Below are 143127 nucleotides of genomic sequence, written 5' to 3' on the forward strand. Positions count from 1 at the left end.
CATAAAAATAAAACCAATTGAAAAAACTACTAACTAGGGAATTTAAACAAGAGAAAATGACAACCCTTAAACTAAAGCAAGGCTTAATCATTACATAACAAATTAAATTCAAGAAGCATGAAGAACACTTCTCATGAACCACTTGAAGATGAAATGTACTAGATATACCCACGGCCAATCCAAAGCTAACATCAACTACTTTCTATCTTGGTGATAGCCAATTCTCGAATATAGAGCTAGGATAAAGATATGGAAATAATTTTTTTATGAATTATCATTAAATGTGCGTGTAAAGATAAAAGATCAGATATCTAGCAAGTCACCTTTTTAACAGCATATCTAATTTTCTGGATACTAGCTCGTAGAGATTGAGTCAAGTGAAAGATAAGAATCAAGAGGACCTGTCTACTGCATACCCCTAGATATTGTCATGACCAAAGGTATCTTACACTCCATTCGATTTAAGTAAAAGACTAAGTAGCATAGCTCTATCTGATTATACATATGTCAAACTGAATAAAATAAAATAATGTCATCATCATCTGATATAGAATCATAATTGAAAATAGTGATATCAAATGGGTAATTAGCTGTTGAGTCATTTGGGCGTCTGAACTCTTTTACCCCTCTCCAAACATTGATTCTCAAGATTTCCGACCATGTTAATGTTGAAACACTTGCGTAGATCAAGGAGTTCCAAGTGCGGACAACCGTCAAGAATGGCGTTCAAGCCATTGTCAGTTAATCTTTCCACAAGAAGCTGGAGGTGGCGTAGTTCGGGTATGCTTTCAGCGATTGCTAGGGCATAATCATCATCATCACATTTGATGCGAGAGGGTATGTAGCCTGACAACCCTGACCTATGGCTTTTAAATCCAGTCTAATCCCTGAGTGTGTGAGCTCCAAGGTTTCAAGGAATGGAAGTTTTGCGATTTCCTTCACAAATCCTTTTTTTTTTGTCATACATGAATAGTACATTCGAAGTCCAAGACTTCTCAGATTCCTTTGACCTCCAAATAAATGTGTGTCAAGTTAAATCGAAACTAAGGAGCTAGAACTCATAAACTGGTAATTAGAAATTCTCAAAGTACGGTAAACAACTCATAAACATGTAAAATAAGAAGAGCATTGAATGACTACACGCTTGTTACGAGAATTGCGTTTGGGATGACAATCACAGGTCTTAAAAAATGAAACTCTAGATGCTTTAAGCAAGTCTATGATATTTAATTTATATATGCTATAATAACCAAACTACTAAGTTTTATGAGTTCAATTTTAATTTATGAAGCTGAATAAAATTGGAATATTTTTTAAACATTTGCATTGAAAATCTAAAACGACAAGTATTATGATACAAAATTTTACTTAATTTTGTATTAATAAAAAACATAGTAATAACCAAACTACTAAATTTTCATTATCCATGACAAAAGATAAGTAATTAATTAAGTATGATGAGAGTAATTAACGGAGTGAAACAAAACAAGACTCAAACAATGTGAGAAAAATGGATAATATTATAAATTTAACCCTAATCCTCACGAGAAAAATAAAAGAAGAAGAAGGAACAAACACATTTCAGATATTTCTTATCAGTCCAAACATATATACTCGGGTACATTTTATGTCTAACTATTCACAGACAGTGAAATCAAGTCAAAGCCATATTTTTTTTTGTCCCGATGTCCATGAAACCGTTTTAATTAAACTAAGCGTGCTTGAAAGCGTAAGGGATAGAGAGGAGAACCTATTGGCGATGTAGGTCACTGATCGCGAAAACATCAAGATTGATCTCCAGCAAGCCGCCCTGGCTAAGATTTACAGCGTGAGGACACAAGATATCGAAATCCAAGTCGCCCAATCCGCGGTTTATTAAAAAATAGAGTAGGATTTTAAGATGTCTTTATTATAAATGAATAGTTTAATTGAATATAATGAATGATATGCAAAATACTAAGCTTTATTGCACACGATTTGAAAACGAACACTGAAGTCAACACGCCTTCAAACAAGTTCTAAATAAGGACACTGCAATTACGAACGTACGTAGAGAAAAAAGAACGAGTTCATAAGTTTGGAATTATAGTCAAACTTTTGTTGGTACAATCACACGCTCAGAGTATAAAAGTTAAAGAAAACAAGGAATTTGAAACAACCAAATATAGTACCAAGATAGAGAAAGAGAAGACAGACATGAACAAGTTCAGAATAAGACCAACCAAAGCAACTTGTGTTCAAAGAGATTTAATACCTAGTCAAAATAGGCAGATAAGTCGCAGAAGACCTCGATGTGTTGATATAAATCATAATGACAAAAATGACATCAAAAGGGTAATCAGCGGTTGAGTCATTCGGGCGTCTGAACTCTTTTACCCTCTCCAAACATTGCTTCTCAAGATCTCCGACCATGTTAATGTTGAAACACTTGCGTAGATCAAGGTGTTCCAAGTGAGGACAACCATCAAGAATGGCGTTCAAGCCACTAGCAGTTAATCTGTCCCCAAGAAGCTGGAGGTGGCGTAGTTCAGGCATGCTTTCAGCGATTGCTAGTGCATACTCATCATCACAGTCGATGCCAAAGGTCCCGTAATTTAACTCATCTAACCCAAGAAAATCTGACCCTGAGGAGTTTAGCTTCAATGTCTTTAGTTGTGGGCAAGCGTGGCCTATTGCTTTCAAATTCAGTTTAAGCGTTGGGTGTGAGACCTCTAGGGTTTCAAGCAATGGAAGTTTTTCGATTGCGTTCACAAGTCCTTTGTTCGATATAGATGTATAGTGCATTCGAAATCCATGTCCAAGACTTCTCAGATTGCTTGATCTGCAAATAATTGTGTGTCGATTTAAATCATTAACTAAAAATAACAATAACGATTATAAAATTCTCAAAGTACTAATCAACTTAGAAAGCATGTAAAATAACAAGAGCAAAGAGTGATGATGTGTTATAGGAGCGTTTGGGACGACTATTATATGGCTCGAAAACTAAAACCCTAGTGATGCTTTAAGAAAAACCATGATAAGAGTAATTGTTTTGTGTAAGGGATAGAGAGAGTGTAACAAAACAAGACTCGAACAATGTAAGAAAAGGACATTTTCTGTCTAACTATTCACATACACTGAAATCAAATAGAAGCCATATATATTTCTCTAAACTTAGCGCATATTTCAGAGTGCAAGGGATAGAGAGAAGAGAACCTGTCAGCGATGTAGTTGAGGAGAGAATCGGTGGCAAAGTTCTCAATGTAGATCTCCAGCAAGCCGCCTTGGCTGAGATCAACAGCCTGACGGCACAAGACATCAAATATCAAGTTGTGCTGTCCGCGATTTCCCAGGTCTCGCATATCAATCTTCTGCCACATGGAAGGGTGTTTGCAGATGCGTCGCCACGATGTACACACCTTCTGAGCATTTTCAAGTATCTCAATAGCACCAAGTCGGAGCAGGATCGAAGACGTCAACTCCGACGGAAGGTCTGTCCAGTTTCTTGGCTCGTCTTCGTATTTCATCATCAGCGGAGGCACGAAAGTAGACAACGTAGAGGAGAAGGAGGCTGCCATTTTTGAGGATAAGAAGTGAAGTGTAGTGTTTCGGACCTTTACGGCTCTGGTCTGTAAATAAAAATTAGGTCTACGTAGTATTATGTGTATGTGGTACAATTCATGCCACGTAATTAGACTCAAACAAGGCCACATGCACGCGCTAATTATGTTTCATTGATGTTCTAATTAGGCAGGCCACTGATGATTTTAGTAGGTAATCGAGAATAGGCTCGTTTCTATTTTTAGTTAAAATGTAATTCGGTTAAGTTGTTTTTATATTTTACATTTGTCAAATTTGATATAAATAAATGTGTATTAGTCTTCTATTAATTAATACTAGGAAAGCGACCCGTGCGTTGCCGCACGGGGAGTTGAAATCCTAAATTGAAATTTAACATTTGTAATTCATCCTAAATTCTTTTTTTTCTCAATCAATTTGATCATTTTCACTTCTTGCTATTGCTTTCTGCTGATTAAAAAGCCAAAAATTCATTTCAATGTTATTATATTTTATGTTGTCACACACAAAAGTGAGCCTTTTTTAGAGCTTAATTTACTATGAACATTACTTTTAACCATATATAAAATTTCATTTATGTTTGTCTCCGACCATATGGTGCTATATATTGGTATCCTTTCTTAATTCGCTATTAGAAATTGTCTTTGTTTTTGATCATTATCAATCGAAATACATACGAGGCTGCTTATCTCTTGGTTTATTTACTGTATCGAGAAAATACTAAATGCCACTTGTCGAAGGAAGGTCGAAGATTAGGATCGGAGTAGATGGCTGGATTGAGTTTCGTTTCCCCTTCACTTTGATACGCGATTTCTCTTTCCATAGATTACTGATTCACAAATCACAATCAATATTCCGCTGCTGTAAGCAAGTGGAGTTTGTATACAAATGATTTACTATGAACATTACTTTTAACCATATATAAAATTTCACTTATGCTTGTGGATGTTTTTTTCTCTCACTTTTAGATATGTACAAAACCAAGTTTTATATGACCGACCAATCAAACCTAATTGGTTAGTATAGAGTAACTCACATTCTTCAGCTACAACTTTTAGAGATATATATTTGGCTATAATGCTTTCCACAGTTACATGCATGTTGGTCTCACGTTTTCCGTCAAAAGACCCCCTTCTTTCCTCCCTTTTAATGGGTTAATCTTGATTGCCTTATTTCCTACTAACACATTTGATACATGGATTTGTAATATTTGCTTCAAATCACATATTCCTCTTTTGAAAAGAAAAAAATCAAGACGTAACAGACTAAGAATGCATATAGACAAAACTTGTACACTCATCAGCTATTCAATCAAAGCAATTCAATTAAACTACAAAAGTTCAGAAAATTAATAAAATATAGAACAGAGGATTTTATGTTGGTCTCTCCCAATCCATCCCATTCCACCGTGTCGGCTGCTCTCCTTCCAGGCTGCATCTCCCTCTATTTGATTTCCCACTTATGTCTATGAATCGGTACCATCATGTTTTTCAATAAACACAGCGAAAACGAAGTCGATGTGGTGAAACAGGTGATAATAATATCTCACCTTTTAATGTTCTCTTCTTTAGGTTAAACACTAATTTTATAAATTTCTTGCATTTTCTTTTTTTTGGCAGATTCCAGATCACTCTAAAAGTGACTGTTATACATTATGTTTTTAAAAAGTTGTATATACAGATTAGAAAGTTATCAAAGACTAAATAAGTTACCTTTAGTAGATCTTTTCTTTCTAACTTGACTTGTCATTTGGTCGTGCTTACGCTTTCTAGAATTTAATTTTGTGTTGTCACAAGTATGTCTGGCTTTTTCTTCGGTACTCTATTTCCATGCTCATTTGTAATATTTCTATATATTATCAAAATGTTTGATACCCAGAAAGTATAAGAAATTATAATTCAACTAAAAATTTTAAAAACTTTATTTACAAAAAATGTAAACTAACCTGGATCATGAACATCTAATGGACATCCTACAAACAAAAAAAAAATTTTAACATTTATACCATGTTTGTTAGAAAAAATAAATAGGTTAAAATAAGAATATATATAAACTTATAATTATACCATGTTTGTTAAAAATTTTTGGCTTATCAGTAGCTCTAGCATCACTGCATATCATCATGCCTCTCGTATCTTGGTTTTGGTTTTTCCAGAAAGTCAAAAAATAAAATCTGCACATTGAGAATCAAAAACATTAGCCATGCAAAAAATATGGCACACATACTTAATAACATTAGCCATGCAAAAACATGAAAACCGGAAAGGCTAAAATTTTTGAAGAGACTAAAAGTTAACAAAACTAAGATTAATGTATGAACTTAATAGTGTCGACTAACAATAATAATAATCTAATCGAGAAACACTACAGGTCATTCGCAACAAAAATATTAAATTACCTTGAATTAGAGATTGATGCTTGAAAGTTAAAAAACACTTCAATAATACAATTCTTTAGTACTCAGAAAACAATTGTTCGAAACTTGTTTATGTAGTCAAGAAAAGTTTATATATAATAAACAAAGAGGTGTAAGACATAGAGGTGTGAAATGTAAATGTGTAAAAATTAATAGATGTGAAACATGGAGGTACAACAAAGAGGTGTAACACATAAATGTGTGAAATTAAAAGGTGTAAAAATTAATGGATGTGATTTTTGAAACCAAGAGGTACAACAAAGAGATGCAAAGACTAAGGAGGTGTGATTTAAAAGGTGTAAAAATTAATGGATGTGATTTTTGAAACCAGGAGGTACAACAAAGAGATGCAAAGACTAAGAAGTGTGATTTAAAAGGTGTAAAAATTAATGGATGTGATTTTTGAAACCAGGAGGTACAACAAAGAGATGCAAAGACTAAAAGGTGTGATTTTTGAAAGATGGGGGTGCGACGAAAAGACAGATTAATAATTTTAAACCGTTGGATTAAAATTGGAACTAATCTCATCCGTTGGATTAAAAGTTGACACAAAAAAGTGGGTTTGCTATTATCTATAGGTTAAAATAAGAACATATATAAAATTATAATTATACCATGTTTGTTAAAAAATTTCGGCTTATCTGTAGCTCTAGCATCACTGCATATCATCATGCCTCTCGTATCTTGGTTTTGATTTTTCCAGAAAGTCAAAAAATAAAATCTGCACATTGAGAATCAAAAACATTAGCCATGTAAAAAATATGGCACACGTACTTAATAACATTAACCAAGCAAAAACATGAAAACCGGAAAGGCTAAAATTTTTGAAGAGACTAAAAGTTAACAAAACTAAGATTAATGTATGAACTTAATAGTGTCGACTAACAGTAATAATAATCTAACCGAGAAACACTACAGGTCATTCGCAGCAAAAATATTAAATTACCTTGAATTAGAGATTGATGCTTGAAAGTTAAAAAACACTTCAATAATACAATTCTTTAGTACTCAGAAAACAATTGTTCGAAACTTGTTTATGTAGTCAAGAAAAGTTTATATATAATAAACAAATAGAGGTGAAAAATGTAAATGTGTAAAAATTAATAGATGTGAAACATGGAGGTATAACAAAGAGGTGTTACACATAGAGGTGTGAAATTAAAAGGTGTAAAAATTAATGGATGTATTTTTGAAACCATGAGGTACAACAAAGAGATGCAAAGACTAAGGAGGTGTGATTTAAAAGGTGTAAAAATTAATAGATGTGATTTTTGAAACCAGGAGGTACAACAAAGAGATGCAAAGACTAAGAGGTGTGATTTAAAAGGTGTAAAAATTAATGGATGTGATTTTTGAAACCAGGAGATACAACAAAGAGATGCAAAGACTAAGAGGTGTGATTTAAAAGGTGTAAAAATTAATGGATGTGATTTTTGAAACCAGGAGGTACAACGAAGAGATGCAAAGACTAAGATGTGTGATTTTTGAAAGATGGGGGTGCGACGAAAAGACACGATTAATAATTTTAAACCGTTAGATTAAAACTGTAACTAATCTCATCCGTTTGATTAAAAGTTGACACAAAAAAGTGGGTTTGCTATTATATATAGATAGGGATAATTGAAGATGACTTTAAAGTCAGTTTTATTTTTGTCAATAAAGGTTTTTAAATTTTTTTTTAAGTTCTACAGCTTTTTTTTTTTTATTTTAAGTCTTCAAAATCACGGCTATAAAACCAATGAATGTAAAGAAAAATATCACATCTTGCTATCTATGAAGAATGAGTGTTGATTGGTCTATATGCATTCTTTAGTTTTCTATTAATCAGAACAGAACTAATAAGTTTGAAATCATGTGAAATCATGTGGACACAAACAAGTAAATTCTTGTTACACTAGAAAAATAAAATAAAATAAAAACATTTGAAATCATGTGCTATATTTAATGAATGCTTAGATTACTATCATGGGTTTGACACATACACGGTAACGAAAGAAAGATGAAAGCATACCGCAAGTCATTGAACAGACTCAAGCGGCTTATAAACTCAATGTTCCTTGTTGGTTGAGCACATTTCTCTATATAAGAATATTCAATCTTAGTTAATAAGTAACACTGATGTTTGATTATGTTAGTCAAAAAGTAGGTGAACTAACCAAACTTGGGAGGCAAACAAGAATAAATTACCCTCATTGTGCAAAACACTGACCTCCAAAACAGTATTGTAAAAACAAACGCTCTATCAAACGACATGCATTTTCTCACGAGTACCTAGAGTTCAATCTCTAGTTCTCTACTAAACCCATCCTATCAAGGAAAACACAAACTCTTGCAGAAAATAACATGTTGTTCCAAAAGGTATATGGTAAGCAACATATTGGCACTCAGCTCAAAGCCAACTTACATTCCAACAATCTTCAAATCGATTATATTTGAGCAAGCTGACAATGCATTCCACATTGCATAAGATATAGAAGATTACAAACAGATAAAGAAGAGATAATTTGATCTGCAAGGAACGGCATAAAACAAGGCCCAAGGGTAGCTTATATCATCGGCTTTCTTTGAAACCCTTAATCTAAAATTTTTGATTGGTCAACACAATTAAATTGCATATCATCTGAAGGAATTTACAACAAAAAAAAAAAAAAACAGAAATGACTGTCTCTGTTTCAGGCAAGTGAAGCCATGTTTCGTTCTGTCCTGAATTTTTTTTTCTCATGCGTCCGACTATTGAACTATATATAAACTATTATTGTGTATATATTTCTTCTTTTGTTTAGTATATAAAAAAAATCTTTGTACAATAGTACTTTGAGGACTTTTGTGTATTCAATTTGAATCTCTCTCTAGTTGTAATTTTAAACTCTTAATATTACTAAGATTTTTAAAATAAAGGTGACGCTTCATCATTGTTAGTTGCTATGTTAAATAATATATTAATTTAAAGTCTTTTTCCTTCAATGACATATGCATAAAATTACCTACCACTACAACGAATAAAAAAAGTTTTTGGATCCACCGATGGCTCTCTTTCCTCTCGTAGCAGAAAGACTCGAGTGGTACCAGCAAGTCTCCGTTAGACCTTGGCCACGAGACTTTAAAAGCGTCCTTGTGCTTTCCATGAAATTCACATAATCAAAAATATAATTTAAAACTTTCCCTAACTTCTTTTAAGTTTTTCTTTGGTGTCAACTACAAGCTATTGTTCTTAACACTGTGACTTTTAAAAAAAAAAATATTTTGCTATTTTTGTTTAGGGATAATGAAGCAAAACTGATTGAAGATATCTCAAATAATGTTTTGAAGAATAGCTAACCACATCAAAGGATTCTGAGGATTTGGTTGGCATCGAAAACCATATCATTGAGATGAGTGCATTGTTAAATTTGGAATCTGAGGATGTGAGGATGGTTGGGTTATGGGGTACGTCAGGAATTGGCAAAACTACCATTGCTAGAGCTTTATTTAGTCGAACCACTTGTCGGTTCCAAGGTAGTGCTTTTATAGACAGGGCATTCATACATAATAGTATGAAAATTTATTCTAGTGCAAACTCAGATGACTATAATATGAAATTGCACTTACAAAAAAGTTTCTTGTCTAAAATTTTAGACAACAAACAAATAAAGATAGAGAGTTTAGTTGCAGCGGAAGAAAGGCTAAAACACCGAAAAGTTCTAATCTTTATTGATGATTTGAATGACCAAGTGGTATTAGATGCCTTGGTGGGTCAAACTCATTGGTTTGGAAGTGGAAGTAGAATCATTATCATTACACAAGACAAGCATTTTTTAAGAGCCCATGGGATTGATCATATATATTTATGAGGTTTGTCTCCCATCTAAAGAGCTTGCTCTTGAGATATTTTGTCGATCAGCTTTCAAGAAAAATAATCCACCCAATGGTATGATGGAGCTGGCCTCTGAAGTTGCCTTACATGCTGGCAATCTTCCCTTAGGCTGAATGGAAAAATTGAGAGAACACTAAGAGTCAGCTATGAAGGGTTAAATAACAGAAAAGATGAAGCCATATTTCGACACATTGCATGTCTTTTTAATGGTGAGACTGTCGATGACATAAGGCTTCTACTAGCAGATAGTGATTTGGATTTTAATGTCGGGTTTAAAAACCTCGTTGATAAGTCTCTTATACATGTAAGAGAAGACTATGTTGAGATGCACTGTTTATTACAAGAGATGGGTAAGGAGATTGTCCGTGCACAGTCTAATAAGCCTACGGAAAGGGAATTTCTTGTGGATTCGAAGGATATATGCCATTTACTTGAAGATGATACTGTAAGTAATTTGGTGCAGTTTTATATATATCTCTCATTTGATAAGGATTGTATATTGATATTGATACCTCAATCTTAGGATACCGGCAAAAAGGTCTTAGGTATAGCACTGGATATGGATGAGATTGATGAACTACATATACATGAGAGTGTCTTCAAAGGGATGCCTAATCTCCTTTTTCTAAAATATACACAAAGAAATGGGACTTCATCAAGAGGTTAACAAAGAAACAACAAGACTACAAGAAAGAAGTGAGATGGAACTTACGAGAAAGCTTCAACTATTTGCCCCATAAACTTAGATTACTAAGGTTGGACGGATATCCTATGAGATGCTTGCCTCATAACCAGGGCCGGCCCGATTAACTTTGTTGCCTAAAGCCAAATTTTTTTTTTTTGCCCATTAACAAACAGAGGTTCGAACTCGTGACACTGAATGAGAGTGTACTTAACCACTGTACTACTGAAGCGCTTTCGAAAATGATGCCCCTTAAATCGTTGATATAATTTGGCGCCTAAAACCCTTATTTTACGAGCTTTAGGTCAGGGCCGGCCCTGCTCATAACTTTCGTCCTGGAAACCTCGTTAAGCTCCAAATGCCAGGGAGCAAACTTGAAAGGCTATGGGAAGGAGTTCATGTAAGTTTTAATTATACACAATTACAATATTATTTGTATCGAGATTGAATGCGTATATTATACTTTTAGATAAAAATGACGTCTAAGTTATTTATTTTCTAGACACTCGAAGGGCTCAAGGATATAGATTTGCAAGGATCTACAAATTTGAAAGAAATTCCTGATCTCTCGACGGCAACCAATCTCAAGACACTTAATTTTAGCGGTTGCTCAAATTTAGTGGAGCTTCCTGCCTCTATTCAGTATCTCAATAAACTCGAGACGTTGACTATGTCAAAATGCATAAATCTGGAGACTCTTCCCAGTGGAATTGACCTCCAATCTCTTTGTACTCTTGATCTTAGTGAATGCTCACGGTTGAAGATTTTCCCTGACATCTCAACCAACGTTTCGGTGCTCTACAACGCGTCTAAAGAAACTCACTATTATTGGCATGTATAGAATAAAGAGTGAGAGATTGTGGGAAAGGGTGCAGGTAATCCAAAATTTTTGGCATTTATATATAAAATTATTGTCCCTACTGCCTTGGTTGAATTTCCCAAACGTTGTGTGAAGAAATAATCACAAAGTAAAACTATTTAGTACCTACGTCTTGTTTATAATCGTTTAGTACTTTTTCATCATGTTTATGTCATAATGATTATTAAAATATTATCAGTTAATTAACATAATCTAATATCTACTATGTTATGTGAATATTTATATAAATGGACACTCAAAAATCAACTTTATTTTAGATAAATCAATTATTTTTTTTTTACAGCAGACAATCAAATTAAACGATGCTAATTGATAATGTAATTGTTTTCTTCATAATAATTTATTGACGTTTTTACTTTATTTTATTGGAAACTCTCAGAATTAAAAGCTAGCTAGAGTTTGTAAATGTTAACTTTATTTCAATTACAGTGACATGAACTTTTCACGTATAACTTATACGTTGTATAAGTAATAATTTATTAACCGACGACCTAAAATATAACTATTATTGAAGAACGGAGAAAGTCATATGAGTTTTAGTTTTATTTACCATATTTAAATTTACGTTGTTGTGTTTTTTTTGGATCAGCCGCTGACACCTCTCATGGCCATGCTGCCTCACTCTTTGACGAGATTGTTTCTCTCGGATATTCCAAGTTTGGTGGAGCTCCCTTCCTCAATCGAGAAATTCACTAAACTCGAGTTTGAAAACTGTAAAAATTTGGAGACGCTTCCCACTGGCATCAATATCCGAGATCTCACTCTCCTTGATCTCTCTGGATGCCCGCGATTGAGGATGTTTCCTGATATATCAACCAACATTGATGTTCTAGGTGTATGCGGAACAGGGATTGAAGAGGTTCCTTGGTGGATCAAGAAATTTTCTAAGCTTAAATACCTATATATGGACGGATGCAGCAAATTAAAACGTGTATCCATACACATTTCTGAACTGAAACATCTTGAGGAAGTTTACTTTTCCAATTGCGGAGCATTCACTAAAACTAGCTGGAATGATAATTCAAGTGTTGTGGCAATGGAAACAGACAATATCCCTGTCATCCTAGAAGAGGAAATCTCTTCTTTTCCGGAAAGTTTAATCAGCTGCTTCAACATGGATCAAGAAGTTCTCCTTCAACGACGATCAATTGCTTCCAAGTTCATGATATTACCAGGTCAAGAAGTACTTTCATATTTCACTCACCGTACTACGGGTACCTCTTTGACCAATATCCCTCTCCTTTACACCTCTTCCACTCAACCCTTCTTGAGATTTAAGGCTTACGCCGTGGTCTGTCTAACCGAACCTGCTCCTGATGAAGATTATTTTTCATATAAGATCCATGTATCTTGTCACTTCAAAGGTAGATTTGGGAACCACTTTGATACTCTTTACCCACCACATGCGTCCCTGAATAGTGAGAAGGGTATCCACCTTGTTATATTCGACTGTTTTGTCCCTCTAAACAAAGATAATGCTTCTCTAGTTGAAATGAACTACGAACAGGTGGATATACAACTTCATTTGAGTAATTATGATAATAATTGTTCCTTGTCTGAGTTAAAAGGTTGGGGTATACGCATCTTCAAGGACTTTTCATCACCGGAGAACCGACTTGGTAATGGAAACACTCTTCTACATGTTTCTGAAGCAAATGATGATGACAGTATGGTTAATAAGAAAGAACACAGTGAAGAGTGTGGAGACAGTTGTGAAGAACAAGATAAGAACACGAAGCGAATGCGGGTAAGCATTAAGCATAAACTGGACATCATATTGTATATGGTTCACTATTACTTTTCAGGAACTATCGAAAACTATTTATATCACATATTTATTTCTTTATTTTGCAGATTATGTGAAGGATCTCGAAAACCCTCTGTTTTGCTCTGCTTCCGACCACAGGAGGAACACAAGATGTGACTATTTTAGCATTCCTAGATTATTTGGTTGGTGTAAAACCCTAGCTTGTTAAATATGTCGTTTACGTTCAAATAAATTCTAGTTTCTACAATGGTTTTAGCTATTTTCAAAAACTCAACTAAGTTCACCAATTCCACCTATACCTAGACCAAGAAAGTGCTATAGATGCGCAATATGGCTGCAAACTCCAACATGTCCCCTCAAACTTATTGAAACCAAACAAGATCAAATAAAAGGACTAGGAAGAACAAAAGATCCAAACCTCAAAAAAAGCGGGGTTAAGCTTTACCATTCTTCTACCTTAAGGCAACAAAACATAAATTGGAAATAGCAAAGTTTGATTGAGCTTAATACATGAACTGATCAGTAACATCATCAAGTTAATAGAATTGTGATTCATATATATAAGCAAGAAGCTCATTTAAAGCAAAAATTCATATCAGTCATGTTTTCTCATTGCAAACTAAGTAAAACGACACATTCCTCCGGTTCATCAATTGAAACCCCAAAACCAAATGGATAAAACCACAGCTGTGGTGAAGTGAAGCTTCTCAGAAACTAGACACTAACGCAAAAAACTAAGAACGAAAGGTTCACTAACCACTACTCAAACACAAACTGGTTAAATCATCACATCTCATCTACCTCAAAGCAACATGATAAAGCATAAGACCTGACCAGGTCTGAAACAGCACCCATTTACTGAAACTTATGAATTCATATGTAACCAAGTAGAACACTGAACCTGTTAAAACCATTATCTGACCAGATATGAAACAGCATCCACTTACTGAAACTATAATTCATATTTTATTACTCCTCATCAAGTTCTCACTTAAATTACGTAATTAAACCAAAAGGTTAAGCCATCTTCTGTAAAGATGCAATAGATTTACCATTTAACTAAAACGAAGAAGAGTGAAAGCAAATATTCATATCCCTCACATATAGTCTCATTGGCAAATTGTAGTTCAACCTCTTCTTCAACTCATCAAATGGGTAAAACCACACACTATAGTGAAAGGGAAAACTTCTCAAAAACTAGGAATCAAGATTCACTCCTCAAACACAAGATGATTTAATCTTCACCTTTCATCTACCTCAAAGCAACAAGATAAAGTTCAACACTTGCTTAATAGCAGTAAATGATAATAATTCATATGTAAAGCAAGGAGAACACTGGCAAACTAAGCAAAAGTACAATCTCTTGTTCAATTCATCATACAGAACCCAATATCAAATGGGACAAAACCCACCATTGTAGTACAGTGAAGCAAGATCATAAACCAAGTAAAACTACAATCTCTGGTTCAATTCATCATACAGAACCAAAAGATGAGTAACACTGAAGCTAAAACTAACCTTACAAAGCAAAGGTTTTGAGGAAACCAGGATCACGTTTAGCTTTCTCCTGAAACTTCTTAAACCAACGATCCAAAATATCCATAGGAACAACCAATTTACTTCCATCAACACCACAAAAAGACTGCATAAAGTTAAACAAATTCTCCCCAACTTTCATAGCCAATCTCTCAATCCTCCTCTCCGCCACAACATCCATAGAACTCAACGCCGCCGCATCCTCAACCGAAACACCGATCTTGGCCGATAAAGAACTCGAATCACCCGCCGTGAGCTGCATCTGAGCAGCACTACCAGGTTCAGGCCATTGAAGCGACAAAACAGCAGAAGGTCTAGCTAAAGTCACAGCACCACAGAACACAAAAGCTGATCCAGGGGATTGAACGTATACAGCTAAAGCTTTATCTGGTGGGAGATTGAAGTTGTTTAACAAGAAGATACACATATCTGAGATTTGATCGTATGCTTCACCTGTAAAAAAAAAGATTGGATTTTTCGATTAGGGTTTTTGATTTGGGGATTTAGGGTTTTTGAAAAAAATTGTTTTTGTTTGGGAGAGAAGGGTGTGGGTTATACTTACCGACGAAGTGGTTCATGTCGAGAACCCAATGGAAAGTATCGATTTGAGTGAAGGTTGAGATGTCGATTGGGAAACTTCGATTGGGGAAGACGACGCCGAACATTGTTGATTTTTTTTGGGTTAAGGATTTTAGTTTTTGAGTGAGGAGAGGTTTTGAAGATTGTGTTGGAGATGGGACTGATGAAGAAGACAGATGGAGAGTGAGAAGATGATTCTAGAAGGTTTTAGAATGAGCTAAACTACGGTTTCCGCAGGAAGACTAATGTAAGAGAATTTACACAATGAAAAAACTAAAAATTAATGTTTTTTTTTTTTTTTTTTTTTTGGTCAATTTTACTAAAAAAAAATTAAGTAGCTTATATTTTTTTCTCTTTTTTAATTAGGACGTTTGGAATAGTACCTTTTTTTTTTCTTTACTAATGTAGTATTAATTCGAATAAATGGATTTTATTATAATTATTCTTCTACCAACTTTTCTCTTTGTGCAAACCGAAGATTTTTTAACGGGAGAGTTGGTGATTTAGTACGTTTTCAAGATTTAATAAAAATTATACTACACTAGGATAATATCTACCTTATGCCGCGGATTGTTTTTTATAATTCTTTTGTATATTGTTTGTAATTTTAGTTTGTTAGCTTTCTAATCATAGCTGACAATCATTATAAATTTAATTCCAAATAGACTAACATGTACAGACAGATCACAAATATTTAAGCAGCTCTTTCGTGTGGAGTACAAAACACTATTAAAAATAACTAACAGTTGCTAATGCCCTTATAACAATGCACCATATTATGTTTTAATATAATATTTTTTTGTAAACAATTTTTTTAAAGAACACATATTCTATAGACACATCAAATTCATATTTTCTATTTTTAATTAGGTTTTGGAAAATAACTCTGTTCAGTTTAATAATTAAACTAAACCATTACAATTTAATAATAATAACTCCATTTTTAATATAATTGTTTTGCAAACACATTTTTTAAAACACATATAATGTAGACAAATCAAATTCATATTTTTAACTAAGTTTTGGAAAATAGCGTTGCTCGTTTCAATAATAAACTAAACCGAACTAACAATTTAATATTAACAACTCCAGTTTTTAACATAAAAAAAAACTCGATCTCATGAATACAATTCAATAACTAATCTCAAGTCTAATTTAATAACATCAAGATCAAAACCAACTTCATGACAGTGCACTAAAAAAACCAAAGTACCACTTCGACAAACCCACTCAAAACACCGAAACAGAGATTAGCTCAGTCACTCATTTCCAAAACAGAGCAAGTGATATAAGCCTGTGTTTGTGCTAAAAAAAACAGTAGAAACGGAGTCTTCATGGTTTACTCTTTGCTTCAGGGATAGCTCATTCTTCTTGTGTCAGGTATCTTCTATTGGATTGCAGTCGCGGTAACAGTAGAAACGGGACGTCAGTGAACATAACAACACCATCGGCAAATCCGACGAAGAGCTCTGGAATACAGAACGATTTGTATTACAGTCGGGTATATGGAGCAGTTTCGCAGTGATAATTTTGAAAGTTGCTACTGTCTTGTGATTCTGACATAAGATTTTTTTTTTTTTGGTTTCGAGAAGTGTTCTTTTAACTTTTCTTAGGATGGGATTGGAGTTAGAGTTGAGGCTATTTGTGTTGGATTCGAATTTTTGTACACAAGAAAACATTTTGATGGTCTTAAATTTTTCCGCACTGTTCGTTTTAGATATAAGGCAAGTGTTGTTGGAACATGTTAAAAAGAAAACAAAATGGCAAATTCAGAGGAAAACAAATTATGTCGAACCTAATTAATTTAGCTCAAGTACAGTTTAGCAATTGGAATAACACAAAGCAAAATAACTAAAGTAAGAGCTTTTTTGATTTACAAACTAAATCTCTTTTACTTCAATAACCAAAGGGAGCGACTGTAAAAGTGAAGCAAGAAAAGAGAAAAACAAAAGTAAAGCATCATAATCGAAACCAAACCCAAACCAAACTTTTGGCACATTTGAGGTATTAGTAGGAGACAAAAGAACAAAAGAACACAAACGTACATGACAAATGTGAAGTCTTGTTTTGCTTAAGAGATGTTCATAGCTTCAGCATGATAGATTTCGAGATCTTTGTCAAGGTCCACAGCTGACTTCTCCACCTGCTTCTTTACGCCTTGGCCGCTTTTATTCCCTCTGCCACCTCCGGCACCTCGTCCTCTACCACGATTCCCGCCTCGACCACCTCCCTATTGGTTTTGTTGGCTGCCACACATAAACAATATGAATAATATGATAAACCCGATGCATCATCCGCCCATATGAATCAATGCAAGCTCCTTTTAACACTTACGTTGCACGGCGTCTCATAGAAGAACTTGAGCATCTTCCTCTTCCTACTCTCCCACCTCTAACTCCTTGACTGCAAGAATCAGTGATTCATTCACTTCAACACAAACATGCAGAACTATCCTTTTGTTAAAAAAAACAGACCAAGAGACGACAACATACGCAATGAAGACACTCCCATTCATCCTTCCATTCAATCTGGTTACATTAACCCGAGCTGCAACAGGAGCAGCCTCAGTACTTCCACCCAGAATCTCCAGTCTCATAGACCTTCCATCCAAGAATACATTGTTGTATTTCTTCATAGCTAGCATTGCATCACTTCTTCTAATATACACAACTTCAGCCCAGCCCTGTATGACACAGAACATCATATGTCAAAAATCACAGGAATGCAGTAAATAACAACTAAAACCATAGCAAAAATAAAACAAAACTTAGTTTTGGACGCCCATTCCTGTTAAAGTGAATTGCATATCTTTTTCGCTCTCCAATCTCAGCATATAGCTCCTATAAACTTTATATGATATTAATTTTTACCATTTGTTCTTTGAGGAACCTAAGTATATATCAAATGATGACATTGTAGTGGAACAAGTCAATTGACCTAAGCTTGACTCAAACTTTGTCACTGAAACTCTTTTCTCAAATAAAAATCACCTCTTTGTTTTTCTTATCACTCCTTGTTTATTGTTTTCTGATGAGATACTTGGTTTTAAAACTAAAGAATCAAATCAAACTAAACAATACGTGACCCATCTCTTATCTTTGTAACTACCACACATCCAGCTCAAAACATAAACCCAAAAAAGCAATATCTAAAAAGCAGTCGAAGAAGATGACAATAACTTCAAAACAGATAACACAAAAACCCTTTCAAGATCCAAATCCAAACCAACGAATTTAAAATGATACCGTGACGAGATCGGAGAAAGATTGAAGTTTAACAAATGAGGATCATGAAGCATCAATTTGCTACGGAGACTTCGAGACACATGTAGAAGTGAGAAGAAGAGGTCGCAAATCAGAAAAAATAATTTTATTCCTTCGACAGGAAACCTAATCGGCAAGAGTCACCAAATATTATTCTTAGGTGTTTTAATTGTTTTAATTTGATTGGGTAATCATTTTAAATGATGTGTTACTCTCTGCTTCAATACAAAAGCAGAGGTGTCATACTTTGGTGAGAAACATAGAAGTTTTATTGTATTGATTCATTATTTGAATATCAAAAATAGTCGCCTTTTGTATGTAATAAGGAGTTAGTGTGAATGAAATCCGGGGTCCAATACAAATTATGAAAAATAACATTATAATTTTCATGATATTATTAACTATAAAATAAAATAAAAATCAATTTAAACATAAATTTTATTTGAAAAACATAGTAGTGTAATATCTTTAAAAAATAACTAACAAATTAAATATATTGGAAAATAGGTAAATATTTACATTTTTTTCAACAAAAGTTACTCAAAAAACTTATATTTTTGCATATATATACACTAAATATACATAACATAACATATATAACCAAAAAAAAAAAAGTGGAGCCTCTAGAAAGTAGAACCCCATTCAAATGTTTCATATCAATGCCCTCATGTCAGGCCCCATTCAAGTGGGCTTCTGTTAGTGTGTGTGAGTGCGAAAGAAGATACAATGCAAGAAGTTGGAGGGTCTGCTGCCAAAGCATCAGCCTCTCGATTACATTTCCTGGAGACAAACTATATCAAGAGATGGGAGCTTGTGTAGAGAATATATAGAAATATGTCTTACAAGAGAGATAATTATATTGGCAAAACCAAATGTCAAAACCTAAAAATATGAATTTACTAACGGTTATGTTTGACAAAGCATCCAAGACAAAGCATAAAAATTCCTAACCATCTTTCAAATACGGCAATGTCGATATCAATGAATTTTTAACGGTTATGTAAAAGTCTTTGCACCGACCAAACCTTGACAATTAACAAAGAAGAACATAAGGCTCCAGCCTCGGAGTGGCGGACAATGTGGTTCAGCCGTACTTACAATCTGATGAGGAAGAGCCTGAACCACCACCAAAAGACCTACAAACACGCCTTAAACTACGATTTCAAACAAACTAGCTCACACTGCATCAAAGATATGAATTGAAGAATATACAAACGAATCACACATAGTAAACCGGAATTGATTTACGGTTCAAAAAACAGCTTTAAACGAATCACACATAGTAAACCGGAATTGATTTACGGTTCAAAAAACAGCTTTCTTTATTGATTATTTGAGAAGAAAAAAAAACTCAATTATTACAAGAGAGTTCTAGCTTGCTTGAAGAAAACAAGTTAGAATTTTCTTGCCACTAATTGAGCCTATAGGATAAGACTTTAATTCAGAACTTGTCCATTATGAATTAATTGTGTTTATTGGAAAAAAAATTATTTTTTCAGAAACTCCACAATTTCCATCACAAATTGGAATTTTGCATGAAAGTTTTTGTTCATTTCTTATAGATAGATTTATGACGACAAGTTTGTGACTGATTCACGATGGTACTCTTACTCTATTTGATTTACAATAGCATCCGTTATGGCGTATACGTGACAAAACACTACAAAATGAATTTACAACGTTTCCATCAGTTTGTCTCAACACAAACATTATGATATATTCAACTCCAACTTCCTTAATGGACTAGAAATTCACAAGCATCATCAGTGAATTAGAAACGAAATCCATACCAACATGAATAGATCACAAAGAAACGAACTTATATGTACATGTCGTCCACAAAATTAAACCAAGACTCGTCACTAAAGAGAAAAACCAATTACAGGAACTGGTTAAGCAAACCAGTATGAAATGGTTGACCTCCCATGTAATACCTCTCAAGAACTTCATGAATCATAGTCACCATCATCAACGTAACATCACTAACTCCACTCATCCTCTGTATCATAAAACCTAAACGTGACACAACTTCATACTCAGCCTCACAGAACCTCAAAGCTTCTCTTCCCACTATCCTTGCAACCCTAACGAAACTTTTACGCACAACGATCTCTCTTCTCTTCACGTTAACCATCTCCCAAACCGATTTCAAAATCGCGTAAACCAAATCCCAAACCAAACTCTCCCTCTTCACAGTCACAAGCTGAAGAATCAAACCAAACGCAGCTTCCAAAGCTAAACACCACTCCTCATCATCATCGCAATCTTGATTCATCAACAACACGTTAACGATCTTTAAACCAAGACCATTGTCCAACAACGGCATCAAGAACTCATCATCAAGAAGCATTGGCAAATCACTGAACATCAAAAGAGCTTTTTTATTCCCGTCAAGCGAGAGAATGTAAATACAGAGCTCTTCCCAAGGGTTGCTTCCTATGAAAACATCAACAGCGACACGAGATACGATTCTTGAGAGGAGTTTGAAGTCTTCATCCGAAGCTTCTCTCTCGTAAAGACAAGCATTCAAATGGGTTTTGATGTCATTCAAAGACTCTGTTTTCAAACCGACCCTTGAGTCGTCGAGATCCATGAGAAGTGAATCGAGGAGAAAGAGTGAGAAAGATCGAATCTTTGGGGTTGTTGTATCGGCACCGAACCTGTAGATTTGGAGGAGCTTCACGGCTAAGATGTTTGGGAAATGGTGCTTGAAGATTTCGTAGAGAAGCTTCGGAGATGAAGATGATTGCTCTGTTTCTTTACCGTAACAGAGGGTAGTGATGAGGTTTGTGATTCCTTTGATGTCACGTGTTGCGAGGATCTCTCTTGCTTGGGTTCCAATGTAGATACGAGATGAGGTGAGTGGTGGTGGTGGGTATGAGGAAGAAGCTTGGTCTTCACGACGAGAAGTCATCTTTTTTCGTGGATTTATTTTCCCGAGAAAATCTTGGAGTCGAGAGAGAAAGAGATAAATGATAAAACAGAACGAGTAACAGAGTGATCTGATGAATCTTTTTTGATATACAAACGATTTGGTTACTTACGTTTCATGCTTCATATTGTAAATGACTAAATTGCCCCTACAGCTTTAGCACTAAAAAAGTTTTTTTTTTTTTTTTAGAACGAGTAAATTAGATACGTAATTCCGATATACTATGCCATGAATTTTTTTTGATAATTCTTTTAAAAATATTTATATGAATTCCTGAAATCATTGGTGTAACGTAGATGCTTAAAACTAAATTTATTGGTGTTTACATACAGTCACTTAGTTAGATTTTTACCTATTTCATTTATCATCAGTTGTTGAATTTGTACTTGTTGATATTTGTACTCTATATGTGCTTAAAACTAAATTTTTACCATGCGTTTTCGCCTTGTTCAATATCTATATGTGCTTGTTGATATTTGTACTCTTCACTTCTAAAACTAAAACAATAGTAAACCTGATGTTGAAAACTCGATTGAGCTAATAGCTCTAGCTCTATCACAAGCTTCTATTTCTTTTGTAAGTATGAACTATGAAGTATTGAAGTATGAACATTAATTAATGAGCAATAACAAGAAAACGTTACAATGGATTTTAGAATCACATGAGAGTAAAAATGAAAAAACTTACAAAAAAAAAAAGATAACGCCGTTTCCTTTGATTAAGGTGAAGATAAGAAACTGCAGAGAATAAAAAAGAAGATAGTGCTATAAATTAAAGCTAATTATTTGATTCAAAGCTATAGAATACATTTCATCTTTCAAAGATTTGATGATTTTTAACATTTTTTGCAACTCTCTGATTTTGCCATGATCAATCTCATTAATGGGTTTGTTTAAGTTATGGAAACATCATTATCTTAACTTCTCTAAAGAAGATATTTGTATACATATGATGTGGTTCATGCCTCATGGTAGCTTTACTGTATTTTTCGCAGCTTAACTAAGCTACAGCACCGTATCAAGAGAAGTAAAAATAGAATTTGTAAATCTAGCTTGAAAGATGTAGATGGAAGATGGAGATATGAAACGTTTATGAACCTAACTTAGGTTTTAACCTGGGGTACATCGTCATAATATATTTTTGTAATTAAGAATTAAAAATAGAATTATGTTTTATTTTTTGGTAGTATTTCTTATGTAATAAAACAGTAATACACTATTAATTATTTTTGGATGAAAATTAGTTTTCTCTAGTTTGAAAATATATATTGGGTTTTGGTTGAAATGTTTCATATTATAATTTAAGTTTTACTATTTTAGTTTTTTTTTTATCGTCTGGATTTATTATTGATTGCAAATTTTATGAGAACAATTACATATGAATCTACCATGGACAATTCATTCCGACCCTATTAGATTCACTACAAACACTTTTGCTCTCCCACTCCATGTTCTTGATGGACCTCCCTTCTCTATGTTCACCTTCATGTGTATGTAGAATCACGGCCAACGACGATAATTGCGCATCACTGGAGATCGTCTGTAAATTTTCCTCCATTAATCTGCACAATTAATAAATCGCATTATCTGGGGCTCGAACTCCAATCTCTTGGTGTAGAAGCATTAATGAACCCTAAGCCAACCACTGGGCCAAGGGGGCTTCCACTACTATTTTAGTTTTGCATATAACTTTATTAGAGTCAAGAAAACATTATAATACGTATTTCAAGATAAGTATTTGGATGAAAGTATTTAATTATACTTCCTATTTAAACAATCCATTTTTTTGGGTCATTATCAAAAGTATGTTTATAGTTAGGTAATGTAAATGGACCATAATCATAATATATGTTAACTTTCAAAGAATCTAATATCAATATTCTAGGATCAAACCAATCTAAGTGAGTTAATGAAATTTTAAATTTATATTAATGTTGACTAAGAATTGGATTTAGACATATACAAATGTGTAAATTTGAATGCTTGTAAATTTTGTTTCACACTCACTTATAAATTTACAAATATTTATATAAAACCTTTATACAATTATTTATATTAAATTAGAAATAAAATTTATATAAAATTTGTCCTGCAGTATTGATACTAGGATTTTTGTATGTCTATCCTAGCAGGTTCAATTAACCTTATGCAGTTGTAATACTTAAGGTGTCAATCCAGTTGGGAAACTTTACTATCACTCAAGATGCAATCAAGGAATCACAAGTTAAGCCAATATAAAAAGAGTGTTTGTCTAACAGTCCTAGAATAATGACAATACAAAACGAAATTGAGTCACAGAACTAGAAACGAGAATGCATGACAAGAAGCGAAAATGAATAAAAACATAAACGAGTCTAAGCATGAACTAAAAGGCAATAAACAAAACAGTCTCAAGAATGTAATAAAAATCAGAAAGAAAGAGGTCCTAAGGATGGGAGTAATTGATGTCGGTGGAGTCTCCTAGTCTACATAGTGTTTAACATGCCACAAGCAAACCATCCCTAAACAATGAACATCACTTCTTAGCTAATCAAATCTCTTGACAGAAGCTACTCAAACTCAACCACTTCCAAACCTAGCTCTCGCTAAAGAAACATGATCAAGCATGGCATGAAAAACAAGTTCATTCACGTCAACAAACATCCTAGACAACTAATCTCTTAGGCTAGGAACGTAAGTCTCTGGCACTAGTTGGTCAGACATTTCATCGAACACCATTTGGGTGCGGAAATGTCTAAAACCTAGTTCCAATTGATCATAGAGAAACAAGTATTTCTAACTCTGGTCCAGAAGGGAATCATACAATCAAAACTTAAACACTGTACATCATAAGATCTTCCACCTAATATATCCCATCCTCAAGAACAACCACACTACTCAGATCCGGAAATCATTATCAAGGATGCAAACCCAGAAAACATTGAAACAAGCATTATTAGGTAGATATAAATAAGATGAACAACTTTGTAGACGGAATCCAATGCAAAAACTCAATAATCTCAAAGATATCGGAATACAAAGTCTCAGAACGTATTTGGTAGCTAGGTTAACCTTAAGGAAAAGAAAACGAGATTATAGATAAGATGTCTCAGCAAAGACTTAACAAAATGTATATATAGTAGTCCAACATGGAAAACCCTAAAACTTAAAACTACAAGGTAAAGCGTCAGTTCGGTGATCTCCTGAAGCGTGTGAAACCAAACGTCTTTCTTCCTGACATGTGCGATCGAGTCCGTGCGCGTCGAATGGAATGCAATGTCATCATGGTTCGGATGGACGCTGGGGAGCATGGCTCGGACGGACGCTGGGGAGCATGGCTCGGACGGACGCTGGGGAGCATGGCTCGGACGGATGCGCTTCCAACGTCTCCTCAATTCCTGAAATACTCCGAAATGCACAATGTATGCAAGGATGATGCAAGAACTACCTAGACATGCAAAGTGTATAGAAAAGACTTAGAAAATAATGTAAAACAATCAGTTATCCTAGCTAAATTCATAATAAATATATGCTGAGGAGAGACAAAATATAGACATATAAAGTATACCAATGTAGGATAATGATTAAGATTAAGAATTATAATTGCTACAGAAAATATAAATCAAAACCCAATTGAAATCAACATTACTTGGGATTAAGAATTATAATCCTTACCAAAAAAAAGATTAAGAATTAGTATAATTTTTACAAAAAACAAAAGAATTGAATCGAATATATATAATCAATGAGAATGATAAAAAGAAACATAAGCATAATAAAAAAAACCCAAAAAACTAATGCTTCTCTATTTTTGTATTCATTATCTTGTTGACATATAGTAAACATATATTTTATACAAACTGGACAAATTTTTTAAAAAATCAAAACTGAGAGAAAGAAAATGTTTTAATGATAAGAAAATGTGAACTCTGTATTGCTATGATGATAACAATAGTTGTTCTATTTACTGGTTATTTATAGAGGTAGTCATGGTTAGGAGAATAAATCTTGGTGAGCAAGTTAGAAATCCTGAAAATCTTGATTAGATATTAAGGGGGTGTTATTCAACCTTGTATTTTAATGGAGTTGAGGGTATTTTAAAATCCAGCGTTATTCAATTACGTATTTTTTTAAAAAGTATAAAATCTGCTGTTATTGGATTAAACATTTGTTGGATGGATTTTAAAGCACTTGTCAAATTGCTGTTATTCTATTTCCAATGGATTTTGTTTCACTTTAGATTTTAATGGATTTTACATCCAAAACACGAACAAACACAATCCTAATAATTTTTGAAGTATTTCATCTCTCTCAAGCTTCTCCCGGTGATTTCGTTGTCATTGTCTTCATATCAAATCTTTAAATATCTTGAGCTTAATTAAAATCTTTAATTTTGCAGCAAATAGTTGACCACCGTATTTGATAAAAGTTTATTATAGATTTTATCCTACAAATATTATACTATATTTTTATATATGTATTTATATTGATTTATGCAGTTTAAAGTATTTATTTTGTTATGAATTTACTTTCCAACGTAAGATTTTAATAATTTTATTAATTTAATTTTATATTTTAACAATTGCAATACTAACACAATGTAACATAAGGTTTTAATAATTTAGTTTATTTAATTTGGTTTTCACAACATAATTTATGTATAAGTTATATTTTTATAATTTACCTTAAAAATTTAAAAAGTCCACTACTAATGACTTTTAAAACCATCATTAAAGACATCCAAATCCACTAATAACGTCCAAATCCACTAATAACATCCAAACCCAAGACCTCGCATTTGCAAAACCATTGAACTTGGAAATCTACTAATACTTTAAAATCCATTAAAAACCATCCTTGAATAACACCCCCTAAATTTTTAATTTAGTTTCCATTTAGTTTTGTTTGTTTTAATACCATATTTATTGTTAGTGATAGCATTAAAAGCTCAAATTTGTTACTTAGGTATTGTTTCATATTTTAATGGATTGTTGATTTAATTTTTGATTCAATGATCCAAAGATTGGTTCCATTTAGGATTTATAAGTAGAATGAATAATTGTTAACATTGTTTTTAGGGAAGTTTAGGATTTTGGTTCTTAATATGATAATTTCGGTTTAAAAAAAAAATTAAAGGAAAACAGAATATTGTTGTAAAGATACTTTAGGAATTTTCGGTTTATTTATAGGTTTTTTGTGCAATTTTTTTAGGATCAATATTATAAAGGGAAAAAAACTAGATCTCCCCAAATTAAGAGGTTAATTACTAAATGAACTCATAAAATGTGAGGGTTAGGTGAATTATTTTTTTTGCCTAAAATACACTTTTGTGCTTTGTTAAGAAAAAAAAGAAAGTCAAGTTTACCCTCCCAGCATTTAAAAAAAAAAAGTCAAAATATTTACAAAAGTCTGTCGATTTGTTAGTATACGACAGATTTGTTAGTATACGACAGATTTTTTTTTTTGCACAACAGATTTTTTTTTGCAAGACCGATTTATTATGACAGACTTTTTTTGGACGTCAGATTTTTTTAATGATAGTTACGACAGATTAAAATTAGCGGCAGTTTTATTTTTCACGACACACTTATTTATGTAGACACAACAGATTTTCATATGGTAAGTTTTATATAATGTCTGCAGATTTATTTTTACTGTTATTTCAGATTTATTTTTTTCATTAAAAATCTGTCATAACGTGACAAATTTTTTTTAACAGAAAATTAATTACTAATTTGACATCTAGTGACAACAGATTTGTTTTAAACTGCAACAGATTTTTTTATTTAAACAAAAATCTGTCGTTTGATAACAGATTTATTATTTTTTTTATAATTTGCTAAAATAACTTACAAAAAGACCTATATTAGATTTATTTACGGTATGACAGTTTTTTTTTTTTTTTTTGCTTCAGAAAATCTGATGTTTGATAACAAATTTATTAGATGTAAATATAGTGACAACAGATTTGTTTTATATTATGACAGTTTTTTCTTACAAAAATAATATTTTTCTACATTAAATTTTATATATCATACTTTTAAAGATTTTTTAAACATCATATTTGATACACAATATTTTTTATAAATCATATGTTACAAAATATTTTTAATTATATTTTTAAAATCATATTTTATACATTATATTTTTTTATAAATCATATACTGATAGTATTTTTAAACGTCATATTCTTATACATTTTTTTTTGTAAATCATATTTTTTCTTTAAAATTTTTAAACATCATATTTTTATATATTTTATTATATTTTCATATATCATATTTTAATAAAATTTTATACATTATATTTTTAGTTATATTTCATAAATTATAATTTTTTTTATAAAACTTATCTAAAAATTTTGAATATTATTTTATACTTATTTTAAAATCATATTTTGATTTTTTTTTATTTTTAAATCATAGTTTTAAACATTATATTTTTAAATTATATTTTTATCTATTATATTTTTTTTTGTTTTTTTTGTTTTAAAAAGTTGTTTGAAGGGTTTTTAATATTTTTACATAAAATTTGTGTCATTCTAGTAATGAGATAGGATGAAGTGTTAATCTAGCAATTAATTGCCAAATTTGGGTCAAAAACTGGTGTATTTTCACTATTTTATAAATAAGTTTTTAAATAAGTAAAACTAAAAGAGTATAACCCAAAATGTATAGGTAGATTGTGTTTGTCTGACTAATGCTTTAACGTATGTGGATTCTTTTGTTGAAGATGTCTTCCAACAGCGTTTGAGGGATCGTTTTCTAATCCTTGTTAGATTTTTTCCTCCTAATATTTAGTACATGAAAGTTAGCGAAGATATTAAAATACTAACCAAATTTTTTGGTTACAGACAACTAATCTGTCGAGAACGATCCATTTATTTGATTACAAAGGCATGTGAACAATGAAAACAATAGTGAATATGAATGGCCAGTATACAATTTGAACGACTTCTAATACCTTAAATCTTTAAACAGTTAAGACAATAAACTTGGGTGGTCCTTGTCAAATACTGTATTGTATGGCTTTCCTTTTTAAAAAATTTAAACATATATAGGTAGGCTTGAACTATTATCCTGGATTCGTCCCGACCTGATAGCTGTCCGAAAATAAACGAATTTAGTAGTCTTACTTTTCTTGTTTGGCAGCAAATTGTCTAGTACGACTTCTACAATATTCCCTTCTTCCTAAAGGTAGGTCCTCGCTGCTAATATCATGTGAGAGCTAGCTTTAGATGTTTTCTATGACAGCTTCCAAAACTTTAGGCATGACCAGCATACAATCGTTCCTATATACAAAATTTTGTTATCTATCACTATCGTCTATGTTTTGAAGCCTCTCATAATCTTCTATATATAATATGGATTTGCATATTCCTTATTCACTCACATACACACATACAAAGATGGATAAATTGGCGTTATGTGAAGCAAACAACGTTCCTCTAACTCCCATAACGTTCTTGAAGAGAGCTTCCGAGTGTTATGCTAATCAAACTTCCATAATCTATGGAAAAACTCGATTCACTTGGCATCAGACCTACGAACGTTGCTGTCGTCTCGCTGCTTCTCTCCTCTCTCTTAACATCACCCGTAACGACGTCGTAAGAATTTTCGATTTGCCTTTTCATGCATATATATGCATACGATACTACGATGCCATGACGATACTGATCCACATATGAACCATATATGACTTTATTTTTTATTTATTGTTTGTTCTCTCGTTTTATCTTTAGTGATGCATTTATAAAAATTGCTTGTACGATCCTTAACTTTTTTTGACCTTAATGAAATATTTATCTACCTTTAACGTATGTGATAAATTTATGTATAGGTTTCGATTATTGCCCCAAACATACCTGCCATGTACGAGATGCATTTTAGCGTTCCCATGACCAGAGCCGTACTTAACCCTATTAACACCCGTCTTGACGCTAAAACCATAGCCATCATCCTCCACCACGCCCAGCCAAAGATCTTATTTGTGGACCACGAGTTTGCCTCTTTGACCCGGGAAGTCCTTCGCCTGTTACCCTTTCACGATTCACAACCTCATCCGCTGATAATATTAATTAACGAGTTTGATTCCACTACAAATCCTTCCTCCAAGATGGTAGACTACGAAGGTCTCATCCAAAAAGGAAAACCTACGCCCTCCCTGTTAGCAACTACGTTCCTTGTACGCAACGAGAATGACCCCATCTCTTTGAACTACACGTCGGGTACCACTGCCGACCCAAAAGGTGTGGTGATCAGCCATCGAGGGGCCTACTTGAGCGCTTTAGGCTCGATTATTGGCTGGCAAATGGGGATATTCCCAATCTACCTATGGACACTACCTATGTTTCATTGCAATGGATGGACACACACATGGTCCGTTGCTGCACGTGGTGGTACTAATGTATGCATGAGACATGTGAATGCTCAAGAGATCTATAAGAATATTGAATTACATGGTGTGACGCACATGTCATGTGTTCCTACGGTCTTCAGATTTCTCCTTGAAGGAGGTCGAACAGACCAGTCACACAAGTCCCAGCCGGTTCAGGTCCTGACCGGAGGTTCTTCGCCCCCGGCTATCATTTTGAAGAAAATCGAACAGCTGGGGTTTCAAGTGATGCATGGCTATGGACTTACGGAGGCCACCGGCCCGGTTCTCTTTTGTGAGTGGCAAGACGAGTGGAACAGGTAATAGTCACCATCTTAAGTTTTACATATATATACTACAAATCTTATAAATAACGGTGTTGAAGAAACTTTCCACAACAACCATGTTAAAAATCAGAAAAAATTGTATGAAAATTCTAAACAGACTACCAGAGCATCAACAGATGCAGTTGAAAGCAAGGCAAGGGGTAAGGAGCATAGCCCTAGGTGACGTTGATGTGAAGAACACAGAAACTCTAGAGAGTGTACCACGCGACGGGAAGACTATGGGAGAAATTGCCATTAAAGGAAGCAACTTAATGATAGGGTATCTAAAGAACCCTAAAGCAACATCTGAAGCGTTTAAAGACGGATGGCTAAACACAGGGGACATAGGTGTTATTCATCCTGATGGACATGTAGAGATCAAAGATCGATCCAAAGACATCATTATCTCAGGAGGTGAAAACATCAGCAGTATTGAGGTCGAAAAGGTTCTTTACATGCATCCAAAAGTGCTCGAGGCCGCTGTGGTGGCCATGCCTCATCCTCTGTGGGGTGAAACCCCGTGTGCCTTTGTTGTTCTAAAGAAGAGTGAAGAAGAATTGGTGACCAATGAAGGAGATCTCGTTAAGTATTTCCGTGATAATATGCCGCATTTTATGTGTCCAAGAAAGGTAGTGTTCTTTCAAGATTTGCCAAAGAACAGCAACGGTAAGATCCTTAAGTCTAAGTTGAGAGACAACGCTAAGGCCTTGGTAGTCAAGGAGTACGATGCCGGTTCCAAGAAAGTTCATCGAGAGAATGTTAAACACGTAAGTTCGAAGCTTTAAGACTTATATGTAAATGCGGATGAGGCAATAATAAAGTGCAGAAAGTAAATAACACAAGAACTTTGTTAACAGAGGTTCGGTTTTTCCTACTCCCCGGGACCACGTCCAGACTTTTTCCTTTTTTTTTTATTTTCCTTTTCCTTGTAAAACTCCAATTTAATCAACCCAATAAATAGTAGTTTTCCTCTTCAATTCATCCTCAAACCGTCTTTCAATATTGCATTCTTAAACCTTCTAGAAACTTCTCACGCACATAAAACAACAACAATCATGTATCACGTCTTGAATCCCACAGACACTACTTCAGACAAACCAATACATCTTCATTCTCCCCCTTTTTGACTATGCTTGTGAACTCATCAGTCCAAACTCCTAAAAACATCACCAAGCACATCTTCATTCTCTCCCTGAATGAGTCACAACATGGTCAAAACTAACTGAAAAATTCTTCCCGCTTTGCAATACGCGGTTGATAACCTAGTACACCACCTCCATAGAATCATCTTTTCTAACCCAAATCCTGTTGCGCCTTATACCTCCATGATGGACTCCTTGAATGAATCTGAAACAATTCCTCTTGATATGTCCTTGAACTCCACAATGATAACATGTAGGACCTTGAAACCTTACATCATAAGCATTCTCCATTCGAACAACGTTTTGGCCTAATATGCCCAACAACACCACAATGATGACAAACAGGTCGAACAACGTTTCTAGGTGCATTCTGCTCTTTCACAAAAAAAGTCTCTGAAGCAGTCTTTGAAGTAGTCTTTGAAGCAGACATGACTTTTCCACTTGAAACAAACACCGTATCCGATTTTGAAACTTTTCCTTCATATCTAAGGCTACACTTATCAGTCTTGCCATTACTCAGAATGTGATCCAACTTCTTTGTACCATTATTAAGCATCCTCAAATTCTTTTGAGTTTCTTCAAGCTGCACTTTAGCTTGTAATGCTTCTTCTCCCTTCTCTGTTGCATATTTCTCTGCTTCAACGACTTTAGCCTCTAACTCAAGCTTCTCCTTAATCAAAACTGAATTATCATCGACTACCTTAAGCCAATGTGCATACAACTTCTCATAACTCTTACCAAGTTCTTCATAACTCATATCCTCTCCATCACTATCACTATCAGATTCATGTTCAGATGTAGTTGCAGGTTTTGTTGCAGATTCAGAGGCAGTTGCAGATACTAATGCAGACGCTGATTTAGAACTATCTTCAAAAGTTGTAAACGCCACAAAATTCTTCAGTTCTTCTTCTTCATCTGAATTAGTTTCAGAATCACTAGTAACAACATTCATAGCCTTCTTCTTATGCTTTTGTAGATTGGCACATTCAGACCGTACATGACCATATCCTTTGCATTCAAAACATTGAACATTCTTTGATGAAGTCTTCATCTCTTCACCCATTCTACTTTTCTTCTCTTCGCCCTTACGCTTCAGAAATTTAGCAAATTGTCTTGATAACATAGCCATTGAATCTTCACAAGATGATACCTTAAGAGCTACTCCAATGTCAACTTCCTTCTTTATTGCTTCCTTAACTTGATCATCTTTCTTCTTTACTCCTTCAGCTTCATATAATTTGCTTAATTCAAAAGCCTTTAGAATCCCAACAAACTCATCAAAAGCCATCTAATCTAAATTATGAGCTTCTTCAACTGCAGAAATTTTTGACTCAAATTTTGCAGGAACAGATCGCTTCAGTTTCTTCACAAGCATTTTGTCTTTGTACTGCTTTCCAAGAGCAAAAGGTTCATTAGATATATCACATAACTTAGCATTGAACTCAGCCACAATTTCGTTTTCTTCCATCCTTAGATTCTCAAATTGTGATGCCAACATATCCATCTTTGTTCTCTTAACACTAGAAGTACCCTCAAACATATTCTCCAATGACTTCCATGCTTTCTGAGCTGATACACATTGAGAAATTAACTTGAAGTGGCTTGAATCAATAGCATTGTAAATCGCTGTCTTGGCTGTCGAATTACAACTGATAGCTTTTTCTCTCCAGCAGTCCACTTATCCCTAGGCTTAAGACTCTCAACCCCTTTCTCATCCACAACTTTAGGAGGCTCCCAACCAAGCTCAATCGAATTCCAGCAATCTTCATCAAGGTTACTAATAAACGATTGCATACGAACCTTCCAATACCCGTAATTCGTTGAATCAAGCAACGGTGGTCTTGACATAGACGTGCCTTCTTTGTATGAATTCATCACAACTGATTCAAAGCTTTGCCTTACTTCCTGAGCTACCCTCACCCTTGATCTACCCGAAACTAGAATAAATCTCTATTGAGAACCCGCTCTAATACCACTTGTAAATGCGGATGAGGCAATAATAAAGTGCATAAAGTAAATAACACAAGAAATTTGTTAACGAGGTTCGGTTTTTCCTACTCCCCGGGACCACGTCCAGATTTCGATTCCACTAGAACAAGAAAGCAAATACAACCTATTCGCAAACGCGTAAATCAAGCAAAACCCTCTTAATTCACCGCTCCGTTCTATAACATGAAATCTTAAGGATAAATCTCTACCCTTAACTAAACTCACACCGAGTCTAGATTCAAACCAAGATAACCTAACCTGAGCCTAGACTTCAGATCTTCAACTCTCTTGAGCAACCTTCACACACACGTCACACCAACGAACAAAGAAGCTTGAACAACACAAGCATCAAACCGCGAAACCAAGCCGCACACAATGAGAAAGCTCTTTAAGGTTTTTATCTTTATCTTTCAGCTCTCTTGCTTCTTTAGGACGTGCCCAACACCTCCTTATATATCCATCAAGTCTTCCTAATCACCATAGGAGAATATTTCCAAATTCCATAAGAAAATGATTTTTTCCTTTTTGCTATTTTCTTTTTCTTTGTAAAACTCCAATTTAATCAACCCAATAAATAGTAGTTTTCCTCTTCAATTCATTCTCAAACCGTCTTTCAATATTGCCTTTTTAAACTTTTTAGAAACTTCTCACGCACATAAAACAACAACAATCATGTATCACGTTTTGATTCACACATACACTACTTCAGCATCTTCATTATATGGTATGTATCCGCTTTGTGTGTGTTTTAATTAATTTTTGTCTTAGTTTGCATGGATTGTTAAATTTATGTTAACTACGCTAAAGTATTTATAAATTATAGGTCAACAAATAATGCATCTTTTATTTAATGAAAAATCAGATTTTTATTTTTGTTATTTTTTGTGACGTGAAAGAAAAAATAATATATTGAAGAAGATAACTCATATGTCAGGCATACGGTTTGCCACGTGAAAAAACACAAATCTCATCACTTTCATTAGAACACAACTCAAAAATTAATATGGCTGACAACATTGCCAAAAAAAAAAAACACTCAACAATGGCTGACAACAAAACGGTGTGTTTTGGTCTTCTTGGTTGCATCAAATACGCATCAAAGATCGTCAGAACAGTAACACAATCCTCAAACGCCGTCATCATTGCCATCAGTGATCCATCTCTCGAAACCGCAAAAACATTCGCCGCCGCCAACATTTTATCGCCGGAGAACGTCACTATATACGGAAGCTACCAAGAACTGCTCAACGATGCAAACGTCGACGCAGTCTACTTGGCGATGCCGGTAACGCAGCGAGGGAAATGGGCAGTGACAGCGGCGGAGAAGAAGAAGCATGTTCTTGTTGAGAAACCACCGGCTCAAGACGCGACGGAGCTGGACAAGATTTTGGACGCGTGTGAATGTAACGGTGTTCAGTTTATGGACGGTACGGTTTGGTTGCATCATCAACGGACGGCTCAGATTAAAGAAACGATGTTTGATTCTGGATTGCTTGGAGATGTTCGCCACGTAAGCACTTTGTTCTTTTAATCAATATATTGCAAATTGGTACAAAATAATATTTTACTTTTATATAAAATGCTTAATTAATCACTAATCCTCAAAGTGTGACAAAATAATTTTATATATTGTAGATGTATAGTACAATGACAACTCCGGTATCAGAGCAACTGACTAAAGAAGCTATGGGTTTAGCCGGAGCTATTGGAGAGCTTGGGTACCCCATAGGTGCAGTTCTATGGGCTATGTCTTACCAAATGCCAATATTTGTCAGGGCTCTTCCCTCCTCTGTTTGCACAAACTCAACTGGGACTATCATGTCCTGCTCTGCCTCCCTTCAGTTTGGTACAACCGCAACCGCAATCGTCCATTGCTCTTTCCTCTCTCAACTTTCGACTGACCTAGCTATCTCAGGTTCTTACTTCTTAGTTCTTACCATAGCCTTTATAATTATAATTTAGAAATCCAGCCTTGAATTGAATCAAATCCAAGCCAAGAGGAATAATATTGCATCTAACTAAAATAAAAGATCTATAATAATTTTTTTGTTACATTCATTAGAAAAACGTATACCAAGCCAAACCAAAATAATGATACGTAAAATACTAATGATCCTTGTAACAACACCATATGTCGAAATGTACCATGCCAGGGTCAAAAGGTTCGTTTCAGATGAATGACTATGTGATACCTTACAAGGAGGACACAGCTTGGTTCGAGTACACAAGTGGTGCTAAGTTCGTGGACATGCACATTGGTTGGAACGTAATGCCAAAGAGGGTTACCTTTGATTGTGGCGGAACTGGGGAGTCTCAAGAAGCAATGATGCTGAGAGAGTTCACGCGGCTTGTTGAAGGAATCAAGCGGGGAGAATCAGAGGCTGATCGTAGGTGGCCAGAGATCAGTAGGAAGACACAGTTGGTGGTTGATGCTGTGAAGAAATCTGTTGATATAGGTTGTGAAGTGGTTCATCTGTAAATGGTGTCTAGAACTTCTAGTTAGATTATAATATTTATATTAGTGCCATATATAGACCCATTTAAATATGTTATATATGGTAGCTAACTTTTAAAACTCGAAAATGCTATGTCTATGTACTTCATGATTTTATTTGATACTCCATAATAACTTTATCTTCACTCTCGTCAACTATAATTTTAACATTTCATATGACAAGACGAGCACGGGGTGTATAATTCTTTTCTAATCTAGCAAGATAGCCTGAAGATGGCTTCATGTTGGTTCCATCATATATTCGTATATATGTTAAAGTGGTAATCACATGAAGATGCAGATTCGCATTGGCAGATCGATGAAGATGACTATATATACTCAAATCTGAGATATGTTAGGCCAATATAGAAGTAGATATGTTACCTTCTTTGTCATTTTCGTGGAACCATAAGAAATTGGCAGCTCATCCAATTCATCACCCTTCTAATCTCTCTTTTTCTTTTTCCCTTGGCCATCATTTGTCTCAAGAACTGGTTCTTTCTTTCCAACTTGGTTCTTGTCCGAATCCCTAATTTCCTCTTCTGATTCTGAATCGCATATCTCGTCTTCACCTTTCTCCCCCAATTCATCGACTAAATCAATTCTCTCTTTGAAGATGTATCCAGTTCTCTCCTTAGTATTTTCTGTAAATACGTTTGATGACCCTCTCTTAGAAGATTTTTTTTGCGACAATGGTACGCTCTCATGAGGAGAACAGTAAATCTCGAGAAAGTAAGCACACAGAAGAACAAAATCTCTTCAAATGGTATCGACAACGATGATGGCACAAAAGGAGAAAATTTTCATTAGGTTTACACGACCTGTAAAAGATCTGCGTGTCTTTTTTACCCGATCCGTTTTTCTTTTTCCTAAAACACTGTGACATTCCTCGTAAATAAGTCTAAAGTTCAAGGATTTTTTCCAAACTCAGTGGCAGGTCAATAAAACGAACTCAAACCCTCGCCTGAAACACTACTTGGATACTATAGGGTGTTGGGAAGCCGCTTACTCTTCTATGAGTTTCACATTTCGACATCGAGAGCAAAATTAATGACCTGATAAACTAGCAAAACAGGCAATTGTCAGCCTGAATGATTTTGTATCATTCATGCCCGTTTTTCTTACAATCTTTTGAAAAAAATGATACAGATATTTATCGTTAATAAAGCTATTAGATGGAAAAAAATACATATGTTTCCAAAGCGTTTCTATTTCTTAAATATTTTAAAAAATTGTTTCCTGTTTTAGAAACGTTTCGCTTTTGTATACTCGTTTCCCTTTCTATTCAACCTAGTTTGTAGTTACTATCAAAGAAAGAAAAAAAATGGTCAAAAACCATTTAGGCGATTTTTTTTATACATGCTATGAGAAGTTATATTCATATTGTACCAAATAAGTAAACATATCCCAAATATTGTGAAGGAATGTAAACATCTCCCAAATATTGTGAAAGAATGTAAACTATGAATCCAAATAAGAATTTGAAATTTGTCAAAAATAAAACAAAATAAAGTTTATTAATGTTTATCATAAAAAGTTTAGATAATTACTTTCACAAAACGTTGAGGTGAAAAAAAAAATAGTGGTGGTTGTTGTATAATTGAGTGATCAGGTTTTATGTAATAGAGAGTCTAGCTAGCCCTCGGACACGAACAAGAACAAAGAGTTTTACTACTTTAGTCTTAATAGGTAATAATCATGAAAAACAAAAATCTACACTTTTAAAATTACTTATGATTCTTTAATAAATCTGGAAGATCATGCTATGTTACGAATTAGTAGGTTAAAATGACCGGACTCGTTTTTTTAAAATATATTATTAAATTAGTGATTACATACTCACTAAAATCCTAACCCCAATTAACATACATGAAAATAACCAATAACATTAAATCAGAAACTCCAACCGAAACAATAACCAATAACCAATGAATTCAATACCAATAGCCAACAAATTCATAAAACAATAAGATAGCATCCTAAACAACCGTTTTAGACCACTACATTCCATTCAAGCAATCTAACAACATCATAGAACAAACAACCAAGCCTTTAGAACATCCTCTTCTTCATTGCCTTAATTTCACGATCACACTTTGCTTTTACCTCTACCACAAACACAAATTGAGATGCATGAATATTGTCATAAACACTCAGTGAGCCAATCCTCCCATTTGCTGGGCAATACACACAAGAAACTGAGAATCCAATGTTTAACAATCAACAAACAAACCAGGAAAACAAGTATCAGCCGCCTGCTGAAAAAGTTGGTGTCAACCAACACTGCCTCTCCTTGGTATCGACCAAAATTGCCTCTCAGTGTCGGTCGATACTGCTCTTCGGTGTCGACCAACACTGTCTCTCAGTGTCGACCGACACCTTTCCTACACCCGAAAACCCTAGCACCAACACATGGCCAAGTCCTCGTGCCGTCAACATCTTGGTGTCGACCGACACCCACCTGGTGTCGGTGACACCGAGTTCGCAGACGCGATCTGCTCAAAGTCGAGAGTCGAATCTCCGACATCCACCTCCTCCAGTGCGACCAATGCTCTCCCAAAAGCCAAAGGAAGCCGTAGGAACCATGATACAGTCACAACAAGCAAGAAAACAACCACAACAAACATATAAACAAGCAAACAAAGGAATCTCAGGCTTAGATCAGTCATGGTCATGCACTCACCTTTGCAACAAGAGGATTCTGACCAAAACAATTGAACACAGTCTCCTAGAAAGCTTCTATCTCGTTCATAGCACCAGCTCCTCAGTCCCACGAACAGATCTCCCAAGGAACAGCACAAAAGCTTCAAGGAAAGGGGTTTAGAACTTCTCTGGAACTTTTGGGAATCGGTAAAAGGTTAAAAGAGGCGACAAATACGTTTTCCATAAAACTTCGACTTATCCCTTAAATACCTTAGTTTAGAAATTTAACTTAAACCAAACCAAACTAAATCGACTATTAAAAACAAACCGGTCGAACCGGAAATTGTTGGTGTTGACCGACATTCTCTTTGGTGTTGATCAACACTCATACCTAAAACCAACAACTCAGTTCGTGGATGTTACATAGGTACATAGAAAAATGTAAAGGTACATCATGAAAACCATTTCTTTCTTCTTCGCTTTTGACGGATAGTAGTTTTTGCAACGACTGTACGTGAGACTTCGCTTCCCAGCATGATTCTCAGCCAAACAATATTACATAGCCCACTAAGACTTGTGTTGCATGCAACAAAAAAAAAACTTGTGTTGCCTGAAGGAAACTTCATGTTGATTGTGGTAATCACATGCAGGTTCGCATAGGCAATGAAGGTGGGACTATATACTCAAATCTGAGATATGTTAGGTCAGTATAAGTATGTGGAGTTAAGATTTAGTTTGTTTTCATTACATCATCACTGGGACTCTAATGGTGTCATTAAAATTTCACGTACTGTAGACTGATTTTGTAGTTTTGTGCACTGAGTTTGCAAATACTCTTTTTGTCTAGGTTTTCTTTTCAGTAATTGTTTGTATAAATAACTAAAACCCATAAAATGTCATTATATATGCTCTTAATCTCGAGACATTTAGGAAACTACAATGTCCGATTTAAAATAGAAAATATAAAAATATATGTTTATATCTTTTGAAAATAATAAAATAGAATATTGAACATATGTCAAAATAAAATGGGTATGCTGAGAAATATCACAATTTCATTAATTATATTGTTTCCAATATTTTACAAATTGATTTCTTCTTATTTGACCAGAAAACAGATTTTATTTTGTACATTATAAGGAATATATCCCTAAATTGTTGATTTCTTTCTATTTGTTTTATTTCTAATGTAATAGACTAATAGTGGAAAAATAAATTAAATCTAAATAAGAATTATAACAAATATAGCAAAAAATCTTAATTTTTTCACAGTTGTAAAGAATCCTTTATTAGGGTTTCATTGTAATAACAAAGAGCCACCCATTTATTTTTGTTGTTTATAAATATATACTTCTTATCTCTTCATAAGACAACATACGCCACACAACCTCTTAATCTCTCACATGTATTCACATCATTCTCTTATGATCTCTTTTAGTGTACAAATCAAATTATTGATCTCTTCTCCCTCTATCTCTCTCTCGAAACTTCTCCATTTCATTATCTATTCAAGTCATGAATATGCACCACTCTCATCAGATGCAAAAGGCTAACAGATCTTCATAGGTTCCGGACGACAGGATCAGTAAACGGACATATTCATAGATCCGGACGACATAATCCTAACGACTATGTCGTCAAGACATGTATATATATTATCTAAAACCGATCGAAGAGTGTATCGAAGCATATACCTTTTTTGTTTGTTTTTTCGAGTTTATTTTGTTTTCTTATGCCTTACATAAGTTAGTTTCAATATTGTTTTCGTTGCAGATATACGCTTTCTCTTCTGCGATATGTGAAACACTATCATAACCAACATGGGATCTCTTGCCGCTCTGATCATATCAACATCCCAGGTTTTTCTCTATATTTAAGGATGTTTTCAATATATTATCTGGTATTGATGATTGCATTGCATTTAGATTCGTAGAAGAATTTTATACACACACAATCTTGAAAGAAAAAACAATTTTATGTATAAAAAAATATGAAAACCTTGGATAACTCGAGGTAAACATAAATCTCAGATAATCCAATATGTAAAAAAAAAAGAAAAAAAAGTATATGAACACTTTTTTCATAATATCTGTAAATGCCATCAAAACACTATATATATACACTAAATTTCAAACATAAGCATTATACACTAAATTTCAAACATAAGCATTAATTTATAGCTATGTGATTAGGTTTTATATGGTTTTACAAATGTATGTGGATGTATTTTTCTTTGTTAATTAAGTTAACCATAATGAATGTATAACAAAGTTAACGTTTTATCTAATATAATAGATTTATCTACTTTGTTTATACAACTTTTACTTTATGACTATACATTCGTTATGGTTACATACACTGTAACTTACCTATAAATCTATTATTCTTGTAGATAAAACCATGCAGTCTTTTAAAAAAAAAATTAGATCTTACGAAAATTCCTACGAAATTTATGGTTCCATCTTTCTATGAAATTCCTACCAAAATTGTTTTGTAGGAAATGAGTAGGAATTACCCTACGAAATTCCTACCAAAACTTATTTCCTTCGGGCCATTACTTCTAATATTTTTCGTAGAAAATTGGTAGAAAATAGATGTTTTCTCCCTTTTTCCTTCAATATTTGTGGTAGGAAATTGAATGTTTTCTTGTAGTGGATAGCTCACATGAGTGCTACAGCTTGAATGTTTTAACCTCCGTAGGAAATTGAATGTTTTAACCTCAGCACAACTGTCTTTGTAAGTTACAAAAAAAAAACAAGAGAATCCGAATGAAGGTACCAAATAAATACAAAAATGTAAATACAAAAATGGTTGTGTCGTTCTTATTCTTTGCACCCCTATAATGGACCTCTGCACTAAAATAGATATATAATTTGATCACCTATCACTTATTCTCAAAAATATGTCCTGATTATGGTATAGAATGAGCTGACAGTTGTATTCTTTCAAAAATCAGGTTAACAGGGATAGACTTAAAAAGAGGTTTCATAGAAAACTATGAAAGATTGCTAGGGGCTCAGGACTGGCTTAATTAGATGTGCAATGCCACGTAATTCATACAACATTTGTGGTAGGCAAATTACGTAGTATGGCTCTTCTAAATTGTTCTTGAGCTTCTAGCAATCTTTCATCTTCTATTCTAAAGTCGCTCCCTATTAACCGGATTATAAAAAAGAACACAACTGTCGGCTCCATAATATACCATAATCATGGAATATTTTGAAAATAAGTGAGATGTGATCAATTGTATATCTATTGTAAATTGGTCTATTATACAAGGCAAAGAATACGAAAGACACAACCATTTTGTATTTTTTAGGTAGGATTTTCTAGCAAGTCTGATATGTCTATATTTTGTTTCTGCTTAGCATATATTTATCATTCATTTAGTTAGGAAAATTCATTGGTTTGCATCATTTTTTAGTCTTTTCTATACATTTTGCATGTCTAGGTAGTTCTTGCATCATTCTTGCATCATTCTTGTATACATTGTGCATTTCGGAATATTTGAGGTATTTAGGAGACGTTGGAAGCGCATCTGATCGACCACGCACTCCAGAGGTCCGACCGAGCCACTCTCACTCGCCACACACTCCAGAGGTCCGACCGAGCCACTCTCACTCGCCACGCTCACCAGAGGTCCGACCGAGCCACTCTCAGGTCACCAGTCGAGCTGCACCAATCGAGCCAATCTCACAACACTCCCGGAATCGTCTCTCGAGCCAATCTCACAACATCCCGGAACCTTCTCTCGAGTCAATCTCACAACACTCTCGGCACCCTCTCTTGAGGCAATCTCACAACACTCCCGCAACCGTCTTTCGAGCCAGTCTCATCCGCTCGATCGAGCCACTCCGTTCGAGCCGTTCCACTCGAGTGGGATTTAGCTTTCGACATCTTCACCATAGTTGTAGATAATTGAGTCATCTTTCCAATACCGTTTATTTCCAGCCAATCGGAGGTGTGTTTCAAGAGTTATCATCGTTTTAGTGGATGCGTATACACCTAGCTCGATCGAGCCACTTTTACCGACCACGCTTGAGCCACTTTCACTCACACCATTGGAGACACTTTCATATACCAATCGAGGACTGGACGCACACAGACTCGTTCATACATGTCAGGAAGACGTTCCGTCTTACACGCTTCAGGAGATTCCCAAACCGACTCTTCACCTTGTCGTTTTAAGTTTTAGAGATTTACATGTTTTTACTATAAATACGTTTTGTTAAGTCTTGGCTGGGGACATCTCATCTTTTATCTCGTTCTTTTCCTGAAGGTTTACCCTAGCCATCAAAAACGTTCTCAGACTTTGTATTCCGACACCTTTGAGTTTATTCGGTTTTCGCATTTGATTTCTTCTACAAAGTTGTTCATCTCATTTCTATCTATCTTATTATGTTTTGTTCAATGTTTTCTAGGTTTGCATCTGTGGTGATGATTTCCGGATCTGAGTAGTGTTAAGGTTCCCTTTTGGACTAGTGTTATAATTACTAGTTTCTATCTGATCAAATGGAACTAGATTCGAGACATTTCCACACCCAAAAGGTGTTTGATGAAATGTCTCACCAACTAGTGCCAGAGACTTACGTTCCTAGCCTAAGAGATTAGTTGTCTAGGATGTTTGTTGACGTGAATGAACTTGTTTGTCATGCCTGCTCGACCATGTTTCTCTAGCGAGAGCTAGGTATGGAAGTTGTTGAGTCTGAGTAGCTTTTGCCAAGAGATTGGATTAGCTAAGAAGTGATGTTCATTGTTTAGGGATGGTTTTCTTGTGGCATGTTAAACACTTTATAGACTAGGATACTCCACCAACATCAATTACTCCCATCCTTAGGACTTCTTTCTTCCTGATTTTTATTGCATTTCTGAGACTGTTTCGTTTCTTGCTTTTTTAGTTCATGCTTAGATTCGTTTCTGATTTTTATCCATTTTCGCTTCTTGTCACACATTTTCGTTTCTAATTCTGTAGTTCATTTCCGTTTTTGTATTTTCGTCATTCTAGGATTGTTAGACAAACACTCTCTTTTTATATTGGCTTAACTTGTGATTTCTTGATTGCATCTTAATTTTTAGTAAAGTTTTTCAACTGGATTGACACCTTAAGTATTACAACTACATAAGGTTAATTGAACCTACTAAGATAGACACACAAAAAGCCTAGTATCAATTTGGCACCGTTGTCATTTGGGATTATCTTTGCTACATTTAAAATTTCAAGTTTTGCAAGATTAAGTTCTGTTACACTTGTCATTATGAGTACTAACTTGTTCCGGTTGTCTGCTTGTTTGTTTTGCATCTCAGGAACCTGTTGATTGCAAACTTGCATGCACACCAGATCAAGAGGACATCAGAATCTCCTTCTTGCTATCGACGACATCAATCGGTTACAAAGACCAAGACAAGCTCGTCATCTCACTGATCATCCTGCATTAGTCACTATGGAACAACCGAATGGACCAAATCCGAGACCGCGAAACATTAGTGCTGGGGATGCACCGAACACTCATACTCAACGTGCTGGAATCGTCCCTCCCGCCGTGCAGAACAACAACTTCGAGATCAAAAGTGGTCTGATCTCCATGATCCAAGGAAACAAGTTTCACGGTTTGCCTATGGAGGATCCATGATATGTTACGGTTTTGACTCACTTTGACCCTGTTTATTTGATAGTTTTGTAGTTGTTTGAGTCCTTTTCAGGTTATAATAAGAGGCTAGGAAGCTAAAAGCAAAGATTGGAACAGCAGGAGCAATCGGAGCAGAAAGGAGTTGAATTGGAGCAGAAAAGCTGATTTTAGACCCAGGAGCACATGCTCCCGATTTCCGAGCACATGCTCCCAACTCTACGGATTCATGACGACACGTGGCAAGCATCTAGGCGCCGATTCCCTGCCTAATTCCCCTTATTTTGGGCGATCCTTTGTGAGAGAAAGAGAGGATATCGATTTTTAATAGGAAGATTTGAATTTGGATTCTTTCCTTATTTTTCTCCACTTGTATGCTATTTAACCTAGGGTTTTTAGGGGAGAGAATATACTCTTTCTTTTGGGTTTTTTGAGCGACGTTTTTGAGAGAGGGAGAAGAGCGGCTACCTTGTGAAGGATTCTCTGAACCCTTTTTATTTTGATGCTATTGAATTTCTCATCTATGTTGGCTATTCATTTATCTATGTCTGAGTAGTTCTCTTTGCTAGATTAGGGGGTTTCAAAGGGGATTCATGGGTTAGCAACAAAACACAAATAGGGCTTTATATAATCGATTGTCTTCACTATTGTTAGACTTAATGCTTAGGTTGATTTGATCACCCAATCTATGATTCTAGGTTTATCTATTCATCAAAAGTGTAATAGGTTGCTAGAAAAGACATTAGTGGGCAAATTATCCTAGACCTGCGAAAGTTGATGTGTAGGTGATTTGTGAACTTATCATTCATGTTCTTTAATGCTTGTCTGCGATTCTGGGCTCAAACGACAGTTTAGGGTTTATGGACCGCCGAGCATGTGCTCCGGATGTCTGAGCACGTGCTCCGCGTTTCCGCACAGAATCGATCAGATAGAGTTATTGATGCCACGACAGTGGATCAATTTATATTTATGTTTGAGTTCTAGACTGGTACTTAATTTATGCCCTGAATAGTTGTTTGGTTGCTATCTCTGAAATTCCCGAGAATCACCCCTGATCTAGTGTTTTGTTTATTGCCTTTTTATACCATTTTAATCGCTTAATTGTTACCAAAAACCAACTTTGAATTGTCTTAGCTTGAAATTGAACCAATAGAACCATAGAGTAAAACTTGGTCTTCGTGGGATTCGACCCCTAAGTACTACTTCTTTGCTGTGCACTTGCAGTAGGAAAATAGGGTTTAAAACTCTGTGTGTTATCAAGTTTTTGGCGCCGTTGCCAGGGACCAAATTTTTACCTTTGGTTTTCGGCGAAATTACTAGACTAAGACCTTACTGATTTGTCTTTCTGTTTCTTCTTTGCGTGTGTTTCAGGTGCATGTCAAGAAGATCTACAAGAAGAAACAACACCGAAGAACTAGTTGCTTTGTCAGCCGCAGAGCTCTCTTTGGCAGAAAGAACAAACCGCAAGAACAGAAAGTTTCAATCCGTCAACATGGGTGACAACAGAAACAATGAGGATATGGCTGCCGAGTTGCAGCAACTTCGACAACAGTTAGGGCAGTTGCTCCGTGCTCAACACGAAAGAGCCGCGCCGCCGCAACCGTCCATTGGGGACAAGGACAACCCGCATGTGTTCTACACCAACCGAGCGGCGATTGTTCGTCCCGCCATCCCGAGACAAGATTTTGAGATCAAGCCACAGATGATCTCTCTAGTGAAGCAGCACCTATTTCACGGTCTCCCAGCTGAGATTCCGATGGACCACATCGAGAATTTTGAGGAGATATGTAGCACCACTGGTTCAAATGGGATACCGCCTGGCTTTCTGAAGTGCAAGCTCTTTCCCTTCTCTCTTGCGGATAGAGCTTCACGATGGCTGAAGTCATTGCCACCTGGGTCTCTGACATCATGGGAACAGTGTAGGTCTGCGTTTCTGGACCATTTCTACACCAAGGCTAAGACCGCTGCCCTGAGGAACAAGATTTCATCGTTCCAACAGCACACTGAAGAAGCCTTCTGCGAGGCTTGGGAGAGGTACAAAGAGTACCGTAGAGAGTGTCCGCACCATGGATTCAGTGATGAACAGATTCTAGGCATTTTCTATGATGGAGTTAACTGGGACTACAGAAACGTTCTCAACTCGGCCAGCAATGGGGATTTTATGACAAAGTCTAAGGAAGGAGCATATCAGTTGATTGAGAACCTAGCTGCAAGCTCCAGCAACAAGGCCCCTGAGTATGACAGGTCCGTGAAGGTCAACAGTGTCGATACGCAAAAGATTGATGAGTTGACAGCCAAGGTGAACCTTCTTCTGAAGGGGAGCCAGAAAACTGTCCATTTTGTCGATGAGACCGGAGACATGCCGCTAGCTCAGGAGATTTGTGATGGAGAGGATGAAACAATGGAGGTTAATTATGTGAGTGGGCAAGGTTTTGTGCAGAACAAGGGTTTCAACCCGAACTACAGAAGCCATCCTAATTTGTCCTACAGACGCACCAACGTGGAGAATCCTCAGGATCAGGTGTATCCGCAGCAAGGAGCTCAGAATCAGATGAGTTATCAGAAAACCTTCTCAAACAACTTCCAAGGCAAACAGTTTGTGCCCACTCAAAACCGTTTCCAAGGGGGGAACCAGCAGGCATATACAAGCGCTCAGCAAGCACTGCCTTTCACCAACCAGCAGTTGGGACCTTCATCTGCTAGCAGCTCTCAGGATGAGCTGAAAAACATGATGCAACAACTCTTGGTGAATCAACAAAAAGCTTCAGTGGAAATCAACGCTAAGGTCGATACCATGTACAATGACCTTAATGGGAAGTATGAGGCAGTAATGTCACATGTGAAGAAGCTTGATGTTCAGGTTGCACAGACTGCTGAAGCCGTGAAAAGAACTCCTGGGACTCTGCCCGGAAAAGGGGAAGCAAACCCACGGAACGAGTATGTCTATGCGATTGAGCTAAGGGGAGAAAAGAAGTTACCCCCTAGAGAAGCACCATCCGCTAGGATTGACAAGGGCAAGGGTATTGCTGAAGAATACCTTCCTCAACATGCTGCTGAGACTCCACCGTTGAGTCAAAAAGAAGCCGAAGCATCCGGCGAGCATGTGCTCCCATCCAGCGAGCACGTGCTCCCGACTCCCGATCAGACCGTTCCAACTGAGGTACCTCCTGCACGCGTGTACACCCCTAGGGTTCCTTACCCTGTTCCTCCTAAGAAATCTCGCAAGGATTTGGAGGATGCAAAGTGCAAGGAGATGTTGAGAGAATTGACGGTAAAACTACCCCTAGCTGAAGCTGTTCAGATGATACCTGCTTTGAAGAGATATGTGAAAGGGTTGGTTTCTGGGAGAGTGTCAGAGGAAGAGAACGTGATGATGGTTTCAAGAGAGTGCAGTGCTGTGCTGCAAAACAAAGTGCTAAAGAAGAGAGATGATCCAGGGCGATTTGTCTTATCCGTGAGAATCGGTAAAACGATTTTTGCAAACTCCCTCTGTGATCTAGGTTCCAGTGTGAACCTTATGCCATATTCAGTGGCTAAAAGGCTGGGATACACGAAGTTCAAGTCTACACGGATTTCGTTAGTATTCGCGGATAGATCCACCAAGCGCCCCATAGGAGTGTTGGAGGAATTACATGTCCAGATAGGGGACACGCTTATACCAGCAGACTTTGTGGTTCTGGAACTTGAAGAAGAACCACGTGACCCCCTGATCTTAGGTAGATCATTCTTATGCACAGCTGGTGCGATTATAGATGTGCAAGGGGGAGCGATCGATCTCCAGCTGGGGGATATGATTGCAAGGTTTGAGATGAATAAGCTGCTCAAGAAACCTATGATAGATGGTCAGCCTTTTGTGGTTAATGATGGTTCAGAGGTTGCACATGAGGTTACCGATGAAGTTCTCACTCTCGACCCGTTGGAGGTTGCCTTGACAAAGGCAAAAGGAATGTTGGAAGAAGATGCGGAGCACATGCTCGCAGGACGCGAGCAACCCGATGCACATGCTCGGCAAACTGAGAAAAAAAGGAAAAAAGATGCGGAGCACTTGCTCGCAGGACGCGAGCAACCCGATGCACATGCTCGGCAAACTAAAAACAAAAGAAGAAAAAGAAAAGAGCGATTGGGCCAGGTAAGTTTAATGAATTTCAGGCCCATGCCCACCAGGCCCAGACCGATTTCAGTAATTTTTGAGACTAGATTGCTTTATTATCCACCACGTCGGAGGCGCCGCCTTGCCCGTTCGGAGAGCGAGAGCCCAGACAATTCCGACGCCTGATCACGGTTACACACACCATCATTGTCCTATCCGCCTTATTTTCTTTTCATTTTTGTTGTTATCTTTATTTTTCTTCTTGTCTAGGTCTCTTTTTGGCTTATTTTCACACCGGAGACGGTGTGAAGTAAGTCCGGGGGAGGGTCACCTATGACCTTTGTTTTCTTTATTTTTCTTTTTATTGAGTCAGTTTGTCATGTGAGTCGAACCAAAACTTGTGGGAATTAGGACCGAAATCCATGATGTTTTTAACCATTTGTGAGTTTGACCGTTTCCTAGTGACCATTGTTGCAGAACTAAGTGTACAGAGACGAGCTAATACCTCTTCACATTCGGACCCTTCTCCTGGCCAGAAAAGCTTCATCCCATTAAGGTTTCACCGGAAAGACTTAGACTCTACTTTATTGGAACCTAACCGGATTTAAATTCTTCTCGTTTTGGGCGTTAGGATAGGGAACATGTCACATATTCAGGACTTCTTATTCATTTTGCCAATCTTGCTGATCCTGAATAGCTAGCTCATTTTAAGTTAGTACCCACCCCGAGCCTAACCTCCTTTCAAACCACTTGCACTTGTATTTTTGTTTTCTCATTCTGTGCAGCTATGTGCAAAACGGGCGGGAAGAGCAGGACTGACACAATCTCTAACTCGCTCTTGCTGGAGAACCAAAGAGGAAAGAGCCGGACAGACAGAGCACGTGCTCCAACCCAGCGAGCACCTGCTCCGAAATTATATACATCCGAGTCCGCGAGTTGTTTTGAGCAAAGAGAGAGCCTAGGATACGGTCCACATGCTCCAGGGGCAATATCAGAAGAAGATCCCCCATCATCCTTCATTACAATTTCTCATCAAAAAAAAAAAAAAAAAAAAAAAAAAAAGTTTAAGGATGATGGAAAGGGACCAGAGCTAGTGTTACACACCCCAGAGCATGCGTTGTAACCTGAGGAGAACAGAGAGGCTGAGTTTGAGAAGATAAGAAGAGGAGAGTGATTAGAGGTTGTGGACATCAATGAGTACACTCTCCCTTACCATTTTGTGCGATATCCTGCATCTCTTTCGAAGTAATGGTAACCCCTAAACACTCTATAGCTCCACCATTAAAACAGCCTTTTATCTACCAAGCCTCGATTTCACTAACTTAATGCCCTTAATGAGAAGCTCACGCCAATTTTAATTGAATGTAAAGAGCCTTTGTCTGGAAAGTGATCTTTTTCTGGGTTTGATTGCCAATTATGGTTCTGGTTTTGGAGATGTTTGCTGGAGAAGTTTTTGGTATAGCTTGTTCTAACACATGTGGTCTGCAGGTCATGGTCTACTCACGGTTTCTGAGATTTTTGCGAGTTCCCACCTTGGCTCTCTTGGCGCTTGGTTTGAGTTTGTTTGAGGACAAACAAAGATCTAAGTCCGGGGGAGTTGATATGTTACGGTTTTGACTCATTTTGACCCTGTTTATTTGATAGTTTTGTAGTTGTTTGAGTCCTTTTCAGGTTATAATAAGAGGCTAGGAAGCTAAAAGCAAGGATTGGAACAGCAGGAGCAATCGGAGCAGAAAGGAGTTGAATTGGAGCAGAAAAGCTGATTTTAGACCCAGGAGCACATGCTCCCGATTTCCGAGCACATGCTCCCAACTCTACGGATTCATGACGACACGTGGCAAGCATCTAGGCGCCGATTCCCTGCCTAATTCCCCTTATTTTGGGCGATCCTTTGTGAGAGAAAGAGAGAGGATATCGATTTTTAATAGGAAGATTTGAATTTGGATTCTTTCCTTATTTTTCTCCACTTGTATGCTATTTAACCTAGGGTTTTTAGGGGAGAGAATATACTCTTTCTTTTGGGTTTTTTGAGCGACGTTTTTGAGAGAGGGAGAAGAGCGGCTACCTTGTGAAGGATTCTCTGAACCCTTTTTATTTTGATGCTATTGAATTTCTCATCTATGTTGGCTATTCATTTATCTATGTCTGAGTAGTTCTCTTTGCTAGATTAGGGGGTTTCAAAGGGGTTTCATGGGTTAGCAACAGAACACAAATAGGGCTTTATATAATCGATTGTCTTCACTATTGTTAGACTTAATGCTTAGGTTGATTTGATCACCCAATCTATGATTCTAGGTTTATCTATTCATCAAAAGTGTAATAGGTTGCTAGAAAAGACATTAGTGGGCAAATTATCTTAGACCTGCGAAAGTTGATGTGTAGGTGATTTGTGAACTTATCATTCCTGTTCTTTAATGCTTGTCTGCGATTCTGGGCTCAAACGACAGTTTAGGGTTTATGGACCGCCGAGCATGTGCTCCGGATGTCTGAGCACGTGCTCCGCGTTTCCGCACAGAATCGATCAGATAGAGTTATTGATGCCACGACAGTGGATCAATTTATATTTATGTTTGAGTTCTAGACTGGTACTTAATTTATGCCCTGAATAGTTGTTTGGTTGCTATCTCTGAAATTCCCGAGAATCACCCCTGATCTAGTGTTTTGTTTATTGCCTTTTTATACCGTTTTAATCGCTTAATTGTTACCAAAAACCAACTTTGAATTGTCTTAGCTTGAAATTGAACCAATAGAACCATAGAGTAAAACTTGGTCTTCATGGGATTCGACCCCTAAGTACTACTTCTTTGCTGTGCACTTGCAGTAGGAAAATAGGGTTTAAAACTCTGTGTGTTATCAATCCACTCGACCATTTGGATGAATTCGAACGTTTGTCCAGTCTCACCAAGATCAACAGCGTGAGTGAGGATGATTTCAAGTTGTGAATCTTCCCATTCTCCCTAGGAGAAAAACCTCACCAATGGGAGAAAAACCTCCCCAAGGCATGGTGGTATTGAGCCTCGAATGCAGTGCAATCATTTAGAAGAAGATTGTACCTAAGAAGCTCAAGGATCCTGGATCATTCACTCTTCCTTGCTCCCTCGGACCTATGTATTTTGATAGGTGGCTTTGTGATCTTGGCGCTTCAGTTAATCTGATGTCACTCTCTGTTGCTACGAGGTTGGGTTTCACAAGGTTCAAGGGTTACGACATCTCTCTCATCCTTGCAGATAGATCAGTGAGACTACCAAATGGTATTTTAGAAGACTTACCCGTAGGGATTAGAGACGTAGAAGTGCCAACCGACTTTGTGGTTCTGGAGATGGATGAAGAACCAAAAGATCCTCTGATCTTAGGAAGACCGTTCCTGGCGACTGCTGGAGCCATCATTGATGTCAGAAATGGCAACATTGATTTAACTCTGGGCGACGACTTCACTATGAAGTTTGACATCAAGGATACCTTGAAGAAGCCAACGATAGGAGGACAAGTCTTCTACATTGAAGAGATGGATAAATTGGCTGATGAGTTTTTGGAGGAGTTAGCTGAGGAGGATCATCTCAAGACTGCTTTGACCAAGGGTGGAGAAGAAGGGTTCCTGCATGAGGAGACCACTTGTTACAAGAATCTGCTAGACTCCCACAGAGAAATGGATGGACCAGAGGAATTCGAGCAGCTATCTGACGCAGAGGAGGTATGTGCAGTTGAGACAGAGAGTTCAGAACGTGATATCTCCCACTCGACCAACGTCAAGACCCGAATCAAGACACAGACGTCCCGCTCGATCGTGATCACTCCAGACTCCTATGTTGACGACTGGTCGGAACTGAAAGTTCCAAAGGTAGAACTCAAAACTCTCCCTTTCGGACTCAGGTACGTTTTTCTGGGAACCAATTCTACTTATCCTGTCATAGTGAATGCTAGGTTGAGTGATGATGAATTGGGGTTGCTAGTAACTGAGCTTAAGAAGTATAGGAAGGCTATAGGTTATTCCTTAGATGATATCAAGGGAATCTCACCTAGTCTTTGCACACATAGGATCAATCTTGAAAATGAGTCTTATGCTAGCATTGAACCCCAAAGGAGATTGAATCCTAACCTAAAAGAAGTAGTAAAGAAATAAATCTTAAAACTGCTTGATGCTGGAGTTATATATCATATCTCTGATAGTACTTGGGTATCTCTAGTGCACTGTGTACCTAAAAAGGTGGGAATCACTGTTATCAAAAATGAAAAAAATGAGCTAAACCCAACTAGGACCATCGTAGGACATAGGATGTGCGTTGATTATAGGAAGTTGAATGTTGTATCTAGGAAAGATCATTTTCCTCTTCCTTTCATTAATCGAATGTTGGAAAGACTAGCCAGTCATCCTTAGTACTGTTTCCTTGATGGGTATAGCGGATTCTTCCAAATTCCTATCCACCCAAATGATCAGGAAAAGACAACATTTACTTGTCCATATGGCACTTTTGCCTACAGACGCATGTCATTTGGTTTGTGCAACGCTCCTGCTGATATGTTACGGTTTTGACTCACTTTGACCCCGTTTATTTGATAGTTTTGTAGTTGTTTGAGTCCTTTTCAGGTTATAATAAGAGGCTAGGAAGCTAAAAGCAAGGATTGGAACAGCAGGAGCAATCAGAGCAGAAAGGAGTTGAATTGGAGCAGAAAAGCTGATTTTAGACCCAGGAGCACATGCTCCCGATTTCCGAGCACATGCTCCCAACTCTACGATTTCATGACGACACGTGGCAAGCATCTAGGCGCCGATTCCCTGCCTAATTCCCCTTATTTTAGGCGATCCTTTGTGAGAGAAAGAGGGCTGAGATCGCTTTTTAATAGGGAGATTTGAATTTGGAATCTGTCCTTATTTTTCCTTACTTGTATGCTATTTAACCTAGGGTTTTTAGGAGAGATAAATATATCTTTTCTTTTGTTTTTGAGCGACGCTTTTGTGAGAGGGAGAAGAGCGGCTACCTTGTGAAGCATTCTCTGAACCCTTTTTATTTTTATGTCATTGAATTTCTCATCTTTTGCTATGATTCATTTCTCTATGTCTGAGTAGTTTTCTTTGCTAGATTAGGGGTTTCAAAAGGGGTTTCATGGGTTAGTAACAGAACACAAATAGGGCTTTATATAATCGATTGTCTTCACTATTGTTAGACTTAATGCTTAGGTTGATTTGATCACCCAATCTATGATTCTAGGTTTATCTATTCATCAAAAGTGTAATAGGTTGCTAGAAAAGACATTAGTGGGCAAATTATCCTAGACCTGCGAAAGTTGATGTGTAGGTGATTTGTGAACTTATCATTCCTGTTCTTTAATGCTTGTCTGCGATTCTGGGCTCAAACGACAGTTTAGGGTTTATGGACCGCCGAGCATGTGCTCCGGATGTCTGAGCATGTGCTCCGCGTCTCCGCACAGAATCGATCAGATAGAGTTATTGATAGCACGACAGTGGATCACTTTATATTTATGTTTGAGTTCTGGACTGGTACTTAATCTATGCCCTGAATAGTTGTTTAGTTGCTATCTCTGAAATTCCCGAGAATTACCCCTGATCTAGTGTTTTGCTTATTGCCTTTTTATACTGTTTTAATCGCGTTACTCTTACCAAACAAACCCAACTTTGAATTGTCTTAACTTGAAATTGAACCAATAGAACCATAGAGTAAAACTTGGTCTTCGTGGGATTCGACCCCTAAGTACTACTTCTTTGCTGTGCACTTGCAGTAGGAAAATAGGGTTTAAAACTCTGTGTATCAAGTTTTTGGCGCCGTTGCCGGGGACAAAAATTTTTACCTTTGGTTTTCGACGAAATTACTAGACTAAGACCTTACTGATTTGTCTTTCTGCTTCTTCTTTGCGTGTGTTTCAGGTGCATGTCAAGAAGATCTACAAGAAGAAACAACACAGAAGAACTAGTTGCTTTGTCTGCCGCAGAGCTCTCTTTGGCAGAAAGAACAAACCGCAAGAACAGAAAGTTTCAATCCGTCAACATGGGTGACAACAGAAACAATGAGGATATGGCTGCCGAGTTGCAGCAACTTCGACAACAGTTAGGGCAGTTGCTCCGTGCTCAACACAAAAGAGCCGTGCCGCCACAACCGTCCATTGGGGACAAGGACAACCCGCATGTGTTCTACACCAACCAAGCGGCGATTGTTCCTCCCGCCATCCCGAGACAAGATTTTGAGATCAAGCCACAGATGATCTCTCTAGTGAAGCAGCACCTATTTCACGGTCTCCCAGCTGAGATTCCGATGGACCACATCGAGAATTTTGAGGAGATATGTAGCACCACTGGTTCAAATGGGATACCGCCAGACTTTCTGAAGTGCAAGCTTTTTCCCTTCTCTCTTGCAGATAGAGCTTCATGTTGGCTGAAGTCATTGCCAGCTGGGTCTCTGACATCATGGGAACAATGTAGATCTGCGTTTCTGGACCATTTCTACACCAAGGCTAAGACCGCTGCCCTGAGGAACAAGATTTCATCGTTCCAACAGCACACTGGAGAAGCCTTCTGCGAGGCTTGGGAGAGGTACAAAGAGTACCGTAGAGAGTGTCCGCACCATGGATTCAGCGATGAACAGATTCTGGGCATTTTCTATGATGGAGTTAACTGGGACTACAGAAACGCTCTCAACTCGGCCAGCAATGGGGATTTTATGACAAAGTCTAAGGAAGGAGCATATCAGTTGATTGAGAACCTAGCTGCAAGCTCCAGCAACAAGGCTCCTGAGTATGACAGGTCCGTGAAGGTCAACAGTGTCGATACGCAAAAGATTGACGAGTTGACAGCCAAGGTGAACCTTCTTCTGAAGGGGAGCCAGAAAACTGTCCATTTTGTCGATGAGACCGGATACATGCCGCTAGCTCAGGAGATTCGTGATGGAGAGGATGAAACGATGGAGGTTAATTATGTGAGTGGGCAAGGTTTTGTGCAGAACAGGGGTTTCAACCCGAACTACAGAAGCCATCCGAATTTGTCTTATAGAAGCACCAACATGGAGAATCCTCAGGATCAGGTGTATCCGCAGCAAGGAGCTCAGAATCAGATGGGTTATCAGAAAACCTTCTCAAACAACTTCCAAGGCAAACAGTTTGTGCCCACTCAAAACCGTTTCCAAGGGGGGAACCAGCAGGCATATACAAGCGTTCAGCAAGCACTGCTTTTCACCAACCAGCAGTTGGGATCTTCATCTGCTAGCAGCTCTCAGGATGAGCTGAAAAACATGATGCAACAACTCTTGGTGAATCAACAAAAAGCTTCAGTGGAAATCAACGCTAAGGTCGATACCATGTACAATGACCTTAATGGGAAGTATGAGGCAGTAATGTCACATGTGAAGAAGCTCGATGTTCAGGTTGCACAGACTGCTGAAGCCTTGAAAAGAACTCCTGGGACTCTGCCCGGAAAAGGGGAAGCAAACCCGCGAAACGAGTATGTCAATGCGATTGAGCTAAGGGGAGGAAAGAAGTTACCCCCTAGAGAAGCACCATCCGCTAAGCTTGACAAGGGCAAGGGTATTGCTGAAGAATACCTTCCTCAACATGCTGCTGAGACTCCACCGTTGATTCAAAAAGAAGCCGAAGCATCTGGCGAGCATGTGCTCCCATCGAGCGAGCACGTGCTCCCGACTCCCGATCAGACCGTTCCTACTGAGCTACCTCCTGCACGCGTGTACATCCCTAGGGTTCCTTACCCTGTTTCTCCTAAGAAATCTCGCAAGGATTTGGAGGATGCAAAGTGCAAGGAGATGTTGAGAGAATTGACGGTAAAACTACCCCTAGTTGATGTTGTTCAGATGATACCTGCTTTGAAGAGATATGTGAAGGGGTTAGTTTCTGGGAGAGTGTCAGAGGAAGAGAACGTGATGATGGTTTCAAGAGAGTGCAGTGCTGTGCTGCAAAACAAAGTGCTAAAGAAGAGAGATGATCCAGGGCGATTTGTCTTATCCGTGAGAATCGGTAAAACGATTTTTGCAAACTCCCTCTGTGATCTAGGTTCCAGTGTGAACCTTATGCCATATTCAGTGGCTAAAAGGCTGGGATACACGAAGTTCAAGTCTACACGGATTTCGTTAGTATTCGCGGATAGATCCACCAAGCGCCCCATGGGAGTGTTGGAGGATTTACATGTCCAGATAGGGGACACGCTTATCCCAGCAGACTTTGTGGTTCTGGAACTTGAAGAAGAACCACGTGACCCCCAGATATTATGTAGATCATTCTTATGCACAGCTGGTGCGATTATAGATGTGCGAGGGGGAGCGATCGATCTCCAGCTGGGGGATATGATCGCAAGGTTTGAGATGAATAAGCTGCTCAAGAAACCTATGATAGATGGTCAGAATTTTGTGGTTGATGATGGTTCAGAGGTTGCACATGAGGTTACCGATGAAGTTCTCACTCTCGACCCGTTGGAGGTTGCCTTGACAAAGGCAGAGGGTAAGTATGGATTCTTGAATGAGGAAGCTGACGGTTTTACACGCATTTTGGATGCAGGTACACGGTTCCAGAAACTGGTAGCTTACGCCAGCCTAGACGATGAGAACCAATCAGGGGAGGAATCCGCCGAGGGAGCACTTGCTCCGGATTCCGGAGCACATGCTCCGGTAAAGTCAGCGGACGGTCCTTGGAGTGAGTTAAGAGCTCCAAAGGTAGAGCTAAAACCACTTCCAGCCGGGCTAAGGTACACGTTCCTAGGTCCTAACTCTACATACCCCGTGATAGTGAACTCTGAACTAAACAATGTAGAGACCGCTTTGCTCTTTTGTGAACTTAGGAAGTATAGAAATGCTCTAGGGTATTCACTAGATGACATCCCAGGAATCTCACCAGATCTTTGCATGCATAGAATACATCTAGAAGATGAATCAATGACTTCGGTAGAACATCAGAGGAGGTTGAACCCGAATCTAAAGGATGTTGTTAAGAAAGAGATAATGAAACTTCTAGATGCGGGTGTAATTTATGCTATTTCTGATAGTTCCTGGATTAGTCCAGTTCATGTAGTCCCTAAGAAAGGTGGAATTACAGTTGTTAAGAATGATAAGGATGAGTTGATTCCTACTAGGACAGTTACAGGACATCGCATGTGCATAGACTATAGAAAACTTAATGCTGCGACCCGAAAGGATCATTTTCCTTTGCCGTTTATTGATCAAATGCTTGAGAGATTGGCTAACCATCCTTACTACTGTTTCTTAGATGGCTATTCAGGTTTCTTTCAGATCCCAATCCATCCCGACGATCAAGAGAAGACCACATTCACATGTCCTTACGGCACCTTTGCTTACCGCAGAATGCCGTTTGGCTTGTGCAATGCACCAGCGACCTTCCAACGATGCATGATGTCCATTTTCACTGACCTGATTGAGGATATAATGGAAGTTTTCATGGACGATTTCTCCGTCTATGGGAGCTCCTTTTCCGTTTGTTTGTCTAATTTGTGCAGGGTGTTGCAGCGGTGTGAAGACAAACATCTGGTGCTGAATTGGGAGAAATGCCACTTCATGGTCAGAGATGGGATAGTGCTGGGACACAAGATTTCTGAAAAGGGGATTGAGGTTGACAAAGCCAAGGTTGAGGTGATGATGAGTTTACAACCGCCTAATTCGGTAAAAGGGATCCGCAGTTTCCTTGGCCACGCCGGTTTCTACAGACGGTTCATTAAGGATTTCTCTAAGATAGCAAGACCACTTACCCAGCTGTTGTGTAAGGAAGTGAAGTGTGATTTTGATTCTGCTTGCTTGGAAGCGTTTCACACGATCAAGGGAGCCTTGGTTAGCGCTCCAATTGTACAACCGCCAGATTGGGACCTTCTCTTTGAGATCATGACTGATGCGAGTGACTATGCCGTGGGAGCGGTTCTGGGACAGAGAAAAGACAAGAAGCTGCATGTGATATACTATGCCAGCCGCACCTTGGATGAGGCTCAGTGCAAGTACGCTATAACCGAGAGAGAACTTTTAGCGGTTGTGTTTGCTTTTGAGAAGTTCCGATCATACCTTGTTGGTTCCAAAGTGGTTGTTCACACTGGTCATGCAGCATTGAGGTATCTACTGACCAAGAAGGATGCAAAACCAAGGCTACTCCGTTGGATTTTGTTGCTTCAAGAGTTTGACTTGGAGATTAAAGACAAGAAGGGTATTGAGAACGGAGTTGCAGATCACTTGTCAAGAATGAGGATAGAAGAAGAGCTACCCTTGGATGATAGCCTTCCTGAAGAACATGTTTACTCGATCGGCATCTTTGATCCCGCCGAGCACATGCTCGCCTGGGAGCACATGCTCCAAAAACCCCGTGCAAGACAATCGATACCAACAAACAGCCGAGTTTTCCTTGGTTTGGAGAGTATGCAAACTACCTAGAAGCAGAGAAAGAACCTACTGAATTTGTGGGGAACAAGAAGAAGAAGTTCCTAAAAGACATAAGGCGGTATTTTTGGGATGAGCCTTACCTCTATAGGCATTGCTCGGATGGTGTTTTCAGGAGGTGTGTGACTGAGGAGGAGGTTCCTGGAGTCTTGTTTCATTGCCATAGCTCACCCTATGCTGGACACTTTACTACTTTCAAAACCGTGTCCAAAGCTCTTCAAGCGGGTTATTGGTGGCCTACCATGTTCAGAGATGCGCAGCGGTTCGTGTCTACTTGCGACGCATGTCAGAAACAAGGGAACATCAGCAGGAGGAATGAAATGCCTTAGAATTTCATCTTGGAGGTTGAGGTATTTGATGTTTGGGGAATTGACTTCATGGGACCTTTCCCGAAGTCATTCGGCAATAAGTACATATTGGTGGCTGTCGATTACGTGTCCAAGTGGGTAGAAGCTTTGGCCAGCCCCAATAATGATGCAAAGACCGTGCTCAAGATGTTCAAGTCGGTTATTTTCCCACGGTTTGGTGTCCCACGGGTAGTCATTAGCGATGGTGGATCGCATTTCATTAACAAGGTCTTTGAGAGTCTTCTCAAGAAGAATGGAGTGAGGCACAAGGTCGCCACCCCCTACCACCCACAAACAAGCGGCCAAGTTGAGATCTCTAACCGGGAGATTAAGAGCATTTTGCAAAAAACAGTGAACACAACAAGGAAGGATTGGTCTCTGAAGCTAGATGAGGCTCTATGGGCTTATAGAACCGCCTACAAAACACCCCTGGGGACTACACCGTTTCACTTGGTGTATGGTAAGGCGTGTCACCTTCCTGTTGAGCTAGAGTACAAGGCTGCTTGGGCAGTGAAAATGCTGAACTTTGACACTAAGAGCGCCCATGAAAGGAGGAAGATGCAACTGCATGAGCTAGAGGAGATTAGGCACCTCGCCTATGAAAACTCAAAACTCTACAAGGAGCGTACCAAAGCCTACCATGACAAGCGGATCCTCACTAGGACCTTTGCTCCTAATGATCAAGTCTTGTTGTTCAACTCTAGGCTGAAACTGTTTCCAAGAAAGCTAAGATCACGATGGTCCGGACCCTTCACCATCAAGGAGATTAGACCATATGGGGCTGTTGTGTTGCTGGACACAAAAGGAGGAGAATTTTTGGTGAATGGACAGAGGCTGAAGCCATATCTTGCTGCCTCTGAGCACGAAAGGGGTGAAACCTTCGCCCTAGGCGACCCTCCTACTGCCTAAGGAGCTTTCGAGTCAAGCTAATGACTTAAAACAAGCGTTGGGTGGGAGGCAACCCACCAGGTATATATTGTTGAGTTTTCTTTTTCTTTTTAGGATTTGTTTCTTCTCTTTTCGGTTTCAGGAATGTTGGAAGAAGACGCGGAGCACATGCTCGCAGGACGCGCGCAACCCGATGCAGGTACGTTCAATGCAATTCTTTGGCTCAGGCCCACCAGGCTCACTAGCCTACCAACTCGCAAAACCCTCCTCTCTTCTTCTTCTCCTTCTTCTTATTGTCTAGGTCTCTCTTTGGCTTATTTTCACACCGGAGACGGTGTGAAGTAAGTCCGGGGGAGGGTCACCTATGACATTTGTTTTCTTTATTTTTCTTTTTATTGAGTCAGTTTGTCATGTAAGTCGAACCAAAATTTGTGGGAATTAGGACCGAAATCTGTGATGTTTTTAACCAATTGTGAGTTTGACCGTTTTTCCTAGTGACCATTGTTGCAGAACTAAGAGTACAGAGACGAGCTAATACCTCTTCACATTCGGACCCTTCTCCTGGCCAGAAAAGCTTCATCCCATTAAGGTTTCACCGGAAAGACTTAGACTCTACTTTATTGGAACCTAACCGGATTTAAATTCTTCTCGTTTTGGGCATTAGGATAGGGAACATGTCACATATTCAGGACTTCTTATTCATTTTTCCAATCTTGCTGATCCTGAATAGCTAGCTCATTTTAAGTTAGTACCACCCCGAGCCTAACCTCCTTTCAAACAACTTGCACTTGTATTTTTGTTTTCTCATTCTGTGCAGCTATGTGCAAAACGGTCGGGGAGAGCAGGACTGACACAATCTCTAACTCGCTCTTGCTGGAGAACCAAAGAGGAAAAAGCCGGACGGACAGAGCACGTGCTCCAACCCAGCGAGCACCTGCTCCGAAATTTTATAAATCCGAGTCCGCGAGTTGTTTTGAGCAGAGAGAGAGCGTAGGATACGGTCCGCATGCTCCTGGGGTAATATCAGAAGAAGATCCCCCATCATCCTTCATAGTTCTCAAAAAAAAAAAAAAAAAAAAAAAAAAACGTTTAAGGATGATGGAAAGGGACCAGAGCTAGTGTTACACACCCCCGAGCATGCGTTGTACCCTGAGGAGAAAAGAGAGGCTGAGTTTGAGAAGATAAGAAGAGGAGAGTGATTAGAGGTTGTGGACATCAATGAGTCCACTCTCCCTTACCATTTTGTGCGATATCCTGCATCTCTTTCGAAGTAATGGTAACTCCTAAACACTCTATAGCTCCACCATTAAAACAGCCTTTTATCTACCAAGCCTCGATTTCACTAGCTTAATGCCCTTAATGAGAAGCTCACACCAATTTTAATTGAATGTAAAGAGTCTTTGTCTGGAAAGTGATCTTTTTCTGGGTTTGATTGCCAATTATGGTTCTGGTTTTGGAGATGTTTGCTGGAGAATTTTATCGGTATAGCTTGTTCTAACACATGTGGTCTGCAGGTCATGGTCTACTCACGGTTTCTGAGATTTTTGCGAGTTCCCACCTTGGCTCTCTTGGCGCTTGGTTTGAGTTTGTTTGAGGACAAACAAAGATCTAAGTCCGGGGGAGTTGATATGTTACGGTTTTGACTCACTTTGACCCCGTTTATTTGATAGTTTTGTAGTTGTTTGAGTCCTTTTCAGGTTATAATAAGAGGCTAGGAAGCTAAAAGCAAGGATTGGAACAGCAGGAGCAATCGGAGCAGAAAGGAGTTGAATTGGAGCAGAAAAGCTGATTTTAGACCCAGGAGCACATGCTCCCGATTTCCGAGCACATGCTCCCAACTCTACGGTTTCATGATGACACGTGGCAAGCATCTAGGCGCCAATTCCCTGCCTAATTCCCCTTATTTTAGGCGATCCTTTGTGAGAGAAAGAGGGCTGAGATCGCTTTTTAATAGGGAGATTTGAATTTGGAATCTTTCCTTATTTTTCCCTACTTGTATGCTATTTAACCTAAGGTTTTTAGGAAAGATAAATATACCTTTTCTTTTGTTTTTGAGCGACGCTTTTGTGAGAGGGAGAAGAGCGGCTACCTTGTGAAGCATTCTCTGAACCCTTTTTATTTTTATGTCATTGAATTTCTCATCTTTTGCTATGATTCATTTCTCTATGTCTGAGTAGTTTTCTTTGCTAGATTAGGGGTTTCAAAAGGGGTTTCATGGGTTAGTAACAGAACACAAATAGGGCTTTATATAATCGATTGTCTTCACTATTGTTAGACTTAATGCTTAGGTTGATTTGATCACCCAATCTATGATTCTAGGTTTATCTATTCATCAAAAGTGTAATAGGTTGCTAGAAAAGACATTAGTGGGCAAATTATCCTAGACCTGCGAAAGTTGATGTGTAGGTGATTTGTGAACTTATCATTCCTGTTCTTTAATGCTTGTCTGCGATTCTGGGCTCAAACGACAGTTTAGGGTTTATGGACCGCCGAGCATGTGCTCCGGATGTCTGAGCATGTACTCCGCGTCTCCGCACAGAATCGATCAGATAGAGTTATTGATACCACGACAGTGGATCAGTTTATATTTATGTTTGAGTTCTGGACTGGTACTTAATCTATGCCCTGAATAGTTGTTTAGTTGCTATCTCTGAAATTCCCGAGAATTACCCCTGATCTAGTGTTTTGCTTATTGCCTTTTTATACCGTTTTAATCGCGTTACTGTTCCCAAACAAACCCAACTTTGAATTGTCTTAGCTTGAAATTGAACCAATAGAACCATAGAGTAAAACTTGGTCTTCGTGGGATTCGACCCCAAAGTACTACTTCTTTGTTGTGCACTTGCAGTAGGAAAATAGGGTTTAAAACCCTGTGTATCACCTGCCACCTTTCACGGGTGCATGACATCGATTTTCTCGGATTTGATTGAGGAGTCAGTGGAAGTGTTTATTGACGACTTCTCTGTATATGGTTCCAGTTTCTCCTCCTGTTTGTTAAATCTGTACAGTTTATTGAAGCGGTGTGAGGAGATGAATCTGGTGCTGAACTGGGAGAAGTGCCATTTCATGGTTGAAGAATGGATCGTTCTGGGACACAAGATTTCTGATAAAGGAATTAAGGTTGATAAAGCTAAGATTGAGGTCATGGTTCAGCTTCAACCGCCTAAGACAGTGAAGGACATCAGAACCTTTCTGGGACATGCTGGGTTTTACAGGACATTCATTAAGGACTTCTCAAAAATTGCAAGACCTTTGACGAGGTTGTTGTGCAAGGAGGTTGAGTTCTAATTTGATGCAGCATGATTGGAAGCTTTCAACAAGATCAAGGAGGCCTTGGTTTCGGCACCCATAGTACAAGCTCCGAATTGGGATCATCCATTTGAGTTTATGTGTGACGCTTCAGACTTCGCGGTAGGAGCTGTTCTGGGACAGCGTATTGACAAGAAGTTCCATGTCATCTACTACGCAAGTCGCACCTTCAACGAGACTCAAGGAAGGTATGCAACCACAGAGAAGGAGCTCCTATCAGTTGTGTTTGCATTCGAAAAATTCAGGATTTACCTTGTGGTTTCGAAAGTCATAATGTATACCGACCATGCTGCTTTGAGACACATCTATTCAAAGAAGGATACCAAGCCGAGACTGTTGAGATGGATTCTGCTACTTCAGGAGTTTGACATGGAGATAGTTGACAAGAACGGCATAGAAAACGGAGTTGCAGATCACTTGTCAAGAATGAGGATTGAAGATGTTGTTCTAATTGATGACTTAATGCATGAGGAACAACTTCTGGTCGCCCAGGTTTGTGAGCAGATGCATGACACAGAGCTTGACAACCTCAGAATCAGATGCATGGCGATCACTTCTAAGACTGCACCATGGTATGCAGATGTCGTGAATTACAAGGTCTGTGGAGAAGTTCCTGATGACATGGATCTTTACAGGAAGAAGAAGCTTTTCAGAGAGGTCAACCACTACTTCTAGGATGAACCCTATCTGTACAAGAGAGGTTCTGACGGTCTGTTTAGGAGATGCATAGCAGAAGGGGAAGTACAAGGAGTATTTGAGCATTGTCACGGCTCTACCTATGGAGGTCACTTTGCCACATTCAAGACAATTCAGAAGGTTCTTCAAGCAGTTCTCTGGTGGCCAACCTTGTTCAAAGATGTTCACAGCTTCATCACCAACTGTGATGCTTGTTAGAGGATGGGAAATATCACAAGGAGGAACAAGATGCCCCAGAATCCGATCCTGGAAGTAGAGATATTTGATGTTTGGGGCATAGATTTCATGGGACCTTTCAACCCTCCATCAAATGGTAATGTTTATATTCTGGTGGCAGTTGATTATGTTTCTAAATGGGTCGAAGCCATTGCAAGTCCCACTAATGATCACAAGGTTGTTCTGAAGCTGTTTAAAAGTATAATTTTCCAAGGTATGGGATAGCCAGAGCAGTGATCAGTGATGGTGGAACTCACTTCGTCAACAAGGTGTTTGAGAGCATGCTGAGAAAGTATGGGGTTAAGCACAAGGTATCTACTGCGTATCACCCTCAGACCAGTGGACAGGTTGAAGTCTCACATAAGCAAATCAAGGGTATGTTGTCAAGGATTGTCGGGGTTTCGAAGAAAGATTGGTCTGTCAAGCTGGACGAGACACTCTGGGCGTATAGAACAGTGTACAAGACGCCAATAGGTAGAACACCATTTCAGTTGGTATATGGTAAAGCATGTCACCTCCCTGTGGAGGTTGAGTACAAGGCGCTTTAGGCTATCAAGCTGCTGAACTTGGATATTGACATAGCTCAGGCTAAGAGGACTCTTGATCTACATGAATTGGAAGAAATCAGACTTGATGCCTATGAGAGCTCAAAGATATATAAAGAAAGAACCAAAAATTTTCATGATAAGAAAATTGTTGTCAAGGAGCTCAAGGCTGGAGATCAGGTTCTGTTTTTCAACTCCAAACTTAAGTTATTTCCTCGAAAGCTTAAGTCTAGGTGGTCTGGACCTTTTGTCATCAAGGAATTTCTTCCATTTAGAGCCATCACTCTTCTAAACAAGGATGGTAGCGAGTTCACTGTAAATGGTCAAAGAGTCAAGAAATATTTAGCTGATCAAGTCCGACCATAGGGGTCTTCAAAGCTCCTCTATGAACCCCAAAAGGCATAAAAAGCTGAAAAGTCAAGCTAGGGACTTTAAACAAGCTCACTTGGGAGGAAGTCCTAACGGTATCACTCTAAATTTGTTTTTTTTTTTTAGGATCCTTGTGTTTTTAATTTTTGTTTTTGTTTTTCTAGTGTTCAGGAATTTACAGATGGGAGTCTAAGCAACAGAAAAAAATGCAGTTAAACGAGTAGGTTTATAGTAAAGTCTAGTATGATGAGTTTTACAGAAGAGATTGAGGATATTAAAAAAAAGAGGAGAAGAAAAAAATATAAGAGAGAAGCAGAATCAAGAGTGTGTCGGTCTCATGGGGAACAGAAGAAAATACAGAGTGAGAATCTTTATCACACCCCATACCCCACTTATGTCCTATTCTAACCAACCTATTCTACCCACGTGAATCCTCACCCCCACTCTCTTCTTTTCCCACGTGAACCCTCCCATCATCTCAACTCATATCTCTCCTGCTCCCTCTCTTAAGACATATCAAACCACTCACCATCACCTTTTTGTCACCTCACCTCACCACCATCCCTATCATCACACTCCTCCTCCTCCTCTTTTTAAACAAGTTCTCATCTCTCCTTTTTCCTCTCACCCAACGAAATTTACTCTACTTCATCACTCTTTCATTCTCAGTCTCTCCCACCAACCACACCAAACACTCATCCCTCACTCTATCTGCCTGACAACATCTTCGTTCTCTGGCAAAGCTGCAGACTCGACCGGTGAAGCTGCACATCACGCTCGAGCCAACTACTCCGTTCGAGTATGTCTCATCCCATACAATCGAGCCGTTTCCGCCATTCAACGTTGTCTTCTCTCGAACCGTCCACTCGATTTGCCGCCTATTCCGAATCCAACGAAGCTTCGCTCGCTGCACTCGTCACGCACGCTCAACTATCTCTCTCGAATCAATCTTATAATCTCCCTCTCGCCACCCTGCAACGTTACCAGCTCGAGTCGTTCCTTGACCACTCTCCGTCGTCACCGTTACGCTCGACTCGTCCGCCGTTTCATCCGTTCGAGCCATTTTCAAAAGCCCCGTTCGAGCCACTCTTCGGCGCCCCGCTCGAGCTACTGTCGAAATCCGATCGGGTCATCTCCGTGAAGCGTCGATCGAGCCATCACCGTGAAGAGTCAATTGAGCCACACCCACTTTCCCGGAATTGTTCCGTCCGAGCCATCGAAGCACTCCCGATCCAGCCGTCTTCAAGCAACAGCGCTAGAACCTCCACAACACCATCGCTCGATCCAGCTTACATCCCGTTCGAGCCGCCCTGCGAAGTCCTCCGCTTAAGCTATTCTCCCGGAACCAACGTTCTTCCCCGTCGACCCACACCTAATCCACTCAATCAGTTTATCCTCTCTTTGCTTCTTCAAGTTTTATTTGCTCTAGTTACTTGATCACTAACATATTAACGCTTCGCTTTGAGTTCACCATATCTCAGAGAAACAGAAAAGGTACTGAGCTTATATAGGAGATGAGAGAAGCATATGTTTGTGTTGGTGGAGAACGCTCGTCACCTAAGTCCATGGCCAAGCATTTTCTGAAAATGAAGAACAATGTTGACAAAGTCGTTGGGGGGTTTAGCAGAGGCAGCGAGGTCAAGCAGACCAGACAAACCGCTCTCTAAGAGCAAGAGTCGTGGGAAGAGACCAGAACGAGCTTCAAATTCAAGGGAGGAAGGGAGTGATTATGAACAGGAGGAACCTGCGTTGCGTTCAGAATAGGCTCCCAGAAAATTGGTCAAACGGAAGAGCGCTGAGACAAAGCTAACTCCCAAGGAATACTACGAGCTGTTCCAGCAGTTGGAGTTCGATGGAAAAAGATACCCTCATGTTGAGACGATGCAGCAACTGGAGATTGCGGAAGATTTTCAGTATCTGTTTAGGCGGTGTCATCTGGAGAGAATCATGACCACACCCAAAAATGGATACAGGGAGGAGACAATTCAGTTCCTCTGTACTCTGGAGATGCACTTGCATGCGGATGAGCCGGGAATGATGTCTGATGGAGGTCTGAGCTACATTACATTTCGCGTTCACGGCCAATTCTACACTCTCACCATCAGAACCGTCAAAGAAATGTTTGGATTTCCCAGCGGAAAGGGGATTACGCTGCAGTTTGATCGGAATGCGATATTCGCACTCAGGACAATGATTAGGAGCACGCCCACATTCACTTCATCGAAGACAAAAGCGATGAACCTGCGATGCGTAGTGTTGCGTTACTTCCAAAAGGCGGTTTCCAATGCATTCTACGCCAAAGATATCAAGGGATATATGATGAACGGCGAGCTTGAGATGATTGATCTGGCACTCAAGGGACTTTCGATCACTGCCATGGATTGCACCGCGCTGCAGGGTGACATATCCAACACTTCCATCTCGCTCTACCTTATCAACTACATGATGTCATACAAGAATTGGGTCTCGAGGCTCAGCAGCAACCACACTGCCAGAGTGATATGCATGGGAGGCGTAGTGACTTGGTTTCTGGAGGCTGCTGGCGTTCCCCTACACTCTGAGTCTCACCCACCACGTTGGATAGACATCAGCAACTTGCGACAGATAAGCACTTTGGATTGGTGTTTTAGGCATGGACGGTTGCTCTAGAAGTTTGTGCATCCTGCGGTTGGTCCCTTGAGATCACTCCTCCCTTGCGTCGAGTTGACTACAATCTTAGGGGGTGAGCATATCGATTTCATTCCTCCCGCGGATACCCTATACAATTCTGAAGCTGAGGAGGAACATGTAAATGTTGCGGAAGCAGAAGCCGAGCCAATGGAGGAAGACACCGAGGAGTACCGCCCAGAGCAGTTCTAATTCTAGGAGTACTCAGACCCAAGAATGGCTAAGGGTTCAGAGCAGCTCATCAACACCTCAACCAGCTTCAGCTATGGGGGAAAGCCAGAGACAAGGCGCTCAGCAGCTTCACCAAAACTATCAAGAACTTCATGCATAAGTTTATCTGCTCGACTTCCACAACCGCCATCCCTAGGTCTATCCCCGAGGAAACCAGACCAATGCCAGGACGTCCTTCCGCGACCCTAGAGCGTACACCTTCTCTGATTCCCTCTCCAGCACGTCAGTCTTCATATGTACCTTGGGAGCGTCAGCCTACACCCGTCCCTTCATGCCACTCGTCACATAAATCTAGGGAGAGAATGGGACAAGGTTTGAGTGGTTCTAGAGGCTCCTCCAGTCGTCGATCAGCGTATCGTTCTGCAGCACAAGCTGAGCAAGAGGTTGAGCAGCGAGATGAAGCTTAGGGTGATTATCAGGACATGCAGGAGGTTGAGCAGTAAGGTGATTATCAGCCTACAGATGTGGTAGTGTTATTCTCGGACCATGGTGAGTCTAGAGTCGACGACATGTAGTGCGACGAGCAGCCGAACACTTATCAGAACACGCAAGCGGTTGAGCAGCAAGTCGACCAACCAGCTGAGGCCACTCTCGCGGATCCAAAACAAGGTGAAGGACAGAGCCAGTATCACGCACCAACTCCTTGAGCGAGCACGGACTCCTTCTTCTACTAGTGAGGTACTCCGACCTTCCCTCTGTACATGCCATTTCATTCTCGCATTGTTTTTGTTATGATTCTCAAATCCTTCTACAAATTTTTCTTACACATGAGACTGTGTAATTTAAGTTTGGGGGAGGGTTTGAGATGATGTATCTGATGTTGTGTCTTGTGATTCTTATTTCAAATTTTTGCATCATATCATGTTTAAGTCTGTATCCATATATTTGCATAGAAAAACCAAACAAAAAATTTGAGAATTTTCGAAAACAATCTCCACAAAAACAGAGTGTTCATGTAGTTTAAACTTGCACATTAGGATTGAGTCTAGTGTTATTCATATAGGGTTGTTGCATTTAGCATAGGGGTTGATGATGATTGTAACCTTGTAAGAATGTTGGATTCAATAGGATAGGATCAAGGCCCTTGTTATTAGTTCTTTGATGCATATTGATAGAACTTGAAAATGTAAGATTGAAGCATGTTTTGAATTGACATCACTCCCTATCTATCTGAACCTAATCCTGACTTGCAATTATTTTGTTATGCATTGAAGTTGAACTCATGGATACCATACACGTACTTGGATTGTCTTTCACATTTTTTTTTTACCACCCTTGTCAATCCAAGTAGCTGATTCCCATTTTTGGAACAGTTCCCCGCACCCTTAACCAACCGTTCTTTCAAATCAATTGTATTCTTGAGTGTCAGACCTTTTCCGAGTTGAGCTTGTTAGAAAGTGTTAGGTTCTAACCGACAATAGTAGGATCCTGTGTAGTTCTAGTTCACGTTATCCGGACTAGTAGGACTAGGTGAGAACTCGATTTTAGGTATTGTATATGGATTTGTGCAGAAAAGTGAAGAGTAAAAAGAAAGTAAATGGTAGAAAGTCTTTAGGAGGGGGATGCGTTTTTAAGGTTTACAAGTCTAGTAAAGGATTTGGGTTGAGCAAAATAATGAGTTATTGGTTCTGGGCATAAAATGAAAAAATTAGACAAAGAAAAGAAAGTAAAATGTTTAAGATGTCTAGAGTCCTTAGAAGAAAAGAAAAAGAACCTTACTGATAATAAAGATTTTCCAATCAACTAGACTGATAAGAAGTGAACTCCTCCTAAGACCAAGTGTAAAGAATGAAAGAATGGGTTTGAGATGAAGATTCTGATGAAGGGTAGAGATAGGACCAACTTCGGTTTGGAATGTTCTTTAGATAGACAGGGCGTTGCTCTTGTATGTATCAGTTGGTTTCAACTTTTAGCCTTCTCCTAAGCTCAACTCCCTTTTGTGAGAGAACCTTGTTCTGTATTGATAAAACCTTTTGAGAAGGAGACCATCTTTATCTCTGACCTTTTACCATAACCAAATGAGTCCAATGACATTGCATAGCTTGATTCATGGTTCTCTGTTAATAAATGTTAAAGGGGGTGATTGAAAGGAATGCATGTGTAGATTAAACAAATGAAATTCCTTCACCATGCATCATAGAACTAAAAACAAAGATGTTGATTCTAACTACTCTATTCAGCATGTTTTAGGTTCGGAGACCCCATCTTCACACCTCTCTTCCATACTTTATTCTTGATTGTTTGCTTGAGGGCAAGCAAAGAATAAGTTTGGGGGAGTTGATATGTCTATTTTTTCTATCCTTTGCATATATTTATCATTCATTTAGCTAGGATATCTCATTGGTTTGCATCATTTTCTAGTCCTTTTTATACACTTTGCATGTCTAGGTAGTTCTTGCATCATTCTTTCATACATTATGCATTTCGGAGTATTTCAGTTATTTAGGAGACGTTGGAAGCACATCTGATCGAGCCACGCACTCCAGAGGTCCGACCGAGCCACTCTCACTTGGCACACACCCCAAAGGTCCGACCGAGCCACTCTCAGGTCACCAGTTGAGCTGCACCAATCGAGCTAATCTCACAACACTCCCGAAACCGTCTCTCGAGCCAATCTCACAACACTCCTGGAACCGTCTCTCGAGCCAGTCTCATCCGCTCGATCGAGCCACTCTGTTCGAGCCGTTCCACTCGAGTGGGATTTAGATTTCGACGTCTTCACCAAAGTTGTAGCGAATTGAGTCATCTTTCCAATTCCGTTTATTTCAAGCCAATCGGAAGTGTGGTTCAAGAGTTATCATCGTTTTAGTGGATGCATATACACCTAGCTCGAGCCACTTTCACCGACCACGCTCGAGCCACTTTCACCGACCACGCTCGAGCCACTTTCACCGACCACGCTCGAGCCACTTTCACTCACACCATTCAAACCACTTTCATATAAGAATCCAGGACTGGACGCACACCGACTCGTTCGCACATGTCAGGAAGACGTTCCGTCTTACACGCTTCAGGAGATTCCCAAACCGACTCTTCACCTTGTCGTTTTAAGTTTTAGGGATTTACATGTTGTTACTATAAATACGTTTTGTTAAGCCTTGGCTGGAGACATCTCATCTTTTATCTCGTTCTTTTCCTGAAGGTTTACCCTAGCCATCAAAAACGTTCTCAGACTTTGTATTCCGACACCTTTGAGTTTATTCAGTTTTCGCATTTGATTTCTTCTACAAAGTTGTTCATCTCATTTCTATCTATCTTATTATGTTTTGTTTAATGTTCTTTGGGTTTGCATCTATGGTGATGATTTCCGGATCTGAGTAGTGTTAAGGTTCTTGGGGATGGGATAGACTAGGTGGAAGATCTTAGGATGTAGGGTGTTTAAGCTTTGATTTGTATGATTCCCTTCTGGACTAGTGTTAGAATTACTAGTTTCTCTCTGATCAATTGGAACTAGATTCGAGACATTTCCACACCCAAAAGGTGTTTGATGAAATGTCTGACCAATTAGTGCCAGAGACTTACGTTCCAAGCCTAAGAGATTAGTTGTCTAGGATGTTTTTTGATGTGAATGAACTTGTTTGTCATACCTGCTCGACCATGTTTCTCTAGCGAGAGCTAGGTATGGAAGTGGTTGAGTCTGAGTAGCTTTTGCCAAGAGATTGGATTAGCTAAGAAGTGATGTTCATTGTTTAGGGATGGTTTGCTTGTGGCATGTTAAACACTTTATAGACTAGGATACTCCACCGACATCAATTACTCCCATCCGTAGGACTTCTTTCTTCTTGATTTTTATTGCATTTCTGAGACTGTTTCGTTTCTTGCTTTTTAGTTCATGCTTAGATTTGTTTCTGAATTTTATCCATTTTCGCTTCTTGTCACACATTTTCGTTTCTAATTCTGTAGTTCATTTCCGTTTTTGCATTTTCGTCATTCTAGGATTGTTAGACAAACACTCTTTTTTATATTGGCTTAACTTGTGATTCCTTGATTGCATCTTAATTGTTAGTAAAGTTTCCCAACTGGATTGACACCTTAAGTATTACAACTGCATAAGGTTAATTGAACCTACTAGGATAGACACATAAAAAGCCTAGTATCAAAGACCCTCAAGGGGGTGTTGCTTGACACCATATTGTTTAGAGGTCGTCGATTTGGTTCATTCTCTGGTTTTGGTGCGGTATAGTGGTTTTGGATAAACCCTAAAGTTTCCTATAAAATGGAGAACGCCCACTTCATGTTGGGGGTTCTTTTGGGGCAAGCCGTTTTCCTGCCCTTGAGAAGATAAGAGAGATTTTGGTATCTCTTGATGTTCGAGAGGTGAGGAGATGGTTTTGGGGATGAGAATGAAGGGGGAGTGGTGATTTTGTGGCGTGGAGGAAGAGGGGGAAGCACTGCTAGTGGTGAGGTGTTGCTCATTCCTCAGATTTTGTCCCTAATCCAAGGTAAGTGATTGATGTTAGGCTTATCTAGGATTTTGGGATGATTTTGGTGGATTGGTGTTTGGTAAGATCAATTGAGAAGAATCCATGGGTTGTTTTTATGGTTGTTGTCCTTGTGAATCTGTTGGGTATGTTCTTAATTGTGGGGGAAAAGAGTATTGGTCATCGAGTTAGGTTTTGGTGGTCGAGAGGCGCTTCAAATCAACTTCGGGTCGTGTTTCAGGTGTTGTATCGATCGACACCAGCACCAATATACGGACAACACGAACCGGTGCGAGATGCCTACTTCGGGACAACGTTTGGAGGATGAAACGAAGTCCGATTTGGCTGAAATTTGGTGGAGAGAGTTGTGGAGCTATAGGCTTCATATCCAACGGTGGGTTTGTGAATTAACGGTTGTTTTGTGATTTATTCAAGTGTTTTAATTATGGACAATGCTTCAAGAAGCGTTGCTGACTTAGTGAGGAGTCTAAAGACGAGGGTTGGTGTGAAAGTTTGGTGAATATCTTTCACAACAACTAAGAGCATCTCCACTGCACAAACAACGATTGTCTTCAACAATATTAAAAAAATATAACTTTAACAAAAAATACTTAGGTTCACTCCTAGGGTGAACCTTCTTATTCACTTCTTCTTTTTCAACCAATTATAATCTTCTATACATTATTTTATTTGAAAGAATAAATCAAAATTAAATTAAAAAGCAAAACTGATTAAGGAAACTAATTCTGTATAATTTTTATAAGGAAAGTTAAATATTGGTTTGGTTTAGATTTTACAATTATAGAATGAAATGATGTATCGGTTTGGGTTTACAAATAAGGTGATTAGAGTTTAGATTTTACAATTCAAACAAAATTATATGTCGGTTTGGGTTTACAAATGAAGTGGTTAGGGTTTAGATTTTACAATTAAAACGAAATTATATGTCGGTTTGGGTTTACAAATGAAGTGGTTAGGGTTTAGATTTTACTATTAAAACGAAATTATATGTCGGTTTGGGTTTACAAATGAGATTGTTAGGGTTTAGATTTTATAATTAGAATGAAATTATATGTCGGTTTGGGTTTACAAATGAGATTGTTAGGTTTAGATTTTACAATTAGAATGAAATTATATGTCGGTTTGGATTTACAAATGAGATGGTTAGTGTTTAGATTTTACAATTAGAATGAAATTATATATCGGTTTGGGTTTATAAATAAGCGGTTTAAGTTTTTAATTTTACAGATTTTGTTTCCTTATTTTATAAGAAGGTAAATGAATAAGTTCTTAAATGCATTATGACATCTCAAATTTTATTGGCTAAAATAATGAAAAGTGAACAAAAAAGTTCATCTTAGGAGTGAACCCAAAAATATTAATAATTAAATAGAGAGAGTATTTTTAAACTAGAGACATCCTACTCAAAATGTCTTTACCAAGACATTAAACACACAGTGTCTTCAATGTAAAAGCACTTAACATTAAATTAAGAATTCTTTTTTTACATATCATATTTTATTTGTGGAAAGACACTCTGATTATATGAGGGAGGTAGATGGTCTAAGGAACTGGATAAACTTGACAAACAAAAAATATCCCATGAGAGTTGTTCTACGAGATTCTATGTCTAAGGTTTTCGGGTAGTATAAATATTACAGTTCTAGCCACGATCGCTTTATACACTCTAGGATATTGTGATAAGGTCGTAAACTTCGAAGTTACAAAAATAACTTTCGAAGTTACAAAATGAACTTAGAAGGTGAGTGTCCTTTGAATTCTCTTTGTTCTACACGATAATTGCCATTATTTTCTTCTTATTTTATCATCTTGCTTGTGCTCAAAGTAAACTAGAGCTTGGAAGGACTCTGTTTCCACTTTAGATCTCTTCTTAAGATTTCTACTTCTACGTTTTGGTATATATATTATTACTTATGAATCAATGTTACACAATATAAGAACGCTTAAACCAACTAAAATCAAATAAGGGTTTTAAACGCTAGGTGTTGAATCTTCGTCCGCTTAGTACCTTAACACTTTAACATTATACAGAAACTAAAGGGCCTTTACGAGATATTAAACACAGCTAGAAACTGTAATAACAAATCGATAGTGATAGTATAATGGTACTTAACATTAGATTCGGTTTAAATACATATCCCTGTGGCTTTATACACATTAGCAAACACTATAGTTGACTTTTTGTTTGGTCGATCAATCGATAGTGACCATATAATGATAACATATCAGAAATAGTTTGTGAAACTCTCACTGTACATAATAGAGTTATGATGCTCATTGCAACCAAATTAAGAATCCAAATTCAAAAGAAAACAAAAAAAAAAAAGTAAAAGAAAAGAAAAGAAAACTCAAAGCTTCAAGGTTAGATCGGGAAGAGAAGTACTCTCCATATCCATCGCTTGTTTGACATCCAAGAAATCCATTTTTCTTTCACTTAGATTATCATTACCGGCTTCAGCGGCAACCGCACCGGTCCCTTGCCTGAAACTCCCTGGCCAAAGCATCTCGGCCTCGTCATCCTCAACGTAAAAAGGCATACAATTGCCAAAATACCCCTGGTTGAACCTGGCAATGTTTCTAATAATTGTCTCTGGTGTCTGCCTTGTAATACCACTGACATCATGGGACGAGGCGTGAGCTCGAATTCCCAATGTCCTAAAAGATGTCATATTCGCATTTCCGCTTCCGTGAAGTGGCAAACACGATAGAGCTGCTGCTGTGGCAGCAGCCGCATAATTGCTATTGGATCCTCTCCCGGGAAAGACCCCAGCAAGACCCATACGCATAGCGCGTTTGGCAAGTGTTCTCTCGCGTTTGTGAGCGTTTTGATGACCACCAAGTGCCTGAGAGCTATAGAATTTCCTTTGGCAGTAGTTGCAAGAGAAGACTCTCTTCGAAACAGAAGGTTGTTGTTGCTGCTGCTGTCCCGGGTTGCTACTCTCGCTTGTGCTTGAAAGTGACAATGTCAAAGACGATGATTCAAGATCCAAATTGTTGTTGTTGTTGAAAGAGAGGCTAAGATTAAGAGAGATGGGTTTGTTGTAATCTTCCCCAACCAGAGACAAGTTTGAGGCTACTTGGCTGCTGCTACTGTCCAATGAAGCTTCAATCTCGAGGTCTAAAATTGGTCTCATGATTTCTGGCAGAAACTGAGTGTGGTTTCTTTATATCCTTTTCTGCAATTATATTTTTTATTGAAGAGAGATTGTTAAAAATATTTAGGAAATCTATGAGAAATATATTGAAAGTAATAATTTTAAGAGATTGGATTGGTTCTGTGACTTCTGTCCAAACAAAGTCGATAATGAAAACAAAATATTCTTAACAATAATAATAATTATTTCAGAATTAAAGATAGTGGGGGAAACATTGGTGTGACCATAAATGGTCCTAACGAGTCAATGAGTAGACAACATCAGAAGTGCCAAATTTAGTACTGACACATCCATCCTTCAAACAGTCAACTCTAAACTGATTGAATCATCAAATTTTTCACTCAATAAAAATTGACTAATTTCCAAATAATTTTAGTTACTCTCGTCATCTACTTATTAAAAAAAAACTTAAAACATGATACAAAACTCATTCTAATTAATTTACTTGATTTTGCTTTTGAAAACCCTAAAACAAAAACACTGAGAAATTAAAGGGACCAAAAAAAAAAATATCTGACAGACAAAACACATACATACAAAGGAACAAACAAACAAACATATAACGTAAAGATCACCGACAGCAAAATCTCAGCTAACATACGAAGCAGATCTAAATAATTATTTCTCCTCGTAAACCATTTATTTATCTTGTTTTTTTATAGGGTATGGGTATCCAATGTTTTTGAGCAAAACGAAAAAGGAGGAATAAAGAAATTGAAACATCAGTTGATGACACATAAATGGCAAAAATATATGAGACCCACACCAACCAAATTTACAGCCATACTAATACATGTTGATCAATCAACAAAACTTGAATCTTGAGATAGATTTTGTTAATCCAAGAACATCGAAATTGAGATTCTTAGATTTCCAAGAAAACCAAGAGATTAAGAAGATAAGTAAAGAATGTTCATATACCTTAGTTAGGATGATGAGGAGACAAAGGCTTGGGATTTGAGACAAGAAGTGGAAGTTATGAACAGATTTGACTCAACCAAGGCTATTTTTGGGATTTAAAAAGAAAGAGACGAAGTGAGAGAGATGAGAGATATGAGAGAGAGAGAGTTAAAATGTGTATTGTGAGTGTTATGTTTGGTTTGGGAGCACAAAGAGGAGAGAGTGGATTGTGTATAGTGTGTTTTATTATGGGAAAAGCTAAGGTTGCTGTGAGTGGGAGTGGAGGGGACAATGGTGGGACGTCTCACAGTTAAGTCAGACCACTGTTTTTCTTTTTAAATATTTCTTCGGATAATTTTCTTTATTTTTTGGGAATTTTTTAAAAATATTCTATCATGTATGTGTGTGATGGTTTAAGGGTTGGTTTCATACTCAGGGTCCATAATAATTACTCTATTAATTAAAATTCTGTTAAAGGTTAAAGTTGGCAGTCAAGTGCGGCCAAATGAACCAGTTAGATGAGTCTTGCTTTATAGTATTATCGGATCTGAGTCCAAATGCAAGAGAAATAATTTACAATCTATTCACTCATCACAAATATTATCAAAAATTAAGTATCTAATTTAAAAAGATTACAAACCAAAAGTCTGGAGCTTTGTCTTGGTTTTTTGTGGGCAAAGCTTTCTAATTATGAAAATTGATACAATCTGGTAATTTTCGAACCCAAATATATAAAAATCGTACCATGCTTAGAATTTATTGCGACTGCTCACACATTTACAAGATCTCATCAATTTTATAAAAAAATATATTAATTTTGTTTTATAAGATATTATAAATGAAAACACAAATCCATAAATTTTTGGAATGGGGGTTAACATTGATACTATGAACTACAAATAGCAGTTTCTCTATTAGATTTGTTTCTTTAGTGTAATTTTTTTTTGTTGTTTATCTTTTTTATGTTTTTTTTTTCGTTTCGACTATATAATCGTTTTTTGTTGGTTTATGTTACTAAATATATTAACTAATTTTGCAGTTCCTTATATGTTTCAAGTTTCAATTATATTTGGATATTAAAACAATAAATACAGAAAATTTTAAATAAAAAATAAATTAATTAATAAATTCCAAAAAAAACTCTTTTCTGCATTTTCGATTGACTTCGCCCTAACCGTCATTACCGAGTCATCATTCGAGCATCCGATCCCTAGCGCAAGCGTAGCTATGGCTCGTTAGCGTCGGACTCTACCGTCGTTTTGTTGTTCCGGTTCTCTACTGTCAAATCCAAACTCATTTCGTCTCAAGGCGTTGTTCAAACCGCACTTCCAGTTTCCTCTCTGACGTTACTTCCACCGTGGCTGGTCTTCGTAATCCGCTTTAGCCAATCTCTTTTTCCTGGCAGTAGCCTCTCGTGATGTCTGAAACATCTGTCTGGTTTCTGATGGATCTGGTTTAGGTACTTCCTTTGATATTTTCTTCCTGCCGTACTCCATCTCCTCCATTCGTCTCTCTGCTATGCGGTTTGTCACAGGGTGTCCCGTCACCTCTGTTCCCGTCTTTGTCTTGTGGGTTTCATCGGATACTTCTTCGGTGTTTGCCCTTTTTTCTCGCTCCTCAATCTGTTTACCGTGTTTCCACCAACTGTAAACACATAACCGCTTGTAGACCTCCTTCTGACTAAGTCCGCAACATGATCAGAATCACAGAAACCATGCACATTAAAATTCTCTCCTTTGGTGAACGTCAGATTCAAATCTGTAGACCCTCTCAAATATCTTAGTAACCACTTCGTAGCTTCCCAATGAACTCCTCCAGGTTTACTCATAAACCTACTAAGTAATCCTACAGCATGGGCAATATCAAGTCTAGTTCCAATCATATCATACCTAACACTTCCTACTGCACTTGAATAAAGTGTTGTCTCAGTGTCAATACACTCACTATCATCTTGTATAGCTGACAACTTGAAATGAGCACCAATGGGAGTATCTACTTCTCTAGCATCTGTCATTCTAAACCTTTGTAGTACCGTTTCAAGATAACCAGACTGAGACAATCAAAGAGTACCTTTTTCCTGTCCCTCTAGATGTCCATACCAAGAATCCTGCTAGCTGGTCCCATATCCTTCATCTCAAAAGTATAACTCAAAACATCCTTGAGTCTTTTAACTTCTGTCATACTTTTTGCTGCTATTAGCATGTCATCAACATATAGCAACAAGTAGATATACTCATCCTGACTAAACTCCTTGACATAAACACAAGAATCATGCTCACTTCTCAAAAATTTCTGTTCCAGCATGAATGCATTAAACTTCCGGTTCCATTGTCTTGGAGTCTGTTTCAAGCCATAAAGTGACTTTTTCAGTAAACACACTTGATCTTTATCAGAAACTATCTCAAAATCTTATGATTGCTCCATGTAAATCACTTCGTCCAGATCACCATGTAAAAATGCAGTCTTAACATCCATTTGCTCTAGTTCCATGTCTTCTTTAACAACTAATGACATTAAAATCCTGATCGAGACATGTTTCACTACTGGTGCAAAAACTTCATCATAATCAATCCCTTTCTTCTCATTGAACCCTCTTGCTACCAATCTGGCTTTAAACCTTTTTGATTCTACTCCAGGAATGCCAAGTTTAACTCTGTAAGTCCACCTGCAACCTATAACTGGTTGATCACTTGGCCTTTCAACTATATCCCATGTTCCACTCTTTTTTAAAGAGTACATTTCATCTCCCATACCTGCATTCCACATATCCCAGTCTTTATTCAGTTTTGCTTCATAGTAACATTGAGGTTCTTCTGATTCAATCTCTTCTGATGCAACAAGTGCAAACGCAAACTAAGTATAATCCGACAACTTCTTAGGAGCCTTAGGAGCTCTACTATTTCTGTCTATGGCTAACTGGTAGTTCCTTAAGTCAATAGAATAAACCAACTGTTCTTCCTTACCATCTTCAGAATCAGAGTCTTCTAGTATTGTTTCCTCCAGTAGCTCCACCATCATTCGAACTTTCACAAATTCCTTAACACTTTTAACAACCTCTATAAGCTCAGCTACAACCTTTTTCTCTTCTTCCTAAGACATTGTACCATGTTCAACCTCCATCTTAAAATTCTTGTAAACTAGATTCTCATTGAACATTATGTTTCTACTGATCACACACCTCTCTTCATCTAACAGCCAGACCTTATAGCCCTTAGTGCCCTGAGGATAACCCAAGAACACTCCTTTCAAAGCTTTTGGTTTTGACTTGCTTTGATCTTGATGGACGTAGGTTATAGATCCAAATCTCCTTAGATGCTTGTATCCTGGTTTCCGATTGAGCCAAAGTTCCTCAGGAACATTATGATCCGCAGTAGATGCAGGAGATCTGTTTACTAAGTATGCGACTGTTGCAGTAGCTTCTGCCCAGAATGATTCATCTAATCCTGATTCATCAAGCAAACACCAAACCTACTCCATGAATTGTCCTGTTCATCCTTTCAGCAACACCGTTCTGCTGTGGTGTGTACATGCAAGTCCGATGTCTCTCGATGCCATTCCTCTTGCAATACTCATCAAACCTCTGATTGCAGAATTCTAAACTGTTATATGTCCTTAGCACCTTAACCTTCTTGTCAACCTGATTGTCCACTAACTCCTTCCACTCACAAAACTTGTCAAACGTTTCATCTTTGGTTCTGAGAAGTAGCAGCCAAACCTTTCTTGTCATATCATCTAGGATAGATAGAAAATATTGCTTACCAGAGAGTGAGGGGGTGACATTAGGTGAACCCCATAAATCAGCATGTACATATCCAAGTACATCTTCTGTAAGATGTTTACTAACATTGAAGCTCAACTTCTTTGATTTTCCCATTATGCAATGTTCACAAAACTCCAAATCCTCGATATCTTTCTTCTCTATTAGACATTTACCAGCTAGGATCTTCATACTATTTATACTCATGTGACATAGCCGATTGTGCCATAACTTGGTGTTATCACTGACCTTTCCCTCTGAGTTATAGTTCTCACCCGACACTGTGTGACCATCTAGAATGTAGAGACGGTTCACTAAGTTTCCTCGCAGTGTTGTCTTGTTGTTCTTGTGAAAACGTACATTACCATCTCCACCTTCATGCTTGAATCCAAGCTGATCTAGAGCTCTAGTAGAAGTAAGATTTCTTCTCAAATTAGGCACATATCTCACATTCTTTAACATTCTAATAGGACCACCATGAGTGTTTATCTTTATGGCCCCACTTCCCTTTGACTCCACAGTGTGATCATCACCAAGTAGTATTTTAGTTGTTTCGTTTGGCTTGAATTCAGAATACCAATCCATCCTCGACGTCATATGATAAGTACACCCTAAGTCTATAACCCAAATTTCCTTCACTGATTGATCATGCGTAGTTAAAGCCTCTGAAAACACTAGCTTCTCAACAATGACTCTTGCTTCTCCCTGCCGGTCTCCTTCCAAATTTCTTTTCCTTGCATAGCAGTCTTTCTTGACATGTCCCTCCTTTTTACAGAGCCAACATGTCAAGCGAGTCTTAGAGTTAGATCTGCTCCTTGATTTCCCTTGACCGCCTTTCTGATTCCCTCGAGTTTGTGGTCTTCCTCTCTCATTAGTATAGAGAGCAGCTGAAACTGCTTTTACACTTTCTTTTAACTCAGACATCTCTCTTTCAAGAGACTTTGTAGATGACACCACATCTTGGACCGACAAGGTCTTGTTACCATACTTCAAGGTGTGCTTAAGCTGATCGTAAGTCACTGGCAGCGAATTCAAGATTAAGATGGCCTTAACCTCTTCTGTTACCTTTATCTCCAAATTACCAAGCTCTGCAACTATCCTCAGGAAATCATCAACATTCTGATCAATCGTTTTGATCTCATTCATCTTGAATGAATAGAACTTCAATTGCACATAGATCTTATTTGGTAACGACGTCTCCATATACAACTGATTTAACAAGGACCATAGCTCAGCAGCTGAAGTGCAGTGATTCACCTTTCGAAGAACCGTATCACTGATATGATTGATGATAATGTTCATCGCTTGTTCAGATTTCTCAATCTTGACTGGATCTGGCACTTCTTTGGTTTGCGATTGCTCCGCACCCGAGGACCCATCCACCACGGTTTGTTTGCTTTCCTCCTTTGTCAATGGCATTGTCTTCGTCAACGAGATGTAAGTTAGAACACTCTTTAGCCCAATAACACCGAGCTGAGCCATAATCTGTATCTTCCATAACGAGAAGTCGTTATCGCCATCGAATGCTTTGATCTCAACCCGCGTAGTTGTCGCCATCGCCAGATCCTCTGAAGGAACCTTGCTCTGATACCAATTGTTAGAAAACGATGGCTCTGAGTTTCAGATTAATCAATCGCTCCTTACCTCTAACCTCACTCAAAACAAGAATCCGCAAGAACCAAACGAAAGAAACAACGGACACACAAGATTGTTTACCCAATTCAACTAGATCGATGTGATCTAGCCTACATCTAGGGCAGGATCAATTTGGCAATTCACTATCTTAAAGCCAAGAATACAACCTGAGTAGAGCTCGTAACAATGGAGTCTCTCTTGTTTTTTTACAAATATCTGTAAGAAGAATGAATACGGATAAGATTGAAGAAGTGATTTTTTAGGTGTTATAACAATCCCCTAATGTAAACCCTCTTTCGCGAAAAGAAGGTTTCTTTGCTTCTTCCTTCCCGGTTCAATCAATTCCATCAAAATTGGATATTAATTCTTGTTAACCAACATGACTAAACCAGCCACTAAAATTGGATGAGACTTAATACTTTCAATAATTATAATTATAATTCAATAATTATAATTACAATTCAATAATTATAATTTGTGTTTTCACAAGAAATAACACAAGTACAACAAACAAACAATATAAAACTATAATCTAAATCAAACAAATTATAATATTATAATATTTTAAAATAATTAGTATTCATAAATATATAAATATATATGTAGATTTATTAAACCATTACAATATTAAAAGTAAATAATGTCTAACAAAAATAACTTTTTAACATAAATATAACAATTGTTAAACCTAGTTAAGTAGTAATTTAGCACTTTATCAACTATACTTGTTAAACCGATTAGTCAAAACGTCTAGTTGATTGATTGATTGATTGTGAGATTGCGAGCCTAACCGGATTTACTAAACTAATGTCAAATCAATTACTCAGCTAGTTGCCATTATTGATCTAATGATGTTAATCTTGGAAAATCAAACACGTTCATTTTAACTAAAATTTTCCGATAGGATTCTTTTTTCTTACGAAAGTACATAAAAAGTAAACAGGAAAACTCACCATCTTTCTAATAATTAGTTTTTTTTCTTAAAGACTTGCGGTTTATTCTATAATCACAAATATTGAGATATTATAGGATTTGATTCCGACATGTTCGTTCCCTATTTGTTTCAGCCTTCAAGCCTTCAGGAAGCTTTAACTATTTTGCGGATTGGGGGTTTCTTTGGTTTGTTTGCTATGAAATATTTGGCCATTATCGATGGGATCTTGGAGCTGACAAGGAACATAGTTAAGCTTGGAGCTTACTCTTGATTTACTATTATCCCTATATTAGTAAAAGAGAAGTACAACTTCTCCTTATACCGAAAATGCCACTATAACTTAGTTTAGAATTTGAGTCATTAAAGGTAAATTAGTCTTTCATCATGTTTTGGGTCGGGTTAAATTTTTGAAATTACCCGAAATCTAGCAGTCGGATATTTCGCAGTCTGATTCTTAATGGGTTTGGCTTTTTAACCCATTTCGAGTTTTTAGAAAACTTAATCTTTTGAATAAAAACAAAATAAAGCTTATCTTTATTTCATTGCCATACCTAATTTACGCCGACAATTACAGGCTTTAAAGTTACAAGATTCAATCCCAAGTCAAATTAGATTATAGAAATATCATTTAATTTTGGAGATATCAATTTCTATAGAATATTGTTCGATCCTATAATTTAGGAAACTAATAAACTAATTTAAATGGAAATTTTAATATCTTAACAATAAAATCTAAATCAATCAATATAAATCTTACTATAAACTTTAACAAAATTATCATATTTAATATATCAATAACTGATTTCCCAAATAGCAAAGATCTTTCTTTTGAAAGTGTTCTTAAAATATTTGAATGTAATTTTTCATTTGAATGACATTTATTAAATTTCCAAATCATAAATCTATTAAAAGTTCATCCTTAAATAATTGTGAACATTAAAGTCCAACACTAAAATATTCCCCCTAGCTGTCCTACAATCAAGCGATAAATGTATTTCTTTTCACAAATAATTTCTTAGATTAATATATTTACATTAAACTTTTGATATATCTCACATATCATTTCTTAAATTAATATATTTACATCCTCAGTTCTAGCAGACCCTTTTCTTATTTTTACCAAACTCATGACAGTATTAACGTTTTAAATATTTTTAACACTTTTTGTTCTATCAATACTCATTATAATACCATTTAGTGATTTTTTAAACATTTTTTATCGCCAAACTTATTTAAAAAATATTATTCTCCCTTATCTGATCGAATTATAGTAAAATAAAAATAAATATTGTATCTAATCTGTTATAAAGCACATATATCTACGAGTTTTTTTCTATGCGGTTAAAATATTCACATTTTTTTATTGTATCAAAATTCATCATATTACCATTTACTCGCTTTTCTAGTGTTTTATCTAAATTCATTATATTAATGTATTAATCATTATGATGGACCGCACTATAGTGAACCAAAATTGTAATATATTTTAATTTATTATAAATTTATGTATCCGTAAATATTTCCCCGCGCTGTAACGCTGGTCTGATTCTAGTAGTCCTAGTTTGGTGCACACGAAAAAAAAAAAGTCTTAGTCTTTTTTTTTCTTTTTTTTTTATCTTTCTTTTTTCTATTTAACTGTTATTGGTTGGGTAAATCTTTTTCATGAAAATATCATTTTTAATTTGATGTCTTTATTTATCAAATAATCTTGTAAAGCTAAACATTAAACTCAAATTCGTATAACATTCATATAATAAACTTGACGTCCCCGCCAGCAAAAAAGAAGAATTTAAGCACCTTTTGAAGAGTTAAATAAGGTAATTATTTTGTTTGTCCTAATTGTTACTTTCTCAATTGCCTACTCTGATTCTAATTTTCTTTATTGGTTTTAAATAATATTGGACCATATAATGTCTTCCACGTTTACATTTGCAATTTACGAAAAGGAAAAAACAATCTATACTAATAAAAAGTAGAAGCTATAAGCTCCTAAAGACGTCCACTTAGGATTTTAAACCACTAATAGGGATTAGACACTTAAGTAATTAACTTTTTAAAAATTCCCAGAATTTTCTATATTAAGAATTATTTTAAACAACCTATCAAGATTTGACATGTCATTCATTAACATTTTTTAAATTTTCAGAATTTTTAGAAAAAAGAAAAATTTCAATTTATGGAAATAAAAGAACTATGTACAATAATATCCCACATCGGCTATAAAATTTTTAGATAATGGTTAAGAACCAATATAAATAAGATTAATATGCTTCCAACAACGAATGAGCAGGAAAGCTTGATTTATCAGGCGTCCAAGTTTAAAAGTTTAATTTGGTTTGATCTAGTTTTTTATTTGATCAAATTAAAACTTTAAAAAGTTTCAAAAAATATATTATAATATTTAAATTTTAAAAGTTTAAATATTATAAATATGAAAACTTTTAAAAGCTAAGAACTTTTAAAAGTTTTTAAATATTCTAATTTTTAAATTTAAAAGTTTAAAATATTATAAATATAAAAACTTTTTAAAAGGTTCAAATTTTATATTTCGAAACCTTTTAAAACTTTAAAACATTATAAATATTGATGTAAAACATAAATTATCTTATTTATCTACGTTTGTGCTTTTTATTTCTTATGAGCTGTAAAACATATTTTTGTGTATGATTATATAGATGAGTTAATATTCTTTCATTAATTTTTTATTTTTTATTTTTATGAGAAAATAAATGATTTTGTTCTTGGAGTTTGATGAGTTAACAAGTTGTGTGGTAGTCTAAAAAAAATATTTTTCCGTGGAAGAATGTGAAGAAGTTGACGGGGAAAAAGAAGAAAAAAGTATAACAAAGAACCAGACGGTAAAAGTAATGATGACAATTACCACAAAATTTGAAAATGAAAATGACAATAAATAATATGAAAAATAAGAAAACATTGAATAAAAAATACGAAGGTGGTAGTGATCAATTAAATATGAAAACGAGTTAAATTCATGATGATAAAATTGTTTCATTTTTCTGGTGGTGAAAGAAATGGTTTAGGATATGTGAGGTCATCAGTTTCATTCCCCTCGCCGGGACGTCATATTAAATTCATGATTTTTTTTAAATCAAATTTGATTTTATAACACAACTGATTTTTATATTTTAAAAAATTGTGTATCTGAAATTTAACTTTTTTTCTTAATACTAGTTTAAACTTTTTTATAAGATAATACTTTATGATAGTGACCGTCATCAATCATATATAGTTTTCATCAACATATATGAAATACATCTACGCGTAGCGTCGATTCAAAACCTAGTAGATTATAAAAAAATAAAGAAAATAGTAAAAATATCTCTTTCAAATGCGCAGTAGAAGTTTTGTACCCATGTATATTTTACGGGGCATTGATGTGAGAGGTGAGATCAGGAGCAGTTCGCAAGTCTGAGATAAGATTCCAAAGTTGAAGTAAAAGATCATCACTACACAGAAAGCATATCCATGTAGGACCACGACAACTAGTTCCATTGTTTTTTTCTTCAGTCTCTCCACTTACGTATGTTCTTGTCCAATACAACTTATTCTATTCCTCTTTACACAAAATTAATAATATATCAATTTTTTTTTAATTGCTTCTCGTCTGATCATGTGAAATTCCTAAAAATAGAGAATCGAAGGTTTTGGAGTATAGTAGATGTAGGGTTTAGATTCCGTCTTTAATTGAAAGGATAAAATTCTATGTTTTTTTCGTGTTCAAAATGAGCATGTTATTTGCCATGCATCATGATATGATTTGTTCAGATAATATATTTTATATATCAACTAGAATTTGTATCCGTGCACGTGCGGAATTTTAATTTAAAATATTTCTTATCAATAGAAATTGTTGAGTTCAAATATAATTATTTCAATTTTTGAGTATATATCTATATAAATACTATTCTTACTTTACTCAGCGATATACAACATATATATTTTAAAAGATAATATTTCTTTGTTATATCTATTTGCGATTTTACGTGTGATTTTAGTTAAAATTTTAATCAATAAGAATCATTGAATATGAATATAATTTGAAGATTAAAAGCAAAATCTATATAAATGTCATACTTATTTTACTAATCTATATATAACATATATTGTCTAGTATCGCAATAATATTGTCGACAATCTTCTGATCTTTTATATTTAAAAGAGTTCATTCCATATTCATAATTTTAAAAGTTCTAACGTCAATGTCGATCATTGACCTAATTATAGAAATTATTTAAACATATTGATATCTTACATTAAATGTGAATATACAAAGTTTCATGAACAATTTTAGTGCTATATCGCTACAATGCATCATTTGCCATAATAAAATTTCTGACTAAGTCAAGAATGCTTAAATGATGAAACGTTTAAACCCCACAATGAATATCTATTCACTAATCCAAGTTATATATATTTCTAAAATCTCATATATTATCTGTAGATGTTAATTTTGTGATATAACCCCATCTTCGTCTTCTAAAAAAAAAATCAAAGTGTACTTTAAATATGTTGCTTTTTGCTAATGTTTTGGGTAAAACAAATTTGATATATATATATGTTATGTTTGTTATATATATTTTATATCATGTTATAAAATTGTAGCTCCAGTTGATAATATACCTTACACAAATCACATGTGGCTTACTTCTCACTTTTTCTATATTTCATAACCATTGATTTTATTTTTTTAGATAAATTATTTTTTTTCAAAATGTTTTTTCATAGTTTTCCCAAAAAAAAGTGTGCCCCTTACAATGTCTTTGTTTCAGATCAAAACTTTTAAATTAAATAATTAATCTTTTCTTTCTTCGAAATAAAATTTAATAATAAATCTTTAAGGTATATGTTTCTTAGAAACTAACGTTTCACTTCAATTTTATTTTCATATTTAGATTTTTATAAATACAATTACATAACTTGCTTTTTTACTCCACCATGCATTAAAATCTTACTTACATTCTAAAGCTCATTAACCATTCTAAATTTTGGAATATAATCAGTTTTATAGTATTATTTTTACTACTTTAAAATTTTCATTTATTTTACTTAATTCATTTTTAGATAGCTATTATTTTTATTATTTACTAAAAATATATTATTGTTTATAATATTTTAATATTTAATTAATTTTTTTAATTCATTTTTTATTTTTTTTACTATTATTAATTATAAGTAATAAATATGCAATGAATAAATATTAAAAATAGTATTTTCTTATGCAAAAAAAAAATTGATTAGGTGGATGCTGATGTGGAGGAAGGAGAAGTAAGCAAAGTTAACTTTATATATACCGATTATTGACATTCATTGTGAATTAAGATTGTTAGAGATTTGTTATTTAAAACGTTTAGCTAGCTATGATTAAACGTGTAACATAAAAAATCAAACTCTATTCAAAAATCCTTAATTAATTATCCAACAACAAATATATATCTATGAACTGGTTGTCGAGAAAAACATTTTCAAACAAATAGATGTATATCTTTAAATCATGTAAATTAATTTTGTATACCATTTTGATATCTAACTAACGAATGCAAATTTTAAGATTAATATTACTTTCTTTAATATATATATATATATATTCTTCTTATACATAGTACAATAATGTATGTTCTGTGACAAGTTGCTAGTTACATCAATCAAGGCCTAGTTGGCGTATTAGTAATTATAAATCTATTAGTACATGAATAGACCAAACAGTAGAGATTAAAAATTTCCCAATTGGTTGTCGAAAAATCCATCTAAAAAGAATGATTATTTCACTCAAAGAAAAAAAGAGGAAAGTATTTTGATACCAACCAATCTATTACTGTAATGATATCTTTATTGATACAAGAATAGAAATAACAGAAGAAAATACTATAATAATAGATAATACATTTCTATTTAAAATTTAATGTTTGAATCCAGCAAAAAAAAAACTTTTCAAGCAACTAACATACATGTATTTCTATGTCAAAATTGAGGAATTATAAAGGATGGTGGCAGCATCCCATAAAAATATTATTTATGTTATTGTGTTTTCCTTTTTTTTTTCTCTTTAAACCAAAAAAAAAAAAGAGGAAGAAAAGTGAAGTAGCTCCTCAGTGCATGGGGAGGACATCTGAAGTTTTAGCTTTTTTTTTTTTTTATATTTATTTATTTTGTGTTTAAACTTTTGCAAGTTTGAGAACACTTTCGATTCTTCAAAACTACTTATCTTGACCTTTGCTGTGCCTTGGTAGCCTCTCCTCACCCATTGGACCTTTGCATATTTATTTGTTTTGTTTGTTCTTTTCTTTAGTTTTCTTATCACTCAAAAATACTTTTTTCATGTCTCATCACATAATTCGAATCTCCTTCCTCATTGTGTTTATAATTGACATCCGCCGTTTCTTCGCTTCTACGTCCAAACACAGCCCTGTTTATCTAAATGTTTTTTTTTTCAACAATAAATAACATAGAAAAATACAAAAATTTGAAACATAAATGCTTGTTGAGGGGTTCGAACTCTTTGACATTCCAAGTAATATGGGAAACTCTTTCTAAATGTGCTGAGAAACTGATATTATATGCTCATCACTTAAACAAATTTTATAAAGGTGTATGGGGCATGTGCCTACACGTAGATCCGCCTCTGGTTTTGTTAGTTTATTACTATACGAAAACAATTCATTTTTCGTATTTAATTTTCGAATTTGCAAAATATATAGTAAAGAGATTGGTACAGTTCATTTTTTTATAATATAATTTAATTATACATAAAAAAAAACATAATTCACAGTCCAATTTATAATACTTATAGTATTTTGTCTAATTTATCAGTTTTTCTATTAAGAACACAATTAACTGTTTATAACAACCTATACGGCTATAGCTTCTTTTTTTTTTTGGGGCAAAATACGGCTATACCTTAAAGCTGATTTTTAGTAGTAAATTTAGATTTAATTCAATGAAGTGTTTGGGATACATTATTTGCAAAATCAAGTAGCTCATCAAATCGTTATGTACATTGACATATTTTGGAATTTGCATGTAGTTTCCTTTGTTTCCGAGCCCTGAAATTTTTGTTTTTCTGTATGTCAACACATGTATTTTGATTTTTTCTGTATGAGTTTGATCCTTTTAGATTGTTTATTCAATTTTAGTGTGCAGTGTTAACTTTTGTGAAGATTAACAAACTCTATAGCCACATGCTTGTTCCCTTTACTAAAACGTTCATTATTTTCTTTTAGCACTATTGCTACTTTTTTTCCTTTAATTTTTTTTTCTTGTTCCTCTCCAGTTCCTTTTTCCACAAAGTGTTTTCATCTTCCACTTAACTTAAAAGAGTTTTTATATCACAAGCCTAGTAGTGATATAATTTATACATCAAAGGTACATATTTTTTTATTTTATCAAACATCTTTTTCAAAAGATGATAAGACGTGAAACGGAACTTTGAAGATTTGGTTACTTAAGTTTCAGGTGGTAGTGTCCGCTCAAAAGTTTTATCGACTATGATAGAATAATGATAGTGTATTTTTTATTTACATTTATATATAGCCCATGCAATTCAAATAGCTGTCTCTTTATTGCATGTGATTTTAGGTATGCGTAGTAATTTTTTTAGAGCTATAATGACAGTATATGATTTAATTCGTACTACACCGCATAGTAATTATGTTTTATATATAATTAATTTAGCTTTTATAGAATTTTAGTTTGATATTAGAATTCAATTGTATATTTAGAGATAACATATTAAAATTTTTATTTAAGTCCTAATACATGAAAATCACGCTAATATCGATCATGACCCATTCGACCAAGTTTTCTTTTCAATTTTACAGTATACATTGTTTTTAAGGATAGATTTAGTTATAATTAATATAATTTTGATAGCATGCTCACTAATATAATTTGTGAAAGAGAATGAGTAATATTGTATGTGTGACACCCGATTTTAGAGACTTGCGCAAAGATTTTAAAAAATTGATTTGGCCACTTATGTCACCAAAATGCACTTATCTTTTCGATCAAAGGTTCTGAGACAACTCCAGAGTTAAGCGTGCTTGAATTGGAATAGTTTCAGAATGGGTGACCTTCCGGGAAGTGATTGTCGGAACTGTGCGAGTGAGGACAAAACACAGGGAAAGATCATGTGGTGATTTGTATGGACGGTACAAGTCTTTAAAGCCTCCTGGACATAGCAAACCGACCGTCAGATATAGATGGGCTCACGGGCCTAGTGAGAGGACGTGAGGCCCATTAAGAAAGGTGGGCCCATGGTTTGGGATTGGACATGGGGCCCACTGAGAGGTGGCGGTCGGGGTGTTACTGTAACATCTGCAAACCGGAATCCAGGTTTGGGAGGTGCATCGGTCGATGCACAGGGTGTGTCGGTCGATGTATGGTTGGTTTTGAGCGAACGAGTTTAAGTTAAACGCTGCGTTTTGGGGTTAGGAAAACCCTTGAATCAAATATAAAAGGGTTTTTGTCGTTTTGTGGCTGAGGTTAAGCCGCTTTTGAGAGAAACGAAAGAGAGAAAAGAGTTCTTGCTGTTCTTGAGTGTTCTTGGAAGTTTTGAGAGATTGGAGGCTGTTCCTGTAGAGATCTGTAGCTGGAATAGTTGTAGGAGTTTCCTAGGAGCGGTCTTTTCCTGTTTTAGAGTCAGATTCCTCTTTGGAAAAGGTAAGTGCATGACCATGGCTTATCTAAGCTAGAGAGTTCTCTGATCTGCTTGTTTATGTGTTATATTGGCTCGTTCTAATTTTGTATCAGAGCATATACGGTTTTAGGATGGTTAAGTGGAGGGTTAGAGCGGTTAGGGATTTAACTGGTTGAATTGATCTCTATGTTGGTTGATGCTTGATGTTGTGTGATGGAATTGATTATGAGTAGTTAGTCAATTTGTTTGAGGTATAAGTCCTAGTATCATCCTCTTCGAGCCTACTTTGTGATTCCACGGTGAGTTGTGTTCCTTGTGTAGTTAGAGTCGTTTTGTTTGCTTAGCCTTCTGTTCTTGATTACAGATGGTTAGAGGTGAGGGAGCTGCTGGTCGCGGGCGTGGTCGCGGGCGTGGTCGTGGTCGTGGTCGTGGTCGTGGTCATGGGCGTGGCCGTGGACGGGGACAGGTTCCCGAGGTCAGCGTGAGTGTGACCGAGAGCTTGGCCAGTGAAGAGGTGGCAGATTCGCAGGTTCATCCTATTGTGTATGGAAACTTAGCTGGTGGTAATATCGGCGGGGCGGATGGTCTCGGAATCGGTATAGGTATTGCCCCGGAAGTGGGGATTGCAGCGGAGGGTGCTCCAGATAGAGAGAATGTCTTAACGGACTTGCTAGCTCAGATATTAGCGCGACTTCCAACAGTAGTGCTGCCAGTGGGTGGTGGGCAGGTTCCATTACTTAAGTTTCAGGTGGTAGTGTCCGCTCAAAAGTGAATTGTGTTATTCTTCTAGAGCGAATGAATATATGTTTATAGATATGGAACGTTATGGTTGTAGAATATATCAACTAGAAGAAGCTTTTACCAAATCTCTCAAAAATTCTGAGACCTACTTTTTTTTGTCTTCCTACAATAAAAATAAAAGTAAAAACATCTTTTGAGTTGTTTTTCTTATAAATTTTAACCATGGTTTGTATTTTTCACATGCTGTGTCTTGGACGTAATTGGTACCGGTGGAGATGAGAATCTCTGGTTAACGTGGAAAAGGGATTTTCAAACGCAAATACTACTTATTAAGATTGATCTCATCTTACAGAAGTTGTATAATATTATTCTTTGCTTACTCCAAGGTCAGCCTCCGAGAAATACCCGACCCGAAATTTCCGACCCGTATCGAACCGAGATTTTTGGTTTCGGGTAGGCTTTGGTTAAGAGAGTTGAACCGATCGGAAGCTTTGTAGATTATTTCGGTTACCCGAGATTTTTTGGTTCCGTTCGAATACCCGAACGGTTAACCGAAAACGTCGTCTTCCTCCTTTTCTTTCATCAGATCTGCTGGTTTCGTATCGGCGGCCATTCAAGTTTCTGTTGATTTTAGGGTTTTGCAAAGGTTGCAGATGAATAAAACACATAGTTTTATTAAAAGTCAAATACTTCTGTTTTTTTTTTTTCGTTTTAATTTTTGTATTGGGCCTGGGCCAAACGTTTTTTTCCTTTCTCGACAAACCATTTTAAATTTCGGTTTGGTTTGGTAGAGATTTCAATAACCGAATTACCCAAGACCCGAACCGAACCGAACCGAAATCAATTTCGGTTATCTTCGAACATAGTTTTGAAAAATTGAAAACCCGAAAATCCGAAAAACCGATCCGACCCGAACCGTTTACCCAAACTCGCAGGCCTACTCCAAGGTGTAGAAGACAATCTATACCTACTCAAGTTGATTATATATGAATTTATTTAGATTTTTTATATAATTCGCAGTTCATTTGTAGTTACATGCCTTAGAATTTACAAAGCAAAACATAATCAAAATAAAATAAAGCATAAATAAAATTTAAGCAAAATATAAGTAAAACTACAATAATAGTCTCATCAAGTAATCAGAAATTCATTTTAAGAAACTCATTATCTTCTTCAAATTTTTTTGTGTGGTTTACTTACAAATAAAAATATATCATAATGGTAAATAAATTTTCTATTCAATTAAATTAGTACTAAATAATTAATACTGTAAAAAAAGAAAAAATTAATACTGTTATTTTAAAATTTAACATCCATTTTTATTGGCTGATGTCCATGTTAAATAAGATTAGTAATATTAACGGTAATGTGCTAACAAAACAATTGCCTTCGTGCCGCATGACAGATTAGTGTACCGCATGCTCGACACTGAAAACTTTCTTAATTAAGGAAGTGATTATGATGGGTTACTTAGATTTCCAAAAATGTAGATTCCCCATTCACGTTTATGGCCCATTTTACCGTAATCCTTTATTATATAATGTTTTCTCGTCATTTTTATATATGTTTTGCTGATTAAATAACCTCCAAATTAAAATGGTCTATCCGCGTTAAACATATCTTTTGTTGGCCTTTTTGATCCCCTTGCATTGGTGATTTGGTTCCAATAGAATTTTCATAAACATGCCGATGCATGTCTGTAAGATGTTTGAACCTGTAATTGCTGCAAGTCATATCAACCTCAAGGGAACACAATTTCAGGATTAGTTCTTCTAGTGTGGGCGTGAGAGATGATTCAACCAAATTTTTTCTGCATTCGAACAACTTTTCCAAAATAAACTAGGAGAGTTGATTCTCGAGCAAGATGAGATCCACCATTGCCATTGTTGCGAAATAAGGTTTGTCCTTAATCAGGTCATGATGTCTTGTACTAGTTTGAGGATCCACATATGTGGTTGGTTGGCTGTCTCTTTTCCTTTTTTTCCAATGTTTGAGAATGAGCTCCAAGATGAAAACTAGAGAAGGATTAGCTCCTCAAAATCAGCATATGATATCCATTTTGTTGATACGGCATAGCTTGCAAGAATATCATGTAGGGAGTCTGTAACGTTCCCGAACCGTCTTATGACCGGACAAGCCAACGGACAGTCACAATACGCTACTATGGAAACTGCGCCTAGGTGGTCCGGTCGAGGGATAGAAGCGGTCGCTTCCCAACCAGTCCTCCTTAGAACAATTTCGCTGCTCTAACACAGTTTAGGCTTTGCAATCCTTGCCACCTGGAATGTTGTGTTGGCCCGGACAAGGCTAATACCATTCGAAACCACACAAATTTAATGAAAACAACTTCTATACTTTATTTATTTCAGTTTTTAAAAAAAAAATCTCCAAAACATACAAAATGTTTTTGGTACCAAGCCTAGAGCCAAAACACGATAACTTATTTTACATAAACATCTTACCAAGGCAATGCAACAATACACCGGTTGGCCTAACGTCATGTGCTCCCTCTAAGGTTTTCCCGACTAAAGTTACCTGCAAAACAAATTATGGAGTCATGAGTGCTAGTCACTCAGTGAGTTCGGGAACCTAACAAGAAACCAAAAAACCCAAAACCCAACACCAACAAGCAACAGACAACATGCAAGCAACACAAACAACACAAGCTAGAAAAAAAATCACAAGTATATTGTCACCAAGTATGCACAAGTGGAAGCTAATGACTCTTTTTGACACTCCTAGGGCCCTTCACTCCATCACTTTCCCCACACCCGTGAACACCTTATACTTGCAGCCACAAAGGCACACGAGCATAGAACATCACATGCGAGACCCTCTCAAAAGGCGGACTCAGCTACACAATTGTGTAGTACTCGACCATAGGCTTAAATTCCATCACTCTGCGTCTTCGTAATCCACTCAGATTACGGCCTTACACAACCTCAACACACAAACAAACAACAACATACAAGACACACAAGCAACATGTAAACAATAATAACATGCAATGCAAACAGGGAATCATGAAAACAACAATAAGCAACATGAAACTTAACTAACTAGAGTGAAATCTAGAGACTAAGCGATAACACAAAAGCACATAAACATTCACACAATTAATAATCAACATGCAAGACAAATCTACATGCAAGACAAACAATGAAACGATACTTAACTACCTAGAGCTAAATATAGATGGATAAGAAACAAATCTACACAATAAACCAACAATAATTCCTAGATTTAACACGAAAATCCTAAGCAATTTTTAGCGAAAACCCAATCCTATCATGTACCATATCACATGATTCGAGACTCACATAGACTTGGTCGGAAAGATAAACAAATCTACTCAGACTTCTAGCGGTAATTGTCGGAGGCTCGACACGAATATATCCTACAGTTTGTAAGATGGTTGATACTATGGCTAGCGCTAATCTAATGCAGCCAATGACTCGCGGGACAGAACACTCTACTTGGAATCTCTCTCTTGCTCTCTCTCTTTTTTCTTACAAAGGATGCAGAAACTAACAAAATGGCACTAATGTTTGGTATTTATAAGCGAGAGTTTGTTCTTTGGTCGGAGACAAGTGGCTGGACACTTGGTGGACGAATTGCATGGGGAAAACAAGCGGCGGATATAATCTTTTGTGTTCACACTTGTCATCTTAATTTTGTTTCGTTCACACTTGTCTTGGACATTTTTCATCCTAGTTCCCTTGTTCATGAATGTGTTTTTATTGGGCGAGAAGGGGGATGCATCTCCTTCTTCACGTGCCAGTTCTCGGGCAGCAAAAATTCCAGGTCAAGCGTCTGATTAAAGTCAATGGTACAACAAGCGGTCAATGGTACGACAAGCGGTCAAAGGTACGGGTAAACGGTACGGTCAATGGTTTGATCATCAGATGGTCATTGGTACATCCCATGTTGGCCACTCGGTACCAGCATTGGCTTGCACGTTGGACGTTCGGTACCAGCGTTAGCCTCTCGGTACCAGCGGTAGCCTCTTGGTACCACAAGCGTTAGCTGGCATGTTGGACGGACGATACCAACGTTAGCTTCTCGACCTTCAATGTTGTTTTTTTTTTCTCACTTCTGTCTCGATAGTTTTCTTTATTTGACATCATTTGTCTTCACAACTCCTTTTGTTCGATGAATTTTAACTTGAGATTTTTATCCTTAGTACAGATCACTACAAAATCTTTTTTTTTCCTAAATATGTGAATTTTCATTAAACTTGAAGTTTTAGAAATATTGCATAAGACTTGATAAATAACCTCAACCTTTGCCCAAAAAAATAAAAACAAGAGATGAAGTTGACAGAAGAAATTATGAGTAGGGAATACCTAGTCAAACTTTAACCAGACCAAAAGCAGATCCTTAAAATTCTTTCTCCTCTATTTTGCGAGGATTGCATCTCTGATTTGTATTTCCAAACCTTTGAATAAGATCTGGACCTCCGTTGCAATGCTGTTGTGATATCGATTATTTCGTTCCCTCCATAAAGCATATAACGTTGCTTGAGCGGCGAGTTGACGCAAGGATCGCGGTGCTGTGTGATCATTTATATCCAACCAGGCGGTGAAAGCTTTCCAAGTGTGAAAGGAGAAAGGACGGTAACCTAGCCTCCGTGTCACTGCAGACCAAATTTCCTGACTAACTTCATAGCGGAGGTGAAGATGCTTTCTGGTTTCTCTATAGATCCCACATAGGCAGCAGTTAGGCTCGATTTGGATTCCCCATCTAACCAATCTATCTCTAGTTGGTAACCTGTCGTGGTGCATAAGCCACATCATGAAAGCATGTCGAGGATTACCTCCTTTGGACCAGACTTGCTCGGTCTACTGCGGTGGAAAAACTGTTAGGGTAAACTTTTTATAGTGACTAGCCTCACCGCAAAGCGGCCCCATATCCAAGAAAAACTCCACCTCCAGCTTGGACCTATGGGTTCGTATACACCGTTTGTCCCTACTCGTATGGAGAAGTTTTTATTTGGAGAGGCTAAATATCACCGTGGTGGCAGAGAGACTTGAACTCAAGACCTCTTACACTCATCTGTGAGAAGGAAGTATCATTGGGATACAATCACTTCTCCACTACAAAATCTTTTATAACTCTCTTAGGGTAATCTGCGATGTACTTCTTCTTTTGGTCTTCCAACATCATATACTGTAGATACCTAATAAATCGATCTACATTTTAATTACATATGCAGACATCTAGTAACCCTTTTTTGTGATCTCCATCATCACTCAGATACTTTTAAGTATGAGGATGTTTCCCAACACGAAGATGCGCTTCTGAAGGCTGTTGCGAACCAACTTGTATCTGTCGCAGTTGATACTAACTGGGGTAAAAGAATAAAATCTTTAAAATTAATATATATATAATTTTTTTTGCACTATACTCACCAGTCACCAGTAAGATCACAAAGAAAAATGATTGTTTTATAATATTTTAATGCATGCACGGACTTAGTTTTCGATAATACACGTTCACGTCCCACTTCTAATACGAAGTATAAAGACAAACTAACAGAATGTTTTACTTATCTTAACAATATTCCGAGGAATACAAATAACCTCTGGCTTTTTTCAGATTTGGCGAGCATCCGGAATTTTGCTGGTGGACAATTAAAATATAATGCTAGCTATATCAAAACAAATTTAATTTATCCTGTAAATTAAACATTACATATTATTTGGTATTAATTATAACCGCTAGGATTTTTCTATGAATTCCAAGACCATTCGATATTCTTATCCTCCACTCCAATCAATTAACGATGTATTGGTGAAGGAGGACTTTGAAAATTATGTAATGGATTAGGACCTGTTGGGATCTTTCTCTCGATTCCAGTCAAATGACGATGTTTTGGTGAAGGCTGAGGAGGACTTTGATGATTATGTAATGGATTAGGACCTGTTGGGATCTTTCTCTCGACTCCAGTCAAATGACGATGTTTTGGTGAAGGTTGAGGAGGACTTGGTAAATTATGTAATGGATTAGGACCTGTTGGGATCTTTCTCTCGACTCCAATCAAATGACGATATATCGTTGAAGGCTGAGGAGAATTTTGAAGATTATGTAAAGGAACATGACCTGTTGGGATCTCTCTCTTGACTCCAATCAAAGATAGATCTTCACGAATTGCACCCACTGACAACGTCATCAGGAACAAGATTAGCGTTATGACTAATACAAAACCACCATTCAGCAGTTGCATCTTTTCTCCTTTTTCTTTTTCTTTATGGAGTTTGTTTTAGTTGGTTACGTACTTTTTGTTCCTGCTTCTTCCTTTTTATTGTGGAGTTTTAGTGCTAAGTTAGGGAACTAAGCTTAGTCAAATTTTTGACAAAAAAAAAGGAAGAAGATAATATAGAGATAGTAATTAATATAATTAATTAGAAAATATGAATTTTAAGATATTTTATTATATAAAGCTTGATATCAAAGTTAATTATTAACAAGATCGTGACACATGTTACTTGTATTAATAAGATGTTGACATGTGTCAATTATAAATTTACTAAAACATTTTTAAAAAAATAAAAATTAAAAAGTAAAAGTTATAAACTTATTGTAGAAAAGAAATCCACTAACTATCAATATTTGTTAATTTTTTCTTTTTAATATTTTAATTTAATTAAGTTGTAATATTTTTAGATTTTAGTTTTTTTTTGCAAAAAAAAGTTATATTAGTTAGTTAAATTTGATTTCTTATTACGAATTCGTTATAATTTTAAAATATCTTTTAATCATATTTTGATTTTTTTTTTCTTTAGTTAAGGATTTGTAAGATCAATATTTATTGTTTTCTTTTTTTTTTTTAATGTTGTAGCATTTTTAAATTGATTTTTTTTGTTTATATTTTATATTTCTAAATTATATAAGACTCATATATCATCATGCTTATAATTTTTATTATATCAAGTTAACTATCTTTGGATTTCTCAAATTTTAGTGGGTTGGTCATAAACTCATTGCAATCGTGTATCCACAATATTTTTTGAGTAAACAATTTTAAAGAAATATTTTAGTGGTTATACAAACTGTTAAAAACAAATTTTAGTGGTGAAAAGAAACTACGTCAAATTGAAAATAAAGGAACAAAAATTGGTTTAATTTGTTTCACAAAGTCATTTTATATGTGGTGATAAGAGCAAACTTTAACAATAAAATATTTTTGGATGTAAGAACATTTTATAGTGGTAAAACATAAAGTAAAATTGTATGTGGATTCTAATAAGATGACGTTTTGACAGGTTATCTCCATATAAAACAAGAATAAGTTACGGAACGTTTTTGAAATTTGACAATATTGGTCCTTGGTTGACTAGCTATTCCTTTGGCTGGTCCTCGGATTGACCTACTGTAATAATATTTTGGTGACTAATAATATAGATTTAGATTATTGTAATAATTGTAATAATATATTTAAAATATAAAACTATAAGTTAGTGTATTAAAGTAAAAAAATTATCTCTAATTAAGAATAGTTATATATTTATTTCTAGAAAATACATTTCATTTACAAAAAATATTAATATATTCTTTCAAAATTTTATTTTATTCCCTCTGTTCCTAATAGATTGATGTTTTATGATATTGTAGATATGCGTCATTTATGATATGTTTTTTTACTATAAAATAATAATTATTAATTTCTAGATATATTTCTAACCTATTTAAATTTTAAACATTAATAATTGAGACAATTGTAGCAAAATAAGATTAGACTTTAAGATGTTGTAAGTTTCATGATTTTGGAATATTTAAGAAAATTATTAACAATAAGTTACAAATACTGTATACAAATTCACTTCTACACATGACATCCATAAATTCAAATTTATGAATAATATAATATCAGTTGTCATATTTTAATAGTTTCTCAAATATCAAAATATAAATGATGCATATCTAGACATTGAAAACTTTAATTTTTTTTAAATTTTTATAACATTTATAAACTTTAATATGGACACATTAATTTTTATGATATATCTATAAAATAATTATTATGTTGAATTTTCAAACTATAGTGATATAAAAAGGGAAAAATGTCAAAAAAATCATCAACTTTCAAATTTGGGACGTTTCAATCACCAACTTTCAAGATGTCATTTCAAACTTTCCGTTGACTTGGCCATAAAATAGCAAAGTTTTGTTGACCTTGCCATTTTAGGCACGTCGTTTATTCTCTGTTAAAGATCTAAAAAACAGAGTAAATTGCATGTTATTTGCTACTGATTAGCATAAACAACCACGTTTTTAACACCAAAAACAACATCGTTTACCAAATTGAAGACACTAAATCCCCAAATTGATTCCAATTTCATAAATACATAACCCTAAAAAGAAAACCCTAAATTCTCTCTATACCATCGATGGCACACCACACTCATCGATGCAACCATATGTGTTAAAGCTTGAATTTAAACTCATCGAAGTTAGAGAGATTGCAGAAGAGATTTTGGTATTATAGAGAGAATTTGAGGTTTTCTTTCTAAGATTAGGGATTTAATAAACGTCGTGTCTAAAATAGCGAGGTCAACAGAACTTTGCTATATATGGTCAAGTCAACAAAAAGTTTGTGATTAAAATGTCATCTTGAAAGTTGGTGATTAAAATATCCCAAATTTGAAAATTAGGAATTTTTATGATATTTTTCCCGATATAAAAATAGCTAAAACTGTGTCCATACTAAGGATTCGAACAATACAAAACACTCGACCACTATACCAGAAGATCTTCCTAAAATGTTTTTATATTTGTGATGGGCTTTAGCTCCAGGCTCCCAGGCCGGTAGTATGCACATCAATTTCTCAAATTTACATTGACTACGCAAATTAAAGGTTGAAAAAGTCTAATATTAATTGATAAAAAATATCAAGAGAGATTTCTCAAAAATTATACGTTCTTCCAACTTTAGTACGTACATTTAAAAATGACAAAAACAACACAAACTTATATATCATTAATATTATTAAATATTAATTAAATTAAATTAAAACAAAGGTTAAACAAAATGTTGAAATTAAGAAAAATAAAGAATCAGTGTTCTACGGGCGAGAGAAAGCACAGTAAGAGAGAATCAGAGCTTTGACGGTATACATTATTACAGCGGTGGCGACTAGACAAACGTCAATTCTTTTCTTAGAGAAGAAATCTCAAACAACTCAACTCGTTTTTTTTCATTTTTATTAATAATAATATATAACTAAGCATCCCATACAACTTAATTAAATCAACCAAACCACAATTCATTATTAACCAGCAACAATCAATAAGCACAGCGGAAACATACCAACTATACAAAACCAACATATCATCAATACAATAACATTCTTAACCATTCTATCCAACAACCTAGCATAACTCTATCCAAAGTTCCAACATAAATAACATAACCATAACATAACAACCGAGATCCTAGATCATCCTCTTCCTCATCGCCATGATTCCACGTCATATACTTGCAGACTACAAACAACAATTGAGATGCGTAAGTATTATCATAAATACTTAGTGAAGCAATCCTCACATCTACTGGACTATACACACAAACAACTGAGAAACCAATATTTAACAAATAACAACCAAACACAAACAAACAAGGAAAAACAAGCAACAGCCGCTGCTAACTAGATTAGTGTCGACCGACACTGCCTCAGTGTCGATCAAAATTCCTCTTTGGTGTCGACCGACACCTACTTGGTGTCGATCGACACCGACTCCGCAGATCGTTATGCTCGAAGCCAAAAGTCGCCGAAGCGCTTCCTAAATCGTCCAAATCGTCCAAACCTCACCCAAAAGTCCTGTAAAGCCATGGAAACCAACAAACAACCACAAGAACACAAGAAAACAACACAAACGGCCAAAAAAACAAGCAGAACAAAGGATTTTCAGGCTTAGATCAGCTATGGTCATGCACTCACCTCTTTTGCAGAAAGTTTCTGACCCAAACTGACGAATCCAATACCTTACAAGGTTCTCCTTTGCTCCTAGCACAAGATCTCCACTCCAAAGGAACATATCTCTCAAAACAAGCAAAGAGTCTCTCTAAAAGCCTCTAATCTCTCAAGAACACCTTTCGCCCTCTGTTTCTCTTTAACAAACGGCAAACCACCTCTTTTCCATGACCAAGGTCGAGTTTTCCCTTGATATACATCGGTTAGGGATTACCAAATAAACCAAAGCAAACCAAAACGACCATTTAAATCAACCTGGTTAAATCAAAATTGATGGTGTCGATCGACATTCCCCTTGGTGTCGACCAACACCCACTCTCAAAGTCCACAATTTGGTTCGCGGATGTTACAAAATCTAACTTATATTATCCTCAAAGCAAATCGCTTACGAAGGGTGGTGTTGGAGAAGCCGGTGGCAGGAGCTGAGATCTGAGCTGCAACGAGGCTATCATTTGATTGATACCACAACCTATAGATGTTTCAAAGTCTTGATTCATCAGTTTCTTATGCTTCTCTTTCCCCATTTATACAGCTTCCACCATTGGCAATAAATCTTCTCTCTTCCTCATCAAAACAAATTCACCATATCTATTTCTTCTATTAACCATCACCACCATATGTTTTTTTATAATGTTCTTATAAAACAACATACAAGCATTTTTCATGAAACCACAAATTACATACATCCTAACAATATTATTCATCACTACTCAACCCAGGCTTCAAAGCCAACCCATGAATCTAATTACCTTCTTGAATCTTCCCTGTTTACGCACAAGCCAGTAAGCACATATGGAAACGTGAAGCGATTCGGTTCAAAAAAACTCATCACATATCATCTCACATAAAAATGTGATCATGATTAGAGCTTTGTCGATATCGATCTTATTGAAACCTTTGATTATTGAATTCCAAGAGAAGCGATTTTGTTGAGGCACCTGATTAAATATCAAAGATACAGTCACCAGATTTTCTTTGGTGGTCAGTACAGTCTCAATGTAACGGTGAAGCTCACCGTTGTTGAGTCCTTTTTCATGGCCATGGCGATGGGGATTTGCGGGGCTGAAACAACGGTGGCAAAGGAATGAGGAGGAGGTTTCACGATGAGTTCGAAAGGTGAGATCTCAGCTGTGGATTTAGTGGAGATGGAGAAGCTTTCGTCGATCCGTTTGGCAATTGATTGAAGTTTTAGTTGATCGATTTTGCACTTAACTGAAGAGATCTCATATCGGAAATGAAGATCTCATATTGGAATCGTCACCGCAAGCTTCTCACGAGTTATGAATTCAAAATCGTGAGTTTTATTTTAGATAAATGAATTTTGTTATTTAATTTAAAGGGAAAAATGCCAAAAAAACCCGATGTTATTTTTATTTGGACGTTTAATACCCAATTGTTTTCGGTTGGAATAAAAATACATGGTATATTAAATTAGTGTCAAATAAAACCTTATTTTTTAAAAATTGGTTGAATCGAACAAACGACTTAACAGACGTTAACTTGGGTATTAAACTTAGATTAGTGCTATTGAAGGGAATTTCTCAACCACTATGTGCATCGGTCGATGCAAGGTTGGTTTTCGCAAATGAGTTTAAGTTAAACTTTGCGTTGTCTGATTAAAAAAACCCTGGAATCGCTTCTAAAATCAGAAACTCGAGGGTTTGGTCGAGTTTGGCCGTTTCTAGAGAAAAACAAAGAGAGAAATAAGTTTTTGAGTGTTCTTGGGAGTTCTTGGTGATTTGAGGCTGTTCCTGTAGAGATCTGTAGCTGGGATCGTTGTAGGAGGTTCCTAGGAGTGCAGATCTTCTTGTTTATGATTTAGAATCTTCTTGGCAAAGGTGAGTGCATGACCATGCTTATCTAAGCTTGATTTTTCTCTTATCCGCTTGTTTTATGTGTTTATTTGGCTTGTTAGAATGTTTTTAAGTCACAAGAGGCTTTGGGAAGTTGTTTTGTGGCTTTGGTTTGTGTGTTTTGGTGGTTTAGGGATGGAGATCCGACAAGAAGCTTTGGGGAAAAACGATGCTTGGCATGTGCATCGGTCGATGAACTTTGTGTGTCGGTCGATGCACTTTGTGTGTCGGTCCATGCAATGTGAGGACGGCGTGGTTTGACCTAGGAGCATCGGTCGATGCCATATGGAGGCGTTGGTTGATACAATTAGGGATTTCGTGCAATGTCGAGCATGTGTCGGTCGATGCAGTGTGAGTTTCGGTCGATGCAAGTGAACCTTGCGTCGGTCGATGCAAGCTTGTGTCGGTCAATGCAACCTAAGGTTGTGTCGGTCGATGCAGTTGTCTGGTTTGTTGTGTCGGTCGATGCAGTTGTCTGGTTTGTTGTTTGGTTATTGATTGTTGTTTGATAGTTAGAGATATCTCAATTGCTTGCGTGTATAGCCCAGTAGATGGGAGGATTGACTCACTGAGTGTTTATAAAATACTCACACATCTCATATGTGTTGTGGTGTAGGTAAAGGGAAAGTGTGATCTTGGAACCAAGGCGATAAAGAGAAGGATGTTCTAGTGGCTCGTTGTTTATGGTCTCACTTCTGTTAGGTTGTTAGAGTACGGTCAGTAGAATATTGTTAGGTTGCTGGTTTCATGTTTTATGACTCTGTTGGATTGAATTATTGGTTACTGGTTGAATAATTATTGGTAATTGGTTTAATGGAATTATGTTGGTTATGTTCCGCTGTTTGGTTGTTTGTGGTTAGATGACTAGCGGGTATGGGACCACTAGTTAATTAGTTAATTATTATTAAAAAAAAACTGGTGGGGTCGTTTCATTAACAGAAGTCTATCTTTTAAAATTTATTATGTAATGTACTAAGTCTCTAATCCATTTCGTTCAATGATGTTCAAGAATTCTTGTCAAAGCAGTTCATACCATCCTTACATAGTGAAACAGTTTGATCCGTTTTTTTTTTAATAATACATAACTAAGTATCTCATATTAATTAATTAAACCAACAACATAAACATCACTAACCAACCATAATACCAATAACATGCACAGCGGAAAACATAAAACAATAATTATCTCCAATATATATCATCAATACAATAGCATTCCTAACCATTCTATCCAACAATCTAGGATGCTTCTATACAAGGTTCCAACATTAATAACATAACCATCAACACGCAATTAAGAGCCTAAATCATCCTCCTCCTCATTGCCATGATTCCACGTTACATACCTGCACGCGTGAGTATTATGACAAATACTCAATGAGACAATCTTCTCATCTACTAGGCTATACACACAAGCGAAAAGACAAACACATACAATACACAAAAACAAGCTAATCAGACAATTCTGAACACGTGCGTAACAGTGCAACCTTGCGTCGATCGACGCACTCCTTGCATTGGCCGATGTGACATCTTTACGTTGACCAACACACTTCTTGCGTCGATCGATGCAACCTCCAAATCCCTAGCTTTATCAAGCAACGCACCTCCGGGATGAGTGTCCGGCCCTCCCTTCGACTGCACCGTTGCCACTGTCATCTGCTGCAACTTTGGACACTGAACCCTGATATTCCCCACCTCCCTACAGTAGAAACACACTCAAATGTTTCCTTGCATCCCACTCCTCTTGGGACAGCTCGCCAACCAATGATTCATGCTCCCGCACCCTTAGCATCTCAGACCACCTTGACGTATCACCGACGTATCCTCCCGCTACTTCTTATGTCTTTGCTCTGACTTGTTGCCCTTGCTCGGAATGTTCTACTCCACCGTCTCCTCTGTCTAAACGGTTGGGCTAACCACCACTAACCTCCACCACACGAGTGTCATCTGCCAAGAAGTGAACCCCTATGTCCACCTGATACTCCTCATGACACTTGAGAGATTGGAAGTTACATTCCTATCTTGTCCTCCACACATCAGCCACATTAGGGTTGGTACCATCCAAGAAATGCACTGTACCAATCCTACTCATCTCCTGCAGCATACTGACATACTGAGAATTAGCTTCTGCACCTGCAGCCACTGGCTGCTGCACTTCTGCCGCAACAAGCGGCACCATCGGAGCCTATGCCGGTACAACTCCCGGCAATCGCTCCAACAACTACGCCAACATGCCCGAAGGTTAACATCTCCACTAGAGGCTCCACCTACTACGACCCCCGCACCTAGAAGTCCAGCACGACCAGCCAACCCGTCACAAACACTGCCCACACCGGCTCCACCAGCACCTACAACCCCATTGGCACCACCACCGACCACCCTCACGTATCCCTCCTGGAATGCATGCGACTTGCGGACGCCTTCAGCCGTTACACTCTAGTCCACGGTCTCACTAGCAATTGGGCCTATACCCCTACCACGACCATGACCGCGTTCATAACCAGCAACAGCTCCACCTCTAACCATCTGCACTACCACGACAGAAGGTTATGCACACAATTCAAACAGCATACCCAAACACACAACTTACCATGAAATCTCATTGAAGGATCGAAGAGGATGATACTAGGACTCCAAACCACATGCAAATTGACTAACTACTCATAATCAATTCCATCACACAACATCATGTATCAAGCAACAAGAAGATAATTCAACCCAATTAAATCCCTAAACTGCTTTAAACCATGCATTAACCCGTCCTAGAACCGTAAAGGCCCTGATACCAAACTGAAATAACCAGACCTGTTTTTTTAATAATATATAATTAAGCATCTTATACTACTTAATTAAACCAAAAACATAAACATCACTAACCAACCATAATGTCAATAACATGCAAAGCGAAAAACATAAAACAATGAACTTCTCCAATATATATCATCAATACAGTAGCATTCCTAAATCCGACCTCAACATGCCACAACCACCACAACAACAAAGCACAAAGAGGCACACAAGCAATCAATCACCTAAAATCACACAAAATATACATCTAATCGCTTATATAAGTCATGGTCATGCAGTCACCTTAATTTAGAAAGAAAAAGACGAAGAACACCAAGATCCAAGTCTTCTAGAAACCTCCAAATATCACTCTATGTTCAGATCTTCCTTCCAACGTTCAGAATACACCAAAACAAGCACATAAAACTTCTCTATCGGTCACACAACGATATCTCAAGGGGTTTTCTTTTTCTCTTTTCTCCTAGAACGAAAACGGCTAACAAAAACCATCACAAAGATAACAAAAATTACGAATCGTCATTGTGATTTGGTTCTTATAAATATTACTAAGCTTTGATTGCATACAATAATTTTATATAAATTTACCAAACAAGTAACAAATTATTGTTTCCAAATAATGCACTTATATGGAAAAAATTTGAATTCATTTAGTATTTTTGACAGGTCTCGCTCACTACCAATATTCATCATTATTCCCTAATTTATGACAAACACAATTATTATCCCACCTAAAAAACAAAATAGACATTGCTCTGTTAAAAATAATGAGATTTCTATACTTAGAACTTAGAACCTAGAAATAATATAGTTTTTTTTTTCTTTTTCTTTTTCTTGTAGATCTTTGCAGAGAAGCCATGTGCATGGGGAATCAGCTTCACCTGGTTTTTTCCTATACACATATAAAAAGATTTTGCACCCATAGAAAGTCACAATAATACAATACTTGTAAATATAAAAGGATAAAGGACTTTTGAATCATCATGATTCATGAGACAGCAACGAAAGATACATGTAGCATTTTGCTAAAAACAGACACAACAATTTTATATAAAAAAAATTGCATTCACATAAATTCATATTATATTGCATATAATAATAGTTTCATCTTTTTGTTTGTATATCTTTGTTGCCTCTCGTTAGTCGAGGCTTCTTTATGAATTTTTGTTTTAACACCTTATATGCTTTTTATAATATCTTTTGCTACGTATTGTAAAAATATTTTTTATGCTTTTTGTGTTATCTACGAATCATTTGCCAATCTTTTTCACAACTTTTGCACTCTTATGCCATTTGACAGCCTAGAACCCTCGATGTGTGATCTCTAAATTTTTGGTGAACTACCCGAATATAGAACTTTTAAATATGTAAATGTAACCTTTATTGATTGAAGATTTGATTCTTTCCTCCTAGAATAATTGTTATGTTATCCTTTGAAGACACTAATGTGTACCTCACTTATGTATTTGGAAACAAACTGTTCAGACTCTGTAATTCGTACAAAGATTATACTTCTTTGGGTAAATGACTTCTTGATTAAAGTCCAACTTGAGGCTTGAAGGTTACTACAAGGTTCACTTAGTTTATACTATAAAATAACAAGAATAATTGACTAACAAGTAACAACCATGGTTTTTTTTATTTTTGTGAAAAAAATCTGTGAATTAAACTTTTGCTATAATACAGTGATTTATTTTTGTGCATATGATTTTAAAAAGTGGTGTAAATTTCGTTTGTGTGAAGCATTTGACAACACACACCCAACCCACACTAAAGTAGTCAAAATATTATTGGAATTTTTGAAAAAACGTTATCTTCATCATCCTATGAATAATTTAATAAATTCAAAAACTCCTAAATAAATAAAAGTAAGAAAAACAAAAAAAAAAATTGATGTATCTAATCTGTTACCAAACTGTCATTGGCTTAGTGGGGCAGACATCCCATGTGCAGTCTCCTTGGCTTCTGCTTCATAGTTTTCAATCTTTCTTCTTCCTTCTCTCTCAATGGTCCATCTTACCATTTCCACTTCCATCAACTTCTAACCCTAAAGCTTCAACCTTTATCCCACACATCTCTCTGTATCTCTCTGTTTCAACCTCCTCTGTTTTCTTCAAGCTATGAAGAAAAGACGAACCTTTCTTCTCTTCTCGATTTTATTTCTCCTTCTTCTTCTCAATTCATCCAAAGCTGACTCCGATGGAGACATCTCAGCGATGCTTTCACTCAAGAAGAGCTTAAACCCACCTGTTTCTCTCGGTTGGTCTGACCCTGACCCGTGTAAATGGACTCACGTCGTTTGTACAGGTTCAAAACGTGTGACCCGGATCCAAATCGGGCATTCGGGTCTTCAAGGTACACTCTCTCCTGATCTACGTAACTTATCTGAGCTCGAAAGGCTTGAGCTTCAATGGAACAACATCTCTGGCTCTGTTCCTTCTTTAAGTGGTTTAGCTTCGTTACAAGTCTTGATGCTTAGTAACAACAACTTCGAATCAATCCCTAGTGATGTCTTTGAAGGTTTAACTTCGTTACAGTCTGTAGAGATCGATAACAACCCTTTCAAGTCTTGGGAGATTCCTCAGAGTTTGAGAAACGCTTCGGCTCTTCAGAATTTCTCGGCGAACTCGGCTCATGTCTCCGGTAAATTACCCGGTTTTCTCGGACCGGATGAGTTTCCCGGTTTGTCTATTTTGCATTTGGCTTTCAATAACTTGGAAGGTGAGTTGCCTTTGAGTTTGGCTGGCTCGCAGGTTCAGTCTTTGTGGCTTAATGGTCAGAAACTAACTGGCTCAGTAGATGTTCTTCAGAACATGACTGGTTTGAAAGAGGTTTGGCTTCATTCCAACGCGTTCTCGGGTCCTTTACCGGACTTCTCGGGTCTTAGAGAGCTTGAGAGCTTGAGTTTGAGGGATAACTCGTTCACTGGTCCAGTTCCTGAGTCTTTGTTAAGTCTTGAGTCGCTTAAAGTTGTGAACTTGACTAATAACCATCTTCAAGGACCATTTCCTGAGTTTAAGAGCTCTGTTTCGGTTGATTTGGATATAAATTCCAATAGCTTTTGCTTATCTAGTCATGGTTTGTGTGATCCTAGAGTGAAGTCTTTGCTTTTGATAGCTAGTTCATTCCATTATCCGCTGAGGCTTGCTGAGAGTTGGAAAGGAAATGATCCTTGCAGCAACTGGATTGGGATTGCTTGTAGCAATGGGAACATTACTATTATCAATCTTGAGAAAATGGGTCTTACAGGGACGATTTCTCCTGAGTTTGGAGCCATTAAATCGCTTCAAAGGATCGTTCTTGGAATCAATAACCTTACGGGTACGATTCCTCAAGAGCTTACAACGTTACCTAATCTCAAAACACTCGATGTTTCGACTAACCAGCTTTTTGGGAAGGTCCCTGGTTTCAGAAGCAATGTGGTTGTGAATACTAATGGTAATCCTGACATTGGAAAGGCAAAAAGCTCTTTGCCGTCTCCTGGTTCGTCTTCGCCTTCAGGTTCAGGAATTGATGGTGATAAGGACAGGATAGGAATGAAGTCTTCGACTTTTATAGGAATCATTGTTGGTTCAGTACTTGGAGGTCTGTTATCGATCTTCTTGATCGGTTTATTAGTTTTCTGCTGGTACAAGAAGAGGCAAAAACGTAACACAAGAGGTGAGAGCTCAAATGCAGTAGTGGTGCATCCACGACATTCAGGTTCTGACAATGAGAGTGTGAAAATCACTGTTGCGGGTTCAAGTGTAAGCGTTGGGGGCATAAGTGATACCTACACGCTTCCTGGTACGAGTGAGGCAGGAGATAATATCCAAATGGTGGAAGCAGGAAACATGCTGATCTCAATACAAGTGCTTCGTTCCGTGACTAACAACTTCAGTGAAGATAACATTCTTGGATCAGGAGGTTTCGGGGTTGTGTATAAAGGTGAATTGCACGATGGAACCAAGATAGCAGTTAAGAGAATGGAGAATGGAGTCATTGCTGGTAAAGGTTTTGCAGAATTCAAGTCAGAGATTGCGGTTTTAACAAAGGTGAGGCATCGTCATTTGGTTACACTTCTCGGCTATTGTTTGGATGGGAATGAGAAGCTTCTTGTGTATGAGTATATGCCGCAAGGGACATTGAGTAGGCATTTGTTTGAATGGTCAGAGGAAGGGCTTAAGCCTCTGTTGTGGAAACAGAGATTGACTTTAGCCTTGGATGTTGCAAGAGGTGTGGAGTATCTCCATGGATTAGCTCATCAAAGCTTCATTCACAGAGATCTTAAGCCTTCAAACATTCTTCTAGGCGATGATATGAGAGCGAAAGTTGCAGACTTTGGACTTGTTCGTCTTGCCCCAGAAGGGAAAGGATCGATTGAAACCAGAATTGCTGGAACGTTTGGTTACTTGGCACCTGAATATGCAGGTTAGTTGGTTTACAGATTGTTTCTTATGATGATATATAGGTTACTTCATTATGTATAAGATTGTTTCTTGATGATGATTGTGATCTTGTTTGTTGCAGTAACGGGACGTGTGACCACGAAGGTAGATGTGTACAGCTTCGGGGTAATTCTTATGGAACTCATAACAGGTAGAAAGTCTCTAGATGAATCGCAACCAGAAGAGAGCATTCACTTGGTGTCCTGGTTCAAACGGATGTACATCAACAAAGAGTCATCATTCAAGAAAGCGATCGACCCAACAATAGACCTTGACGAAGAAACCCTAGCCAGCGTTCACACTGTTGCTGAACTAGCAGGCCATTGCTGCGCCCGTGAGCCTTACCAGAGACCAGACATGGGACACGCAGTCAACATTCTGTCTTCACTAGTCGAGCTATGGAAACCGTCAGATCAGAATGCAGAAGACATATACGGTATCGATCTCGACATGTCTTTGCCTCAGGCACTTAAGAAATGGCAAGCTTATGAAGGAAGAAGTGATCTCGAATCTTCGACTTCATCGCTTTTACCTAGCTTGGACAACACGCAGATGAGTATTCCCACTAGACCTTACGGATTCGCAGAGTCTTTCACTTCAGTAGATGGACGATGATGAATGAGAGATTTCCTCAAACCCAAGATTTGTTTTTTTTTTCTTCTGTATATTTGTGTTTCCTCCTCTCACAATTCTTTCATGTTTCTTGTTATGCAAGTAACATTTAGGGCTTAATTTGAGTTTCTTAATATTATTTGTTGTTGGTGTTTTTGTTTTCTTGATTTAGAAAAGGTGACGTGTGTACTTTTAAAGTCTTAATTATTAAGTTTGAGGAAAATGGTAATGACAGTGAGGTAGAGAGGTTGGCATTGGATCCATCTTCACATGGCTGTCTCTTTTGTTTGGATCTTCATTTTTTTTAGTATCTCTATAAATTGACGTCTACTTCATCTCAACCAAAATGTTTTTGTTGAATTTAGTTTTTTTTTACATATACTTAAATTTCAGTAAACAATATATTTCAACAGCTTAAATTAGTATTTAGTATCCAGATTGCGGTTCAGTTTTTTCGATTCTTCGGATTTTTGGTTTATGAACATATTGTAATAGTATACCAAATAAATAATATAACCAAATTTTAACTAACTAAATATGTCTATAGTTTATAAATAATTTTAGGTTTCAGATTGTATCTAATATTCAAATATTCAAACATTCAAACGTATCATCTGGTTTTGAGATGAAATATAATATGGTTAAAAAATGAGAAAAAAAAAGACAAAAGTGTGTTTGGTTAAATAAAAATCATTAAGACAAAGGTTTGGTAAACAGTTCAACCACATCGAACAAACAAACAAAGTTTTGGTCAGGACTACAATTATTCTAATCATATTTTAAGGATTACATTTTTTGTTTTGTTAACAATTACTGATTATAAAACAACAGAGCTGGAGATCTAACATAATCATGTATATATCGTTACTCTTATCATCAAATAAAAGTTGTACATAATCACAATTCAATACAGCACATAGAACAGAGAGATAGTGATATTTTTTCCCCACGTTTGTACTTTTGTGTCTCATAAGCAAAAGAGAAACACATAACATATATTTGTCTATATACAATTAAATTTAGATTTTGAGCAAACTTATATATTAAGCTCTGAAAATTGGAAAAGACTGAGATTTTTATTTCTTTCATTTTTCATATAACGCGTTTCTATGGCCCAAAAGAGAAAGAAAAAGATAATAAAAAAGATGGATATATTATGTTCACACTTTACAGTACTACTTAACAGAACATTTAGAAGTGTTAATCACAAGTACTGTATGTTACAAGAAAGTACAATTCTTTTTAACTAAGCAAACAAACATTTATGTTCACTTTGCAATTAAGTTTTAATTTTTTAACAAACATAACATAAATCTTAGGAGCAAATATTTTTTCTGGTACATGCCGTAATTAATCTTGAAAAACTAAATTTTCCAACATTAGAATACGAATATATGATTGAAATAGATGATTTTAAAACTTAGACATTCGATTCGATTACAGATTGATTTCTTCTACTTTTTCCATCATAGATTTTTTTTTATCGTAAATTTATTTATATAAAATTGTGCGAACACTTATACTTTTTTCAAACTGTTGACCATTCACTTCGTAGTGGGTGATTTTTAGTTACGTGAATTTTGCAAATAGCCTCAATTATGGATTAAGAGTAGACTACAAGAGACTCCAAAAGAGAAGACTTGAGAACGTAAAGAATTGAAATTTGAAAACACTAAAGGACTCTACAAAATTGAAGCCCAACTCACTAACAATTAAGCCCACTCCTCACAAAGTCACAGTCAAAACGTGATCTCACTAATATTGTCGAGGGCGTGAAGAAGAACAATGGAATGAACATGAAAGCAAAAGCAGAAGCTCTAGGTTAAAAACAAAGTAAGAGTGGCTCAAAGATATTTCTTTACTGATAAAATGTTCAGATTACATCATTTGTTTTTATATAGGAGAAGACATGATAACCTAATGATTACAAAGGTAGGTAAATGTTTGTCAAGTGTCTCCATCAGCTGCACAAAATTGGTGAGGTAAGAGCAGAGAATTGGTTCCTTGTTTGGACCATAGTGTGAGCTGTGTTTGGCGTCACGTCCGTACATTGCAGAGCACATGAGGTGAGCACCTTTTCCTTGTTACCATTGGAAACCACGGTGAGCAAGCAAACTGCAGTGAGCTTGATCATTTCTTTAAGATCCAACTTTTTTTGTTGGACTGAGTTTTCAGTGATTCCAGTGGTGATAGTCCTTACAGAACATAGTTACATGCCAAATCCTTTTGAATAACAAATATGGCTATCTAGCCTTCTGCTGAAGGACAACAAGCTCTTGTTTATGATACATCATAGAACGTTGTAAAACAAAAAATATGAAACTCTCTTGAACCTTATTTTTACTTTTTTTTTTTTTTTTAAAAGCATGAATCAATATTGTGTCACACTCCAACCTTGCAAGTCAAATGCATCAGTGTTTTCAATAAACAGAGAAAAACCCTTCTAAAACAATTTCCATATGAAATATAGAAACTCTCTCATTGACTAATTCCCTTAGAAAAAGATAGACATTCAAATCCTTAAACTGAGTTTACACAACCATACATGTAAGAAGTTTCAAATGCAAAAGTAGTAAAGGACTCAAATTATAATTTAAACAAAGAATTGAAGACCCTTAACAAAAAAAAAATTGTTTGAACAAATAGTGTCTAGTATCAATAAAACGAAGACTTAAAAAAGAACTGTATTTATTTCGCATCTAATAACAAACATTGACGAGGAACTTATTTTTGCTCCAAACCAGAGCCGTGCACCAGTTATAGAAAAAGAAGCGATCGCTTCGGGCATCCAATTCTTAAAAAATAATAATTAGGGGCATATATTCATTAAGGTTATATAGAGATTATCCCTAAGAAAACTATACAAATAGGAAAAGATGGGTTTATGAATGATTCTTACAAAATTAGAAACAAAATATGGGCTCCGTCTACAATCTAATTAAATATGGGCTTAATATGTTAAAATTAAGAAGAATTAGACACACATATGACATACGCTGAAGTTTTTTTTTGACGGCACCTTCCCCTTAATTAACAAACAACTAGCCAACTAGGTCTAGGGTTACAAACTTACAATTCAGTTTTGATAGCTCTTTTCTCTTTCGTTGTTAAAGCTTCATCATCTCTTGATTCTAAGGTAACACAGTAACAAAATTTTTCTTCAATGTTTCCTCACCAATGTTTTATATTTTACTTTGTTTCTTTGGTTAAATGTTTTTTATAAAATTGCAGCGTAATCATTGTAAGCTTTTTCTTTACTGTAGTCTGCAGAGCAATGTCTTCAAAGAAAAAAGATCAACCTTGTGGAGCTGATAACAGAAAAAAGAGAAAAATGAAAGATGACCAAGCAAAATCTCAAAAGAACGCTTTATTCAGGTACTTCAAAAAACCTGCAACTTCTGATGGATTTGTAGAAAATAATGATACAGAACATGTGGTTCTTGGATATGATGGAGTGGATGAGAATATAAATGAGTATCAAAGAGAAGAAGCAGGTATTAAACCAGAAGATGTCAATGCAGTGAATGAAGAAGATGATGTGAATAAGAATGAACATCAAAAGAGTGATAATCTGAGGGAGTCTTGTGGATTTTTTGACATATATGATCCTGGAAATTGGGAAAACATCAAAAAGGGATGGAATGAGTGGAGGGATTTTATGGTTGTACAAGGTCCATCAAAAAGACTGCCACTTGATCATAATTTTCCCAAAGATAGTCTTAAGAGACATTTTTCACATTTGCATTATACAAGAGATATGGGTGATGGAACAAAACAAGATCGACGTTGGCTAGTTTACTCTAAGTCTTTGAACAAGATCTTTTGTTTTTGTTGTAAATTGTTCAATCACAGTGACAATAGTCAATTGGCATCTACGGGCTTTAGTGATTGAAGGAATGTTATGAGAAGGCTCAAAGAACATGAATCTAGTCGTGAACACATTTTGTGTATGAAACAGTGGGCTGAACTAGATCTCAGGCTGCAGAAGAATCAGACCATTGACAAATATGCTCAAGATGAACTCAACAAAGAGAAAATTCATTGGAGACAAGTGTTGCTTAGGATTATTACTGTGGTAAAAACGCTTGCTAAACAAAATTTAGCGTTTCAGGGAAGCCACGAGAAAATTGGAGAAGAAGGTTGTGGGAATTTTTTAAGTTTTATAGAGATGATTGCTGATTTTGATCCTGTGATGATTGAGCATCTAAGAAGATATAAAGAGGGTGTATCTCGTAGTCATTATCTCAGCAACAGAATTCAGAATGAGTTAATAGCTTTGTTAGCCAATGAGATCAAAGGTATGATTGTCAAAAAAACTCAAAGTGCAAAGTACTTCTCTGTGATTCTTGACTGCACTCCATATATTAGTCATCATGAACAAATGACTGTCATCATTCGATGTGTAGATGTTTCAACAACTTCAACGAGGGTCGAAGAATATTTTTTAACGTTCTTAAAAGTTGATGATACATCTGGTGAAGGACTTTTTCTTGAGCTTCAAGCTGTTTTGGCTGCTTTTGATTTAAAAATTGATGATGTGAGGGGACAGGGTTATGACAATGGCTCTAATATGAAGGGAAAGCATAAGGGAGTACAGAAAAGATTTCTTGATATAAATCCCAGGGCGTTTTATACACCATGTAGTTTTCACAGTTTGAATCTTGCACTTTGTGATATGGCAACCATTTCTCCAAAGGCAATCTCATTTTTTGGGATTATTCAGCGTACTTATAACTTCTTTTCATGTTCAGTTAAGCGGTGGAAAATATTTGAAGATCACGTGGATGGCCTTACACTTAAGGCTTTATCACACACTCGCTGGGAGAGCCATGTGGAAAGTGTTAAGGCAATACGGTTTCAGGCTCCTAAAATCATGAATGCGTTAGTGTACATTGCTGAAAATAGTGATGACCCAAAAGAGCAGAGCGAAGCTGAATGTCTTGCAATAAGTGAAACACATGGAATTGGAAGTTTTGAGTTCTTAGTTTCCATGGTTATTTGGTATAATCTTTTATCTGTTGTTAACATTGTGAGCAAGAGTTTGCAGTCAGAAGACATGAACATTGATGTAGCTATTTCTCAACTGAAGGGGCTGGTTTCTCATTTTAAAAAATATAGAGAGTCAGGCTTTGAGAAAGCAAAAGTAGAAGCTAAAGAAATTGCAGAATCTTTGGAGATTGATCTTGTATTTCCTAGAAAAGCAAAGCGGGTGATTAGAAGAAAAAGACATTATGGTGAAGAATCAGAGAATGTCGAGGGAAGTGTGACATTATCACCTGAGGAGAGCTTTAGGATTGACTACTTCATCCAAATCATGGATCAAGCTCTCTACTCACTTGAGACCAGATTTGAGCAATTTCAGAGGTACGAACAAATATTCGGTTTTTTGTTTGATTTGGAAAAATTGCAATCAGCGAGTGATGATAGTTTGATGGTTTCTTGTGCTAATCTTGAAGATAATCTAACTCACGAAAATCATTCAGATATTGTTGGTAATGATATTTTCTATGAAATTAAAGTTCTAAGAGAAGCGTTACCAAAAGAGATTAAAAGGCCTATTGAAGTATTAGACTTTTTGAACAGAGTTGAAGATTGTTATCCAAACACGTGCATCGCTTATCGAATATTGTTGACGATCCCAGTTTCGGTTGCAACTGCTGAAAGGAGTTTTTCAAAGCTGAAGTTGATCAAATCATATCTTCGTTCGAGTATGTCTCAAGAAAGATTGAGTGACTTAGCGATTTTATCTATCAAAAGAGAATTGGTTAGAGATGTTGATTTCGAAAGCTTGGTTCACGATTTCGTGGAGAAAAAAGGAAAACAAATGTTTAAGAATTAGTACTTTTGTTTTAGTTCGTTTTTTAATTAGTTTTATTATGAGATAGAAGTAGTTAATTTTTGTAGACGTTTTTATTTTATTTAAATCAAGCCATTTTTTTTTTGGTTGGCTTCTCATACTTCTGAACCTTGGCACGGCTGTGCTCCAAACCCAAGTTGTCCATCAAATAAAAAAAGCATGAATCCTCATCTTCTTTCTCTCTTTTTTTTTCCTCTACTAAAACTGTAAATATTTCATTAAAAATAAAAAATTTAGGTTGACAATCGAAAGATTTTGGTATTATGTCGTCGTCTCGTAAGAAAATTTCATTATCGCTAGCCACCATGCACAATCAAAATGAAAATATTCAGTTTACACACTGATGTAACTGTTAAAAATGAAGCAGTTTGGCTGTTTGGGTTATATGGTTTTGGTTAAGATGATGTTGGTCGTCGTCGAACACATACTTAGCTGGAAAGTACAAGATCGGGTTTATGAGTTGGAGATAGGTGTTGCCGTGTTCCTTACTATTATTATATTTCTCTTTTTTAAAAAGAAGATTATATGTAGTGGGAAGGATATGGACAGACTGATATAATCTCAAGCTATAGAGAGAATAATCAAAAACAGGTAAGAACGTAAACGTAATGAACAAATGCGCATGATAGTATTTTCATGCACCGACTCTTGACCACTGACTTGGTCAATCTCTAGAACTAGCCGATTTCACATTATTGCTTATTTTTAAAAATATTATAAGACTTAGGGACAGAAAATACTCTATTCTTATTCATCTAAAAAAAATATATTCTATAGATTCTCGCAAATCACATCTCTATAAAAAAGCCAAATATGTTTACTCTCAACTAGACTCGGGTATATGAATAATCTGTTCAGATTCAGATATTATCCGATCGGTTTGGATAAATGGGTTTAAGAAAAAAAATCTATTGAATAATTTTAGATTTTTGGTTCGACTTGAAATTCTTAACTTATAAATAAAATATATTAAACTTACAAAATCAAATTTAACTTGCAATAAAAAAATTCTATGTATATTTATAAGTGTATATCAAACTTATTGGTAATAATCCACGAATGTTCGAATTAATATTATTTAAATAATAATTTAAACTTTTGAAAATTGTCACTAAAAGTCATATTATGAGTTAAGTTAGATTTTGTAGGATTAATTTCCATTTTTGTAAATTAAGGATAACTTAGAAAGTATTTTCGAAATTCACAATAAAATCAATAAAAATAAAGTATTTCTTTAAAAATACTTTAAAGAAAATCTATTAGTTAAAATTTAGTGTCAAAGATACTTTATTTTTATGGCTTTTCACAAGTTACAAACTCAAAAAAAAAAAAAAAAAAAAAACCCAAAACCCACGAATAGGTTTCAGCAATTTTTTTTTTTCATATTTTCTACATTAGTTGTCACTTGTCATTAAATTGTTTCAAACATTCAACGGTCAATTTTTCCGATTCTTTAACAGTTAGCGAATAATATGACATAAACCATCTCCATTATTCAAATTTCGTTTTCCCGTGATGTTTTTTTTTTCATTTTACCTAAAACTTAACTTTGACCCAACTCGCGTTCCAGAAGCGTATGATAGTGACTAATTTAAATATATAACATTTATTATCCCTAAGTTTTTATGCATTCATACATACGTACATATATAAATCTCATCTCTCAACTTGTTAATTCATTACCAAAGCGAACAGTCAAAGAATGGGACTTTCATTGAGAGTGAGACGTCGTGGAGGCAACAAGAAAGAGATCATACCGGTGACTAGTTGCTCTGAGGAAGATGAAGTAACGATTCCATCGCAGTTTCTATGTCCGATTTCTTACGAGCTAATGAAAGATCCGGTGATTATTGCTTCAGGGATCACTTACGACCGTGAAAACATCGAGAAGTGGTTCGAGTCCGGGTACCAAACGTGTCCCGTTACTAACACGGTTTTGTCAAGTTTGGAGCAGATTCCGAATCATACCATTCGGAGGATGATTCAAGGTTGGTGCGGGTCGTCACTAGGCGGCGGGATTGAGAGAATCCCGACGCCACGTGTACCCGTGACGAGTCATCAAGTCACAGAGATTTGTGGGAAGTTACTCGCTGCTACGCGGCGTGGAGACCATGCCGTGTGCAGCGAGATGGTTGGGAAGTTGAAGAGATTGGGAAAAGAGAGCGAGAGGAACCGTAAATGCGTTCAGGAAAACGGCGCTGGGCTAGTTCTTTGCGTTTGTTTCGACGCGTTTTCGGGAAACGCAAACTCTACACTATTATTGGAGGAGGTTGTGTCTGTGCTGACGTGGATGCTTCCCATTGGTTCAGAAGGTCAATCCAAACTCACCTCTACGTCTTCGTTTACTAGGTTGGTGGAGCTTTTGAGAAATGGCGATCAAAACGCCGCGTTTTTAGTAAAGGAGCTTCTTGAGCTTAACGTAGCTCACGTTCACGCGTTAACAAAGATCAACGGCGTCGAAGAAGCGTTCTTGAAATCGATTAATCGCGATACTATATGCGTTAACTCTTTAGTTTCTATCCACCACATGATCTTGGCAAATCAAGAAACCGTTTCAAGATTTCTTGCACTGGATCTTGTTAATATAACGGTGGAGATGCTAGTTGATTCAGAAAACAGCGTTTGCGAAAAAGCGTTGATGGTTTTAAACGCGATTTGCGAAACTAACGAAGGAAGAGAGAAAGTGAGAAGAAATGAGTTGGTGATACCGGTTTTGGTGAAGAAGATTTTGAAGATCACTGAGAAGAAGTGTTTGGTTTCAGTGATGTGGAAGATTTGTAAAAGTGGAGATGGGTCTGAGGTTGAACAAGCTTTAAGATTAGGTGCGTTCAAGAAGCTTGTTGTGATGCTACAAGTTGGATGTGGTGAAGGAACGAAGGAGAAGGTGACTGAGTTGTTGAAGATGATGAATAAAGTTATGAAGATGAATGGTTTCGTTGATCGTTCTGATTCTTCTTCAATTGAGTTTAAGCATGTTAAGAAGCCATTTTGATACAATAACTATACATTTGTATATAGAGAGGAAACACAATTTTTTTTTTTGCAACTCTAATTTCCTCTGTTTTCTAAACCCTCTCTTATAGCAGAGTCTTTAACCAACTTGTATACCACAAAGCCAAAACTCATTTACAACCTAACTATAGAGAAGAGAAGTAAAACAGAGGATATATATAGAGAAGAGAAGTAAATCAGAGGATATATATCAATACTAAGACAATTTTACTTCTCTTCTCTATACTAACAACACAAGTGTCATATACAATTTTGTTTCTCTCATTTACCAAAAAAATTGAGTAATCTACAAAGTTTGGTCCAAAAATGGCTTTACAAGAGATAGTTTTCTTCAGGGAAAATCAAACCAAGACAACTCTGATCCCCATAGAAGTCATCTGCAGATTCTATCAGAAACATATTCTCTGAACTCGGAAACTCATATTTGGGCTGCACCACTTTCCTCTGTTGCTCTGCAAACTCTTCACAGCAATTCGAACACACAAAAAGTGGAGGCAAAGTATCTGAATCATCAATCCCACAGCATCTTGTATGTTGCCATACCTCACAAACATCACAAGATATCATCCTCTCACCATCATCATCTCTAGCCCTGCAAATACATTTCACCATCCATGTATCACATCCACCTTGACACTTGAGTTTCGATTCCAAATCAATCCCATAACCCCTCACTGTTAAAGCAGAACAAGACTCGGTCAAACTCATGTCTTCTGTAACTTCTTCAATCTCACTCACCACAAAGTTTGCTAAGATGCAGTAAGTATCTCTGAACGTCTCTTCAATGGCTTGCTTTAGATCAAAGATTGTAGCCTGTAATGGAACTGTGACCAATTCACCTGGAGGTAGCTCTGTGATCTGTTCTGATCTCAAACCAATCAAACTTGGATTGATACGGCAAACAAATTGTAAGACTGTTTCACTGTTGTCCCATATAGGCCACTCCTTTACGAAGTGCTTGCTGTCTAGGATTGCTTGAGTTGCAGATCTCACTAGCTCAGATTCTGGATAGTTAAACAACACAGTGTAGAGTAACAACAGATCTCTATAAACATCAGCTCCAGGTTTTGATGGAGTATAAATCCTCAAAGGAGTAATCTCCTCTAGCAGAACAGCTTCTTCTTTCTTCGGTTCTATGACGTTCATCGCATCATCAAGCTCCTGTATTGTATAGTGCAGGATACGTGTAATGGGATCAACATAACGCCGAACCAAAACATTCCCAACGACCACATTGTGCATCGACTTCAGCACATAATCCAGCAGACCGGTATCTCCAATATGCAATCTAGCTGAATCCCTAACATCTTGCCGAGTCATACCGTTGGGCTTCATTGCTTTCATCTCTTTCAGTGACTCTACTATCACTTCAGCTGCAAATATTAGTCTCCTCACAGGCCATCTACTACCCAAATTTGCAGCAACAGTGCTATAACTCCTATATTTCGGAGACTTGTCATTATCCGCGATATCACTTTTCTTTAAAAGCAACCTACTTGATCTTTTCTGCTGAGGAGAATCTGTCAGGAGAGGAGTCGCAGGAAGAACCTTTTGGGGAGAAGCATGAGACTTGATGATGAGCATAAACCGCAAAAGATCTCTGAACGTCTTCAGATGCCCTTCACTCATTTCTCTATAGTACCGAATAACCTGTTTGATCTCTTTAGATTGTTGATACTCGCCAAAATGAAACTCAATCTGATTAAGATCAAGTGAACCAAGAAGCTCTATCGCCTTCTCGTAATCATTCTTTGTCACACCATAACTTCCACGAGAGAACTTGTATCCCCATCTTCCAAACCAGGAGTGGCCATAAGCAACACCATACAACAACCTCAGTTCCATAGATCTCTTCTTAGCGAAATCTTCAACCGTTATCATCCTGCAACAAGAACACATTCTATCAATTTCCAAATCATAAAAATGCAAAATCCAACAAAACGCAAAAGGATACTAGTGTTATATCCATTACCTTGCTCCAAGGATATTACAAATCCGGTCCCAAAGATCAACAATCTCTCTTCCGCACAAGTATTTTGAATCCCCTTCCATACCATTGATGCATATCAAATGACCAAAGCCATTACTATGAATCAATCCATGTAAAAGATGACTTTGTAGATCAAAAACATCATCTTCTAAAGGCATATTCCACTCAGAATCGATTGGAATTATAAAGTGATACTTCCTCTTTGACACAAAATGATTGCTCCACCCTGAAACAAAACACAAAATCAAAGTCAGAAACATCTTAAATCAAAGTCGAACAGAATCTCATTAAGCAAAGTCAGAATCAAAGTCAAAGTCAGAAACGTCTTCTCTCTAGTACGATCATTGATCCTCACCAGTTATTCCACTTATCTCAAACCAAACAGAATCTCATTCAACAACATCTTAAAGATACGTACTCGTACTTAAAGATACGTACTCATACATTTTAACAACATCATAAAGCTACTAATCTGAAAAGAATACTGAGAATCTCGAGTTAGCATCATCTTCAAATACTTACTTAAATAAAACCCAATACTCAGAATCACGATTCAGAAACATCTTAAGATACACATAATCATCATTTAGCAATATTCACAATCTAATATTACCATTTAGCAATAACACACACTCATATGAAACTGATACTCAGATTTACAATTCAGAAACATCTTAAGATCCATACTCATCAAAACCCATTACTCAAAAGTCTCAGTTAAACAACATCTTAAGATACATACATGATCTGAAACCATTATACAGAACAACATCTTAAGATACACATAATCATCTAAATCATTACTCAAAATTCTCAATCCAACAACAAATCGTAAACACCTAACAGAAACAAATCCATATACAAAAACCCAATTCACAAAATCTCATCAAACACCAAATTGATCTAACCAAATCGATCAAACCCAAACATCTTAAGATCCATACTCGTCAAAACCCATTACTCAAAGGTATCATCTTAAGATACATACGCATACTCATCATAACCCATTACTCAAAACTCAAAAGTCTCAGTTCAACAACATCTAAAGATTCATACTCATCAAAACCCATTACTCAAAAGTCTCAATTCAACAGAACAAAACCTTAAGATACACACAATCATCTAAACCCAATATTCAAACATCTCAATCCAACAACAGATCATAAAACCTAACCGAAACAAATCCATATACAAAAAAACCCAATTCACAAAATCTCATCAAACACCAAATTGATCCAACGAAATCGATCAAACCCAAAAAAAAATCAATCAATCCAAACAAACCTGTGCAACGACATTGATCGCAGTAAGGCTCCGAAGAACGAGCCACATCCTCTTCAACAGTGTAAAGCGGAACCACCGAGTTCGTACTCTCATGGCTAAGTAGCGTACACCAAACAGGCATACCAAGAACGCTATACTCCTCAACCTCGGCAAAATCCCGTAAAAAAACCCTAATCTGATCGCGAAAAGCTTCGCCCCGATTAATCGGAACCCCATCTTCGCCGAACCGTTGCGAGCTATAAACTTTGGGCCTCCTCTTCCTCTTACGGCACGTTTCGATGATTGGTACTGGCATTTTCCGATTTTGATTCTGTAATTTTTAGGGTTTTTTGGGGGATTTTAGGATTCGATCGATGGAGACGAAGGAAGGAAGAAGATGAGCTCTCTGTTACTGAGTTTACCCGCTCAAATTGAAAACAAAGCGTGATCTGAGTGGTTGTTTTAGAAATGCCATTGAGGATGGTTGTTATTTACGTAATGGCCATTAGGATCTGACGGTTTTAGATTGAGTTTGAGGATTTGGTTGATCTTAGCCGTTCATCTCTGTAACTGCAAGTGTTTGTTAGTCAAACCGCCGTTCACTCTGTTAAGTCAACAGCTCACTCGAAACCAGAAAATAAACACATTAATTCTTTTTTATAAAAATCCAGAATATTATTTTATATAAAATAAAACTATTTCCAAATAATTAATCATCTAGTTTTTTTCCATTAAAAATTCTGATTTAAAAAAATAATTAAATAAATTACCACAAAAAAGTAAGAACACTTGTTAAATATTTAAACACTTCATTTTCTATATACAAAATTTATTTTCCAAAAATATTATTTTATATTAAAATACACATATCTCCAAAATACTATGTTTTTTTATTAAAACTTGTGTCTAGTAAAACTTGTTGAGAGTCTTTCATTTAACTATCTGTTTAAAAATGTTTATTTGTAAAATGTATGTATGAAATTCACTGGTATAATGTAGTATCAATTTGCCCCAAAAAAATAAAAAAAGTGTACTGGTATAGTTTGTATAGTGTAATTAATAGTTACATAGATAGGTACAAGTACTAAGAATATAATTAACTACCTATTTGCGAAAGTGGTATTAGATTTTTTTTTATTCTTTTTTTTAAAGGATTAATTGAAGTAAAGGGTGGAATGAATAAATTTTTTATAAATTATTTATGATCCTTCTTTAAAAATAATAATATAAATTTCCTAAAAATTCAAAAAAAATAAACCATATTTAACAGAGAAGATGGTAATTTCATCTTTAGAGAAATAATAATTGAATATATATATATATATAATTATTTCATATATATCCAATTTGCTAACTAAGCATATAAATTTATATCAACAAAAACCATCAATCTACACATATTAATATAATACTATATCATTAACTCTAATAATTATGTGCCACTACTTATAATGAGAAATCAAATTTTTGGTCCAACGTAAATGGTGAAATGGTTTTATAAGAAGGAAAAAAAATCTAAATAGATTTTAAAATAGTTTCTAAAAGTCTCTAATGTCAAATTTATTTGTTTGAATTTTACACGTAGAAAAAGTGAACAAGGCATTTGATTCTTTGAGATCAACTCTCTTTTTTACAATCAATAAAGAAGTCGTGAGAACTTTTTGTTGTTCGTGGACATTGAGTCACTCTTTCCATTAGGATTAGATAAATACACCACTTCCACTACCTCTCTTTACTTTTACTTTTCTTCATCCTCTCTTACATTCTTTTAAGAGAACGATCAATAGATATGGATCATCCAAAGGCTTCTGATCATGTTACATCCAATTGGTCAAAAATTCCTCTTCTTGGTTGCATCATGGACACTCTCGTTCATCTTTTTACGATCTTTCCTGACGAACAAGGCAAAGAGGTCGTCCACACGGCGGTAGCGGAAAATCGTGCAGCTCAAAAACACTTTAGGCAACTCAACTGTGTTAAACTCAATTAGCCTTGATGATAAGTCTTTCTTAATATCTTTGGTTTTCTTGTATTGCTTTATATCTAGAAAGCACCAGTTTTATAAATACAATCTCTATATGTAACAATTACTTTACAAGAAAACATATTTTGTGGTTAAAATTTAAAAATTTCTGTACTTAGCCACATATGGTCAGGAAATTACTTTTTGACTAAGAGCTCATGACTAGCATTAGATCAGTGGTTGTATTTGCTACATAGACACATGGTGTCATAAAAGACTGTGGATAATCTGTTAAAATCTTTAACCTGGGTCCGACATAGTTGTCTTGGGTAGGCTTGAGAAGCGATGGATTTGGCTAGGTTTAATCTCGAATTTTGGAAAATCTATTTGTTCGGTTAATTGAACCAAACTAACATTTGGTCAGTTTGGTTTGGAAGCCTAAATTTGGTTTGGTTTTTAAGTGGGAAAATTATTACAATGTTATAACCTCATGAGTACATTGCAAGAGTGTCTTCTTGAAAAAGTTCCTCTCCCCCTCACATATGGATCAGCGTAGGAATTAGAGATCTCAAATTTGACACAACGAGAAAACAAAGGTTTTGTGAAGCTTGAGAACATTTGAAAGTGTACTCGTCACAATGGCATCACCAAAGAAATTATTGTTTAGTACTCTGTGGTATCTTACTAAAATATACGTGATTTTGTGTACCACTAGCAACGAAAACTTTTTCGAATAAAATCATACAAAGAGTTGTTGCCACCATGAAAACAACTGAGAATTAGTATCATTTGTTCGTAAGACAATGCATGTGTACAAAATATCAATCTTTGTTATATATGGAGTTAAACATATCATATAATGAATTAATTGCCAAAAAAAAAAAACATAAACAACTTATCATTATCGGTTAAGAGTTAAAAAAAAATCGAATTGTGGTCAAGAATATTATCGAAAAACTACAAATCAAAAAACAATACAAAAAAGGTTGTGTCACTCATTTGATATATGCATAAGTTAGAATTGATGCAAATTAGTTTTAAATCACTTACATATATGACTCTCAGACTCTGGTTGCACCGGTTGAAAGGGGTGGGCATTACGGTTTAAATTTAGGTTCGGTTTGTTCGGTTTTGGTAAGACTCTAACCAAACTCAACCGAAGTTAGTTTGGTTTGGTTTGTGTTCGGATCGGTTTCTGTTTGGTTTGGTTCGGTTCGGTTTGGTTTTAGTTTGGTTCGGTTTTAATTCAGTTTAAAAATCAGTTAATGTAACAAAACAAAATTGATTATGGTTTTATAATAGTTAATTAATCAAATAAATTAAAAAAGCTAGAAAATTATAATTAAATACCTAATAGTAAATATAATTACATCTATATTTATATTTAGGTTTTATTAGAAAAGTTAAAATAAAGTAAAATAGAAACCAAATGCAAGTGGTAATAGGTAAGAAGATCACATATTTATAAATTTAATAATATTATTAATTAATTTAAAAAACACATTGGATTATTGGTTCGATTCGGTTTAAAACCGAACCGAACCATTTGGGTTGAGAAGAAATATAACCAAATGGTTGGAGTGTAGGATTGGATTTGGTTTGGGTTGGTTTGAGTTCGGTTGGTTCGGTTCGGTTCGGTTTATATGCCCATAGAAATATTTTCTTACATCGATTATTGACTTATCGTAATCGATGTTAATATGCATCAGTTGATTCAATCAATACATGTATTAAAATAACCTTAAATTTGCAACTGTTATTATAAGTAATATAAATGTTTATATTAATTATATATAATTGAAGTTAGGACTAATAAAAAGAATTTTAAATTAAATTCTAAGAAATATATATTATTTAATTTTAGAAATTAAATATAAAAGCAAATTATTAATTTCTTTGTGATAATAGTTGTCTATTACATGTGTTTTAGAGGGATTTTCAAAAAAATAATCTTTTTCCTATGTCAATTTTTAAAAATACCCTTTCATGTTGTCCAATTTCAAAAATACCCCTTTTCTATGTATAAAACAATTAAATTCTAAGCCCTAAGCTCAAAATACTAAACTTTAACCTCTCAAAACTATATCCTAAATGTAAAATAGAAAATCCAAGCATAAAAAAAATTCTAAAAATTAATTTAACATATTATAATTGTGTAAAAAAAGTTAAAAATGAAAATGTTCAAAAAAAACAGGTATTTTTGAAAAGGGGTATCCCAAAAGGGATATTTCTAACAAATTCTCTTGTTTTTAATTAGCATCAGTCAGTATTTGTTTAAATTTGCAACACAAATCAATAATGACATTGATTATTACTACTGATGTTAAATTATAATTTTTGTATTGATAATTATAATAAGTAATTTATATTTTAATCATTCAAACTTTTGAGTCAAATTAGTTTATGCAATTGATTCATGATCTTTTAAAAATACCACCAACATTAATTAGGTATAGAGTTGTTCATTTACTTGGTTCATGATTTTTTGAACAATTTTGGAACATAAACTATCCTTACATATAAAATTACCATCAAGCAAGCTTATAGATGACAGAACCATGAAAAAATTATCTTTAAACATCATCTAAGAACCATTATATTAATATCATTCAAACTTTTGATTCAGAATAATTTATGTAATTGATCCTTGTTGTAGTGAAATATACCTTTTACCATCAGTGCCTTTAATTGGATATAGAGTTAGTTATTCAATTACTTGATTGATGCTTTTTATTAGCAATTTTAGAACAAAAACTGCCCTTACATATAGAACAAAATGATTATGTTAATTTTGTCATAGACAAACTTATAGATGAAAGAACGATGAATAATTTACCCTTAAAAATTATTTAAGAATCATCCTTATAATAAAATCATCTTGACTCGTCTATGACGAAAAAACTTGTTAAAATATTATAAGTACAAAACAAAAAGTGATAAACTTCGTAAAACAAAGTTATAATAAAGGAATCCATTAGTACATACAAATGTTGAATATTCTGTTCATACATGTAAAGTGATTCCTCATACATATGGGATGTTAGTTTGTAGCTCATTAGTGTTAAACATATCAAATAGTTATTTCACTTTTTTTTTTTGAACTAACATCAAATAGTTATTTCACATGTTTGCACTATATTAATTGTTTGCAGTCTTTAAGATATTTCAGTTTTTAAGAGTATGTCTAACTAAAACCTACATGTCACAACTATATTCTGCCAAACATGATGAATTGGAGACGGTTAATCAATTAAAAAAAATCAAAAAGATCCAAGAGTGTTAAACCTCAACTCTAAAAAGATTAAACTTTAATTCAACAACCATACAAACATCATTTTTAAATTCAGTAAAAGTTCATGTAATTATTATTGACATTTCATGACTCACAAATAAAAATAAAAATAAAAGAACAAGATATATCCGAATTTATTCCTTAAGGGCATCTTCCTATCTTTTAATTTTAAAGAAAAATAAAAATTAAGAAAAATAGGAGAGAGAAAGTGATAGTATCTTTGCACAAACAAATTAAGACACACTGAGACTCTCATCTGCCATATGTTAATTTTTTATTGGTTTACATTTCTAAATAAATCAATTATATTAAAATATTAATATTGTTAAAATTTGACACCGATTTCATAGTATTACCAATGGGAATGGTTTACGGCCTTAGATCAACTCTCAGTGAGGTTGCTGACACACATACTCTTATTAAAAAATAATTAAAAAAAAAGAGAGAGAGAAGAAAAAAAATGTAGAAACTATTCGTTTTTGAGAAGTTTGAGAAACAATTCTTAGAAAAAATATGACAGGTGCAATACAAAAAATATGGATATTGATAGCAGAAAAGCATAGCGCAGTTGTTATTTTTGATAAAATTTTAAAAATTAATTTCTATAATAGCACTTATAAAACGCTAAACCTTAAAAATATGTAAGCGGAAACCAAAAATCACTCATTCCGCCAAACAAGTACTAAAAATCGACTAAAACACACTTTTCTCCTCCTTTACACTTAGAAACTCAAGAGTCTTTTACCAAAAAATATTTAGAATCGGAAAAAAAAACCTTTAACCCTAATAATCGCCTAAACCTAGATCTTTCTATTGGCTTCGCCGATGGCCAACCCAAACTGTGAAGCTCGTCTTCTCTAGTTCTCCTAATCGTCTTGTCCAAGCTAATCTTTCTCAAGCTTTTGTTCTGATTTCCACACGCTTATGACCATAGACTCTGCAAAACTAAATCGAGATCTCTACGGTGATACCGTCTTTCAACAGCTCGATATTGCTTTTGATGTTTAAACAGTCAGGAGATCGATGAAGATCTGCACAATCAGCAACTCGCCGCCGTATATGTAACTCCTGAAAACCCTAGATCTACATATCTCTGCTTTTCTTGTTTCTTAGTAAGTCTTCCTCTTTCTTCTATAATTGTGTAATTAAATCAAAGATTAGTAATATGACACGTGTCATTTATTCAGTGGAACAAATATTAAAAAAATAAAATAAAATAAAATAAAAATCTGTAAGAAAAATATTTTTTGAGAAACGTTCACGGTTACTTCCGGTAAAAATGTCCTTAGAGCATCACTAAGAAACCCTCCTAAGTTATTCACATATTAATTAATCATAGAATTTTAGCAACCCTAAGAGAGTTTTAGCAAAATCAACCCTCCACTAGAGAACGTAAAGAAGGTTTCTCTTAATGAAAATTTGTTTTGTGTAATGGAAATGGGTTTGAAAATTTAACTAGAAGAAATGATGAGAAGAAGAAATGATGATAAGAATAATCGGATGATGACAGAAAAGAAATGAGAAGAATCGGATGAACAAGCAAATGAAGTTCTACACGACATTGATCAATATATAGACCTTGGGGAGCAAATGAAGTTCTACACAACATTGATCAATGAAGTTCTACACAAACATAAACATAACAAGCAAAGTGAAGAAAGCTTTCTGTCCACAAACCTCACACCTTGGAGTTAGCTTTGTTACAGAATCAGCAATTGGTATAACATCAAGTACAGCACCAAAGCTCCTCCTGCGTATAGAAAAGATCACATCCACGTTACAAGTCAGTCAACAAAATCGGCAAGTGAAAATATCAAAATCACAGCTTTAAAAAATAGGATAAATCAAGCACCTTAAATAGTCACCGTCAAGGCCTGCAACGATCACAGTTTTGCCATCATCATCAGCGACTTTGCAACAAAACTCATAAAGATCTCCAAAGAACTGAGCCTCATCAAGTTGCTTTTCTCACTATGGATTCGCATACTTATGATAAGCATATAAATCCTGAGGAACTAGCGGTATCCTAAAGAAACAGAACGCTACTGAATCGTCAATAAACCATGAGTGCAGACAATTCACTGAGACAAGACTCACAGATGACAATGTCTGCTCTCTCCGAGCCCTGTCTTCTTTCTCTTTGATCTCCTTCATCTTCTCAGGTGTGAAAGGATAAGCACCAGCTCCATAGCTTCGTATGACACCAAACCCATTATTATTCACAAGTTTACCATGATCATCAACTATTACTAGGTTAGGGATACCCGTAACCTTAAACAACCCATCCAAACGGTCATGTGTTTCTGAATCAGCAAATGGAACAGTGAGCCATGGCATCTTACTGAAATAATCACCAAAGGACTCTTCATCTTCATCGCCAGACACAAAAACAACCTCGAAACCAACTTTTGGAGCGAGCTCGTTGTAGACTTCAACCAGCTGTGGAGTAAACCGCTGACATGGTCCGCACCACGCAGCTGAAAATACAATCCAATCTTTTTCCCTATTAAGCTATCAATTTTAACATGAACATCATAAGAATTCATATAACCAACCAACCAGTCAAACTCTACCCTAATCGGTTCTGCAAAAGAACAATCACAAGGGGAGAATCGAGAAACAAGCACATATAAGTTGAGATCGGCGGCGATAAAATTCAAAAATCAGGTCAACTACAGAAAGAGAGAGAGAGAAGCGAGAAGCTATTTTAACCTGTTTGCCGTCGTTACGAACAAGGAAATCCCTCGCCGGAGAAGAGAGAAGTGAGAGAAGATCCTGAGCATCTCAGCCGTTGATTTTTTTTGTGGTTTCGGCCATGGCGTTGTCCCACCAATCCTCCGCCGTTTTCTGATGGAGAAGAATCGCCTTTTATCTCTCATGAACGAGAGAGAAGAGAGATGGTCGGGAAAGAATTAAAAAAAATGGTGAAAAAAAAAAACTGAGTCGACCAATAGGCAAACGCCACGCCGCGTTGCTCAAGAGGTTGCTCCAATTACTTTCCACAGTATCGATACTCTGCTTGTTGGACTCAGAAAGGGGTTTTTTATTAAATTTTGGGCCCCAATTGTAAGTTTAACCCAATAAGTACTCCCCAGTAAAAATGGTCTTACATACTAAAAAAACACATAAACAAGTTGAAAGATGAAGACACTTGAAGAGAAAAAATAATAAAATACATTAGTACAACTACCCAATTTAGATATTTTTCGACATCAAGTGTATATTTTTCGATATATCTCAAAAATCCTAAAAACTTTGTCCGTTCGTCGATTTGTGTATATATATTCTTAGTGACTCTCAAAAACCTCAAAAAATCAGTGGTTCGATTTTGTTTAGTAATTCTCTAAAACCCAAAATTAATCAAACACCTCATTCAGTCACATTTCACAATATCAAGTGAGGGTCGGGGGTGAAATGTTTATAAATATAGATTTAAAGATCGATTAGACAATAAATATAGATTTAAAGATTTAAAGATTATGGAAATAAATATTTCCTCTAGCTCTCAGCCCTTATAAATATATTCATATATCTTTTTATATATCATTTGAGGTTATCTTCGTGAGCATAACTAATAGAGTTCATATATCATAATTAAGTTGATGGCTAATGATAACATAGTCTGGTCCCGTTACCACAACTTAAAAGACAAGTGGACTAGAACTGTAGAATCATGGGGCTGCGTAGCTCCTTTTTTTTTATGTTCCTGTTTGACATATGATTTGTCGTATTTATTTATTTTGTTATATAGTTTTATTTTTGTTTGAAGATTTTCTGAAGTAATAAGTTAATGTGATATTTCATTATTTTGTTCAAATTTATTTGCATTTTGAAACTGTCGTCGCTTTCTCTACAACTCTGAATTCGGTGGAATATGATGTTGTCGTGTTTTATTCATAACTCATTATTTATTTAAAGCTTCTAATAAAACAAAACAAAAAATGGGAATTGTGAGAATCAATTTTTAAGACTTTGTGGTTAACAAATTACGAGAGTATCTTAATATTCCAACGCAATGTTCCATAGATTGTTCTATATATACTCAAGTATCACTTTCAGAAAAGTTTTCTATATACATGAATGGTTTATACAATAAATTTCGATTATTATAACTTGATGATAATTCATATATAAATAATTATATTACGGTTGAAATAAAACTATGATTTTTGAGTATTATATCTGTATGAATTATTTATATAAATAATTTTTGACTATTAAATTTTAATGATAATTCATATCAAAAAAATATATTACGATTTAAATCAAACTATTATTTTGAATATATATATATATATATATATATATATGTATGTTGTGAGCATCAATGTTATAAATTGAAACAGTTGATGAGATTCATGAACGTAGACATGGTCCTACGGAAATTAAATTCCTATAGTTATAAATACTATATTTGAGTTTCATTTAATTTGATAAAGAAATAAATATGTTCACAAGATTCAATAGACATATAATTGGATCAAATATTATCGTTTTGTGTAAATACGAAAACAAAAGCTCTCACACGTCAACGCGTTATCGGTTTCAGTTCTTCAAAGCAAAGCTAGTGACACCTTTAAGCTCGGTTCTCAATTTAAAGTAGGAAATTCTTTCCGGTAAACAAATCAATTAAAATAAGACATTTTGTAACCACCCAAAATTAGAAATAATAATAAGTGTTGGAAGAAAAAAAAAACATTTATATAAATCTAAAAGAGAATTCCGTAAGAAAACAAATATGGAATAAATCATTGTCTCAAAATTTAAGAGAAACCGCGTTTCGAACTTCATATTGCTTTCGGCCTCAATATCTTTTGTCATCTTTCCCATTAACACATAAATTGTCTCCCACTTCTTACGACATTTAGATGTTTTAGAAGTCTTTTCTTGAAATGATTAAAGAAACATACTAATTTTGTAGAGAATGGTGTAAAACTGAAACTGAACACTTGTTTTAAGGTTAACCATTAGCTATAGATTTGCCACTCAAGAGGACAAAATTGTGGAGTATTGTTCATTATTGCAAAAATAATCATATTAAAACCTAATTGACTATTGTAGAAACAATATTTGTTTGTTGCATTTTTATGGAATGGTCCGGACCTCAACTCTCATCATGCAAAGGTCGCCTGGTCTGATGTCCGCTACCCTATAAGGGAGGGTGGACTTTGTCTCCGATCTCTAAAAGAGGCTAACATTGTGTGCGGTTTAAAGCTCATTTAGCGCCTGTTATCACATAACTCACTATGGGGGAAATGGGTACACACTTACCTTATTCGCAATAGCTCCTTTTGGGATATTGCAGCATCCCCATCGCAGGGCTCCTGGATGTGGCGAAAGTTGCTTAAACTAAGAGGGTTAGCAAAGCAGTTTCATCGCAAAGATATTCAGAATGGTAAGACCACGTCTTTTTGGCATGATCAGTGGTCTTCTTTGGGTACACTACATGATCTGTTAGGCCATAGAGGGTGCATTGATCTCGGGATAACCACACATGCCACAGTGGAATCTGTAATGTTAACACATTGAAGCAGACGACGTAGAGTGGATACTCTGAATCTTATTGAAACAGAAATTACACAAGTTAGAGAAAAAATGAAACCGCATATAGAGGATCGGCACCTTTGGAAAGGACGAACAGGGTTCAAGTCAAGGTTCTCGACTCGTGATACTTGGCAACAGCTGCATTCGACTAAACCGGAGTGTGTCTGGACTAAGGGGGTATGGTTCTCCCAGGCTACCCCAAAATTTGCCTTTATAACATGGCTCTGCATGCTTAACAAACTTTCAACGGGTGACCGAATACTGAAGTGGAACCTGTCCATAGATCCTTCATGCCCTTTATGCAATTGTCCCCTGGAAACAAGAAACGATCTCTTTTTCCAGTGCCCATACTCGCAACAGATTTGGTGTAAGCTATCTTCCGGTTTTCTTGGAAACAACACTACTTAAGACTGGGAAGAGATCAAAAACCTCATTTCCGATTCTACACTTGAAAAGACCCCTTTGCTGTTCTTACGATACACTCTTCAGGTCACGATCCATACCATATGGCAAGAGAGAAATAACCGCAAACATGGCGAAATCCCAACCCCTACAACCAGACTTGAGAAGCAGATTGATAGGACCATCCGAAATAGGCTCCTCCTTCTTCTGAATTCAAGAAATGAAAAGTATGCAGATATCCTTACACTCTGGTTTTCAACCAGAATATAATGTAGTCGCCCATATATGACTTTCCTTCTCTAAACTCTGTTACACTTGTTGTAAAGGAATGGTTTTTTTGATGAATAAAATTTTACATTATAAAAAAAACAATATTTGTTTTCTTGTTAAAGTACTTTACCTAACGTAATCCAACTACTTAAAATAATAGTATAACTAAACGAAGAAGTGCTTATTATTCAACTATATTAACTACAAAAAAATGTTCAACACAATCAGATAATTCGCTTATTTGCCACCGTAAATACTGTCAAACCAAAACTATGTGTTTATATATAACGAAATGAAATCTCCACTAGCTGTATATATCATTATGTAATAATGCAGATAGATACAACAAAAATTTACATACTACTAGTTATTATTTTTCTAACTAAACATTCCCCTAAAAATCATCTAAAAATTATATATCTCCACTTTTTTTTAAGCATAGTTAAAATATGTTACTTCATATTTATATATCTAAAATGTTTCGAACCAAGATTCATTATTTTTTAGATCCTGATCAATTATATATTGCTTGATAATTAATTTCTTGGTTGCAATAATTTCGTTAAGAAATTATCCTATGTTTGTAAGGAAGTGATAATTATTTCAAATATCTTAATTTACATGAAATATTTTTATTTTCTCCCTTCAAAAAATCTAACCATTTTTCTTACTTTCATTCTTGTCAAACTCGTACAACCTTACTATATAAATTACATACAACCTTAAAACTCCAAACTAATATATCCCCAAAAAAAGACCCCTATTAATAAACCTGAAAATTAAGTGAGAAAACGTGTATGTTAAGTGTCTATATATTACAGTCACACCTTCCATTACTCTCCATCATCTCTCTCACTTCACAAAAAACCCAAAAAAAAAATGTCTCCCATTCCAAAACCACTCTTCTTCTTCTTCTTCTTCTTCTTCCTCAACTATGTTGTATCTCTCTCAACCTCACTCTCCATCCACCTCCCACTCACCTCTCTCCCTATCTCACCCAAAACCACAACCTTCACAACATCCCTCCTCTCCCGCAAAAACCCATCTCCACCATACCACTTCCGATCAAGATTCAAATACTCAATGGCTCTAATCATCTCACTCCCTATAGGAACACCACCACAAACACAACAAATGGTTCTTGACACAGGAAGCCAACTCTCATGGATCCAATGCCACCGCAAAAAGCTCCCACCAGTAACATCGTTCGACCCATCTCTCTCCTCTTCTTTCTCAACCTTACCTTGCTCTCACCCTCTTTGTAAACCAAGAATCCCAGATTTTACACTTCCCACTTCTTGCGACTCGAACCGGTTATGTCACTACTCTTACTTCTACGCTGATGGAACCTTCGCTGAAGGTAACCTCGTCAAAGAAAAAATAACTTTCTCGAATACCGAAATTACCCCTCCTTTAATACTTGGTTGCGCTACTGAGTCCTCTGATGATAGGGGTATTTTGGGAATGAACCGTGGTCGTCTCTCTTTTGTTTCTCAAGCTAAGATTTCGAAGTTCTCTTATTGTATTCCACCCAAATCGAACCGACCCGGTTTTACACCAACCGGTTCGTTTTACCTCGGAGATAACCCGAATTCGCACGGTTTCAAATACGTTTCTCTGTTGACTTTTCCTGAAACTCAACGAATGCCTAATCTTGATCCGTTGGCTTACACTGTACCGATGATTGGGATTAAATTCGGTTTAAAGAAGCTTAACATTTCCGGTTCGGTTTTTAGACCCGATGCAGGCGGGTCGGGTCAAACGATGGTTGATTCGGGATCCGAGTTTACTCATTTAGTGGACGCAGCTTACGACGCAGTGAGAGGAGAGATAGTGAGACGTGTTGGGCGGCGATTAAAGAAAGGTTACGTGTACGGTGGAACAGCTGACATGTGTTTCGATGGAAACGTGGTGATGATCCAACGGTTGGTCGGTGATCTTGTGTTTGAGTTCACTAGAGGAGTTGAGATACTTGTTCCGAAAGAGAGGGTTCTGGTTAACGTGGGAGGTGGGGTTCACTGCGTTGGAATCGGACGGTCGAGTATGCTTGGAGCAGCTAGTAATATAATAGGGAACGTTCATCAACAAAATCTTTGGGTTGAGTTTGATGTGACCAATAGAAGAGTTGGTTTCGCTAAAGCTGACTGTAGCAGATTAGTCTGAGGAAACGGGTTTTGTTCAGCTACGGTTGAGAATTGAGTCTTGTGGTGGACTCGATTCGTTCGATGATGTTTAATCGGACGGTACATAGTTTTGAATGAGGATGTCCTACAAAAATAATTAAAAGTGTTCACGTAGATTTTTATGGTTGTACCGTTTTGTATATTATATGGTTCATATTAACTTGGGGATGTTACATAAAAAAAATATCTTTATATTTGTCACTGTGGCTTGTTGACTCGTTCTGAAAGACATGTGGATGAAGAAAAATATGAGATTTAGATTTGAGAATTTTTTTCAGAAGTGCTTTTGTTTGGTGTTATTTTTATTATGGTACTACTTTTTTAGTACAATAATCCAAAAATATAGATCTACTTTAAGCCGAATGTCTACATATATGTGGCCACTAATAAATCAAAGTAAACTCACAACATGGAGAGTACTATACTTACTAACTATAAAAAGTGCCAATCAAATTTATATAAAATTATAATAGTTAATTTCATTAGATTAGGGAATTAGTTATATTCTTAAATAATTGTATAAACATTAACATGTCATGTTCTCGTATATTTTTCATTATATTATAAGTTAATGAAAAGACAAGTTCGAACAAAATTAATAAATTATTATTAACTTTATTTCTATGATTTTGATTCTTTGTATTCGATCACTGATACACAAATATTTCAAAACTTTCTACAAAGATTAAAAATCCGTTAATTTAAAAATTATTACTCAAACATTTAAAAAGTAATATATGTAGGTGATCGGTGTAATAACATTTGGGGTGACCTCCCTAGAAATCCTGGTGTTGCATCCCTTAGTTTCAAAAAAAAAAAATAACATTTTAGATTTTTGCATGAGCATAAGAACCGTATTCGAATATCCAACTCGAACCCGATTTTTGGGTTGGGTTTCGGATTGGGTTTCGGATTGGGTGCGAGTTTGCCTATAAAATTCTATTGGATTTTATTATCTAATATTAAACCCGAACATATAAATATATTTAATGCAATTACCCCAAATTTTCATTTAGTTTTATATCTAAATATCAAAAATAATCAAAATATCTAAAATATTTTGTCACATAAGTCAAAATTTAACTAAATTAATTTAAATTTATTTAATTTTAATTATATTTAATTAATTTTTATTATATTTTTCGGGTACCCGGTAGTTCTAGTACTATCGGGTTCTAAAATTTGTAACCCAAACCGATCCGAATACGATAGTACCCAAACTGAACCGAATCCATATATCTAAAAATACTCAATGGATTCTATTTTTGTAAACCCGTTTATCCAAATTTGAGTGGGTAATACTCGAACCCAAACGGATTACCCAAATACCGAACCGTAGTTTACTTTATTAAAAAACATATTTAACTCTAGACATGTATACTACAGTCTTTAAAACTCTCGTGGATGTTCTTTTGTCTAACTAGTCTCCCACCACAATCCACATTAACATTCGTCACCAACTAGTCAATGCTAGTGGTTACAATTATTATCATTATCATTAACATATGTTTGATTTATTGATTAGAATGTGGAGGAAACACGAATTGATTTGTGTGTGAATATATTATATACTAGAACTTTGCTTGTAACATAATTCTTGATTACAGAAATAGAAAATACGTTAAGAAAAGACAAACAAGCATGGCTTTATATTTTATTGTCTCTGTGATATTTACTAATTATTAGTAAGACAAACCGAAATCAGGATCACAACACGACAATTTGGAATTGATATAAACCAAAAACATAATATTATTCTAAGAAATTGGATAGAAGGACAAAGATGCAATGGATAAACCACAAAAATACATGCAACAAATAAAGAATACCATCTATTTTTGGGATTAAGCAAATATAGGCCAAATTATTTCTTAAAAAATATAATTGATACGTTAATTTTAGAGAATCAAGTAATTATTAGGCGCCGTCAAAACCAAAACAAATACAGTTAAGATTTTCTATGTAACCCCAAGACTAAAACACTTTGAGCATTGCAACAAATGAAAGTTTTATATCGAAACAAAAACAAAACCAAAGATATTAGATATGATCTTTTGACAGAAAAAAGAAAGAAAGAAAGATCATATGACACGCTTTTAACTTTGAAAATGTTAGGGAAGTGTGAAGTAGGGGCCAGAGATGAGCTGGTCAGCCTTAACTTTGAGATAGGACTTGGGGTCAAGTAGCCGACAGCTTAGTTCCACCAACTCTTCTCCCTTAACTCAACCTTTTCTTTCCTTTTATTATTCTCTTTATTCCCGACAATGACGTTCCTTTAATTTCTTCATTTTTCGTCTTTCCCATTTCTGTTACCATCATTGTAGTTTAGTTTTTGGTTTAATCATCATTGTAGTTTAGTTTTGAAATTCCACAATCAACTTACTTATGCATCTTTAAATTATAATGGGATGGTACGACAATTGGTTGAACCTCATCTATTTAAACTTTTTGTTAATCAATTTGTGTATTTCTTTTTAATCTATAGTTTTTATGTGTCATCCAAGAAGAGTTCAAGTGTCATAAGAGTTTGTAGTTTTTTGTTCTCTAAACTTTTTTTTAACAAATTAAATATCTATTCTCATATAAATGCATTATGCCAGATTCGCATCAAAAATGGGTGACACAATATTATTGTAAAATATTTATGAATTTAGGAGAATTTAGTTTGAAATAGGTTTTTCGGATAAAACATTTTAATTCACATTTTATTTTGTTTGTGGTAAATTTCTATTACAAAAATTACCACTAACCTCCTTTATTGTAACTAATATTAGGTTAACAAGTTGTAAGAAATAATTCTAATTCTAAAATAATCCCACCCATTTTTTTTAAATACCATAATATCTGGTGATCTCATACTCACTAACAACATATTCCCAAACAATACAATCAGCGGATAACATTCATCAACATAAACCATTATCATTAAACGAATAAATTTAATAAAGGAATAATCAATATCAATCCAACAATTCCAAAAGCATTGTAATATTGGCTAACCTTTTTTAGGGATTTGGGATGGGTACTGTCGATCGACACCAAGAAGCGGTTTATTTTAAATCATCGAATTAGAGCAGTTTTGTTTAGGAGAAACTCTTGACTGTGGTATTTAAGGCTGGAAGTCGACGTAGGGCTTGGGCCAGCCTCTTTTGTCGTTTCCAGAGAGAAAAAGAAGGAGAAGTTTTCCAATGAGTTGTTGTGAGTTATTACAGAGTTCTGTGCCTTTTGTTGAGAAATTGTGGAGTGATGATCTGAGGGTAGGAACGTGATGAGAGGGACTTGTTGTGGAGTTGGATCCTTCGCTATTCGTCAGATTTCTTCATTGAAAGAGGTGAGTGCATGACCATGGCTTATCTAAACTTGACATTCTCTGATTTATGTGTTTATGAGTTGTATGGTTGACTCTTTGCTTGTTTGCGTGATTTCTTGGTTCTTGTGGCCTTGTGAGACTCATGTGTGATTCTGGGCTGAGCTTGGTGCAATGCAGGCGGCTAACACTTTGTTCTTTGTTCCTGGTTTGATTGTGTTTGTTGGTTGGATATTCTCAATTGCTTGTGTGTATAGCCCAATAGATTAGAGGATTGATCTCACTGAATATTTGTGATAATAATCATGCATCTCAATTATTGTTTGTGGTGTAAGTAGAGACAAAATGTAATCATAGAATCAAGGCGATGAAGAGGATGATGTTCTAGTGATCGTTGATGTGTTATCTGACTTATGTTAGGTTGCTAGAGTTGAGTTGTTAGATTGTTACCTAGGTTTCTGGTTCCTTGGTTTATGTTGCTACATTGGAATTGTTGGTTTTGCTACTGATTATTGATATTGGTTATTAATTATTGGAGTATCATTCGTTTAATGTTCAATTATTTCCACTGTTTGTGTTGATTGATGTTAGTGAGTATGAGATCACTCGTTAATTATTATATTAAAAATATAAAAATGGATTGGATCCAACATAAACCAACGTCATAGAACCAACAACCTAAACATCTGTTCTAGACAACAACGTTCCATTCTAGCAACTTAACAGAAGCATAGAACAAACAATTGAGCCTCTAAAACATCCTCCTCTTCATCACCTTGCTCTTCATCACCTTGATTCCACGATCACACTTTTCCTTTACCTATACCGCAACACAAAAGAGATGGATAAATATTTACAAAAATAGTGAGGCAATCCTCCCATCTACTGGGCTATATACACAAGCAATAAGATCTCCACATGCCACAATCAACAAACAACAACAAACCAAACAATACACAAAACACAAAAACAACATCAGCCGCCTGCTAAGGATGGGTGTCGACCGACACAAAAGGGTGTCGACCAACGCTGGTCACCTGGTGTCGACCAACACCTGCTCGACATTCCCTGAAAACCCTAGCAATGTTGACCGACACCTCCACATGGTGTCGACCGATACTCACCAAAGCCTTCGCATTGGTGTCGACTGATACCGATCCCGAGCATCGATCTCCTTTGATCTCCAGCTCCAATTTTTGCCTCCATACATCTCACACACGTCACATGTATCTTTAGGAGTGAAATCAAGCCACAAGGATCACAAAAAGCACACAAACACATAGAGAAATCAATCAATGAACCAACATAACCACTTAAAAAGAGATCTTATCTTAGATAAGCCATGTTCATGCACTCACCTTTGTAAAACAGAGATAAATAGACCACATACGACCATAGACAGCACCACAACACGCGCCTAACATGTTCATAGCCTCAGATTCCAAGCACATGAACATATCTCTCAAGAACAGGCTCAGAACTTCTTCAGGATCTCTCTGAAAGCTTTCTCTCTTTTGCAGAATGAAAAAACGTCTAAACCAAGTAAAGAGTGTTGATAATAAACGTTTTATATCACCTCTAGGGCTTCCAAACTCTATACACAACAAAAATGAGCGTTTTGACTTAAGTTGACTCGTACAGGAGTTATTGGTGTCGCTCGACACCCATCCAAAACCGAAAATCCGGTTCGCGGGTGTTACAAATTTTATTGAACTTTTTATATACATCATTGTGTCAGAACTAAAGATTTTGTCACCACATGATGAACGAAAGGATAGAATGCTAAGATCTAGCTTGTCGAAGATTGCTAAGATAACTAGAAATAACTGCACAGATTATTTGTGTTGATAGACTTAGTTTATCATATTTGCCTTCTGCTCCAAAAAACAAGTTTACTTTTAGATGGTTACATTCATCCTCTTAATATCAAAAGAATTATAAAAAGGTTGATATAATAATAAAGTAAGTATACTTGGATTTTGGGACAGACAGCAAACACGATCTGTCCTTAATTAATCAAGTTTTTCGCTACCTTAACAGTCTTCAACAGCTAAGACCTTAACGATCTGTCCTTTGCTTCATCGTGGAAACAAGAAATTTAGTAATGAGGATGAAAATGCATACGAAGGATTTCAATGGAGTTAAAAAAATTTATCGATGCTCTTTTCAAGTAAAAATTTAATATATGCAATAAAGAATAGTCATATTTTTAAAATAATTAATAAAATGAAAAAAAACCAATGAAAATTATGAGCGTTTTACTAAAAATATAATATCTGCTAGGTAACAACCCGCACTATATGCGGGATAAATCAATCTAAAAAAAATTATTATAAGTAAAATTATTATCTTAGAACCAATATTTGTTTGT

At 36.1% G+C, this 143127-nt stretch overlaps 15 protein-coding genes, 3 long non-coding RNA genes, 2 other non-coding genes and 2 pseudogenes across 32 annotated transcripts; 10 read left to right on the top strand and 12 right to left on the bottom strand.

Moving 5' to 3' along the window:
• Positions 1–2052: 2052 nt before the first annotated feature.
• LOC104753596 (putative F-box protein At4g05475) lies at positions 2053–3583 on the bottom strand. Its single transcript, XM_010475827.2, has 2 exons — positions 3199–3583; positions 2053–2821 (listed from the first exon to the last, which is right to left on the bottom strand). Exons 1-2 carry the CDS (start codon positions 3558–3560, stop codon positions 2248–2250), a joined length of 936 nt encoding a protein of 311 aa, XP_010474129.2. The 5' UTR covers positions 3561–3583; the 3' UTR covers positions 2053–2247.
• Positions 3584–9001: 5418 nt separating this feature from the next.
• Positions 9002–13316, top strand: LOC104753597 (disease resistance protein RPS6-like; annotated as a pseudogene).
• A 1188-nt stretch (positions 13317–14504) lies between these two features.
• LOC104750389 (protein OPI10 homolog) lies at positions 14505–15560 on the bottom strand. Its single transcript, XM_010472176.3, has 2 exons — positions 15259–15560; positions 14505–15149 (listed from the first exon to the last, which is right to left on the bottom strand). Exons 1-2 carry the CDS (start codon positions 15359–15361, stop codon positions 14680–14682), a joined length of 573 nt encoding a protein of 190 aa, XP_010470478.1. The 5' UTR covers positions 15362–15560; the 3' UTR covers positions 14505–14679.
• A 1770-nt stretch (positions 15561–17330) lies between these two features.
• LOC104753600 (THO complex subunit 4C-like) lies at positions 17331–18364 on the bottom strand (annotated as a pseudogene).
• A 1924-nt stretch (positions 18365–20288) lies between these two features.
• LOC104750391 (uncharacterized) lies at positions 20289–21452 on the bottom strand. The gene has a single exon (XM_087490273.1). The coding sequence runs from the start codon at positions 21450–21452 to the stop codon at positions 20418–20420; it is 1035 nt and encodes a 344-aa protein (XP_087346399.1). The 3' UTR covers positions 20289–20417.
• Positions 21453–28821: 7369 nt separating this feature from the next.
• Positions 28822–31124, top strand: LOC104750392 (butyrate--CoA ligase AAE11, peroxisomal). Its single transcript, XM_010472178.3, has 3 exons — positions 28822–29054; positions 29288–30141; positions 30266–31124. Exons 1-3 carry the CDS (start codon positions 28857–28859, stop codon positions 30930–30932), a joined length of 1719 nt encoding a protein of 572 aa, XP_010470480.2. The 5' UTR covers positions 28822–28856; the 3' UTR covers positions 30933–31124.
• Positions 31125–32577: 1453 nt separating this feature from the next.
• Positions 32578–33137, bottom strand: LOC147925532 (uncharacterized). The gene is made up of 2 exons (XM_087492656.1): positions 32937–33137; positions 32578–32853 (listed from the first exon to the last, which is right to left on the bottom strand). The coding sequence occupies exons 1-2, from the start codon at positions 33135–33137 to the stop codon at positions 32578–32580; spliced, it is 477 nt and encodes a 158-aa protein (XP_087348782.1).
• A 395-nt stretch (positions 33138–33532) lies between these two features.
• Positions 33533–35918, top strand: LOC104750393 (putative oxidoreductase At4g09670). The gene is made up of 3 exons (XM_010472179.3): positions 33533–34788; positions 34914–35193; positions 35432–35918. Exons 1-3 carry the CDS (start codon positions 34282–34284, stop codon positions 35755–35757), a joined length of 1113 nt encoding a protein of 370 aa, XP_010470481.2. The 5' UTR covers positions 33533–34281; the 3' UTR covers positions 35758–35918.
• Positions 35919–39786: 3868 nt separating this feature from the next.
• Positions 39787–44580, top strand: LOC147925533 (uncharacterized). Its single transcript, XR_015585438.1, has 3 exons — positions 39787–40061; positions 40189–40274; positions 43720–44580. It is a non-coding gene; the product is annotated as an uncharacterized LOC147925533 (long non-coding RNA).
• Positions 44581–46005: 1425 nt separating this feature from the next.
• Positions 46006–46112, bottom strand: LOC147925534 (small nucleolar RNA R71). The gene has a single exon (XR_015585553.1). It is a non-coding gene; the product is annotated as a small nucleolar RNA R71 (small nucleolar RNA).
• Positions 46113–51775: 5663 nt separating this feature from the next.
• On the top strand, positions 51776–59770 carry LOC147925535 (uncharacterized). The gene is made up of 6 exons (XM_087492657.1): positions 51776–51945; positions 52051–52112; positions 54499–54558; positions 55264–58383; positions 58470–58651; positions 59132–59770. The coding sequence occupies exons 1-6, from the start codon at positions 51776–51778 to the stop codon at positions 59768–59770; spliced, it is 4233 nt and encodes a 1410-aa protein (XP_087348783.1).
• Positions 54606–54712, bottom strand: LOC147925536 (small nucleolar RNA R71). Its single transcript, XR_015585551.1, has one exon. It is a non-coding gene; the product is annotated as a small nucleolar RNA R71 (small nucleolar RNA).
• A 14632-nt stretch (positions 59771–74402) lies between the features above and the next one.
• Positions 74403–76585, bottom strand: LOC104750394 (zinc finger protein 4-like). Its single transcript, XM_010472181.3, has 2 exons — positions 76301–76585; positions 74403–75400 (listed from the first exon to the last, which is right to left on the bottom strand). The coding sequence occupies exon 2, from the start codon at positions 75356–75358 to the stop codon at positions 74573–74575; it is 786 nt and encodes a 261-aa protein (XP_010470483.2). The 5' UTR covers positions 75359–75400; positions 76301–76585; the 3' UTR covers positions 74403–74572.
• Positions 76586–93736: 17151 nt separating this feature from the next.
• On the bottom strand, positions 93737–95528 carry LOC109129412 (uncharacterized). Of its 2 annotated transcripts, XR_015583822.1 has the most exons (3): positions 95320–95528; positions 94462–94534; positions 93737–94306 (listed from the first exon to the last, which is right to left on the bottom strand). It is a non-coding gene; the product is annotated as an uncharacterized LOC109129412 (long non-coding RNA). The 2 variants fall into 2 exon arrangements; XR_002035740.2 differs by lacking the exon at positions 95320–95528 and having other exon boundaries at positions 94462–94601.
• An 868-nt stretch (positions 95529–96396) lies between these two features.
• On the bottom strand, positions 96397–96792 carry LOC147925537 (uncharacterized). The gene has a single exon (XM_087492658.1). It carries the CDS (start codon positions 96790–96792, stop codon positions 96397–96399), a length of 396 nt encoding a protein of 131 aa, XP_087348784.1.
• Positions 96793–98873: 2081 nt separating this feature from the next.
• LOC147925538 (uncharacterized) lies at positions 98874–99512 on the top strand. The gene is made up of 2 exons (XR_015583742.1): positions 98874–99191; positions 99265–99512. It is a non-coding gene; the product is annotated as an uncharacterized LOC147925538 (long non-coding RNA).
• Positions 99513–108446: 8934 nt separating this feature from the next.
• Positions 108447–111896, top strand: LOC104750395 (receptor protein kinase TMK1). Its single transcript, XM_010472182.3, has 2 exons — positions 108447–111044; positions 111144–111896. The coding sequence occupies exons 1-2, from the start codon at positions 108755–108757 to the stop codon at positions 111674–111676; spliced, it is 2823 nt and encodes a 940-aa protein (XP_010470484.2). The 5' UTR covers positions 108447–108754; the 3' UTR covers positions 111677–111896.
• A 3378-nt stretch (positions 111897–115274) lies between these two features.
• On the top strand, positions 115275–117512 carry LOC147925539 (uncharacterized). The gene is made up of 3 exons (XM_087492659.1): positions 115275–115830; positions 115894–116423; positions 116499–117512. The coding sequence occupies exons 1-3, from the start codon at positions 115575–115577 to the stop codon at positions 117510–117512; spliced, it is 1800 nt and encodes a 599-aa protein (XP_087348785.1). The 5' UTR covers positions 115275–115574.
• A 1650-nt stretch (positions 117513–119162) lies between these two features.
• On the top strand, positions 119163–120600 carry LOC104750397 (U-box domain-containing protein 20). Its single transcript, XM_010472184.3, has one exon. The coding sequence runs from the start codon at positions 119233–119235 to the stop codon at positions 120520–120522; it is 1290 nt and encodes a 429-aa protein (XP_010470486.1). The 5' UTR covers positions 119163–119232; the 3' UTR covers positions 120523–120600.
• Positions 120601–120616: 16 nt separating this feature from the next.
• LOC104750396 (PHD finger protein MALE MEIOCYTE DEATH 1-like) lies at positions 120617–124228 on the bottom strand. The gene is made up of 3 exons (XM_010472183.2): positions 123817–124228; positions 122515–122758; positions 120617–122424 (listed from the first exon to the last, which is right to left on the bottom strand). The coding sequence occupies exons 1-3, from the start codon at positions 124109–124111 to the stop codon at positions 120855–120857; spliced, it is 2109 nt and encodes a 702-aa protein (XP_010470485.2). The 5' UTR covers positions 124112–124228; the 3' UTR covers positions 120617–120854.
• A 5396-nt stretch (positions 124229–129624) lies between these two features.
• On the bottom strand, positions 129625–132000 carry LOC104750398 (putative nucleoredoxin 1). 12 transcript variants are annotated; one of them, XR_015585128.1, is made up of 6 exons: positions 131763–131964; positions 131393–131527; positions 131148–131241; positions 130903–131076; positions 130728–130800; positions 129625–130181 (listed from the first exon to the last, which is right to left on the bottom strand). XR_015585128.1 is itself a non-coding variant. In XM_087493060.1 (5 exons), exons 1-3 carry the CDS (start codon positions 131927–131929, stop codon positions 131038–131040), a joined length of 612 nt encoding a protein of 203 aa, XP_087349186.1. In that variant the 5' UTR covers positions 131930–132000; the 3' UTR covers positions 129625–130181; positions 130735–130800; positions 130903–131037. The 12 variants fall into 12 exon arrangements, 6 of the variants coding, with proteins under 6 accessions (XP_087349186.1, XP_087349185.1, XP_010470488.2 ...); XR_015585125.1 differs by having other exon boundaries at positions 131393–131561; positions 131763–131933; XR_015585123.1 differs by having other exon boundaries at positions 131393–131634; positions 131763–131933.
• A 4008-nt stretch (positions 132001–136008) lies between these two features.
• LOC104750399 (aspartic proteinase PCS1) lies at positions 136009–137729 on the top strand. Its single transcript, XM_010472187.3, has one exon. It carries the CDS (start codon positions 136146–136148, stop codon positions 137427–137429), a length of 1284 nt encoding a protein of 427 aa, XP_010470489.2. The 5' UTR covers positions 136009–136145; the 3' UTR covers positions 137430–137729.
• The last annotated feature ends 5398 nt before the right edge of the window (positions 137730–143127 follow it).

The sequence above is a fragment of the Camelina sativa genome, chromosome 16 (assembly GCF_030686135.1).
Source record: "Camelina sativa cultivar CO46 ecotype springtype chromosome 16, ASM3068613v1".
In the NCBI taxonomy this organism is placed as follows: domain Eukaryota; kingdom Viridiplantae; phylum Streptophyta; class Magnoliopsida; order Brassicales; family Brassicaceae; genus Camelina; species Camelina sativa.

Coding starts and splice junctions, on each gene's coding strand:
- LOC104753596 (XM_010475827.2), bottom strand. CDS start 3,560: ATGGCAGCCTCCTTCTCCTCTACGTTGTCTACTTTCGTGCCTCCGCTG. Junction 2,822..3,198: donor CTCAACTACATCGCTGACAG/GTTCTCTTCTCT, acceptor AATTATTTGCAG/ATCAAGCAATCTGAGAAGTC.
- LOC104750389 (XM_010472176.3), bottom strand. CDS start 15,361: ATGTTCGGCGTCGTCTTCCCCAATCGAAGTTTCCCAATCGACATCTCA. Junction 15,150..15,258: donor CGACATGAACCACTTCGTCG/GTAAGTATAACC, acceptor TTTTTTTTACAG/GTGAAGCATACGATCAAATC.
- LOC104750391 (XM_087490273.1), bottom strand. CDS start 21,452: ATGACTTCTCGTCGTGAAGACCAAGCTTCTTCCTCATACCCACCACCA.
- LOC104750392 (XM_010472178.3), top strand. CDS start 28,857: ATGGATAAATTGGCGTTATGTGAAGCAAACAACGTTCCTCTAACTCCC. Junction 29,055..29,287: donor ACATCACCCGTAACGACGTC/GTAAGAATTTTC, acceptor ATTTATGTATAG/GTTTCGATTATTGCCCCAAA. Junction 30,142..30,265: donor TGGCAAGACGAGTGGAACAG/GTAATAGTCACC, acceptor AATTCTAAACAG/ACTACCAGAGCATCAACAGA.
- LOC147925532 (XM_087492656.1), bottom strand. CDS start 33,137: ATGTCAAGACCACCGTTGCTTGATTCAACGAATTACGGGTATTGGAAG. Junction 32,854..32,936: donor GAGAGAAAAAGCTATCAGTT/GTAATTCGACAG, acceptor GTATCAGCTCAG/AAAGCATGGAAGTCATTGGA.
- LOC104750393 (XM_010472179.3), top strand. CDS start 34,282: ATGGCTGACAACATTGCCAAAAAAAAAAAACACTCAACAATGGCTGAC. Junction 34,789..34,913: donor TGCTTGGAGATGTTCGCCAC/GTAAGCACTTTG, acceptor TATATATTGTAG/ATGTATAGTACAATGACAAC. Junction 35,194..35,431: donor GACTGACCTAGCTATCTCAG/GTTCTTACTTCT, acceptor GTACCATGCCAG/GGTCAAAAGGTTCGTTTCAG.
- LOC147925535 (XM_087492657.1), top strand. CDS start 51,776: ATGGATGGACCAGAGGAATTCGAGCAGCTATCTGACGCAGAGGAGGTA. Junction 51,946..52,050: donor GACTCCTATGTTGACGACTG/GTCGGAACTGAA, acceptor AGTGAATGCTAG/GTTGAGTGATGATGAATTGG. Junction 58,384..58,469: donor AGAACATGTTTACTCGATCG/GCATCTTTGATC, acceptor CCAACAAACAGC/CGAGTTTTCCTTGGTTTGGA.
- LOC104750394 (XM_010472181.3), bottom strand. CDS start 75,358: ATGAGACCAATTTTAGACCTCGAGATTGAAGCTTCATTGGACAGTAGC.
- LOC147925537 (XM_087492658.1), bottom strand. CDS start 96,792: ATGTGGCTTATGCACCACGACAGGTTACCAACTAGAGATAGATTGGTT.
- LOC104750395 (XM_010472182.3), top strand. CDS start 108,755: ATGAAGAAAAGACGAACCTTTCTTCTCTTCTCGATTTTATTTCTCCTT. Junction 111,045..111,143: donor CTTGGCACCTGAATATGCAG/GTTAGTTGGTTT, acceptor TGTTTGTTGCAG/TAACGGGACGTGTGACCACG.
- LOC147925539 (XM_087492659.1), top strand. CDS start 115,575: ATGAGAAGGCTCAAAGAACATGAATCTAGTCGTGAACACATTTTGTGT. Junction 115,831..115,893: donor AGGTTGTGGGAATTTTTTAA/GTTTTATAGAGA, acceptor GAAGATATAAAG/AGGGTGTATCTCGTAGTCAT. Junction 116,424..116,498: donor ATAACTTCTTTTCATGTTCA/GTTAAGCGGTGG, acceptor ACTCGCTGGGAG/AGCCATGTGGAAAGTGTTAA.
- LOC104750397 (XM_010472184.3), top strand. CDS start 119,233: ATGGGACTTTCATTGAGAGTGAGACGTCGTGGAGGCAACAAGAAAGAG.
- LOC104750396 (XM_010472183.2), bottom strand. CDS start 124,111: ATGCCAGTACCAATCATCGAAACGTGCCGTAAGAGGAAGAGGAGGCCC. Junction 122,759..123,816: donor CGATCAATGTCGTTGCACAG/GTTTGTTTGGAT, acceptor GTTTTGTTTCAG/GGTGGAGCAATCATTTTGTG. Junction 122,425..122,514: donor TGTAATATCCTTGGAGCAAG/GTAATGGATATA, acceptor TTCTTGTTGCAG/GATGATAACGGTTGAAGATT.
- LOC104750398 (XM_019237517.2), bottom strand. CDS start 131,929: ATGAGAGATAAAAGGCGATTCTTCTCCATCAGAAAACGGCGGAGGATT. Junction 131,554..131,762: donor TTCGTAACGACGGCAAACAG/GTTAAAATAGCT, acceptor ATAGCTTAATAG/GGAAAAAGATTGGATTGTAT.
- LOC104750399 (XM_010472187.3), top strand. CDS start 136,146: ATGTCTCCCATTCCAAAACCACTCTTCTTCTTCTTCTTCTTCTTCTTC.